This window comes from Cygnus olor, chromosome 5 (genome assembly GCF_009769625.2).
Source record: "Cygnus olor isolate bCygOlo1 chromosome 5, bCygOlo1.pri.v2, whole genome shotgun sequence".
Taxonomy (NCBI): domain Eukaryota; kingdom Metazoa; phylum Chordata; class Aves; order Anseriformes; family Anatidae; genus Cygnus; species Cygnus olor.
Genome location: NC_049173.1, coordinates 14,952,869 through 15,093,754, shown reverse-complemented (window position 1 = coordinate 15,093,754; position 140,886 = coordinate 14,952,869). Strand labels below are relative to the sequence as shown.

The 140,886-nt window shown below is 39.6% G+C and overlaps 3 protein-coding genes and 4 long non-coding RNA genes across 10 annotated transcripts; 4 read left to right on the top strand and 3 right to left on the bottom strand.

Annotated features, from left to right (window-relative positions):
• The first annotated feature begins 1,308 nt into the window (after positions 1 to 1,308).
• Positions 1,309 to 44,615, top strand: C5H14orf132 (chromosome 5 C14orf132 homolog). Of its 2 annotated transcripts, XR_005820303.1 has the most exons (3): positions 1,309 to 1,414; positions 36,265 to 36,546; positions 40,195 to 44,615. XR_005820303.1 is itself a non-coding variant. In XM_040558759.1 (2 exons), the coding sequence occupies exons 1-2, from the start codon at positions 1,388 to 1,390 to the stop codon at positions 36,487 to 36,489; spliced, it is 252 nt and encodes an 83-aa protein (XP_040414693.1). In that variant the 5' UTR covers positions 1,309 to 1,387; the 3' UTR covers positions 36,490 to 44,615. The 2 variants fall into 2 exon arrangements, 1 of the variants encoding a protein (XP_040414693.1); XM_040558759.1 differs by having other exon boundaries at positions 36,265 to 44,615.
• On the top strand, positions 7,986 to 9,650 carry LOC121070937. The gene is made up of 3 exons (XR_005820305.1): positions 7,986 to 8,105; positions 8,973 to 9,164; positions 9,263 to 9,650. It is a non-coding gene; the product is annotated as an uncharacterized LOC121070937 (long non-coding RNA).
• On the bottom strand, positions 43,169 to 49,366 carry LOC121070935. The gene is made up of 4 exons (XR_005820304.1): positions 49,151 to 49,366; positions 47,224 to 47,652; positions 46,656 to 46,825; positions 43,169 to 43,289 (listed from the first exon to the last, which is right to left on the bottom strand). It is a non-coding gene; the product is annotated as an uncharacterized LOC121070935 (long non-coding RNA).
• A 22,786-nt stretch (positions 49,367 to 72,152) lies between these two features.
• LOC121070933 lies at positions 72,153 to 100,831 on the bottom strand. Its single transcript, XR_005820302.1, has 3 exons — positions 100,672 to 100,831; positions 75,549 to 75,664; positions 72,153 to 72,877 (listed from the first exon to the last, which is right to left on the bottom strand). It is a non-coding gene; the product is annotated as an uncharacterized LOC121070933 (long non-coding RNA).
• A 1,698-nt stretch (positions 100,832 to 102,529) lies between these two features.
• LOC121070932 lies at positions 102,530 to 106,713 on the bottom strand. Its single transcript, XR_005820301.1, has 3 exons — positions 105,603 to 106,713; positions 102,805 to 102,929; positions 102,530 to 102,706 (listed from the first exon to the last, which is right to left on the bottom strand). It is a non-coding gene; the product is annotated as an uncharacterized LOC121070932 (long non-coding RNA).
• On the top strand, positions 102,724 to 128,706 carry BDKRB2 (bradykinin receptor B2). Of its 3 annotated transcripts, none has more exons than XM_040558756.1 (3): positions 102,726 to 102,831; positions 118,638 to 118,704; positions 125,752 to 128,706. In XM_040558756.1, the coding sequence occupies exon 3, from the start codon at positions 125,754 to 125,756 to the stop codon at positions 126,897 to 126,899; it is 1,146 nt and encodes a 381-aa protein (XP_040414690.1). In that variant the 5' UTR covers positions 102,726 to 102,831; positions 118,638 to 118,704; positions 125,752 to 125,753; the 3' UTR covers positions 126,900 to 128,706. The 3 variants fall into 3 exon arrangements, with proteins under 3 accessions (XP_040414692.1, XP_040414690.1, XP_040414691.1); XM_040558757.1 differs by lacking the exon at positions 102,726 to 102,831 and adding an exon at positions 111,376 to 111,559; XM_040558758.1 differs by lacking the exon at positions 118,638 to 118,704 and having other exon boundaries at positions 102,724 to 102,831.
• Positions 128,707 to 133,310: 4,604 nt separating this feature from the next.
• BDKRB1 (bradykinin receptor B1) lies at positions 133,311 to 138,610 on the top strand. Its single transcript, XM_040559870.1, has 2 exons — positions 133,311 to 133,640; positions 136,330 to 138,610. The coding sequence occupies exon 2, from the start codon at positions 136,341 to 136,343 to the stop codon at positions 137,424 to 137,426; it is 1,086 nt and encodes a 361-aa protein (XP_040415804.1). The 5' UTR covers positions 133,311 to 133,640; positions 136,330 to 136,340; the 3' UTR covers positions 137,427 to 138,610.
• The last annotated feature ends 2,276 nt before the right edge of the window (positions 138,611 to 140,886 follow it).

The window sequence follows — 140,886 nt, the reverse complement described above, 5'->3', positions numbered from 1 at the left end:
TTTGAATTTACTTTATGGTGTCTGGCACATGCATCAATACCCTTTCAAAACTTTGGAGACAGTCCACAAAGAGACAATTCCATTATTTACAGTACTGAATTTTTAAACCTTAAAATGGCACAGCCTCTTTTGGATTTTTACTTGTTTTAGTTAATGGGCCTCTTCACATAAAAGCATTTTTGGCAGGCACTCTTAATAGTCAGTCAAGTAAAGGACTGATTTAAAACAGCTGTGTTTTTTTCACCACCACCTGCTGCAACTACGCAACTCTATACTTACCAAGCAGCATACAGTTCACAGTGTGAATGTATGTACTATTTTTTTTTCCTTCTGGAGTTTAAAAGCCAAGTGCAAAGCTAATTCTTCAAGTAGTTCTTCTATTGGCGTACGCTCATATTCCCACTAGCCCTGGTTTAGGCCCCTGTATGAAGCTGAAGTAACAAACGCATGGTGAAATTGTTTAGTCTTGGAGAGGAAACAGGTACACTGCAGAGGGACTACAGAAATCTTACAGCAAGAGCATTCAGCACGTAAGGACTTAAATTTCTGTTATTCTGCTTTTCTAGTTGGTGTCAAAGGTTTTCCAATACCATCCAATATATGAATTCACTGAATTTTCACTCACAGTGATGAAAAACGTCTATGAGATACAAGAGAAAGCATATCGCAAGGGACAAAACATCTTTATTGTGAATTGTTGAATGGTAAATACGGGGAGCAAGGAGCAGAGAGGTTACAAACGAAGCTGTAGCAGCCAAGTCATGAAGAGAATCAGAGAATCGTTAAGGTAGGAAAAGACCTCCAGGATCACCCGGTCCGTGTTAAAAGCACATGTCAGAAATCCCTTTCAGCTGTGGCACTGAAGGAGCCGGCTGAGCAGTTCAGAGCCCAGGTGCCGGTTTCGCTGGGCGCAGCAGCCTGCCTGCCCTCGCCGGGCTGCATCGGGCGAAGGACCCGCACATGCAGCGGGCGCTGAGCTCCACCGGCTCCCCAGCGCCTTAATCGGGGACCCTCCGCTCCGCGCTCCTCTCCCCGTCCCACCCCGGCCTCCCCATCCCTATCGCCCTGCCCAGCCGGCAGCGGGAGCCGCGGGGCTCATCCCCGGCAGCTCCATCCCGTGGGAGGCGACGAGACGGGACCGTGGGGAGCCCCCCCGAGCCCCCCCGGCCCCCCACCCGCGGGGGCGTGCCGGCACAAGACAGGTGGGGGCCGGGCCGGGAGCCGCCGGAGCTGGAGCTGGTCCCGGTGCCGGTTCCGGTGCCGCCGCTGCTGGGGGGGGGGGGAGGCGGCGTCCGCCCCGCGCCCCCGCGCCCCGCCCGCCCCCGGCGGCAGCAGCAGCGGCCTCGGCACCCCCGGCAGCTCGGCCGGCAGCTCCAGCCCCAGCACCATGGACCTCTCCTTCATGGCCGCGCAGGTAGGAGCATCCCCTGCCCCGTCCGCCGCGGTAACGGAGGGGAATGTCCCCTAAAAAAACGGGGTGGGGGGAGTTGTAGGGTGCTGCACCTGTTGGTGCTGAGCAGCAGAGCCCAGGCAGGGGGTCCCCTGGTGGGGGACATCTTCTCCGGTCCCCCCCGTGTGCCCTTGCATCGCCCCGCGCCGGGAAGCGGCATCTGCCTTTGCTCCCGATGCTGCCTATAAATAGAAATCGGAGATGGGATTTTTCGGTTCTTTTCCTCCCTTCTGCGTTACGCCTGTGCACTCAGCCGTGTGTTTGTGAGTTGTTGTCTCTGCACGCTTAATCTAGCGTGGCATAGGTAGGAATACCCCTGGTTGCATGACCAAATCATTTCAGGTCGCACCTAAGTTCTGGGCTGAGGCTCAAGGGATGTTTGTAGATATTGGTGTTCAATGTATTGATGCTCAATATAGTGAGAAGAACCTAAAGTCTGTAAGTCACCCAAAGACAAGACAAAAATCATTGTATGAATCCAGATGAATTAGGTTTTAAACAGACAAACAGTAGTAGTACCATGCTTCAGGAAAAAGTCATACATAGGGAGAATCCATTTTGTGTTTTTTCTGTGATAATTTATTGTCTTTAGAATAGAACAGAATAGTTCAGTTGGAAGGGGCCTTCAAAGATCATCTGGTCCAGCTGCCTGACCACTCCAGGGCTAACAAAAGTTCAAGCATGTTACTGAGGGCACTGTCCCAATGACCCTTGAATGCAGACAGGCACAGGGCACCAACCACCTCTTTAGGAAGCCTGTCTTTACCCTCATGGTAAAGACGTTTTCCCTAATGCCCAATCTGACCCTCCCCTGGCGCAGCTTTGTGCCATTCCCTTGTGCTCTATCACCGGTTACCAAAGTGTGCATATAAACACAAATCTGTGCTTATAATTGTTTCCAAGGATTATATGGATCCAAGGTTGAACTTTAGCCAAAAAAAGTGTCACCCACTATTTAGAGGTGGAGTAGGGGCCAGACAGGCTTCTCAGCACTGCTGCTACATGAGCACATCAGCTGGAGATGGTTGAGGGAAACCAAGTGTGATCCTTGCTGTGTTGATCTGTTTCATTAATGCAAGGGCTGCTTACTCCTCTAAGTCTACTTCTGAGGGGGCATCAGGCTCCACTGAAGATAGCAGTGAGCTGTCTGAGAATCTCCTCTGTTTGGGGGTATTTCCAAGAAGAGCATTTTTATTTTTATTATTTTTACTTTTTAACAAAAGTCACAGTAGGGAGCAGGAAAGGAGTACCACAAGTGGTTTGAGGTCTTCCTAGTAACTGCAAGGAAATTCAAAGGAAATCTTGTGTGTGTCAGACCATTTTCCTGTTGTACTGCTGAGCATGGCCTGTGAGCTCCCTGTGTCTGTCTTCGGTTCCCTAAGGTTCCATGTCCCTCTTCCACAGAAGTGAAGGTAAAGCACAGTAGTGGCTTTTACCAGTGATCGGAGTGGTCTGTGCCAAAGCCAGGACTAATACTGCCCTTTCTAGCTTCTGCCTTATTCTTGTTGTCACATATTTTACCCTAATTCTGTATATTCCAAGAGCCTCAAGGCTGTGTGCTTTACTCCTGTCAGAGAAGTTCCCTGTGTAAATACATCTTATGCTTACTGAGGTTACTACTGCAGTAATTTACATTGAATTATGTGCATTTCTGCCTGTTCCTGTGGGGCTGGCTTATTTTCCTGTGTCTGACAAATGACAAAGAATAATCCTTTCAGTGTTATTTTGGTGAATTTGGGGAATCTGCTTTTGCAGACAGGGCCCCTGACGGGTGCCTGGGGCTGAGCTGGTCTGGGGACATCCTCTGAGGGCAGTTTGTGTTCTGGAGTTATATGAGAGGATTTCTGAGGGAAAGGCATCTAGTTCTTAGGTTACTGCATACCATTAATGCTATGCTTACCTCTGCTGTTCCCCTGTCACAGCACAGGCCTTTTGCACCTTTCTTTCTGACCTGAGTGGCACTCTCCTTTCCTGTCATTGCAGAGTGTAATTTCTTTAAGTTATGCATTGCTTTTCTTTTCCTTGGTGTACCTTTTAATCTTTTTTTGAATTGTTTGTGGCATCTCTGGTGATGTGGTCCATTGAGGTGACCTTTACTAAGGGATGTGGGAGAACAGAGAACAACTGACTCGTGCGCCCTGCTCCTAAAGATGCTCTGCTGTCACTCTCATTAACATCCCTGTGATGTTAAGCAGGGCTTGTATTTTGCCTCATGAATGCCAGGTACATTAATACTGTATGCCAAAATAGACAGTGTCTAAACTGAGATGTTTAATGGCATGAAAATGCTGATTAACTCTCAAGTGAATTTAGTTCCTACGGGATTCTATTGGCTAGGTTCCTGTAAGTCACTTCTGTCATTATGCTTATCACAACTTTGCACTGCTCATCATGGACCCAAGTCAGCTTTGCTAGATATTGAGAGACCCCACAAATGTTCTGTACCTTAGAGCCACACTGATATATGCACAGAGACAGAAGAACTGCATAAACTAGGTTAACTCTTTTTTGGTATGTTATTGTGTGTTATAGAGGCTAAAGTGCACTGGGTGTAAAGGTAAGGCCAGGTAATACAATAGCTATCAGTGTCTTTTAGTAAAGTTTTGGTGTGTTTGTTAAATGTTCTGTGGTAAGAGCTTGTAAATCTGGATAGCAGTGTCGGTATGCCTACCTCTTCAGACACCTGAAGCCTGCTTTCTAGAAACACTAGGCATATGAAGCTGTACAAATAAACTGGGGCTTTAATCTTCAGCACCTTCTCTCCTCTTTTTTTTAAGCTGTCTGTGATACTGTTTGTGCCTTGGAGGCCCTGAAACCATTCCTTGTGCCAGCAGGAAGATTAATGAAGTGCCCTCCGAATGATATATGAGACGCCATAGAAAAGATAACGTTTTGCTGATAAAAAGTGTTGTGGAACAGCAGATTGTCAGAGTAGTAATGCTAACAGATTTGTGTGGTGTGGATACAACATGAGGGTTTGGTTGCCCAGCTTAAGCGCCCGTGTCTGAACATCTCAGCTGTAATACACTTGTTAGGCATGTCATGAAGAACGGCTTTTGACTGTAACAATTAAATCCATTGTTAAGATAAGCATCTGTGTTCATCAGTACTCGGGTGTGGAGGCTTTTGGTGTCCTCTGTTCTGCAGGTGCTTTAATTGATTTCCATAAGGTCACTTGTGGTAATAAGGATGACTCGTGTATAAGGAAAACCTATTAGTATTTTTTTTTTCAATTTAAATCCAGATTTTAATTAAAGTAATCCTGTGTGCATCAAAATCCTGTGCCAAAGACATTCAGCTACTGCTGAGCTGTGCAGCTGTATGTGTGGCTCATTTCAGTGATTTCAGAGCGCTCTTGTAGTCTAGGTAACCTCAGAAATAGCCTCTTATCTTAGGTAGAGGCTTAAACTTCCAGCATAGGAGCCTGATTTGGGGGATTTCTGGGCACTGGGTCCAAGCTAAGAGCATTCAGTGTTTTTCAAGCCTTGCTGCATATTGCTTCTTCTATCAAAATATTCAACAGCAAAGCAGGGGTCTGGGGTTTGCTGTCAGATGCTCAGTGGTGACTTGTTCCCCTCCCTCCTTCCATATTTAAGAACTGGCTAAAGCTTTTCTGCTTGGAAAAATGTAGCAGTGAAAATTGCATCTGGGTTAATAACATTGTGAGCAGGGCTGAAACATGTATTCAACATGAAAAACAGAGACACACAAAGGAAGAAAACTGGGAAGCTACGAAGGAAAAAATGATGTCATTGTCTTCAGTATGATACAAATCAATACAAGCTGAACAGCACATGCAGTCAGTGACAATTATCTGTTTTTCAGGATTCATGTTTGCAATTTAGCTTTCCATTAAATGATTTCTGTAATTTTTTGTTTCATATTGAAAATGTGAAATGGGCTTTAGCTTATAATATTTTTACAGTTGGGTATATGTACATGCAGTAAAAATATTACTGTAAAAGAAAAGATAAATTATCTGGCAATTACATACAGAACAGAGAAAAGCTAGTAAGAGCCTTGGGAGCACGGTCACTTCTGTGGAACTGTTCTTAATCTTATTCACATAGAGTTCACCTATTTATCTATTGATTCTCTATGCTTTTTGTAAACAACCAAGGATTTGAAATGCGGTAAATTGAACTCTGTGTTTAATTTCAATGATTAAAAGCGAATTTTTAGTAATCTTTAATTTCTCTTGTGGTGCTGCGGATTTTTTACCGTAGGTATTTTGAGGAAGCATGGCTCTGGCATATTTCAGGGGTGGAAGAAACAAATAAGCTTGGTACAAAAAGCAAAGCTACTTAATATAGAGAATTTAAACTTCACGGGTTTTGTGTTCTGTATCACGCTTCCAGGATTTCAGGTCTGAACAATGATCATTCAAGTTACTTTGAGTTTTTCTTTGTCTTGGTAGTGGTTCAGGTCAGTTGTTTTCTCCAAAACAGGTGACTGGTTCTTGGTGTACCTTGAAGAAACCCTGTAGCCACCTATAACCTTGTCACGCCTCCATATACAAAATATATTGTTATGAGCTGTGTAACTTCTGGAAAGCACTGGAGTACACGCAGTAAAGCAAATTTATCTAGTTTGTGTTCAACTTACTAGTCACGTTTTCCAGAAGATGCGGGCTGTCCATGTCTATGCTGCAAAATTGTTGTGTATATGGGGGGTGTTTGGTCTGGACATCCCAAAGCTGAACAAAGCTGCTGCATTTCCAGACATCCCAGATGCAGGTTAATTTCCTTTAATTCCTTTCTAATTTGATTTCAGGATGCAAGAGGATGCACAACTAGGATCTGCTGTACTCTGCTATACAAGCATAGAGGAACCAGAGCACGGGATAATCCTATATATGTTTTCCCACTTTTCTCTTACTGTATTCTCCATCTCAGGGGTCAAGAGGCATTGAAAGCCTTTATTTGCTGGGTGCTCTTCCTACAGCAAAGTATTCTGAAGGCATTAAAACTAAAAGAGTTTCAATTTGTGGTTTTGGTAGGTTATTTCCACCACCTTAAAGCAGAATCCAGGCTACTTGCTCAATGTGAGCCTGTGTGCGTGCCTGTGTGCACGTATATGTGCCACTTTAAAAAGTGTGATTGTCCTGCCCTCCCCTTCCACCCTCCCCTTCCCACCCCCCCAAAAAAAAAAAAAAAAAACTAAGGCAAAACACAAGATGAATTGGTGAATCATGATGTAAAGACTTGTGAACCTGTCCTTGTCAAAAGCTCACTTGATTATAATCTTTGGCAAATGATACATAAACTCTTTGATCTGTAGCATCGAACATTAATAATGTTTGCTAGGAGGATGTAGGCTTTCTCTTACATGACCATTTCAGTGCCCACTTATGTACAGAATAATAGGGCACTAACTGTTACTCTCCCAGATCTGTTTTCTTCCAGAGGTTAAGGTAACTTTCTGTGACCCCCTTTAATGCTCCAGAATGTCTTGACCTATAGTAAATAGAAATCAAACATCTGGAAGCTGAAAGAGCAAGTCAGAGTTTAACTGAGGGTGTCTCAGATGCTTAAAATTAAAGTTCTGATGCCTTTCTGTGGTATGGCACAGGCTCAGGGACCACCTGCATAATCGAGATGTTGTAAAATTTTATTCTATGTGCAGAAATCAGTGGTATCTTCATCCAGTATGTTGCTAGTAGTTGAGGTGAGAATCATTTTCTGGAAGAGTCTTTCTGCTAGCTGCTTGGTGCAACCACATTAGATTTTTATGGGGAGGGGTGGGGAATGAGAAATCGCTGCACCTTTCTTATCACTGCAGTGACAGTGCACACTCCATTTTCAAGTTTTCTATAGCAGAAATTTCTGTGCCAACAAAGCTTTTGAAAATTCTGCAGAGGTTTGGACTTGCTGGTTTTGTCAAGTGTGGGTACCGTACTTTGGGACAGGCTGCTGTTTCAGGATTGTGCTTGTGATTGCTGTCAAAGATGTTAAAAACAGTAATTCCAATCCAACAAAACACTTAAGCACTTTCTGCACTTGGAGCATGTGTAAGTTGTTCCAGTAATGTCAGTAGGACTGTGCACTTGCTTAAAATGAAATATCTCAAAACCTGGCACAGAAGGGGTGAGAATGCTTTGCAATTCATATGAAGAGCTCCTTGAAGAGCAAGAAGAAACCCATTATTGGTCATACTTTTAATTCAGGGAAGGCTTAGGCTACATGTTTTGGCATGGCTGTACTTCCATCGATTAACAACAGGTCCAATTTCTCATAGGAGATAGGTGTGGCAGAAAGGGTTGTAGGGAGGGGAGGAAATGGCTCATGCTTGTATTTGTACAGTCTATGTGCATGCTTGCATAGGAAAGGTTAGGAGATATCGAAAATAAACTTGTGTTCTATGTGCTGATTAACCGTGAGACTAATTATATGAAGTGCTTTGTTGTTTTTTTTTTGTTTTGTGTTGTTTTTAATCTGTTTACACAATTTTCAGTGGATATAGACTAAAGAATTCACAAAGAGTGCAGATCTCAGGTATTTCCATCTGTGCTGAATGCGAAAAGGAGGTTTGTAAGATGACTGCAAATGAACATATTCACATACATTACAAAGATGAACCAGCATCAACAACATAGTTGATGGCGGCAGCAGCAGCTGGGGTCCTATTGTACACAGAAAATAGCTACAGATGGCAGGTAAGACCAATAAAGACTGAAACAGTACTACATTCATATCACACACCTTGCTTGTTTAGGTGCTTGGTATTTATTTAGCAGTAAGTATGCAACCTTGTGATATGCTGAGCAGCAATGCTCTTGGAAAACTTGATGAGAGCTCAGTTTACTGAGTAGTCCAATGGTATTAGGTCCATAGACTAGAAAATCTGGCTTGGATATTGATATATATATATATATATATATATATATTCTAAAGCTTGTTTTTCACTGATATATGCTGAATTTCCCAGTTTGTTGATGAGCTGTGAACATGAAGTGTTGGGAAGGTTCTGTTTTAATTGTTATTGGAAGTGATACGGATGCTGGCCATTAGGTTACACCATTTAACTGTTCCTAATCTTGTTCTTATACCAGGCAAAAGTAAGGGCCAAAAACCTCCAAATGAATCAAAGGGTTGCATGGGATTTAGTAGAGCAGCCTGATGCTTTGGTGACCGCTGGTACACCATCAGATTAGATCATTGCTCAAAGAAAGCATTAGTGTCTTCAAATGGAGTGCAGTGAAGTAGAAAGCAGAAAATGTGAACAGTAACCCAAGTAAATTCAGCAGTGACCAGCTCCATTAGCTTGCTACATTTGTCTGCTGGGACCTGCTTTCCTTGAAGGTATTTTCTGTAACGAGTTGCATTATCTCCCTAACCCAGTGAGCCCTGTCAGAGCTCTCTGTGGTTTTGGCAGGCTCCTTGGCTTGATGACTGTGTAGTAACCTAAAACGGGTTGGTGTTAACCCCTTCTGCTGTTCACAGCGGTGATGGTTTTTAAAGTCGTGTTTAGAAATAGTGATGGCTCTCAGGCGTTCTTTTGAGATTTTTTTTTTTTTCCCCAGAAGTTGCATACTCAAATGTGAAGAAAGGTCATAGAAAATTTGGTTGTGAACTGAAGATATTTGCTTCACCCATCAAGGGCTTTGACTACTTCTTGTGCCTTTAGATAAGTCAAAGATTTTTCCATTTCAGTGGGGCAGCAGCAGTGTCAACTCAGTGGGAGCCATGGCAAATATGATGCTGACACTGCCTGTGTAAGTTGTTGACAAAAAGGGTCAGAATGAGGTGTGTGACCTCCTTGCCATGTATTTTGGTGGTGCTGTCCAGGCTGTGCTCTTCTGTCCCCCGCTAGTGCTGGAGTGAGCAATACCTGACCGTACACTGAGCATTTAAATGGGAGAAAACTTCATGGCCAGATGTGATGCCAGGCACAGCAAACGCTTGTTGAATGAGCTCTTTGCGGCTTTGGAAGGATTAAGGAGAGGCAACGCTGGGTGTGAGATCTCTCCCTCCAAATACAAACATGCCGTGTAAAAGCGGATGCTTTTAGCAGCAGTCCCTGCCCACCCTTTCTCTCGCTGGCTCGCACGCCCGCGCAGCACTTTCAGGTCTGTCTCACAGCACCAGGTGCTTGAAGTGACACGTACTCTTAGGCTGAATCTTTAGCCTTTCTATTCTGAGCTCTCAATTCCACACTCACAGAAGCTGCCAGAACCCAAACTTGTCAAGCAGCAGCTAATTAGAAATCATTAATGTTACAGACACTTAAATGCTCAACACCTCTTTGCAGCAGGCTTTGGGAGACAGAGTTGGGTATGAGGCCAATTCTCCTTGTTTTGCAAAGAACGTGAAAGCATGTGTTGTGGGTATTTTGTTTTTTATTTTTTGTTGTTTTGTTTTAAAATAAAAATAAGCTTTTAACCTCAGCTAGTTCTATTAGTTGCCAATCTTCTTGTAAACCTTCCAAATGTCAGGAGGGGGGGAACAGTTTAGGGATAAGCTGTGCGTGGTTAAAACAAACTTCCAACTTCCACTATGATTTTTTTTTCCTGTCAGATCAACTGGATGAGCATTTGCAAAACATGGGGAATTGTGTTGAGCCTTGAGATGTGCTGGGAGTGATTAAGAGCTACAAGCTGCACAGAGTTGCTACATGGCAGCAGAAGGGACAGCCACATCCCTTTGGCTGATGTGTGAGGTGTTGAGATACACAGAGAGGAAAAATAACAACTGAACAGATAAGGAAACAAACATGTCAAAATATAAAATTTTAAAGGATTTCTGAATGTATAGCTGAACCCAAGGACTTGAAACAGCTGTTCACACTTAAATTCTCTCAGCCACAATTAAGTGTATGCTTAAAGTATGAGTGACCCTCTGAACTGCACCTCAGTTTAAATGAAGCATATAATTAAGTGCCTTGATGATGTGCAATAACTGTCAAAGCATTCTGAGGAATCATAATAGCTTTTCTTAAAGCTCAGCTCCACTTAAAGTAAAATAGATTGCTCCTTTCCTCTCCGTCTGTCTTCCCCTGCTTAAGTTTTTCTGGACTCAGGGATTTTCTCCTACCTTTTCTCTAGTATGCACGTATAAAAATTTCCTTCCAAATTTGGTCTTCTGTCCTTTTTGGGTATCCTCTTTCTATAACTCTCGTATCCTCCATCCTTCCATCATATCCCATCTATTCAAATCCTGCATAGATCTAAGCTTAGACTTGAAAACTTTGGGCAAAAATTAAATATTTCTCTTGTGTAGGGACTGTCATCATGCCTTAACACAGATTTATGTGGTTCTGAGAGGGAGTAAATGTGCACAAGGTTGTGTGTATCCAGTTTCATCATGTGTTGCTAGACCTCTTTGAAGAGATGGCCAAGAAATACATTGTTGTCTACAGAACTGCAGAAGTAGCTTAAATTTGGGCAAACATGTTTCTGAAATACATGTAGAGAAACAAGTTCTAAAGGTCAAAATCTGTTGTCTTGACAATAATGATGGTTCTGAGTGTGATCCTGGGCAAACCTCATACTCCTGTTTGCCTGTATTCCTTATTAACAGGTACTTGCAGATCTTTAGTTGAATCAGGCTAATAAATTACTATTGAAAAGGAGTATGTTTGTAATATTATTACTTGTTGAAGGTGAAAGTGGAACAGAAGCAAACTAAATTGCTACAGAATCACTGAAAGCGTAAGCAACATAGCAGAAACCTTTTTAGTTGTCTTACTAAAGATGGATGCGTGTTGGTATGTCTGCATAGTCTTTCTGTGGCTGTAGATTACTAAAATAGTAAGTAACTGGGGAGACGCATTTGCAAACACTCTCTTCATCTGTCCTATATGTTTTCCCCCAAAGATCTGGAGGAAAACATTTTTCAAATATGCGGTTATTAACATTAAGGCGTGGCAAATGGGTGCCGTTCTGTAACGGGACCTAGGCTGTGAAATGGTTCATTCGGTGTTGGTCTCCGAACCATCTGACTGAGCAAGCTGTGCAGTTAGGCAAGGCAGCAAGATCCTGAACTGAATCACTGTTAAGGTGGCAGATGTTTTATTCTCCCGTGTATTCTCTGGCATTTCTCACGGACATGAAATGGAAGCAGAAGAAATAGAATTGTTGTACTTGCTCTCCAATGTTCTCTAAGGTAGTTTTGCAACTCTTTTTTCCTGTAATCTTATGAAGTGTGAGAAGAAACCTGACTTCTATAACTGTGCTTTTTACTTTCACAGGTAACCTTTACTCAGGCAGCTGTAATTTTCAGCATGGGTAGTTTTCATGGTGCATCTCTTGCTTATCACTTTAGTGTACATAACACTGTTAAGGGCGCTTTAAAGATGAGCAGTCATTTGGATGACTAAATGAACAGCTCTGCTTCTAAAACATTTCTCTCATGACCTCTCATCTGCATAGTACACAGTAGGCAGAAAAGGAGGGCACGTGGAAAGCAGAAAACAACAAGCTGATGTAAGCTGCTGTCTAGGCTGCAGCAACAGGAACCCACTGCTGTTCAACAGAGCCTTCAGGTATCAGTGTATGCCACAGGGAATACTGAAGAAGTGAAGGGAAATGGAAGACAGCCGGCAAGGGTAGTTTTGGCCAAACTCTGATGTCTTTCTTGAGCATGCAGCATGGTACGATTTGAATTGATGCAAAGAATGCCGGCCAGCTTCTGAGAGGCTGTTTATTATTTCTGAAAGTGTTGGCTTAAGAAATGGCATCTAGGTTATTAAAAATCTTAAATTCAACTCTAGATGAGAATAAATGGATTTAGGAGGATCTCTTCTAAAATAAAAGCTTGTCTTGTCTAGCTACATTAGCTATTAGAAAACCAATTACACATTTCTACACTTTTTTTAGATTTGTCTAAGCAAGATTATAATTTCGTCAATACAAATAGATTTAATAACTCTTTATTATTTGCTCTTGTTAAAGGAGAAAATATTCCATACCTTATATACCACTATGGAGGATTCACCTGGACTTCACCACATCCATGATATATTTTCATCTTTTTTTCCCCTCAGACTTTGTAACATTTAGGGTATGAGTACATTTCCATACTTATTCTAGAGATCTCCAGAGCTGTTAAATGTAAGTGATGTTCAGTCATGTACGCTCCTTTTGGGTGAGGTATGACTGAGAACCCTCACCTGAACACTGACCATCTGTGGCGCCTGTGCTCTGGCAGCAGTCATGGGCAGCAGTCATGCCAGGAGATGAACTGTACGGAGAAGCCAGTCTTGATGAAAAATCACGTCCCCACAGGTGACCAATTTGGTTGAGGTAGCCTGCCTGTGTTGGCTTTCTCTCCAAGTCTCAAGAAGTATATATCCAGATATCTGAAGCTTTCTTGTCCCTCCATGCTCTCATGTGTTGTCCCAGTGGTGTCCCACACTATGCCGCCCTCCACTCCCTTTTCCACTCAAAGGCAGGATCTGTGCAGCAAAGACAGGGCAGGGTGAAAATGCTGACCAAAGCTGTCCCAAGTGGGACAAAAGAAAGGCATGAAGGATTTCTGGTGTGTTGGGTTGTGTGGATAACGTGGAGAGATGACTGTGAACTGCTCATGGCCAGGCTGAGCCACCTGGGCATGCACAGCAGGAGGTTGCAACCAAAATGTGTCCATCTACTACGGGTGGCTCCAGGCTAAGGCATTATTTCAGGGTGGCTGTCCAATTGCTGTCTGCAGCAGTTACATACCGCTTACTCACTTCAACTTCAAATGTGATCTTCATTCACATGATCTTCAGAGTTTTTTGTGAGCTTCAAAGCTTTTTATAGGGGACAGGGAGAGGGAGGCATCGTTCCCCAGTGATGCCACAGAGGAAGTAAGAATCTTAATGAGAACTGATGCCCATTTTGGAGCTTTCTCAAGGGGAAAGCTTAAACTGGTGGCAGGAGTAAAGCGGTAATTTAATTCCTTCTTTTGCCACAGGTATACAGTCAGGTGTCCCAGAAGGTAACACTCTGATCATCCCTGGATTTCTTCTAGATATAGATGAAGCTTACAGCCTCGCCTTTCAATACTGGACTTATGACTATCAAATTCTGTGATTTTATTATTAATTTAGTTATTTATTTTTAAGTATGGTGTCATTTCCTTCAAAATGAATTTAACAAGTGAATTTAGGCTTGGAAAAGCGGGCTTGTCAGACTGCACTGTTTCAGCGAAGGCCTGGCCAGCTGGCAGAATGGGGCACACTCTTCTCCAAAAATAAGCTGCATCTCCGAGTGCCGATTTTGACAGATATGTTTAAGAGCACTACAGCTCATGTATGGCTCTTTGCCTGAGGATCATACTATGCTCCTGTCAGTCCTGGTAGTCATCCCATTCCCTGCCTGTCACACAGGAATAGCAGAGCAGTGACAGAGGAGATGCTGCAGCCATCGCACCTATTTACAGCTCCTCGCTCACTGATGTGAGAATAAACAAACTCGGTATTCATGCAGTTGCATGATTAGCAATTTATTTTGAAAGTCGGTCATTTGAAAAATACCAAGGGACAAATAAAATAGCTCTGTCAGCAATTTCTGTGCAGTTTGCAACATAGTGCTTGACTTCAGGGTCTCCCTTTCTGTTAATTTAAGATAGTTCAGGTAAAGGTCACATCCTTACCCGGTGGAAGTACATATTTCTCCTCTGAGTGGATTTGTATGAAGATTGGATCTGGCTCTCTGAATGCAGATACACAGTAATTCTTGCCTACTGCTGCCTTTTTATTCCCTGGTTTTATTACCAGCTCTGGAGAGAAGACTAACTACCTTGCATGTAGGCAATTGGTATTTACTGTAAAAAGGCTTAGTGAAATTGTAGTTGGGTGGATGTTTAAAGAAATAACAATTAGAGATTGCTTTTGTGTTTTGTTTGAAAACACAAAAACAATTTGAAAACATAAATGTTTTCTCTTTGATAGCCAAGAAAGAAATGCTCAAGCTCATATCTTTCAACATTGAATCCCCAGATATGTGGGCATGAAACTGACTGCAATAGCTTATTTAGTTTCTAAATATTTATTAAAGTCAAACAGTGGCTGACCATAAACCATTTCTAATCAAAGCTGTACATCAGAAAAGATGACAGGATTAAAACTTGTGCTCTGGTTTTGGGGCTGAAGTGAGATAACCCCGGATAAACAGAATGCTGACCAGCTCCTAATAACCCACACAGAGACAATATTTGGGGATGTGGATGTTGCTGTATGTCTTTCTTTCTGTTTCTGCTTTCCTCCTCCTCCTAGCTGCGGAAGGGACCACACACAAGAAACATTTCATGGCATGAACACACAGTCTGATCGTTGGTCTTTGTCCCTTAGTAGCTCCGGCTCTCAGAGATGTATTCCAGTACAGTGGCTGCTGTGAAGGGCTTTTGTGAGCAGGCTGACCTGCAGTCAGTGTTCATTACTGGGATTTACTGGTCCCTTAGGATCTCAGCTATAAGTGTTCTGAAGTATGTGGGAAACTGTGTGATTATAATCTCAGCCCCCAGTGGGTGTTAATACATGGACAGTGTTTTGGGGGGACGTGACTTTAGATCTGCAGTGAAATTTTCTATGATTCTTTGTTTCCCCTTGTTTTGCCAGGCTTCATCCCTGCTGCTGCTGTCACCAGTCCTGATGCAGCCTTGCACCCAACACCTGGGTGACAGCAGCACGTGGCAGTGCTTGAATGTCTTGGTCACCATTTGATCCTCCTTTGCCCAACCTTTGCTGTGGCTCTGTGTGATGCTGCTGCTCCTTTCCTGCCTGCCTCATCAGCTAGTGTCAAAGAAGTGTGGTGGTTGCCTTTCAGAATCACTAAGGGATGGATGTATTTATTTGATAACTTTAAAGCGTCATCCTATGTAGGATCCTGCACATGGATTCAGTACTTCCTAATGCAGTTCCACTGGTTCATAGTAGCAGAGCTCTGCATTCCCCTAGAGTCACCAGATTGTAGCTTCCAAAATGTAGCAGCCTCTATGATTGGCCTTTTTTTTTTTCTCGCACACTTTTTCCTCCTATGTTTTTCTAAATAATCATAAAGCAGACATGTTTTCACAAATCTAGGGTTGCTGGAACCAGCACTTCAGGCAGCACAGCTTCCATTCATCTTTCAAATATGCTACCATTCCTGCTGCAAGAGCATTCTTGATCTGGGTTACGTTTCTTTTTCTGGGTCCAAATTCAACTGTGGGCTATGCTGCCCAAACCCAGCACTGGATTTTTGTGGCAGGAACTGTCAGCAAAATCCTGACTCCTCCTGAGTTGGATTTTTTTTATTTTTTTTTTAAATCTATTTCACAGAAGTCACTAAATAGCCTCCAAATCTGTTCTTTGGAAAATGTGATAAAGTTGCAAAGAGACAGGTTGATTGGAACGATTGCTGTTACAGGCTGGAGGCAAAACAGAGGTAAGGCCATATGTGCATTCACATCACGTAAACCAGATGCTTACCAGTGTGGGTCTGTGCACGCACTCCTTCCTGCCTGGGAAAGCCCAGAAGCAACAAGATGTCTCCTGACCTTATTGCTGTTTAAGGACAGGATTAGCCCTGGCCTTATTGTCAACGTGCAGGAGCAGACGGCTCCATGTTCGCATGTCACAGGCAGAGCAGCAGCCCTTGAGTGCTAAGGAGCATGTGGGGAAGGAGGAGTGGGTGGAGGGTGCAACTGCTCTCCATCTGCTGCTGCCCACCAGCATGGCTGCTCTCGTCTTTCAGAGCAAAAGGAGTGCCTTTATTCGTAAAACAGAAGGGGAGCCCAGGAGAAGGAGTGTTTCCCATACACCTGCTCCCTCATGTTGCTCCAGGGACTTCTCAGGTCCACATCTCTGCGCATGCAAATTGAGCACTCTGTTCTTAGGTCAGACATAAAGCATCAGTGGGAATAACACAAGCTTTGTCTGGGTTAAGCACATACGGCCAAGGGAAAGCTATGCATATATTAAAATTGTCATGTGTCTGAGACCCATAGAAGAATTGGAAAAATATGCAGGAATCATGAGCAGGTGCAAGCCTGTTTGCTCTCTTCCAGCAGGTGCGCATTGTTGACAGTTGCTCTTGGGTTTTGAGTTCGGCCCTTCTTGCTTCCCACAAACTGTTCAGCAACTGCAGAGTCCTCAAGCGAAAGACAAACGGGCCTTATACACATCTGTGGAGGGAAAAATGCAAGCTGAGGAAAACAGCAAGTGACTGATCAACACACTCTTCATTGTCTGGATGCAGAGCAAACTGGGAGTGTTATAAAGATTTGGAAAACTGATATAATTAACCAATGAAACAAACAGTTATTTTAGTCTTAATTTCTGGCCTCGTCTGTGTCAATTAGTTTCCTCTTTTCAAAGGAGGAGCATTTATAGCATAAGTAAACTTTTCTGCTGACCGTCTTGTCCATCGCTTTGTATTTTCTTTCAAAATGTCATCTCCTAATCCCAGCTGGTTTATAATGACCTCTTCCATTATCCACAGAAGTGCTGTATCCCACATATCCCGTTAATCTTGCATGTACTTGCTCACACAGAGAAAAATCACTTCATTGTTTTTTCCTGAGCACCTTCTGAAAATGAAAACTGTCCTTTTTTAAAGTCAGCAAAATACCAGGCAAAGGCTGAACTGCTGATACCCAGAGCTTTCTAGTTGAAGCTCCTGGCCATCTTTGTCCATCTCCCACTCATTTTGACGAAGAATTTTCAATTAATTTTCATAGTTCCTATGAGATACTTATTAGTCTCTAGAGTCAGAGTAATAAAATAAAATGCTTTAAAAACATGGATATTGGAATATTCAGTCAATTGGATGCATTTTGGGAAGGAATTTCATCTTTTCACAGATGTGGAGAAAGCTAGTGTAATTATTCTCATACTTGCAGCCATACATGTCTAAAAGCTGTCAGTCTGCCAGTGATCTTCCCCAAATGTGCTGCAAAATCACTGGGTCTTTATCATCCTGGTACTGCGTGTCAGGTAGCTGGACAATTTTCCTCTAAGCAATGAGGTAGGTGACACAAGAGCCTAATACTGTTCTGGGTGTATCTTGTTTTGGACAGCCCTCTTCAATGCCCTTCAAATTAGGGGTAAGGCCAAACAAATAAAGAACAGTCAATGAAAAATGAAGATTGATTACATAACTATATGAGGTAACCAGAGAACAACTCTGAAAGTGCCTAAGAGTGCTAGAGCTAGTAAATCCTGCTGGTCCTTCAGTTTTAGTGCTCTCACCTCAGCAACAATCAGAAGGAGCTCTTAAGCCAGCAAAGCTGGTAGAAAGAGTAATTTCTTTGTGGATATCCTTCTTTGTGCAAACTTTCTTTCGCTCAAACAGTTCAAGTTCAAATGTTTCTTCATTCAGTTGTCTGGGTCTTCTCACAAGTACCCAAGTCAGCACTGTGAGTGGCAAATAAACAGAGTGAATCCACTCTAACTATCTGCACAATCACCCTTCTTTCCTTCCTTTTCTTTTAGCATGGCCCTTTCGCTTTTTCACCTCAGTTAAAAAAATAAATAAATAAACTCATGCTGCTGCCTATGCATCTGTTTTCATATCTGGATTTCAAAAACATGAGTTTAGATGCAGTTTTTATGCATCAGTTCATCACTCTACTCACGTAGGCCATTTCAGGTTGTTAGTCTTTGTTTATACTTTTCACCCTGTCACTTAAATTGCAGTTGTCTTTATACATGTTCATCAAGGTGGGACAAATATTGTACTCTTTCCAGGACTTCTCAAGTCACAGTTGTAGCTTTTCTGCCTCTTCTCACTCTGCTCCATCTTTTAAAACAAGTTGTCCAAGTGAACAGCAAGCTCACATTAACCAGTTGCAGTTTGTAGTCGGCTAAGTGAAAGCTGGGTTTATCTAGCTTATGTTTTCAACAAAGGTGTCAAACCTGAGGACAGGAACTGAATGTTTGTGCTGACTCCTCCATATGTGAGATATAAATGAGGGTATCTTAGAAGAGATGGCTGTGGCTTTGAACTAATGTCAACATCTCTGTCTTAGATGTCAGATATTTTGGGAATGTTTTAGGTCCAGTCTTGCTCTGGTCCTGATTCGTTTATTTTTTTTTACTATCTCTGTGACAAAAAAAAAGATGGAGGTTTAATTCTTCTGAAATCATTATGCAAATTAACAGCCCATTTTTTATTCAAATTATGTTTACCCTTGCTGGTAGCTTCTTTTCCTTCATGCACTTTTCACTTGATAGACCAAGACGGCCAACAGATGTAAAGGGTATCAGTTGGAAGACACTTTCTAAAACATGGCTTTCGTGTTTATTCATTCAGAGCTCCTACTTTGACCTCACAAGTATTCTTTCCTTATATTATTACAGTGCTCTATGTTAAAATGTTTTATTTTTCACTGAGATCTGTTGTTAATAGCAACTGAAGCATTCATCTTAGTAACACGTCTCTTAATCAACAAAAGATCATGCTAACCTTCTGAGTACAACAATATCTCCATAATTCATTCCACCAATGTCAAACTTTTCATGCACAAAATATCTCATTTGCATTTCTAAAAAAAAGTGTGTCATCATCTAAATTACATTAATTAGTAGAGTCCTAAAAGGAAAATAATATGCATGAGATAATATTTTAAGTCTGTCAACATGTACTGGAGTCATCTTGCTCAGTCTATAGATGCTCACGTGCTGTTGGCAGATGCTGCAACCTTATCTTGCTTTTTCTACTGTCAAAACAGGAGAGCAACAGGGATCAGCTGTGGACTTTTCAGCCTGGGGATGCCAGGCAGGCTTTGACCAAAATCATGCATGGGTTAAGCAGCTGAGACAGAGGAAAGGCAGGAGAACAGGTATCAGGTAGAAAAATTAGTGATAAGAGTAGAGCTTGATGAAGTAAGCGAGGGAAAATAGAACTGTAATGGAAGCAGGGAAGGAGAGATGAGTGAGAAACAAAAAAGGATTCAAGATATGATTAAAATGCAAATAATCTTTGCTCTGGTTCCTCGGTTTGATTTCTTCACCACACCCAATCTAAATAACTTGGGCAATATTATCTATGTCCATGGGTCATGCTTAATTGTAAGGCTGTTTATTCTGACAAAAGTCTTTTGGGGAATGGAAGTTTTCTTTTTTCTCTAGCTTAATGCCAAGAAATGATGATGCTACAAAGAACTGACATGAGGTAATTACCTTTTGTAATCAGGACCTTTCCCCTGCAGTAGCCCAGACATGATGTTTTCTGAAGAGAGTGGGCATGCCCTTGTATTTAGCCCCTTGGTGAAAAGTGTTCAACATCAGCCTTTTGCTGATATAAAGTAAAAAGAAAAAGAAAAAAAAAAAAAAAAGAAAAAAGAAAAATCTGACGGAAGTAGTGGAACAGCTTGCTGGATTTTGAGTTTGCTCAGTGTTGTGAACCCACCAGTTAATTAGGACTGCTGAGACATAAGCTATAGACAAAAATGATTTAAAATGAACATTAGAATATCATCAGTCCATTACAGATCAAGGCAGTTTTGGAGTTAGAGTTGAGCTGAACACTGGTAATCCATGATTCGGAGGATTTTCTGAAATTCATCAGCTGGTCTTGTGTTAGACATGGAGCAAATGCAGGGAACCCTGAAGCACGAAAATTAAAGTAAACAAGAAGAGGCAAGAAGAAACCTAACATATGAATCAAAGCCAAAGATTAAGGTCTGCAAAGAAAATTAGTTGTGCTTTTACTTTTTCTCCTGCTTCATTGTGTAAATAATCAGATTTGTAACACATCTTTTCCTGTGCTGAAACAAATTCTGACTGGATGGTTTTGCTGCTGTTCTCTATGTAGAGCAAATTCTTGCTCACAAAATATCTTGTTTGGAGTATTTATAGGTCATGATCAACTGGCAGCCAAAGCTTGGTGCCAAGTAATAGGTAAGGATTTTCTTGGCACAAGATGTACTGTACTTTTCATTGAAAGATGCCAATTCAGTCTGAAGGCAGACATGACCCAATGATATTTTCTAAGCAATGAGTCATACACTTTCATGCTTTCTAGAAACTTTTTATTTTGCTTCATGAGGTCAGAAAGACTGGAATGAATTTTTAATGATCATTCTATTTATTTTTTTTCCTTACGGTACAACTATAGATAGCTTGAAACAGAAGGGATGAATAATAATCGGATTTACGGCAAATGTGGTTATCTATGGACAGCAGTACTGTTGGTGTTTTCCAATCTGGGCATTTTTCCTTTGTGGAAACACAAGTGGTGCTTGCACAGCAGGAAATGGGTCCTAATGGAAGGAGAGAAGCTAACCCTTCTCCTATGACTTTGGCAGGCTAGTGAACAACCCCATCTCCTTTATGTGCTAGCCCCATCTATCTTTGGGGCTAGCACATAAAATCCAGGCTCTGATTTGACCTTGGGGATGGTGGCACTGGTTTTGTAACAGTGTTGAGAGTAATTTGTTGCCTGGTGGGAAGAAAAATGCCACCATGATCAGAGCTGCAACGTAAAACCTGACATCCATACTTTTGTTATTTGATGAGCATGTTTAACATCAGTGGTCACCTTTATGTGCATGTGGGTGTTGAGGCATTACTCCCTCTTTTCATGCTGAGGCTTTGTCAGTCCCCAGAAGTGAAGGAGAGAGAGATTTTTTTTAATGTTTCCTTTTCTTTCCCTATTTGAGGGTTAAGAACAAAAAGCCACTCTTGGTATAATTGGTTGAAACAAGGTTCATGAAAGTAGTGCTGCATAATTCAGTCTCCTATTGTTTCCAGACTCCAGCTCCATTTTGATGTGTTCTCATCTGAGCTGTTAAGATCCCAATTTGGATCTTACAAACATGGCCTTGGACTAGGGAATGAGTATTCATTTCCCATCTCATTCTTTCTAGATCTTGCAGAAAAAAGTTGAAGTTGCCAAGGTCCATTATAAAACCTTATGGGGTTTGTAGCTGAAGTAATTAGACTTCACTTTCTTTGGAGGGGTTTTACTCTGGGCCAATGCAAAGTACACACACAACAGATTGTCTTCCCCTGCATTTATTTGTAATGTACCTCTTCCTCATGCCCCCTTGCATATCTTTGCCTCTGCTCATACCACTACCTCCTGTTATCTTTACATGTGATGATCTGGTAAAACTAGGCAAGGAAGCGTAGGAGGAGGACCACAGTATGACAGCCCAAGCCACAGTCAGGAAGGCCATTGCTTCTACATACAGAAGCTATAACAGGCACCAGCATAATCTGATGATTATTCCTCTCCCTGTTAGAATTACTGAAACTGCATGGCACAGTCTGGTTCTCTTATCTTCACTGCAGTATCTAAATATCCCTGTTGGACTAAGCAGGGTGTTGGACTTTGTGAATATTCTTTAGCTGTGTCTTGTCAGTTTTGCCCGCAAGTGTATAAACCCTGCAGCCCTCTGAAATTGGTGACATGATTGTGTATGACAGTCATTAGTGGGTGAAACAGAAATCTGTCTGCGAGCATCTGCTTTGAGAGAGCCAAATATAATTAAAGTTTAACCATGCTGCATTTGCTCTTTTATTTACTTTACTGGGACCCAGTCCTTCTTAGAGATTGCAGCCACATTTCAGGCAATCCTTCTGAGGAGATTTGACTTGCAGCTTTTCTGTTTTTCATGTAAGTGTGTTTTGTATCACAGGATTCTTTAGAAATTCACTTCAGGGTACCAAAACTCTACCTTCTTGAATATCTTCTAAATTTTTCCAAGGGGAATCCTTTTTGGTTTCAGGTAGTTCTGAAGGGGAAAAATCTATGTTGCTGTCCCTCGCTCTTGTGTTTCCTAACATAATTGAGGTGAAAAAATTAGAAGGATTTTTTTTTTTTTTTGCTTTGGGGAATTCCCCCAAACTGATGTTATTGGAAAGGAAAAAAACAAAAAGGAAAAAAAAAAGTTAGTATAAACGTAATGCAAAGAGGAACCCACTGGCTTGATTTTTGCACGCATATGGCAGGCATGGATGTGCCTTGCATGGATAAAGACTATCCAGCAACAGATGGTTGCTTACACTGTGTTAGATCTTTGTATAAAGAACCAGTGGTAATTGCAATTACTGGTTATAGTAGTTATAGTAGCAAATGAATTATACAGTAATCAAAGTGTCCAGACAAGACTGGAACCTCAGTGTGGTAGGCTTTGTGTAAACTAAGCAAAAATGCAATGGAGCTCAATGACTTTTCAAAACAAACAAAACCCCAACAAATGCTTCGCAAAATCTTTTGTGAAGAAGTGAGAACCAAAAAGAGATAAAAGAAGTACAGTGAAATGTAAGTTTCCTAAGGTACTGACTCAAGCAACAGCAAGGACACAAATAAGATTTTCTTGATGAGCACAAGCCTGCTTGCCCATGGCAACCAGTATGTCTCAGACTATTCTTTTCCTATTGGGTGGTTGTTTGTGGCCACTAGTAGTTCTGCTTTAAAGCTGGTAGAGACTTTCTACTGGTTTCTACAAGCCCTCTAGGTTGTATTTTATTGGAATTGGCCTGAAACCATATCATATTCATCTTTTAAATTCTGTTTGTTTTGCTGACTTAACTTGAATTCATAATAGTAATCTAGAAATAAAACAATTTAGAAAGACTTGCAAGTTTCCCAAACAAGCCAATCACTCAATTTTTTTGGTTGGTTGGTTGGTTTTGTTGTTGTTTGTGTGTTTTTTACTTACTTACCTCTCTAGGCCACTGGTCCCTGAACTGAGCTGAATCTTTTTTCTAAGTAGCTGGTGGCAAATTTTTAAGCTGGGCAGTCCTCTTCACTGTTTTATCAGTGATATTTCCATGATGTTGTTTTAGAAAGAGGATGGATTAAATGTGATTTTATTCTGCAATTAATTCTATGTACTTGCCAATAAATAAGTAATGTCTTTCCTTAACTTAGAGGATCTTCAAGTAATGGTAAACCACAGATGAAAGAAATTATATTCTCCTTTAAGGATGTACTGCAGAGATCAATTTTGTACAGTCTCTACAGTCGGGAAGCGTATTATGTGATATTACTTCATGGTTTCCAATTTATCTTCAAGGGAGAACTGGATCAGGAAATGAATGTGCCAAGGAAAGCACTCTGAGCATCATCCATGCTTTTAAGGAGTATGAAAAGGTCTCACAGAAAAATTGCTTAAAATGTTCTCTTGTGTACAGGGCTACCAACAAATATGTGGAAAACATTATTTTATTTAGGAATGTTTTAAACTTTCTAATTGACCTCATTTTAATTTGGGCGAATACACTAATCTATTTATTATGGTCATATATTTTTTATCTGGGTCATATATTTGTTAACTGTTTTTATCCCTTTGAATATGCTTTCAGTGTACAATCATTCGTATTACAGAAGGACTCATGATTTTCAAGGCACTTTCAAAATGAGCAAATGCAGAATTGGTTAAAAGAAATGACAATTTCATTTGAAAAATCCTTCCCTTTTCCTCTGCCATTCCTTGTATTATTAATTTCTTGTTTCAGTTACCTCTGAGATGGGTCTTTGTAGACAATTTTAGATGTATGTGTGACTACTACTTTTTGTTTCAGCTTTAAAGTCTTAAATGTAGTAATAGAAGTAGGAAATAAGTTTCTATCAGCATCTGACAATATAAGTTTCTCATATAAGCTTGCAAATGGTCAGGAATTTGAATGGGTTTCCCAGAGAGGTAGTGGAGTCACTTACCCTGGGGGTGTTTAAGGAAAGGTTGGATGTGGTAGTTATAGACATGGTTTACTGGGTAATATTGGTGGTTGCGGGATGGTTGGACCAGATGATCTTGGAGGTCTTTTCCAACCTTAATAATTCTATGAATGGTCTGTGTGTGCACTCCCTCAAGATTAATGTACTTAGATTCCCCTTTTTTTCAAATGAAGAGCAATGACTGTCTTCCAAAGGGAGATCCTGATACCTAGTTTAAATTTCTAAATTTGCCTTCTTTTGGATGCGTGGTAAATTTAACAGTGTTTTTAAGGAGACTGCTTCTGTGGGCATGAACCAGATGGAGTGAACCTCTGTCTCTTTTCTGCTTGTTTCTTGGGTCATCTGTTGGAAACCTTTTCCTTGTGACTTTTCTTCCTGAGTTCTCAGTATGTCATCGTGTTATGGATTTGTCCATGCAAGCCACTTGGTGGTATGGGATGCATAATTGTCCTGGAGATATTTTTGAAGTAGAGCCCTTCAGTACATCATTTCAGAATAACAGTGACTAAAGATGAGAGGGATGCTTGCATTTTTACAAGTACAAGATATTTACACTGTTGTTACTGAGAGACTCCCATGCTGCCTATTAATATCCCTGTGTTGTATTTTTGACGAGTGATGCTCAAACTGAAAAAGGCTTGAGCCACAGTGCTGAAGACTTTGGCACTGATGGTCTGAGTCCCTGTGTGGGTAGGTGGATATCATTGCCTCCTTTTGCCTGGATGGTCTTTTAGCTTTTTGCATTCCAGTAGTTAAAGTTTATTGGACTCTTGGACTACTTTTGGCTAGATTGGTTATTTTAAAATTGCATGTGTAGGTGCAAGCTACCACTGCAAAAAAAAATTGTGTGTGGTCATATATGTGCTTGCATGTGCAAGTATCAGTGTAAGGGTATGTGCCTGTACTTGTCTCTCTCTAGGCTGAACTCTGTCTCCTAAAACACCAAGGTATCCCTAAGCTATTTTGTTGTTTTTGTTATCTGAAGTTCAAAGGACTCTGAACTTCAGGTTTGAAGAAAAAAATTTATTTTTATTTTTCCTGACAGGCTTTAGAAAAAACCCTGCTTGAACTTGGAGTGAGTCCATTTTCTGATTACTTTTTGACACCTTTCACGTGAAAGACTTTTCAACTGTTGCACTGCTTTGGTGGAGGTTATTTATTACCTGTACCAGGGTTGTGTCAGATTCAGGGACAGTTATCAAGCTCAGAGACGATAACATTTCTCTCCTGTTACGCGTGACTTAAGGTGCTTGCACTTCGAAAACATTGCTCCAAAGATGTCAGGGGAGTGCAAACTTGTATCTCCTATAAGGCTTGGGAGGCCACCAAACCACTCCACCTCCCTGAACTTTTCCACTTCTCCTGGCAGGTAGTGATTCCATAGTTCAGACTCCACTGAAAAAGAAAAAAAATAAAATAAAAAAATAAAAATAAAAGAGGGGAAAAAATGCAAGTCCAATAAATTCCAAAGTCCAATAAAATGTAAACTTTCTTTTCTCTGTTCCCTGCTCACCATTCCATAACACAGAAATAACTGAGCAAGTTTACAGAAGTCATTTTTGGGTAGGAAAAATTAATTCCCAGGGAAAGCTGTTACATATTCATGTCTCTTAATTATCCCATGCAGCCCCACCAACTGCAACAGTTCAAAGCACAAATATTGAATTGCAAATAGAAGTATGATAAATTATACATTGATTCGTGCCCATCTTGTGCATATGTATACAAACAGTCACTAAGGAGTGCCACTTTTGCATACACATATACAGACTTACACTTATCTAGAGAAAAGGAATCAATGTATAATTTATTATATTTTTCTGTAGTATACTTTGAACTGTTTGAACAGTTTTAAACATAACACAGATGGCTTGGCTGTTCTGTTTTGTTTGGCATGATAAAGATGATCATGATAAGGATGTCATCAACTGCTATCATCATCCCTTGATAGTCTTAGTACATGAGTAAAACCTAGGTTGTGAGAATCCACGTTTGTGAAAACATATGGAATATTTGGCTCTGAGGAAGGCTGTTCTCACACTTTGATGAAGGCTTCTGCCCCTCAAAAGAGACAGTAAATGTCCCATATGGGTGCTCCTCTTCTACTTGAAAGCAAAGTGATTGAATCTTATTTTAAGTCTTTTGTAAAGTGTGTTTAAACAAAGCCTGTTGACTTTGCACCAAAGTGGATGAAAAACACATTAGAACTTTTCCTTGGGCTCTGCTGTGGGAACAGTAAATCCCAGAAGATGGTTGAAATGGTTGCCTGGTGGCACTTGCCTGGTTCTTAAGCACTCAGGACTTGCAAGTGATTAAGCTTTTAGCTTCTTCGTGATATGCAACTGTACTGGGTTTATGTGGCAAGGTTTTGGTAGCAGGGGGCTCCAAGGGTGGCCTCTGTGAGAAGAGTCCAGAAACTGCCCCATGCTAGATAAGGGCCAGTTTCAGCCAGCTGCAAAAGGGACCTGCCACCGCCCAGAGCAAGCCAATAAGCGACGTTGTTTGCACCTTTGAGAGAGAAGATTTAAGAAAGGGGAAAAAAAACTGCTGTGCAACAGCAGCTAGGAGAGCAAGGAGTGAGAACCAGCCCTGCAGACCCCAAGGTCAGAGCAGAAGGAGGGCAGGAGGTGTTCCAGGTACGGTGCAGAAGTTCCCCTGCAGCCTGTGGAGAGGCCCCTGGTGGAGCAGGTTGTCCCCCTGCAGCCCATGGGTCCCACACGGAGCAGATCTCCACGCTGCAGCCCGTGGAGGAGCCCCCGGTGGAGCAGGTGGATGTGGCCTGGAGGAGGCTGCGGCCCATGGAGAGCCCCCGCAGGAGCAGGCCCCGGGCCGGAGCTGCAGCCTGTGGAGAGGAGCCCACGCAGGAGCAGTGGTCTGGGGGGAGCTGCTGCCTGTGGGGGACCCGTGCTGGAGCAGTTTGCTTCTGGGGAATGGACCCCGTGGTACAGAGCCATGTGGGAGCAGTTCTTGAAGAGCTGCTTCCTGTGGGCAGCCCCCGCAGGATCAGTTCAGGAAGGACGGCATCCCGTGGGAGGGACCCCACGTGGAGCAGGGGCAGAGAGTGACCATGAAGGAGCAGCGGAGACAAAGCGTTAGGGACTGACTGCAGCCCCCAATTCCCCTACGCTGCTTGTGGGGAGGAGGTGAAAGAGGATGGATGAGAAGAAGGTGGTTTTAGTCTCTTTTTGTTTGTTACTCACTGCTCTAGCTTGCTGGTAATAAATTTTATTAATCTCCCTATGCTGAGTCTCTTTTGCCCATGACGATAATTGTTGAGTAATCTCCCCTGTCCTTATCTCAACCCTTGAACCTTTTTCATCATATTTTCTTCCCCTTTCCCTTTAAGGAGAGCGAGTGAGAGAGCCCTTGTGGTGGAGATCAGCTGCCCAGCTGAATAAAACCACCATAGGAACAAATAGTTACCTTTGGAAGACAGATTTCTTATCACTGTGAGTTCCTCCTCAAATACCAGAAGTTAGGAAATTGTCAACATCTTTTACATTCCAACTTTAATTCTCTTGTGTATCGTATAGTTAGTTCACTCATGACACAAAAACGCAAGATAACAGGATTAGTTTTCAAGCACATTAGCATGCTTTCATTTTCAGGTATAAGCCACTCCTGAAGCATTACAGAATAAGTTGCAGGGGATGTGCATTTTATAGGTTGTTCAAGCCATATGTTGAGTTGAGCCTGGTATGCCTGACGGGATCAAGAAGTATGGCAGCCTGCCAGATGTTGGTATTCTATCAAGTGAAGTGTATATAGAAATAATCTTTGGCAGTCCTCCTTTCTTCCTAGAAGCTGGTTTGTATGCTTTACTTGACCTTCGGGCCTTCTGCTGCTTATAAGATCTCCAGACATGAAAAGGACTATTTCTGTCAGTTTTTTCTCTCTCTTTTTTTTCTTTTTCTTTTTTGTCCATCTCAACTGGGAGACATCATTTTTTTTTGACTCTCAGGCTTTTTGTGTATCTTAAACTAGGTACTAAGTAGGCAAGCAAAAGTATTTATGAAAATAGCCTTGAGACATGAGAAATATACCTCAGCATACCTCAGCCCTCCCCCCTGTTTTGTTCTTGAAAAAGTGATGCGACATGAAAATGAAAGGGAAAAAAAGAAATTGGAAAAAAAAATATTGGATGAAAATCTCTCCCCTGTTTTGTGAAGGACTCTGATAGCTTATATAAACCTAAGGATAGTAATCGTTATAAGTTGAGACTATTAAACTGTTTTAATTTCCCTTTTAAGGCTTTCTCTTGGATGCCTGGAAGTATTTTGCATGGGTGAATTATCTCTGGAAGACATCACAGAATTATTTTTTTCCCAGTGGGTATGCATTATGATGAGGGCACTGGCCTCTTATGTTATCATATTTGAGGATAGATTCCAGGTGGCTGTCTCCAAGGTGCTGAAAATGAGGCATTTATATCCTATCATTAGGTACAGTAGAGCTGCAGTGGTAGTGATTACTTCCCTCAACAGGTAAATGTATCCCAGCCTGTCTTTGTAGAGCAACCATCACTGTGTAAAACACATCAGATGTATAATTTGAAAGCTTTTGAGTCTGCATGGAGCAGTAAATAATTTCTCTGATGAAATAGAGCTAAGCTATATTATGCCTGTTGGTGTGGTATAGCTAAACCTCAGCCAATTAATTTTTCATGGGCTGTGTAGCAAGGATTGGATCTAGCATGCAAGAATTTTATTCCTACTGGATTTTGGTTTGAACATGGGCAGCATATGCAACACAGATGAATCAGTATGCAATTATTTTTTCTCTAGAGGAATAAGAGGATGTCCAAAATATCATATCCTTCTAGGTCTCACCCCCCAAACATCTGCCCCTTAAAATTCATTTAATTTTTTGTGAGAAACATCCTGATTATTGAATTACACAGTCATTTACAAACTCGCTGCTTTTGTCCATGCCTCAAGTGTAATGATTTTTCATCTGAAACTAGTTTTTAGTTCTGAAATTATGTTGGTGCTGTGAGTGACTGCTAGTTCCCATCCTCCCCCATCACTATGCCTATGCTCTTTTCCAGGGATTAGCCTAAGCATCTTGTTAGGATAAGGGAGAGGGAGAAGAAGGAAAATTAAAATATAAAATAAAATATGGTGGTCAGCCCCTTTCTCTGCTACTAAGATATCTTGCCCAGAATAAGAAATTGGTCACAGATGAGCATGACTGCAAAGATCACAGTGGAGGAAAGGTTTGTGCAACCCTTTTTCATATTGAGAAGTGGGATTAGACGTCATTTAGTTTTTATTATATTCCCACTCTTTAGCTCTGTGGTTTTCTGCTTACACCTCATCACTTGGCTTTTCTATTTGTGATGGGAATGTCTTTTCCTCTTGCAGATATAGAGCATCATTACAACCAGCTTGTGTTACTCTTCTTTTCCTCCTTACCCTCCAGCATACGGACAGCCACTTCATCTCTTGTTTTAAAAACAACTGAAACTTCCACTGATACTGTGTAGCTGTGTGCTTGCTTCCAGCCAGCAATATCTCCCTGTGTCTTTATAGTAAAGCTATCCCATAAGACACTCTGCCATGGGCAGTGTTCCTTTCTTTTCACCAAACAGTAATTGGCAGCCTGGATCAGAGCAGGAGACCATACAAGTTCAGTTAAATCCAGTAGCTTGGCTTTGAAGTGACCACTGCCAGAAATATCAGAAGAAGGTGCAAGGAAACCTCCAATAGGTGGGATATTCAGCACCTCTTTCTCATCCTGTATGGTTAGAGAAGAATTAAACTCTGAAGCGTGGTGTTTGAAGTCCTTCCAAAACTGTGTTTAGTATTAAACTGACACAACTCTTGCTCTTATCTCTAAAGGAATTCCTGTTCTCTCAGAGGTCCCTAATGTGATTACGTAAGGTGCAAAAAGGTCATCCGTTCTGCCAGTCTTGAAAATTGTGAACAAATTTGAATAGATCCTACTCAAGATAACATTAATGTGAACAAATTTGAATAGCTTCTACTCATGATAACACTTTAAAGCCTCCTACTGAGTTTTTCTGTATTGATAAATACTTGCCCCTCTGGTTCCCTCTGTTCACATTTTTTCTTCTACGTGCGTGTGTGCCTGGATGCATGAAAGTTATAATTGTATGCAAATAGGACCCAGGCATCTTCTGTTTCTCTAGCATAGTGTCCCCAGTAGAATGTATTGTATTACTGTATTACAATATTATCCTCTATTATATTACAGTAATGTGGAAGGTCAGCAAGTACTGCTGCGTGAATGGCTGTTCCTGACACATCCAGGTAGTTTAAAGCACGTCATACTTGACTTCTCTACATGTTTTTGTGGTATTCATCGCCACCTCCAATTTAGAGTATACAGATTCAAATCTAAGTCACATATAATTTAAATCCTGAAGCTTCTTCATAAGGTTGTTTGGATTTCTGTTCAACCCTGAGCAAAGCTTGCTCTTTTCTTTGATGCAACATTGTTGGCATTGTCTGGAAGAAGAGGAGGAACTCTTGGAAACAAACATAGAGTGAAAAACTCCTCCTCTTTTTCCATTTGAAACTTATCATTTGTCAGCGGTAATAGGCTTTTTTGTTTGTTTGTTTCCAGTCTTCCAAACCTGGAAGATGAGATCCAACAGTCGGTTGACACTGATAATAGTTTAAAAATCGTAGTGTTCTTTGAAATAATAAAAGCTATTTCAAGGAGGCATTAGGCAGGTGTAACTTGTGGGAATGGAATTGCAACTTGTTTATCACTAACATATCTTGGATGCTACTTATGCAGAAATATGAGAGTGAAAAAAAATCAGGGTAAAAATACTTCCATGCTTGTTATTTGCGTTGTTTCTTGCAGCTGGTTCAGCAGAATATGTTTGCACAGATAGGTGCTCCAGTCTGCACAAGGCATGTTCACTTATAAGGTACTTGAGGTGTGGCTGTGCTTAGGGACAAAGATTTAGCTGAGCTTGGTTCAATTACCTTAGCTAAGGCAAAGCTGTTTCTACAGCCAAGAGCAAACTCAGAATTGAAATGCCTGCTGCAGCTCTGGTCATGTTGGGATGTACCTTTCTGAATCTCTAGACAACTGTTGGTCAACTCAAGACTCTCTGTTGGTCAACAGTGAGGCTGAAGCTTGCACCTCTGGCATCTGAGATACTGCTGATAAGGAACAACTTTGAACAGTGTTCTCATCTAAGAGCATGAAGACATATCTAGCCTAGCAGAAGTCAGGAAAGCAGTGGAGGGAAACACACAGGTCCTAGGAATATGGTGAATTGGAAGAAAATCAGAGATTGACTGGAATAGAATAGTAGGTTTAAAAATAAAAGGCGAAATCCTGATGCTTCCAAATTAGAGTGAAAATTTTCCATTGCTACTGGTAGGGTGAACATTTTGACAACCATATTTTGAAAATAAGCAGCAGTTTTTCCTAGGCTTGTCAACCTCACACTGTGATTTTAGGGTGAAGCAGAGATCTGAATTAATTAAAGTGCAAAATTGAAGTTATCAGCATAAAGCATTTACATGGATCCTCCCCCTTCAGAATTAGACCTATTTAATTGTGTTAAATAAGATCGCCTTAGGTGCCCTTTAATTCTAGCTGTGTGGGGTTTAATGCATTTTAACTAATCTCCTTGCAGAGAACATCATATAACTGTCTTGATTGTCCCTGTGTACCCAGTCCTTGTGTTGCAAGTAGTAGAGTCATGTTCTGGCAAATGATGGGTGGAAGAAATTGGTTTTCCAGATGTTACGAGTAAATAAATAATAGCAAGGACTTCTTTATTTGCTTAATAGTACATGTCTTAGATGAGGAGAATACATATATGCATGAATTTGTGAAAGGCAAGAGACTTAGTGCGGGGAGAATATTGTTCATATGGGGTACCCTTCTAGTGCAAAACATTTGTTTAAAAAGAGCTTAAGAATTAAAATATGATTCTTTGGTGAACCTGTGTATTGCTGCCATCTTCAGCAAAAACTGCATTAGTCAGATTGACTTGTGATTGCAGCTAAGAGGTTTTCAGACACAAATATACACTCCAGTGATCACACATTGCCAGGCCAGAAGGTTGTACTCATTTCATTTTATGTGTTCAGAATATGCCATCATGTAAAAATATGCTATCTAAAATTTAACCTGAAAGAAACTCTGAAAATTTAGATATTCCAAAGTAATAACAGGGAGTTTACAAACTAACGTCTGAGCACGTTTCACACACTCTCCCATTCTCAGAGAGGATTGTAGCCAGGGTCAAGGTCCAGCATGTCTGTTAAAGCTGCTGCTGAGGTTTCCTAATTTCTAGAAAATAACTACTGGAAGATTTAACTTGCTTTCAAATCTCTATGCTGAGTCTGGTTTCCCCCTTACATCGCAGGAACAGAATGTTGCACTTTTCTAGCTAACTCCAAAATTCTGTCCCCTGATTCTCAAAGAAAGAGAGCAGTATTATTGCTAAATGATGTATTTTAAGTGTTACTACTTAAGAAAGATATCCCTTTTGAAGTATTGGTGACTGGGACTTGACTTTTTTTTTTTTTTTCCTTCACATGAATCCTTTTGGCTATAAAATAGGATTTTTCTGCTAACTGGCAAATGTGTCACTTAACTATTCAAGAGCCTTGTTCCACTCTTCCTGACCCTAGAGCATCCTCTTGGATGCCAGCAGGAGACATTCAGCGCAGTGGGTGTTCTCATTACCACTTGGCATTTTGCTGTTTGGTTTTTCTGCCTGTTGTTATTTAATGATTCGAATCCTTTCCCCACCACTCCCAAAAGTCATTTAGCAAGAGAAGTAGTATGAACACTACTTAGCATTATTGACATAGTTGCTCAGGAAAGAGTTTAATTTCAGAGCCAAGCTACAGCATTCTCCCTCACCATCTGCTTCTGCCTTGTCCCACACTGCCATGTTTCCCAGTTACCCCTTTTCTCTGGTCTCCTTGCTCAGTGATTTTAGGGAGGGTGGCACAGGTGCTGCACAGCTTTGCCCAAACTTTAAAAACCCTCTGAGAATAAGAGGCTGCATGTCACTTTGTAATGTCAGTGACGGGGCGAAAATCATAGCTGATGTAAATCAGCATATATTGCTTCATGGAGGCATGGACAGACAAGTAGAACAAGCACAGAAAACATTGCAGGCTTTCTATCCTTAGCCTTATCAGGCATTTCACAACTCCCATTAGTGGTGGGAGGGGATGTCTTTAATGTCTTTAATGCAATACCTCAAATAATACTGCAGAGGGAAGATACGGTACCTTTGGGGAGAACAAAGACATCAAGGCTAAGGATGAGATTCATCTCGTAAGGTTAATATACCATAAGGATAAATTGTCATTTGATGTTTTTCCCTGTGCTTCCCTCTCCAGTGGAGAGCTGGGTATATCTCTCACGGCTGATTTATGTGATGCTAATCACTGGGCAACCCTTACTGTTAAGTGGCAGTAAGAGGCCAGATTGAGAAGGATGTGCAGCTTTAGGTGAGCTCGGGTGGAAGCTGACAAGTTCATAGCAGCAAAATTATTTGAGAGTTATTAAATCCAGAGCGTTATCGTCTGGCTTATGAACTGCCTCAGCTCAGAACAGCAGGAGGCTGTGAGATATTAAGGGGTAGTGTCAGATATTCTTTTCCTGTTGTGCTCTTACTCTTTCCTGAACATTTATGGCCAGTGTTGGAGCTTACAAGGGAGATGGGCTTTCTGTCAGGCACTTTATAGCCATTCCAGGGTTCTTACATGAGGTCATTTTAGCAATGAAAAAGAGAGAGTGTGCATTTAGAAAGAAACAATTTCTGCAAACAGAAAATCAGCAATAAGGTTTATTTCCAGATCTGTGGTAAGTGCTACTGACCTACAAACAGAAAAATGGGAAGTCAGTTCTACAAAAAGAGTCTGTGCCAGGTGCTGAAAGTCAGTGCTTTATGTCAGGTCACCACAAGCCTTTTGAAGATTCAGATGAGCTGTTTCACCATGTGTTCCTCTCAGATGGTGAAAACAGCTTGTTTAAGCCTTACACGGTACGAGGAGACTCAGATTTGACATCACTTGCAGCATGGTGTGTAGCTGCGCTGCTACACGTGTGCTCCCTGCCCCTCTGACAGCACCATGTGGACTAGCAGTGTGGAAGCTTGTCAGCTCCAATAACTCATGGAGGGTAGAGTATGTGTGGCCCAAAAATCAGATTATCACTCATCAGAACAGTTCTCATGATCCTTCCAACATCGTGGGCACGTGCACGTACACATATACCTGTATGTCTTTCATGAACAGTCACCAGGATGGTTGCCCCAGTTGACGTTGCAGAATTGATCAGCCTAAAGACTGATGCCCTTAAAATGGTTTGCTAAAGAGGCAAGCATCTCAGATTGAGCATTTTGTTGCCACTGTGGTAAATTATGCCCATTGTTTTCTATGTAGATCTTTAGCTTGTGTCTCCATAGCTGTTAAATGGCAGCACTTCTGCATGTATATGCTCGTCATAAGTGTTTGGTGTCAGAATTGCCTTTTATGGCAAGGTCTACATAAAAAGGAATCCTGATTAAACTAAGTATTTTCCCTATCAAGTCCCAAGACATAAAAGAGGCTGGAGGAATTGAATTCAAAACATCAGGCTGGGCTCATTGCGAAATTGAAGCTTTTGTTCTCTTTAAAACACAGTGTTGAAACTGGAAGCAAAAATCTTTGGTGCAGGGGGAATATTTCACACTTGACTTTTGCAATTTCCTGTCTGGCTTCTTGCAAACTGTTTTTGCGTAGTCATTTGTGCTCTCAAAGATAATTTTATTTGATGTGGATTGGGCAGTATGACGTGACCGTTGTAGTCTTTAATCATTCTGTTTCATTTTGAATGTGACGTGATATTTTCTAGTACAAACAAAGCTGTTCAGCACTCAGCTTTGAAAAAGAGACTGTCTTGTATTGCTGTAAAATGATTTGAGTATCAAACAAAAAAAAGCTACTTTATTGTTGAGCTTAGGAAATTCTTTGCTCTAATTTGTAGATTACAGCCACCACAGTGGGAGAGGAGAGGTGGCTTATCCCTGAATCCTCTCCTGCTTAGCAGCCTCCATAGCATACCTGCAGACAGCCAGGAGGGGTGTAGTTTGGTATCAAAGGCAGCATCAAAATGTAATGCAAGAGCTGAAGGACACAGTGTTGAAAAACACTGATTTTCTAACCTGGTGGGTATTGGGCATGGTAATTTAGCATGGTATAGCAGCCTTCTGTGATGTGGCTGAAGGAAGGCTAGGTTGGTTCCTCCATTATTCGTAGGCTGTGGTGACTTCAACAGTACTGTGCTGCTGCTAGCTGTAATAGTACTGCTACTAGTACTGCACTAGCAAGTATTTTTATCTTGTTGTTACTGAGCAAGAAAGCCCTCTGGTTTCAGCTGTAGAGGAGAGAGAGACCTATTGGGAATGGTGAAGAAAAATGATGCCAAAAAACATCTGCAAGTGAAGAACTGTGAACTTTTCCTGGTATCGTTGACAAATCCACTAAGAACACCAAAGAAAATTTATTCTTCCCCAGTAGACACCTGGGATGGGAGAAGTGTTGGAAATCTGTCACTTCATTGCTATGCAGCCTTTCATAATCTAATTTGAAGTTTTTCATTGCATAGATTTATAAATCCTTTAGTTCTATAGAATTATTAGAATGTATACAATTATAAATCACACACTGCAGGTATGTTTTGCAGTGAAGTTAGAGCACTAAGTACACTTCATCCATCTAACTGCACCAACTTCTGCAATTCATATGTTTTTGTGTTTATAAATCAAGTGTTACTTCTGAGCCAAACACAAACAGGGAATAAATTCCTTGTATCGCATCCTCACTGTGCTTGCTCAAGGCCTTTGAGCAATATGAGTCCATTGCTCATAGTCACAAAACAATCGTGGTGCTGTAAAATTATGCTTTGGTATGTGAGTGCATTGTGGATAGTTATACCTGTTATTTTTAATTTCATATAACTGTGTAGGTTGACTTGGAGTCTGCATGTTAGCTCTTACGTATATTACATGCACTATACATAGTTTTCCTGCAATAATATTGATTTTAACAGAAACAGAAAAAAAAAATCATGTAAAGTGTATGCGATATGCCTGACAGCTTAGCACCATGTACATGAAATCTCAGTAGTTTTGCAGGTTGGCTGGTGCTTACTCTTTTGTAATAACTTTGAGAGCAAACAAATACAAGTATTGGCTTTCAATCTAATTTTGCCATATCCTTCTTCACAGCTTCCTGTTATGGGAGGAGCCTTTATGGACTCACCAAATGAGGACTTTAGTACAGAGTACTCCTTGTTTAACTCCTCAGCCAATGTCCATGCAGCTTCTTCCATGCAGAATCCACCCGAAGAGACATCCCGGTCTTCAAACGATGCCATATTGTTATGGATTGCAATCATAGCAACAATTGGAAATATTGTGGTTGTGGGAGTGGTGTATGCCTTCACCTTCTAGGATGTCTGTCACTCTGAACACTGGAAGAGAGGATAACTGCAACAGTATTTGTCATGTGTATGTATGTATGTGTGTATATATACATGTATATCTATATAAATACGTATAGGTAGGGACTTTGTTGATTAAGTGCTACCACAATCGTAGAAATGAAATGCAAGTGAAGTGAAAATGCATCTTGAATCTTGATGGCAGAAGTTTGGATGCAATTGCAAATTGTATGGAGGTGAAAGCTTTAATCAAGAACTGAGCAAATACAAGTTTCGTATGGAAATGAAAGAGAGACCAGCGTGGGTATAGTGGATCCAAAAGAAACTGAGATTTATACAGAAAGTGCTTATTTTCTACTGCTTAGATTTTTCTAGCAGCTTTTCTGGGTTTTGTCAGCTTTTTCTGTGCATTTTTTACTGTGGTATAATGTTGTATGATATTGTTCTGTGTTATAGTTGCTAGACATCTTAGTTTTCTGGATGGAGTAAATGGTAGGCGTTGGCTCAGTTCTGATGCAGTACAAGGTCATCACAGGTGTGTCTTGAGCACTTGTATGCACTAGGCTGTGTTCAAAATGTGTCTAACGCTCTGACAGGCAGACGCATGCTATTAACACTTGCCTTCCACTATCAGTTACTAGATGTGACAATCTAGGAATTGATGCTCAGCATGCCTGCTGTTTGCAGGAGGAGGCACAGCTATTGCAAGGTGTGACTGGTCTGGAGCCCCTCTGCTTCTCAAAGAAAGAAGGGTGAAACCCATTTCTGTGTAGGGATACTGGACTGCAATGACAACAGTAGTTTTCCTTCCAGGAAACAAAGGACAGATATCATGCTTTCCAGCTTATTTCCTTGTAATACAGGTTTTCCACAGAAGTTATACTTTCATAAGCATATAGTCATAGCAAAGGTACATTGTGAAGCCAAACAGTAAGTGATGTTTCTGAGAAAAATAGATTTGGAAGAAAGATGAGACTTCTGTGCTCACGAGGGAGTGAATGCAAGTGTTGATATGTGCTGGGGTGGAAATAGCACAAAAAGGTAATATGTGGCAGATATACAAATACTCATGTTTCAGTCTTAGTAAGTCTCTGGGTTCTGGTGAGGCTCCTGGAAGTGGCTCTTATGTAGCCTACGTTAAGTAAGGACTCCAATTATCATTTGGATTTGTTCTGTTGGGGAACAGTATTTCCACTGCATTCTTCCTATCAGCAGTTCCTTTTAAGAGCTGTATCTTTTCAAAACATGCTGTAGCCCTCTGTGTTACAGAGATTAAAAAATCTGAGGGGGGAAAAAATCATCTCTGTTGGAAATCTTTGTCTTCCCTCTAGAACAAAACAAAATACATAAAATATCTGAACTTTGAGATAGTAGTAGACCAATTCTTCCTCTAAGTCTGCATGTGCTGTATCAGTTTTCTGCCTCATACAACTAGTATGCTAATTCCAGAAAGCCTCGTCTGAAGACACAGAGACTATTTTTGACACTTCCCTGCCACTGAGCTTGAGGCTGGGCTAAGAGCTGGCAAATGTAGAGAGGTTTGGATTTTCCTTCTTTTCTCTTTAGACCCATTTTCCTGCAGGGCTGGTGAGCATTTACATGAATCAAAGCAGCATGCCCCAAACCAGCATCTAGAATCGCTCAATAGTCACTGTGTATATTTTTTCATGTCTTCAAGAACTTACTTTTAAAGCTGGAAAGATGCAAACAAACAGATAGCAGGAGGGAGAAAAGGGACTAAGTTATTCTGGGGATGAGAAAAACAACAACTACTCACCTGAGGAATGGAGCTTCTGTGTGTTTAGGTATTTCACTGTTTGGAGGTAGGGTTTTGTGAAGATGTTTGAGAATAGAAGAAATCTGTTCTGGGGAAAAAAAAAAGTAAAAAAAAAAAGTTTGAGAAGCACACTTTTGGAAACTCAAATGCACAGAAAGCAAATTCTGTCTAATAAAATAGCTATAGTCTTAAGACTGATACGCAGAAGTAATGCTATTCACAGTCCTAAAATAGCTGTTTGCCCCTTCATAGGCAGACAGAAATAATAATAATAATAATAATCAACAACAAAGGAGCTGAATAGATTTTGTACTTCTCCTGTTCTTCTATGCCTCTTTACCCTCTCTGAGCAGAAAGTAAACTGTTAAGTGAGGATGGAAGGCTGCAGAAAGGTCTCAAAAATGGAATCATGCAGGACACGATCTGGTATGCAAACATCTAGGAACCATGCGAATATTACTTAAAATACATTTTTCTGATATTCTATTGCCTTTGTAATTGTATCGGTGGACTTTTCTTATGTTTTTTTCTTCAATGTTTCAGTAGGCTCTCTAATTAGTTATGCCACATCCTGCAAGCACTATTTGTGCATGAACAGCAAAATTTTTTTCACCATGATTAAAAACCAGTTTGACACTATGGTACTTGCCCAATGGGATTATTCTGCTGCTAAATAACTTTGCCAGTAGAGTGCTTTGTTTAAATTTCCTAGAATATTAATCTAAGTGCAATTAGCAATGTTTACATTTCTTTCTCAAAGCACTAGACTAAATCCTTCACCCTTGAAGAAGCACGTTACAGAGGGAACAGCAAAGAACCACCATTCTGCTAATGAACCTGAGTGATGCTTTCGTGTTGCTTTTCCCAAAGAAAGCGTCCTACTTTCATGTGAAACTGATAGTAATTGCAGGAGTGTTGGAAGACAATGAGTTCTGCCTCCCTCATCCAGATCATCATCATTAGAGGATGAGTTGTCAAAAGCAGCCAGACAGAACCTTGATTAAAGTAATTGGCTTGACGGGGGTGACATGGAAAACAGGGTGCAGGCAGCAAGTGCAAGCATTTCCCATCTTGTAGGTAAAGAAACAAACTGTCCAGTTAGTGCTGCTGAAATGTATTGTCAGGTGATAAAAGATTCCTACATTAAAGTGAGCAGAGCTGGCTCAAATTATGATCTCCTTTGATCAGGATAAACACTGTATCTTTCTGGATATTGCATTCTGACTTGGTCTACTACAGCCTCTTACATCTCCTGGGAGGCTAAGGAAGGCTAAAATTCAAGCACTGAAAAAAAGGAGACTCATCCATCATTAAGTTCAGGGAGACCACAGGGGAGGGGAGAAGAAATGATAGATGTTTCGTAGGTGTGGTCCTGTGAAATGTGTTATTACTGCTTCATTATGTGAGTGTATGTTATATCCTGAACTGTCAACATAGCTTGACTTAGAGGACTGTAGCTACTCCTTTCCTTGGAGCAAAGCAGCTGGAGAAGTGCTGTCGCTCACTGAGGAGTGATGAGTAAGTCCAAATGCATTCCCCTGAGCTGTTCTGCAAAAGCTGAAGAGGCTTCTGTGCTCTGCTGAGCATTTCATGCATCAGCATTAGAGCAGGATTCCACGTGTAGATCTATGCTTTAAGTACGTGCATCTAGCACAGATAACAGTTACAAGATCCCGAACAGAGTTTGTTAAAAGAAAAAAGATAAAAGAAAAACACTTCCTACCTGCAGTGTTAGACCCCTAGCTATGTTGTAAACATCATCCTGCAAACACAAGCCATACTGCTTTTCCTCTGCAGTTATTAGTGATCCATGGGATGCAGAGGAACAGACTGGATGCCCTCACAAGTCTTTTCTTGCCATGACCCCTAGGGATCTACGACAACATGTCAGATAATCAAACTGTCACTTAAGAGTTTTGTTTTTTTTGCTCTAAGCAGCCAGCAGCTTGACACAGCAGCTGTGCAGCCACCACAGCAAGGAGACTCAGCTTGGAGCTGGCCTCGATGATCCTTGTGGGTCCCTTCCAACTCAGAATGCTCTATGACTGTGATTCTGTGAGACTGAAGGCTGAACAGTTCTGGAGGTAGGTGCAAAGGCACATTAGATGGGAGATGTGAGTGAGGCCACTCCTAGAGCCACTCCTGCTATATATTTACCTCCAAGGCAAGACCTGTTCTTGTCCACAGTATTAATATCCCCCTAAAATAAAGTGAGGGAGCAGCATGTATTGCCACATCAATGCATTTGCAAAACAGAACAGATTTTGAAACTGATGCAACAGTAGCAGAGGGACTCAACAGCTACACGTAACATATTTAGCCATTTAAATGGGAAAGTGAGCTAATAGTTACCTCAGAAGTAATGAAATCCACTCTCCAAAATCCTTCTTTGCAATGGGACTTGAGGGTCGTCAGCACCCCACCAAACTGCTGAGCAGCCTGTAATAACAAGACCCCAGTCAAGAGTGAATAGAAGCAGCCAGCCATTGTAGTCTGAACCCGTACATTCATTTGGAGCTAAAGGGAAAATTTGCCTTTCTGTCTGGGACCCAAATTAAAACAGCAGTCTAGTCTATAGGGAGTTATGCATTTTGTCTATTATTAGAAGCTTTGTTATTCTCAAACTATTCCAGTTCTTAATATCCTTTTCACATTTCTCTGCAGGCTGCTGAGAGTTATTAATTTCATATAGCTCTGTCCATTTATACAGGGTAATTTTGCTGGGCTTCCTGTGGCTAATCACAGAGTAGAATCTGGAAAATTATTCATTTTGAGGCTGATTTCCATTATTAAGAGAAATAGGCTGAAAATCAAAATCACAGATCAAAATGCTTCTATGCTTTTAAAGCACTTAGAGCTCTGGATAACTGGATTTCATCTGGCTAATGCTCAGAAAGAAAAAGGGCAGTCAGGTCTCTGATGGTAATGTCAGACATCAGGGTTCTGACAAGCAGAGTTTAGCGCTTCATTAACTCCTCTTCTACCCCTCTGGCTTTCTGGATGCACAGTCTGAGTGAGCTAACCATCAGGTACAATGTGTCCCTCCTGTCTTACAGCTTGCTTATCCTCAGGGGACCAAGTGCATTTATGTCCTTAGCAGAAGAAGAGCTGAAGATCAATATTCTATTAGGTATCTTGTTACTCAGTATATTGGTCAGTCATCGTAAGATCGAGATAGGAATGGTTTAAAAAGTGGTTAGCCCTTTGTTCCTGATCTGGGAACACGCTTAAAAAAAAAAAAAATCAAAATATTCAGAGGTCTTAAAATTTCCTATTGTTCTTTATCTGATTTTTGTCTTTCCTCATACAGCCCCTCTTTGCCTTTTACCTTGTCTTTCCGACTTGAGACAGTGAAAATGAAGTCACCACTATCCTTGTCTATGGGGATGTAGGGAAATCCTAGCAGGTTGGAAAAAAAAAAACGTGCCATTTTACTTTTTGGCTGTTCAGGCACAAAGTAGTAGGAAAGATTCCAGTTCTCTGCCCAGAAATCTCCAGGGAAATATGTGCCTTTGCAGAACAAAATGCATGGCAATTTTGTCCCATTCTGGCCTGTACCAGAGTATGTACACTGAGACAACATGGACAGACCTACAGTTGCAGTAACCTGTTTTAGGAATTAATGCAAGGCAGACAGGTAATGGAAACAAAATGGTAATACAAACCTGTCGTGTCTAATCATCTCAACGGAATGCTTCAAAGGCAGGTTTACCTGAGTGTCATCAGCAAGCCTGATCTGTTGGTACCAAGGTAAATGCCCGTTTATATAGGCACAACCAGTGTTTCCATCTTTTTCAGAAGTCTTTGGATCATTATGCTACCCACTCTTATCTTTGCAGTGCAGGCTTCTAGTGAAGATATTTTTCAGTTGTAGAAAATACTGAGGAAGCTTCCCATGTGGATAGAATACATAAGATTAATGCTCAAAAGTGCTGATTAGTCTCCCTGCTAAAACAAAAAAACACCCAGGTTTCTCACGAGGTATTTTAAAGAGTCAAGTATCATCTGTACAGTAGCATCACCTTATTTTTTTCTGCAGCTTTATGCCAGTAAATCTCAGAATGTTTTATTATTATTAACCACAATTAACAAAAGTCGAGAACAGAGACAAATAATTTTCAGGAACGTCTTAAATGTCACTACCTGATCCTTCAGACTGTCATTCCTCTTACCTTCCCAAAATACCCTGATGTGAAGTCTCATCCATCCCTTTATAATCTCTTGGCACCATGTGTCTCCATGCCTTTATTTTATTTCTTCCCTTGTCTTCTCCATCTTTCTTCTCCATCATCTTTTCATTCCCTGGCATGAGAGCACATAAGCAATTGGAAACCAACAAAAGCAATTGGAAGCCAACAATGTTCTTCAGCCCTCCTTAACCACCTCCATTGACCTTCAAAGGAACACAAGACAAAGATCAGTAAAATAAGGTCCTTTTCTGTAGGTAGATCTTAATCATTATATGCCTTAGCAAACTGCAATATATTTCCCCCAAGCAGAAGTGAGCTGTAGCCATTAATCTTTGTAACTCTATCATCAGTATCCATACAACCGTAAGGTACCTTTTAGAAATTCCTATTTTTTAAATTATTACTGCATCAGTAATTGAGCTTTCCCCACCCCAAATCACTTTCATTTCTTAGCAAATCATAATCAGCATTAAAGTACTTAGGGTAAGGGAAGGGGGCTGAAAATGGGCACTGAAAAGCACCACAAAAGGTAGAAAAACCCCGTGTGATTTACTGTAGCATCACAGCCATGAACCACTATTCTAGTCAGTAAAGAAAAAGCACAATGTGCTGAGCCATGGGTATTTCAAATCAAGTCACACTTAAAGTTCTCAGATGCATGGTAAAGCTGCTACAGTCAGATTGAGCATTTCCAAATCTTTTTGGAGCAAAATGAGGTGTACCTTAAGAACTGCAAAGTGTTGAGCAACCTCCTCATCGGTCCATGCTTGTTCTGGTATTGTTTGGCAAGCCTTCTGAACAGCAGTCATTAAGGTTACGTTGCATTTCTTGTGGAGTTCAGTCCTACTAATGAGTGAAAAAGATTAAACTATTTACAAGATTTAAGCCTAAAACTCTTTTCAGTTACTGCCTTCTCAAGAATGGTTGAAGTTCCGGAGCCTGCAAGTTGCTTTGTCCAGAGGGACCTTTGCCTCCACCTGGAGACAACTGGATTAATAACACTTGTATATAACATCTGCTTTAGTGGAATATCTTGTAGGACTAGCTCCAGGTTGCTGGTTTTTTATTTTAAACGCATCTAAAGATGTCCACACTACCCTAATAAAAAAAAAAAAAAAGAGCAGAACACTATTTTTTTAAAAGAGAAGGTAAAGAAAACAAGACTGAGTATTTTGATAGATATGCTAGAATGGTATTTAATGTAGCAAACAGTTGCACTATTTTTTCTATTGTATGAGCACCTAACTGAAGAAATATATCTTCTTTCTCCAATAAAGACCTTTTCAGTTATGAAGTTGTAAATTTGGGAAGGAATAAAGTGCAAAGCCTCAATGAAGTTTTAAACTAATGTAAATAAATCCAGTAGCTAGCTTTGTGAGGTAGCTTGTAACATTTACTTTTCTGTTACCTCATCTCAAATATTGCCTAATTGTTTGTGTTTTGTGTTTTTTCCCATGATAAACTAAATAGTGACACTTTGAAAGCATCTGTACTTCTCGCAAAATTGCAGTCATTTGGAAATGTCATCCTTCAGCTCATGTAAAACAAGTTTACAGGAGCCCTTTAGAATGCACTGTTATTTTTTCATAATAATTCTGGACAGTTTAATTCTCTTGTTCTTTGTCTCTGCTACCCTGTTTTGTACACTAACAGGTTTGCAGGGCTTCTTTGTATTGTTTTTGTAGTATATGGGTTGGTTTACAGAAAAAAAAATTGCTCTTGTAATAATTGTTCTTGAAACGTGAAACTATCTGTAAAGAGAAAAACTTCTTAAAAAATACCCGTTTTCTCTAATTAGTAAGTTTAGTTAACAGAAATGTATTCTTTTCTGCTCCTGTTATATTCTTACACAGTTATTGACTGCTTTCACTATGTATGTACTTGGTACTGGTTTGTTCTTTTACTATAATGAAAATGACACGTTTTGTTAACATCAGATGGAAATTGTGTTTTGGGATAAAGTTCTTCAAATTGATGGCAATGTGCGATTTTTCATTTTATTCTCTTTAGTTGACAGCATTTAAAAATCTGTAAATGCATCAGTTTAATTACTGTTACCTCCAGTGATATACTGACACTAATAACTTGTTGCAATTTACAAATCTGCATGATTTGTCAGCTTTTGGTAACTATCTCTATTACATATTTGGCACAAAGAAAAGACAAGGGGAGAAAAAAAAGGAGGCTTAACTTCCTCAAACTTCAGCTCAGAAGCCTCATACCATGAACCCTTGTGAAAGTCATTACTGTCCCAGCTCACTCCATTTAGCATGACCATACTGTCACAATGTGCAGCATGGACATTTTTCTGATTGTGGCCCCAAACTCCTGCAAACTCCTGTCCTAGGGCAGCCATTCAGAAGACTTTTGGGGATTTTAGTTGGGGGGAAGAGGGCTCAGACCTCACCGCAGGTTGTTCAGCAAGTTCCATAAAGACAAACAGTGGCAAGAGGAAGAGAGGAAAACATTTGGTTGTGCTAATGCAACACTACATGTAGATTAACACCTGCCCGCGTTACGATTACCAAACAGGAACCAGTGAGCCGAGTACACTCAAATTGACTGAGGAAATGACAAAACAACATGCTAAGTGACCTCTCATGTACAGTTTTGAATAACAATTTGACTTACCTTTGAATGAATCAAACTCGGAACATCACAAAGCTGCCTATGCCATTCCTACTAGTGAGTCTGACAAAATTTCATAGAAATCAGACTTTTTTTTTTTTCCTATTCCCAGTCTTCATCAATCTAGCCACATAACATATTCCAGACTTTACCCATCAGAATGCAAGGAAGCGCAGTTACTACACTACAGTGACGTCTAATTATAAGTCACTTTTCTATTGCTATTTCTATTTTCTATTTCTATCAGAATCATACAAATATCTGTTCATTTTAGACTTCTATAATTAGAAATGAGAATAATTTAGAAATGGAAAAGAATGTCCTGTTGAGCAGTCAAGGAGGAAAACAGTCATGTAATAAAATAAAGCTTCAGCTATGTGTGTTCAAATCAATAAAACCTGCTCAGAATTTTGGAACTATACGTCTACATAAACAAACTGGATGCTAATGTACACTAATGTAAATTCTTTTGAAAAAAGACTAAGAAGGAGCATCAGTCTTTTAGCCCAAAGAGATCCTGCCCACTATACAGTTTCATCTGCCACATTTTGCTTTGTCAAAAGCTATGTTATGGTTTTATCAAGGCTAGAGAATAATTCATTTTGGAATAAATTCGTGACTTCACTGCAGCATATATACTGCTTTTACTGGGGCTGATGGAGTACCTCTGTAAACAGCCTGCTTTCCATTTCATTGCCTGCTGTGATAAAAGAAACATTGCAATCAAATGGGAGCTTGAGTTTTGCTTTGTATTTCTTGTAACAGCTTCATCTTGAGCTAAGCAAATAATCCACAAAGTTCGTATCATAGTTTACAAAGCTGCACTTTGTAATTTCAGAATATCGGATAATCTGGATCTCATTTTTCCTTTACGTATTCAGATAATCCATGCATGTTAAAGGAAAGAAGGATGCTTGTTTTATGAAAAAGTTTGTCCTGTAATTTCTATTTTGACTTACAAAGATTTTATGCTTATAAATGCTAGTTGGCTACAAATGCAAGGCCTACTGGTCTTAAGTGGCTCCTTAAAGCACAGGTAAAGTGACCTATTCCCTGGGCCTCCAATGCAGTGAGCAACTTTAAACAGAGCTGTTCTGTTTTCTTGGCAGATCAGCTCTTCTACCAAGCACCTCAGATTTTACTTTTTTTAATCTTTCTACTCTATCATTTCCTACTCTGTGCTAATACCCAAACTCTTCTGATCTCTGGCAATATTTATTACTTGAAAAGAAAATCGTTACGGTTAAATGTTCCTCAAAGTCCTCTGTGATAATAGCTAATGCAAAGAAGGTACTTACAAAGTACTTATTTCTCTGACTTTCTGGGAAATCAAAGTACCCATTAATTCCTTTGAAAGCCTCACACTTTTGTTTGTGTTTCTTTTTTAATGGCCTATATAACCACACAAGTTTCCTTTAGCCCTTCTAGTTTCTATCGTCTTTGCAAACTTCCCTTGTACTTTCTGCTCAATATTTACTGGCTTGGTTTTGTTTCAGATGGGTCCCATCTTCTGAAATACATCTTGACTGGGGGTCTCTTAGAGTCATACTCAGACTTTGACCATGTAAGAATTTTCCTTACCTTCCTGCTTCCTTTGTAGAGGAAGGTGTGAGAGCTCATTCTTAAGGTTGTTGTCCCAGTTGCCTCTCTTCTGATTGTATGGTACTTGAGATGAAAGCTGATTTTTTCCATCTTCCAATTACAATCTAGACTTCCTATCTTTCAGGTAGATTTGGAAAAAGAAATCCATTCTAAATGTGTACAAAAAAAAAAAAAAAACAACTCACAATATTTTGTCCAATTTCAAAATAAAATAACTATGACAAGTCAGAGCATTTTTGTATGGTATAATGTAGAAGTGTAGTTGTAAACAACATTATACTTTCATATTCTAAAACTTGCATTATAATCTTGCCATTGAAGTAACTTTTAAATATAACAATAAGTAAACAGCACACTGCACCAAAATTACACTGAATTTTTTCATAATCTAGTGTCTCTTCTGTGAAGAATTTTTTTTTTTTTTCCATGTTCAAGCTCAGGGGTTATGAATGCCTCCCCCAGCAAAGCTGATTTATGTTAGATGTGAGCCACCCTTACTTTATCACTCAACAACCACCCCTTCTTCATTCAATGCTTGTGTCCTTACCATGTGTTAATTCACGCTGAGCAGGCAAGAGCTGTCTCAGAAACCAGCTGTGCAGAGAATAGATGATTTAGGAGTCTGAAAAGCTCTTCTTCAAACCAACCAATTACTTGAGCACTGTAGGAAGTCATCACAAGCACTGCAGAAAACCACAGAAGGGCTGCTCTGTTGAGAAACTTGTGCCCTTCTGGTAGGATTGGGCACAGCACTGGGCTGGGACCAAGGATGGCAAATGGGCTGAGTCCTTTCAACGTGGGGCACACACAGCTGACCTGGAAATTACTGCAGAATAACCACGGCTTGTAGGCTACCCTCGCTTATCTGTGCAGATGAGCCCTATGACTCAGTCCAGGGACACAGGAAGCTCATCCTTCAAATCTGTGTGGTACATGACCTCCATTGTAACACGTCTAATTCAACAGGAAAGAATCACTGGAAGAAAATAATGTTAAATCAAGTGTTGAAGCATTGCTTTTCAAAAAAGGCAGAGTAAATTTGGCATAGAAGTGAGCATAACGTCCCTCTTAATCTACTTGAGTATTTCCTCTCTGGCATAATACAAGCCAGGGAAAATGCCACCACACTATATTAGCCACATCAGATTTCCGGAACATAAAACCATTCAACAACTGGAAATAAATAAAACCCTAAACTTTCATTTTTCCTGCACTGCAGGTCTCAATTGCCTATTGTATGCACATACCACATACAGAAGTGTACTGCAATACCAAGATTAAAAAAACAAACAAGCAAACAAAACCAAAAAACAGGTTCAGAGAGGCAAATTTTGCCTAGAAGCTTTATTTCCACTGACCCCCTGAAGGATAGATTGTGCTTTTTGTGGCCTGCTGGAAAGGCTACAAGTCTCTAGGAGCAATTCTGTGACTGGCACTTCAGTGACAAGAGTGACTATAGAATAACTTATGCTTGGGATATGGTCAGTGGAGTTCACTTTTCATTCCTCATGCACCTCCCTTGTAATGTTGCAAGTTTTTCATGACCAAGGGCTGCAAGACAGGACTTTATTTTCATATCCAGCATAGTATCTTGTCAGTGCAGTCATTTTCTTCTGCCACATTATGTAGCATACTTACAATCATGTTAATTTATTTCTAATGCATTCAGCTCTCACCAGTGATAAGAATGTACTGAAAAGCTGCCAAAATTGATATCTCAAGTCTCCACTTTTCTGTGAAGAGTGTACAAATAGTCTTCAAAACTCTTCTCCCTCTCTAGAATTTTTAATTTTTTTTTTTTTATTCAGTTCAAGCACAGGAATCCATAACCTTCAGCATAACATACAGCAATGAAAGGCTCCTTGTCCAACTCCTATGTGAAATCCCTTCTGGCCAAGCCTTGTTTCCATTGCCTGACATAGACATACAAAGAATGCTTCTGGGCTGAGAAACACTTTGCACCCAGGAGACTCCAGGCCCTCACCTGTCCAGACTGGGGAACTCATTAAAGCACATCACAGTTACTTTTTAGCTTGGATGTCAGCGAACTGTTGGGCTAGGGAGAAAACAGTACGTTCCCTAGTCTTGCTTGACTACATGGTCAGGACTTCATCCTTTCCATCTTGACACAGAACAGGGGAAGCACTGTTGTGCTTTAACCTGGCAGGCTGCTAAACACCACAAAGTCATTCACTTACTTCCCTCCCACACACACACCAGTGGGATGGGGGAGAGAATTGAAAAGAGAAGTGCAAGAACTCATGGGCTGAGATAAGGACAGTTTAACAAGGAAGAAGAAGGAGGAAAAAAAAAAAAAAGAGGAAAGAAAAGAATAGAAAAAACCCAAAACAAACAAGCAAAAAAAAAAAAAAAAAAAGGCAAGTGATGTATGATGCAATTGCTCAGCACCAGCTGACCAAGACCCAGCCAGTCCCAAAGCGATGGAGAAACAGAAGCCTCCCCAGCCAACTCACCCCAATTTTATTGTTCAGCATGACACCATGTGACATAGGATCTCTCTTCAGCCAGCTTGGGCCAGCTGTCCTGCTGCATCCCCTCCCAACAACTTGTGTACCACCAGCTTCCTCTCATCGGCAGTGCAGCATAAGCAGTAGAAAAGTCTTTGGCTCTCTGTAACCACTGGTCAGCAACAACTAAAACATCATTGCATTTTCAGCATTATTTTCATCCTAAATCAAAAACATGGTACCATATCAGCTACTATGAAGAAAATTAATTTTTGGCTATCCCAACCAAAACCGGGACAAGCACTCAAGGCTGGCTATGCAACCCAAGAACTAATTATTACTGTATCACCTTGAAGTTTTCAGATGAGAATTTTAATAACATAACTCATACCCTGAGATTCAGCTAACGACAGGACCCACGTGGTTAACAGTTCGGGTTAAACAACAGAAATGTAGTCATTTCTGCATCAGATCTTGACACTGGATGAGAAGGTAAGTCAGCTGGAGAGTTCTGCATATCATACCCAGTCTTATTGGTTCCTACTGTGCCATCCGAGGTTCTTCTTCTGCTGATTGACTTGAAAAAGAGTTATTGCTTGGCTATAGATATTTGAAGCGAATCATTGTTTTCATACAAAAAGAAGTGTCTCCCTCTCTGAATCTCACTTCAACTCAGGGCAGATGTCTAAAAGTTAGTATCCAGTCCACATCTCTTATTGCTATAGGTAAAATTGACTAGAAGTCTTAAATGCCTTTGAACTTTTTTCGGATGCATATTCTTCAGCTGGAAATCTGGGTAGTATTTACTAGGAAACTTGAAATAATTGCAGTGGCTATGTTAATAAACCATGACTGAAAAGCTGCACATTGGTGCTTTTCATCTTGTCCTTCTTAAAGTAGGAGATCACTGATTAGAGGAACAATGAAAGACTCAGCTTCTCTTCTCCCAGCCAACTGTCCTAACTGCTAGGCCGTTTACATTCACTGTCTCTCACCCAGTTAATATTTAATTAGGGCTGAATGCTAAAAAGGGACTATGGCAAATAGCATTCCACAGCTTGGTGTGTGCAGCTGTCACCTCAGAAGTGTGAGTACACAGCCACACATGGAGAAGAGGAGCCTGAACTGCTCTCCTCTAGATTTAGGTAAGTGCTCCAATGAACACTGAATACTGAGGGGGAGGAGGAGAAGGAAAGAGAAGGAGTATGAAATTAGTCTCTAAATATCAATTATTTCTGTCCAGTGATGCTCTGAACCTCACAGATGAACCTTGTGGTTCATACAGCATGGGATGCCTGCCTGGGACCAGCACACAAGCTATCCTTCGGGCAATGCCCCAAAACAAATTTAAGTCATCCCAGATTCTTGGTTAGACAGCTTCCATAGCAGAGATATGAGAACTTAAAAAGATGGAAACACTGATGACAGAATTCAGAAACCAAACATTTTATGGAACCATCCAAGTCATTTTGAAGCATAAGTCTTATCTGTTGAATGATTTACGTACTTAAACTTCATTAAAAATCTGTAAAACAGCTACAGGATTGGTTTGCTTTCTGTCACTGTCAAGATCTAGCCTCGTGTTTGTTCTTTCACATATTGTTTATAACTGGTTTTTTGTGTTACCTTCTCAAGCTGGAAGCCTTTCTAATAATCAGATTCAAGACAGCGTGTTTTTGAAATAACAGATTTTAGTGTCCGTTACACAAACTGTAGGGTTTGGTTGATTCAGTTGGTTTAGTGCGATCTATTAGGCTGTCAGAGGATGACATCATAGTTTCTTTGGCTGGACTTCCAGGGAAATAAAGGAAATTTCTGAAAGAAAGCTCTTCCAAATAGCAGAATTTTGTTGTATTGAGAACTAAGTAATCCTTCTGTAATAGTCATTTACAAAATACCAGTACGTGTAAACCTTGCACAGCCAGTGCATTAGTTTAGCTCCTTTAAGAGCTAAAGAACATTTCACTTGGATTTGAGGCATTCATAGGTATTAAGTGTTCGTCCCTATGAAATCAGTAGCAAAAGCCTTATCTGCTTGCATGGAAAAACAGCCTCTAAGCCTCTACTGCTTAAGCTTCCAGCTGTGATGGATATTCCTGTTCTTTTTTCCCCTGACCTATGAAGTTACCTCAACACATTACAATATCTAAGAATTTTTATTCTATGCTGATTTGTTTCCCTGCCTCTTCTCTCCTATCTTCTTTAAATTATGTCAATGTACACACTACTACAAATACCTTGCATTCTTAGATAATTTGACACTGGAAAAGTACATTGGTTTCCTTGAACAGCTGCAAAGTTGAGACACAAGGAAGGCTATAGATGGTTTTTGTTATCAATAATACTTCAAAGCTCACATGATAGCTTACAGTGATATTTCTCCTTTCTTGTTTTGGAGATGAGTAGCTCTGACATAACCATAACTATACTATTTTCCTTCCTTTTCTGTCAATAACAAATACTGTTTAATGCAATTCTATAGCCCTGAGTTAGAAGTAGAGTTCACTACTGGAATGCTACTTTATCTACTATGAACTAATCATCTCATATCACCATTATCATCATATCAGTGAATGATGAATCTGTTTATTAATAGGTTATAAAAACAAAATTACTCATATTCCATCTGTCCATCAATATATGAGAAATTCAAAGTAGCCACACAAACACACACCATTCCCTTACTTCATTCTTTTTCCTAAGTCATAAAGGATACGGTTCTGTTAGTTGCTTAGAGATGAATCACAAACCTAAAACATATATTAAAATAAAAATGTAGCTCATTTCTTCTCCTAGATATGACTTGCCACATAGTGTAGCTTTGAAAAAATACTCTTTCTAAATATACGAAACTCAGTTACAGAAAAGATTCATAAAATGTAGGTGGTGAGAAACATTGTTTGGAAATTTGTGGACTATTTATACACAAGTTCAAGTTAAATAATAGAAGTATCCATTGGCTTTAGAATCCTTTTAAGAATTCCTGTCAAGGCTTTTTGAAGGTCTATAACATAACACAACCTTGAAAGTTTCCTTTCTTTCCTGCGGCTTAAAAAAAATAAAAATAAAAAAGTAGGAAAGTTATTTCCAAGACCTTCTATGTATTTTCAGATAAACTGCTGAGAATCCTTGGAAACAAAGGCATTAAAATTTCATTTCTGTTACTTAAATAACATCATCATTTATCAATTTCACTAAATTGAGCAATATTTTCAGTAAACGTCCAAAAGATAATCTTACTCATCTGTTTCACACACATTTTAAATGATTCTGCCTAATACAATATTGGCTCCAATAGTGTCCTTCTTGAATTAGACCACTAACAGTAAGCTCAGTCGGACTCTTTATTTCACATATAGCAAAGAAAATGACCAGCAGGATGATGACTAAGTGCAAGCCTGGGAGAAAAACAATGCAACAATTTCTAGTCACCCAAGTTATCATGCTTTAGCAAAGCCAAAAGCCAGGGGAGTTTGAAAATTCTAACCCCCTAGTATTGGTGTGATCCTTGTCAATATTTCCATTTGCAGAATGATGACTCAACTTTCCCTTTTTGAACCGGTACATTAAGAGAGTGAATCTCTTCCTCTGGTCCTTCTAGTGCTTTTCCTCCTTTGCTGTGTGAACCTGCATCCCTGAAGAAAACAAAGGGAAAATTCCCTGCATAAGGGTATGAGAACTACTGCTTGGCTGATACATAAATGCCTATTGTCCTTCTCTGGTTCTGGATTTTTAAAAGCAGTACATCCCAGGAGCAGGAACCTTAAAAAATATTTGCTGGTTTTATGTTTCCTGTCACCACCCTTGGTCATTGCTTTTCAATGAGTGATATTGTGTCTCAGCAAGGTATATATCAACAATAGAATGTTTCCACTTTCTGGTGTTTCACTTTAAAAATAATAATAATAAAAAAATACCTAAGTTGACATTCAATCTTTATTTTTTTCCTTTCCTTTTTATTTTGTCCCTAAATTATACACAGTGCTTTTTCTGTGTTGCTTCAAAGTGCAAATGCTTAACTCATCTCCATGTAAGAAATAAAAGGGAGACAAAACTAAAAGGGAGACAAATAAAATTGGTGTTTTTTTTTTTTTTTAACGTATTTAGACTCCAATTTACATTATAGGATGCCTGCCAGTCATACCTAAATTGTCACAATTTTCCCCTTATACATGCAAACTTCTTGTTCTGTTATCTGATAGGATATCTGAATAGGTTCAGCAAAGGGCAACAGGAGAGAGTAAAGAAAGTTTGTGTTTTCAAAAAAAATCTGATAAAACTAAGGGTCTCTAGTTGAACATCTGGAAAAAAAATAAAAAGACAATTTATATTTGATAGCGATCTACAAAAGCTATGACTGGCACAGAGAGATTTAGTAGGGATGAGCTGGTCACCATCTCTTCCAACACAAAAATTAAGGACCAAAAAATGAAACTAGCATAAAACATGTTTCAAACAAATTAAAATACATGATTCTTCACATAGGAGGTGATCTGCCTGAGGAATATTGCAAAATCATACTATACAATCCTACTGTTTGGAGCACTCCTTAAGGAAATGAAAGACCAGGTTGAATCTCTACAGTTTCTATAGGTGTCAGACACAGACACAACTTAGCCTAGGACCAAATCTCCCAGATCTAGAAAACTAGAGTGGTGTATTGGTAAAATAATACTAATTTGAAAGTTAATGGAGTCATAACTGCTACTCTTCCAAAAAAACAAACAAAAAAAAGAGTATCTAGAAATGCCCAACAACTGAAGTTTTTACACATTCCAGTATCAGTAGAAGATTGTGATTAATTGAGCCACAAGATCTGCCTTCTCCCAAGTATTTAATTCAGGAAAACAGCAGTTAACTAATAACATTCCAAAAAAATACAAAAAGAAGACATATACTTTGCAATCTATTTGTAAGTTGTTTTTTTTTTTTTTTTTTAAAAAAAAAAAAAAACTATTTTATAAAATTTACATAAAAGGTCTCCTAAAACAAGTGACTATCATTTCCCTAACATGACCGTAAGAATTTCAAGCAATGAGAGGAAAATTACTAATAATTAAATACATAAATAATCAGACTTCACAGAAGACTCTGATTTCTGCCCTCACTTTCTACATATTTTTTAAGGGTGACACAAGCGGAATGGAAGGCAAGTTTCTTCAGATAGACGTTGACTGTAAGGAACTTGACTAAGCGGAAACATCTGAGTAAATTATTGTGAAACAGGCAAAAAAAACTGTTAGGACAAAGCCACATGCTGCAGCTCAGAATTAACTAAAAATAAATTGAGTCCACAACATAACAAATTATCAGAAAGACAGATGGCCAACAAGAGGAAAAACATAATTGTTTCCTCTGGGGCTGTATTTCTGAAAGTAAGCACTCAATCTAGTAGTGGCTTTGTAATGGAAAAAGGAATTCAATAGCATGGAGGAAACCCAGGAAAAATCATACAATGGTATACTGCAGTATTTAAAGCTTTAGCCATATTAGGGAAAGGACCAGTGACGAAAATTGTTCTTTAAGTAGGTGCTGAAAACAGACAGAGGAAGTTTGGTCTGCCAGAGGCAAGAATCTGGGTGCTTGGAGAACTTGGTTCTCGTCCTGGCCCCCCCCATCCCACTGGCTCTCCTGTTTACTTGAGCTCTCTGAACAAGACATTGTCTCCCCTTGTTTATACGGTACTTCCAAAAGGATACCTCTGTCTGGGAAGGATCATGATGTTCATCACCTTCTGAACCAGAAGAAAGTTGACAAAATGTTTTTCAAATATTATTACAAGAAGTCAACATAATGTTATAAAAAAATTGCTCTGAGAGACTGTTATATGGCAATAGTATAGATTGTTGTTATCAAAGAACACGGTACACCTGTCAGCTTAATTTTTTAAATACACCAAAAACATTTATTGAATTCTATAATTTCATTAAAATCCTGCCATTAGTTTTTTTCCCAAAATTTCCCAGAAAGCCACTGCTCAAGTTCCCTATGTTTGTAGAGTTGACCTTTGATCAAGTTGATTGAGGGTTTGCCCAAATTAAGGAAATATTTTGTTGGCATAGATGAGAATTGTCCTGGGAAAGACTCCAGCCCAAGCAATTTTGAGCATGGATAATTATATGATTGGAACTGCCCCAAGGATTAGTTAGGTCCCACACTAGTCTGGAGAAGTCTGTAGGTCATCCCAAGCAGAAAGAATTTCATCTATGAAAGCTGAGATTCAAACACATTTTCTTAGAAACATTGTTTAAAAGCAGACAAATCCCAAAAAATTCTGATGCCAGGAGGAGCTAGGCTAAAAAGCATGCTACAGAATTCAAACTCATGCTGGTATTTCTCCATCATTTCCAATGCAAGCTCTGATGCTAATAAAATCTGTTTAGCTTTTCTGAACAATTAAGTATTTCCTTAATAAACTGCTTGCCAGAACAAGGAATTTAGCCAGAGTATCAGTTAATTAAATTGGCTGGGTACGGTCTCATATCTGGGGACAAATTCTGCTGGCTGTAAATAACTCACAAGCAGCCACATGCCACAGCATGACCCAATCTTATCATCTATGCCAAAGCTGGGCAAGGAAGAAGCAAGGGAGCTGGATACCTCAACTATATATCAAAAATATCTCCTCCTCGAGCAGAGAATTTCTCAGTTGAGAAAATGCAGCTAGTCTCCACTGTCCTTTATCCTTCCTAGATAGCCTATGGGTCTGACTGAGCAACTCTTTGCTCAATCAGATATTGACAGGACAAGGGGGAACGGTTTTAAACTAAAAGAGGGGAGATTTAGATTAGAGGTTAGAAGGAAATTTTTCACTCAGAGGGTGCTCAGGCACTGGAACAGGTTGCCCAGACAGGTTGTGGATGCCTCATCCCTGGAGGTGTTCAAGACCAGGTTAGATGAGGCCCTGAGCAACCTGATCTAGTGGGTGGCATCCCTGCCTATGGCAGGGGGATTGGAACTAGATGATATTTGAGGTCCCTTCCAACCTGAGACATTCTATGATTCTTTAATCCCCCTGTTGCAATACCTCTTTTTCCAGAGGAAGTGCCCTGGGGTGGTATAAAAACTTGGGGAGACAGGAGGTGGTGTCAGTCATTTCCTCTGCTTGCTGTCTGGCACTGCTCATAACCAAGCACTGATACTTCCTGTCAGCAAGGAGAGCTCCGGACTTCATCATACTGGGAGAAACCTTGAGTGTTTGCTTCAGTGATAAATAACATTCAGGATACTTGAAAATACGAGCTGATGAGATATTTAAACTCATTAAAATACAAAACCACACTGAGGGAAAACTGTTTTGTGCACTTCCTTGTACTTGCCATAAATACCCCAAGGCTCCTCAGGGCCTGGACAAGCAAGGGGAAGCACATACCTTTCTCACAAGTGTACGTCCCCTGGTCCACCATGCGACAAAACACCCTTCCTGCCGAGCTGTTTGCCTCAGCAGTTGGAATTTATCCCATGCTTTTAATTTGGCCATAAACAAAGGCATTGAAATCACCTCTCTCATCTCTGGGTGTTGTTTATACTTCGTCGGCTATAGAGAAGGCTGGCTAGCCCATCCGGATTTCTTTCCCTGCTGCTTTGAAGGCTAATTAATATACTCTGCTCTGTTTATTGGTACCAGTACACACCTCAGAAACAGGGAGTTGTGGTGTTCATGTTCATTAGTTCGAATTCATAACAGGGGGAGAGACAACCCCAAACAAACTGACATGCACTCTAGTACCTTTTCTAAAGAGTTATAAAACAGCAGTGACTACCAAGAGGATCCAGCACCACCTCTCTGTGAATTCAGCAAGACCAACACAACAGGAAAATGTATCCATGGCATTAGCAGTGTGTAGGACACTGAAGAGAGCTCAGCTCATGCTTAAGCACTTCAGACCAGGTGTTGAAAGCCCTAAGCAGTTCCAATAGAAATATTTTTGTCTCAACATTTGAGAGGCCTTTGCATCCAGTAAGCTGAGCCATTGCAGAAGACTGACCGCTTGGCAGAGGCACAAAAAATCCTTTTCTATTAAGAAGCTTGTGTGAATCCCTCCACATACACAAATGCACATGCCAGGAATTACTGCAAATACTCAGACTGTGATACTTCTGAGCTTTATTTTGAGCTTTGTAAAGAGAAACAGAATTCAGCATGCAAATCACTATATTAGTATTAAAAACTGGTTCCACATGCCAGTGGCTGCTCCAAAGCACATCTGCCTCTATTTAGTTTTGCAGACAATTTTGCAATAATTGTCATTTTCTAAGCATGAGAGAGCAGGAGAACGCTTTCTCTTTAGGGAATTTAGGACATTACTCTCAAATTTCCTAGGAGAAATTCCCAAGCAAAGAGCTTTCTATCCACTAATGGACAGAGAGAATCTCCAGATCTCTGGGTAATTTTATATGTCAGAAACTAATCCTAGCACAGTTTAGGCATACTCAAAGACTTTTACAAGAGTAACACTGGCTAATTCATACCAACAATCTCTCTAAAAGTGGCTACCATGATACCTCCAGAGCATCCAGGCAAAGCTGTACTGCACATTGCAGGGGTGATGTCAGATACAAGACACAACTAAGACCAGCAACACACCTTGAGAAATGATCTGTAATATCTATCAACCTAGTACAACAGAGTAGCATTTATTAAATCTTATTATTGTTGTCACAGAAACATGCAAGATCACGCACTGCATGAAAGGGTGTGTTTTCCTACTCAGCATCCATTGGAGAGACCAGATGGAAACTACATCACTTCTGGTGCTAGGCTTTACAAAACCATCAACAGCCAGTGGGAGCATGCCCACCCACATTGTACCAGAGTCATATCTGCTTACCCAAATTCTCGCTCTTCATTCCAGAGCACAAAGACTGAGGGGAAGCTTCAAGTGGTTCAACATGGTCCATTGGGATGCAATCATTTTAGCAGTGGACTCTGAGGTTAACAATGTGACTTCATAAAAAGTCCCTTATTTCTATTGGACCCAGATATGGATAACACATGACTTGCTGTTCTAATTTTAAATGGAAAATTTAAACGTGGGTGCTTACGTATACACTCCTCTAGCTGCATCTTGCCTGTTGCTCACTTTTACAAGAGCTTTTTATAAATTACAACATGCTTGAGGCTTTTGATTACTCAGGAATGCTTTCCGTTACAGCTGTCCTCAAGCTCTGTCCATCTGAACAGCCTCAGTAACCCTATATGGGCTGTTGCTCTTATCCATCCCATTCCTTGCTTCCTAGTCTGACTACATCCATGCTGCAGAAATAACCTTTAGTTTTCCAAAAGGCACCGGATAGTGTGGTCAAAACAAACAATCTGGCCAGGGACCTCAAACCGAGCCCCTGAACTGAGATTTCCAGGGTGTTTTCCAGCCCAGTCAGACATCACTTAATGTCAAAATGCCCAGCACAAAATATGCACTTTCTTTGACAACAAAGTATAACAGATAAAGTTTAAGACAAATTGTTTTAGATTTGCCCACATAGAAAATAAAATATTTATCAAAATAAAAATGTTCCTTCTGTAAGTTTTGATTGCAGGAATTGTAAATGAAAAGAAAGAAAGAACCCTAAAACCCTCTAGAGAGTTCTTAGAAACAAATTCAAGTCAAAAACATTTACAATGTATGATTATTTTTCCTCCCGGTACATACTAGATTCATTCATGGGGTTGGATTTATTTGAAGCTATTTAGTAAGATTATACAGATATATAGTCCAATCTAGGAAATCCCTAGAATGCTGAAGCTGGGAAGAATTATCTACATATTTACTGTTTTTATTTTCTTCTCTACTTTAACATCACCAACCACTGCTGCGCAAAGAGTAGAGGTCTGGATGGACTTTTGATCGGAAGCCACATACCACTTATGCTCACGAGTGCAACCCCTTCTCTGGCTGCTCCTGGGCACCCAGAAGCCACCCCAGTTCTGTGGGCACATGGCACCAGCCCTGGCTTCTCAGGAGACATCAGCAACAATCAGGTACAGATGCTGCTTTTGGGTATCAGAAAGAGTAATGTCACAGTGGCATGGGAAAACCTGACTGTAGGTGGGTGCAGTTTAACAGCTCAATCAAGCGGTCTTATTAAACCATCTTAATGAAAACTGGCTTATTTTCATCTCTCAAGATACAGCCCTGTTTATTTTTTTCTAGCAAAGCACTGTTACTAAACTCCATCCATAAATTCTTCTTACTTGGAGTATTCTCAGCTTTCCTTAATTTATGTTGAGATGACCATAAATTGTCACTGGAACATTCTGGTAGCCAGAGACTGCCAGCTTGGAGGTGCCCTGCCTCAAATTTACATTTACATCTATATAAACATTATGGCACATAGATTCCCTGTGTCTGACGTGAATGGGCAGACTATACAGAGAAGACCCTGCAGGTTTTGGAGGATTTTTTTCCAAATCACTCAGACTGACTGAACTGCATGACCTTTCTTCACAGACAGAGCAACTTGCACTGGAGAATATCAAAACATTTTATAAAACTCAAGTCTATAGGAGATGGCCAAGAACCAACAGTGCAAGGGAGTGATGAGCAACTTTCCATCACAGAATATCAAAACTGCCCTTATGACCACCCATATCTGAAGTAGAACAAGATTATACTGACACTATTTAACTCTAAGCACACGCCAACAACCCTCAGGAAAAATATTCTGTTTGGATGGAAAAGCAAAGGGTGGGAACATAGATCAGCAAAATAAAGTAGAAGAATACAGGAGAAGGGAGAAGACAAACCTTGGAAAGGGGAATGGAAAGAAACAGTGCACAGTCTTTTATAGACTAGATACATAGAATAGATATATAGATATATAGACATATAGATACAGCTATATAGATATATATGTATAATAGATGTATAGATATAATAGATAGGTAGGTAGATAGATAATAGAGATATAGATAGATAGATATAATAGATATATAGAATAGAATAGACAGCTATTCTATCCTGTTTCCTGGAAGGGACAGCCCTTACCTTCAGGTACTAAACTGAAGTGTAGAGTCATCCCAGGTTTATTAATTTTTATGGGTGGGAAATAGAAAAAAATAGTGCATAACATCCCTCTGGTAGCTGCAACACTGAGGTGATGTTATGAACTTACACATCGTACTGAGAGGCCTGAAGTTAGTTAGGGAAACATGGGCCTTCATGTTTTCAATCAAGATATCTGCATCATCAAAGAGAGATAGGAAATATTCATATGATGGAGGGACTCAGTGCATTTAACATAGAATAAATGTACACCTCATCTTACTGGGCAAGCAAACACAGAGATAGATAGGAAAGCATAACAATAACGCTTTTTAAAAGCGCCAAAGCCAAATCAGAAATCCTAATTTTTGGGGGGAAGACTTGGCAGAAGGAAAGACATACTTATTTTTGATCATTCATATTAAGACAGCAAAAGTGCTAGAGAAAGGTGATTTTTGTGTTCTTTTTTTGTTTGTTTTATAATCAAAGGCACAAGTGGAGATGCAGCTACAATGGTAAATGTGCTCCTGCTACCAGAATTTAATTTACTCAGACAAAAAAAAAATCAAAAAAAAAAAAACCACTAACATGGTATTTTGCTCCCGTGACGCGAGTTCACTGTAAGAGCAATTGCTAGCACAGATCTATTAACCAGTCTTTATTATCAGGCACCCAGCTGCAGATGTAACACAGATTTCCGTTGAGATGCAAAACATTTAGTTTGCTCTTAATCAGATTTTCCTTTAAAGAAAGAAATGAGTAAGTAACAAACAAAAAAAAAAAAGTTCATGAACTCAAACCAATGGCGCAAATGCAAAACCAAAATCACTTGAGCTTTGCTGAACTTCCAGATCTGAAGTTTATTGTATGATTTGTAGCACTGCTGAGTGCAGCCCTGACACTGACAGACCAGAACCAGATGGGTCTCAAGCATTAGCACTGGTGATTGCAAATACATTCAAACTACAGCTACACACAAAGCAGTCTTTGCAGGAGCAGAAATAGATCTCTAGTGACTGTAACAAACAGGGCTTTGCTTCAGTTTTTCACTTCTAAGATTATTTATCATCTATTCAAAAGGCTACTTCTGCTTTCTGAGAATTGGATATATATTGATCGAATCCCAGACCACAGAGAATTATTGCCTTAGCTAGTTCATCGAGTGCAACTCGATGTTGCAAGCTTTATAAACAGGCTCTGAAGAGAGCCTGAGGCCTGCACACTGAAATCCTTCCTTTTGCACCTACATGTGTCCAGCCCAAATATACCAGATTTAGATAAAACCACCAGATAGGAAAAAAACTCCCTTGAAAAAAGCTGTTACAGGCTCAGGTATCAGCGTAGCACATTTATCTGATACTGAAGTGTCTGAAAAATACTATTTTAAGATGAAGGATAGTTTGAAAATAAAAGGGCTACAACTAGCTAGACTATGCAGAAGGAATTTTCTTTCCCTCAGGCCTAGCTCTAGCATATCTGCAACTTTTATAAACTTTGAAGCTCTTTTCCATGTTTTTTACTGAAATAGGAAAATATTAATGACTTCATAGCTATCACTTGCATGTAGCATGATAAATTATTTCAATAGGGTTGTGTCAGTCTTTAGCTTGGGTACATGCAAATTGATTTTATTTGAACACTTAAGTCCGGAAGGCAAACTATGCCCTGGAAACCAATTCTTCTGAGTGCTTATGAGGGTAGATATGCAGTGAACATGTTTTTCAACTGAGCTTTTAAAAAAAGTGTCAGTACCAGCTTTTCTTAGGACAAGCAGTATAAGGGACATAACATCCTGAGCATTGCTTTGGAAGCAAATTGCTACACAATCCAAGTGACTGTATGTGACGGTGATTCAGCCTGTAATAAAGCAGAGAAGTGTTTGAGCTCCTACACCAGCCAGATTCACAGCAAGACACTTTTCTGTCCCTGCAGGCTCTGCAAGTTCTCTTTTTTGAAAATATTCTCTGGGAACTTCATGAGAAAAATGGGCACTGATCTACACCAAAGATGACGACTCAGGTGCAGCATGCTATTGCTTGGCCTCCAGTGAGACAGCCCAAGCAAAAACAACAACAGAAGGATAAGCTACTTCTAAGAGAAAAGCAACAGAAAGGAGTAACAGTCACAGATATGACTTAATGCCAAGGATACACCCATATCCTTTATAAAGTTTTTCACTGATAATCTACAACAAAAACAGGTGAATGTGAATTCATCTGCAGCTGTAAACCTGTCCCAGTGTTCATCAGATGGAGCTGAGCACGTGCTGTGGAAGGACAAATCCTTCAAGGGAGATGGGAACCTGTATCTGCCTGTTGCACGGTGGGTACTCCTGTCACACCGTAACTCCTACCAGTTACACCAGGATTGCTGAGCACTATCAGCTCTGTGTGACGTAACACTTTGGCCATCATAGAGATTTTTGAAGTGTTAAATTATCTAATGTTTTGCCATATGGAAGAGGCATAAGGAATATACAGAACACAGATGAACGGTGAATGCCGTACATGCAATTTGCTACCAAGTACAGACAACGTACATTGTCAGGGTCAGTACTTAGAAAATTGAAAGACTTAAGCTAAACTTGCACATTTCTTCTAGAACATGACATCCTCCAGAAAATCCACCCTTTCCCTGTAGCTGTGCTATATTTACTACAACATAGTACCCCAAAGCACTATAGAGGTGCTCACGAGTCTAAAGGAATCTCTTCAGACTGTGAGGGTGTATTTGAACAAGATGGTATGGCCAGTTCTCCGTGGCTGGTGCCAAGATCTGGCCTACATTAACACAAGTTAAGCCAAGTATCCACAAATCCAATCCTCAGAAAATGGAAATTCTGCTAGCACAGTGCTGAATGCTGCTTCGTTGGCAAACATAACGAAGCAACATTCTGTACAATAAGCAAATTTAGAAGCTAATAACTCTTCAGGCTCTGTACATGTAGGTAATGGGTAAGGAATGTTTCCATTCTAACTGTTGCTGATATGAGCAACCTTGCCCTGCAGAAGAACTCCCCAGTGCAAAGCACAAAATAATCTTTAGCACTAAATCTGATAATAAATCATTTCATAAACATTCTTGTCCACATAGGAGACTATTGCCTGAAAAATCTCAGTCAAAGACTACATGCTTTCCAGTTGATATTGAACTTGTGGAAATAATTAATCTGTGGATATCTATTCTATGGAATGTATTTTAATAACGTCGGAAGAAAACAGTGTCAGTTAGTTTCATAGTTTGTGTAAACCACAAGGGCTGCACCAGTCTGGATGAGACTGTTGTTATACACACTTTGTCATGTTTTCATCACCTGTTTATGCCACTCAAAACTTGACACTAACTGTAAAACAAAACAAACAAACAGAAACACATTTTCTGCTCAATAACACTTTTGAATTGAGAAAAAGAAAAAAAGAAAAAAAAAAGTCACCAGAAGCTCTGGGACAGTTTCTGAACAGAATTGCACACTTTGTTTTTGGTGTTGCCAAACAACAACAAGAAAACTACCCAAAGTAAGGTTGAAGAAAGAATCCAAAAACTATTGGTGGTAGGGGTGGGGGGATGGGGAACACATCATAAGGACTGCCAAAAATAAAAAATAAATATCAAAATCCAGTTACCCTGAGGCAATATAATTTTAGGTAATAATAATAATAAAATAAAAATTTTAAAAAAATAAAAAAAGCTTTAAAGTTCAAGAATCCAAAACAACTTTTAATGTAAGTAGTAACTTAAAACAGGTTATTTTTAGCATTTTGGAAAATTTCCCCTTTCTTATTTTTCTTCTTTTATTCAAAGCAAGTGATTCATTGGAGATTGGATACTGGTTTGGTTTTATTGTTAGTAACTTTGGCTTGCCAATAAAAATTGCATGCATAGCCAGAGTAAAATACTCAAAGCCTTGTCCCAGAAAACACAGGAAGCCCTCAGATAACAGCAAGTGACCATTTTCATATTAAATAATAAAATACTCTTCCACAGACCAGTAAAGATATGAGCTGCTATAATTCAAAGCCATTATTCTCAAACTGGGAGGTGTTCCCAAATGTTATAAGGATCCTTAAGAAAGTTTTTGAGTACAACTTGATTGAAAGTGAGTAGAGGAGGAAGAGGAGAGAAAAAGCAAGAAATGCAAAATATTTAACTACTTTTTTTTTTTTTTGCCCCCCAAAAAAATGTGAGAGAGGAAGGGGGACAAAAAAAAAAAACTTTTTTTTTTTTCTGGGATAGCCTGGTTGAAGTGCAGTGTTACAACATTATTTTTATTATTTTACTTCTAAGTCTCACATTAGTAGCAAAACATACTACCATGGTCAACACCTTAAAAAAAAAAACTAAAGGAATTCTGACAGATCAAAACTACTGTGGTGCAAAAGAAACAACCATGGAGTAAGTTTACTGATGCTATATATACTAAGAAAGCTGTTCATGTTTGCTAGCTTTAAGCAAATTAATTAAAAAGTGTGAAAATCTTCATTTAAAGGCTCCATGCTTTTTCCTTGTAAATGGAAACGAACCAAGGAAGCTGGCAACCTGTTGCTCAGGCTCTTTCTTGAGAGGTTCTTCACCTCACTGATCTTCCTAGAACTTTCTGCTTTATCTGCAAAATTGCTCTGACAGGACTTCCTAGGAGCATTCCTATATTTCAAAACCACATCCCAGATAAAGCCTGGGGTGCAGCAATGAACACCAAAAACGCAAACAAAGCACGCAGCTCTTTCCCATTAGAAAAGGATTCAAGACTGAAATTGAAATCATAGCTCTGGCTTGTCCTTTAGTAAGCAATGTTGTTGCAGTACCACCTGTGGCATCTGATTTGGGGGATTTCTCCATATAGTGATGCTGAAACATCTGAGGTCTGCCAACCAGTGAAGCAGAAGATGGTTCATCCAGCTACAAGCTTCCAATACAAGGAAGCAGGCACACTCTCAGCCATGGTTTGCTGCCCCTAGTAGCAGCAGAATTCCTGATGAAGAGCAGAGTTTCTCAAGCAGATAATTACTAGAGTTATATTTAAGCAAGCGTCTGTCCTTGTTGAATGCAGGAGTCCCAGAGGTTCTGGTGTTTATCTAAAGAAGCTTGTCTAGGATGTTCTCAAGGCCTGACAGACCTCCTAAAATGGCACTCAGTGAACATGCCCACAGAGGCTTTCACTCTTTCAATATTCATAATTTAAAAACACACAGACTTTGGCTTAGAAAAAATATTTGAAAGGAGAGATTGGTAAATAGGGAGAAAGGATGGCTTTTGTATCATCTCAGTAAAAAACAACAGAAAAAAAACACATTAAAATCAGCTGAGCATTTGGTTCAGCTATCAACTTCAGCTATAGTTTTAATGTATATCTACAGATGGAAGACTTTTCATGACTTCAGTTCTTCAGTTGTAATCTATTCCTTTAAGCTTTCTTTTTGCAATAAAATTTACAACATGAAGACTTTTACTTAATATGAAAACAAAATGAGTAAAGCACTTGAAGTCATAAAGCAAATGCAAACTGAACTTTTTTTTTTTAATGATCCAGTTATCTTCAGCTTCTTCACAAGTCACACGGAAGTCTTTGTCTCTCCAATTCTCCATCTTACTTAGATCAGAAAAGCAAGCAAACACTACACTGAACAGAACAAGAAACACTGCTGCATTAAAACAGCTGGAAGCTGATTTTTCAGGGTTGGCAATGAACACAAAATGCAGTTCTCAACTCTTGTCAGCATCCTGAAAGTAGAATCCTGAAACCCAGGTAAAATTTTTGAAAAGTTTGTTTTAAAGGGTTTTAAAACACCTATTATCCCCAAGTTTGTTATAAACCAGAACGTGTACATGCAACTAAAACTGAGAATATTCTCTGTTCTCTGAGTTCCGTGAAAACATAGAAACAGATCCAATAGGACAGAAACTCTTCTGGAATTTTAATTTTTCAGGAATAAAAGTTTTCTATTTAATTTTTTTTTCCCCCTCCTAAAATCAGAATTAAACATTATCCTGAGATTATTGGAGCAGGGAGATGTACAAAATGAGTGAAGGCTACCACAGGATCTCAGTGACCTCTGGATCCCCACCCCTCTACAGTTGTTACCCCACTCCATGTCTCAGGGCAGGTGGAGCATAAGCCATGACAGCTCTTCCTCCCCATGTCACCTTACCCAGCTCTGCTTCACAAGTGTTTGTACCTCACATGTGTTATGAGACTTAAATTATTTGAGAGATGAAGAACAAGCAAAACCCTATTTCTTTTTCCTTCTCTCTCCCCCACACCAACATATACAAACTCTCTTGGCTCTCTCCCTGCACACACCTTTCAGGGCTTTTAACCATAAATATTTTATATTCATAGGGAATTATAAGTAAAAGCTTTTCATGAGGTTGCTAACCATCACTTAAATTCCTTTATAGTTTCATTTTGAAAAACAAATTTGATAAACGTACTGCAGACTACCATTAATTATTTAGAGGTGTGCATTTCCTCAACAAATATCTTGAACAAACTCACAACCAAACAGGTCTGCATATTAAAAGTTACGTTTCCCTGCATAAGTTGCATTTTCTTTATAGTATTATTTAAAGAGCAGTGGTGGCTATAGACTTTCCATTACTCACTGAAGTAACAGAGTTAAAAGCAAACAAACAAAACTTTAATGGAAAATACCCCCAATTTTTTTACAGCTAGCTCCCATAATATAATACTGGCAGAGAAAGGCAAGGAATCAGGGAGGCCCTGTGAGGAGAATCATGCATCATTTTGTTTGAAAATTTAGATTTTAAACACTAATTTTCCTTTGTCTGTGCCCTTGCTGGAAGGCATTCCCTACCTATCCCCCCACTACAGACCCCTTTGAGCTATTTCAATTGTCAAAATAGGAGAGGTGCCTACAGAGGGAATGGTGCATCCTGAGTGGGGTATGGTTGAAGAGAAAAAGGCGAGAAGGGTGGGAGCTGGGAGGGACGGAGTTACAGCAGCAGAAGCATCACAGAATACAGAGGGAGGAAATGAGCACAGAACAAGAGGACACAGGATGTGAACAGTTTAGAACAGAGGTGGAGCCCAGGTGAGAAGATCAAGGCTGACAGGAAAAAGAAAGGAAGTATCCCGTTCATCTTATAAATTATTACACATGGGTTTTTCCCTTTTGGTTTTCACTATGAACACCAAGTAATGCAAGAGCAGACAAAATAGTCTAGTTAGCAGTTCTGATTTTCACTGAGTCTCCCTGCTATTTTCTTCTTCTTCCCTTTCCTCCCTCTGTGGTTCTGTGGTTAAAAGCTGACAAACAATCCTGCCAATGCCAACTTCATCTTTGCATCAGCCTTCTGCTTCATTGGTTTCTTATCCCTCTAAAAGTATCACCTCACCAGCTCTTGAAGAAGTTCCCAAGGTGTCACCTTTCCTTTGCTCAGATGACATTCAGTCAAAACCCCTTGAGTTATTACAGTTCATGCTTATTTGGCAAGAGATTAGAATAAAGATCCTACTGCATTTATAGATAGTTTCTTTGCTGCAGTGACTGATGGCCATTTTGGCCGTTTAACACTTGCAATGTTTTATGGGCTTCAGGCATTGTGAAATACACAGAAAACAGTCAGGATTTGTTTCTCCTTTAGAAAAGAGCATATGCAATGTTATTTTCTGTTTGGTTTTTGGATATTGCTGAGAAGGGAGAAAAAAAAATGATAAAGCAAGTTTCTGGCAGATGGATAGAATAAAATTTCTAAGCTTGGGACTCTTTATTGCTCAATACAACAGTCTGAGCCATGTGGTTATTGAGGTCAATGGACTATTACAAAAACACTGCTTCATGTAACAGTACTACAAACATGAATGCTTTGCTAGGTGAAAAGGACACCAGGGCTTTCAAAGGCCACAAAGAATTGCATCTCCCTTTGCCTGTATTAGCGCCCTGTGCTTCCACACATCAGCTTGTCCAGAGTAGAAACAGAAAAGTGAAACCTATCTTGAGCAATGTCACTACAAGGCCTGAGTGTGACCCAAATTAGTATCAAGGTCCTCTCACCCTCAGCACTCTCTGCTGACTCATATCCTTAGCCTGAAGGACAGCATCCTCCCATACCCGTTCCTCACTGGCAGCTGAGGCCACCACAAGTGTGGTGCTCTTCTATCCCAGAGAGAGGAACACCATGCTAGGGCCAGGTGTCACACTGCAGAGTATAAAACTAGTATAAATAATATCACCGATACGGCCCCTAATACACATTACTGGTCATAGTGGTTGAAAAAGCAGTCCTGTAGGGACAGCAGTGTAGTGTCCAACATTAGTTATAACGTTAGGTTATAAAGCAACCTGTTACTTTCTTTTGACACAGCTTTTCTGTCATGCACTCTCGCAACAGTGAACTAATAATATTTCTCATTTTTATTTTTTTCACCTTGATCCCATTTGTGTTAGGTGTTCAGAGCTCAAAAGACTTCCATAACATCATCACAGACATTAATAACAGCTTTGCTATGCACGTACAGTAAGTATGGGTTAAATTTGTCTTTTACCCTTCTTAGCTAAAATCCGGGAGCAAGGAATGTTAGGATTTCCTTGGCGGAGGCAGCTCTGCAGAGGCTAAACCTCCTTTCTGCTCTTGCTCTTCAGTGTCCAGAGTGGCAGGGGGTCTAAATTCAAAGCTGTTTCTACCTTGCCTTCTTCTCAGAGGGACACTCACTAGGGAAGTAACACACAATTACCCATTTCCAACAAAATCCACTGTGTGTTTCTCAAAATTAGCCAAGCATAAAGACTAAATTAGTGCAGCAAACTTTTAAACTGTCAAGCCAGAAGCCATGTGCAAAACAGATTCCACAAATTGGTCTTTTACACAGGCGATTCAGGCTGGAACATCTATGAGGCTGTGCTGGAGGTGCAGACATATGCATGGAAACTTAAGAGTTTAATCAAGGTCATCATTCCCCTATTAAAACAACAGAAAAAAGCCCCGGCAACAAATTTCTAAATGGTGTCCAGCAGGGTTTTTGAGATGTGCTTCATAAATTATTGATTTCAATCTCTTGAGGAAAAGCAGAGGACAGCTTCATAGCAAAATTCAGAACTTTACTTTCATTTCCTGAATTTATTTCTGCATTAAGAGAGAGAGAATTTTTTTAAAATGTACTGTTTTTAAAGTTTGTTTGCAAATGCAGAACAGATACCAGATAACAAGCAGCTTTGTTCTAGAGCACTCTAAACGCACTTTCAAAGATCACTTCCTATGGTCATCTGTATTAAATAATAACTTCTGTTTAAGCTTTAATTTTCATCAACTTGAAACAGCTTATTACTGGCACATGTCACCACAGTCCTTCCTTACTAAACATAATCTTTTTCCCTCTCATTATCTGATGATGAGTTTCAACTGTCTTTAGTGACGATGAATCATTTTCCAAGCAAGATGAAATGATGCAGACAAACCTCTTACAACAAACCACTAACTCAGTAGAATCATAGTTAATCCTCCATGTGACTTCCCACACAGCCCCTTCTCTTTTGCTAGAACTGGTCAACCAGCTATTATGCAAGTGTATCACTTCAGGGGGATTTTCCAAGGAAATTCTGCCAAAATTTGAGTGAATAAATATTTTAATAAAAATAACAGCAACTATTCTGTCTCACATACACACATACTCTCTCTTCTATTTCCCATTCCCATTTCAAGTCTTGCCCACCTTTCTACAAGTAGTTAACTTATGGCAAAATGCGGCAATGATATATTTTCCAACCCCATTCCAGTATTTTCAAAATTGGAGAAGCACTGCATAGTTAGGAGATTAGGGTGAACATTAGGCATACATTTGATTTCACTAGTCTGTAACCTTACAGCATATATGGGCTCCAGTGACCTCTGGGAAGCCAGAGAGTGGCAATGTACAGCAGCAAGTAAGCAGTCAGGTATGAGATTTGTATGGCAGTATAATTGCCAAAGACCTCTTAATGCAAAGCCACAAATTGAAACAAAGAAAAACAAAGGACTGGAAAAAGTGGGAAAGCAGACAAGAGGATCATCAGTCTTTGCCAGCAGTCTTACAACAGTAAGCTGTTAATGCATGATCAGTTCCATACAATAGAAACATGCAAAAGCAGGGAAACAAGTGTGATACATTCTGTACAGTACACTGAAGCCTAATTGATTGCAATGTGTTCTACTCCTTTACCTCCTGGCTCTACAGTTTGCTTAAATACACAGTTTTTCAACATAATAATAAACTACACTTTGAAGACTGATCAATTCATCCCTTAATAACGGTTCTCCAATACAGTGGAAAACCTTCGCCCAAAGTTATTAACCGTATGGCACACCCATAATTCAGTAGGCTCTGTGCTTCGAAGCCTGTTCCCTGCACAAGGCATATTGTCTGGTTTGTCTTATCATCCAGCACAGAAAGCCTGCCCAGTCTGCAGGACAAGACATATTGCGGAAATAGAGTTCACCAGTTGTTTTAATTTTTTCTCTGGTGCTACAGATGTTAGTGATGCTTGTCCTAGGACTGCAGTCACACTATATTTACTGCCAGGTAAGCTCACTCTACTATGAGGTCAGTCCCATCTCCTTTTTGTCCTTGTATTTGCTGTGGAAAAACTCAAGACCAACACTCAGTAGAAAGGAGACATTTCAAAGCAAGCAGCAGGTTTCTCCATCCCTCCCAGGGACACACAAAGCCCTAGTCTGTGCTGACAAACACAAAAGTGATCTCCAGTGATCGCAGTTTGAGACCTTATTCCTGTTGCTCAGGTGACAGACACAGCACACCCAGCTGAGAAAGAAACTGGTCTGCAGCATGCCTCCTTATTCACCACTGCTCAGATCAAGCCCAGCTCCAGGCACAAAGCAGGCTGTTGCCTAAGGCAGCATAGCGGCGATGCCTCTGACATTTGTTTGCCTCCAGCTGAACTGCAAAAAGGCTGAACGTTGCTTTTAGGAGCATAAAGAGAAGGATACTTCTAGGAGACTTAGCTCCTCCTGTTAAAGTACCAGCTGCCACCCTCTCCAGACCATGGTCTTTGGCATAGTGAAGTTCAGTTCTGCATGCACTGCTGAGCCAGTTCTGGGGTCGTTCCATCTCAGAGATGGATACCAACTTGAGCAGAGTTATATCTGCAAGCATATGATGGCAGGACCTGATCAGGAACACCTGTTACAAAAACCAGTGTTTGCTGTGGAGCAGAAGGTGTTACTAGAACTGTAACAAAATCCCAAAGCTGGGGCATGTATTTCTACTCTACAAAAACAACCCAGTAAGTAGAGAGATAAATCAGCACCAGTAACTGAAAGCATCTGCCTTAGAAGAATGCTAATAACAACACCCAGGGAGGAAAAAGAAGAAGAAAGGAAATTCATCTAGATCTCTTAACTTGGCTCAGTCACCACCTTCTTTCTAGTTCCTCCATAGCTCAGAGAAGCAATGCTCCCCACTCAGTCTAGGAGCACCATCCAGCCTGGCTGTTAGCATCCAGGGACACCAAGTTCACAGAGGAACAGGACTCAGGAGGTTTGCAGAAGCTGCTTTCTTCAAATCTAGCCCTGCGTCATAATTTCTTCATGCATGAGGTAGGGACAATACTTAACCACTGCACAGATAAGTGAGGAGGATAAATTAAATTGTGCTCACAGAGCTTCCTGGAATAGAAAGTAAGAGACTGCATACAAATTAAAATATTATACAGTATTTGTTGTTGTTTCTCCACTGTATCAATCCTTTTTATGCATTTTTCAAAAACACTTAAAGCATTCCAAGAGAATAAAAGAAAGGGGTGTTTGTTGTTTTTTTTTTTTGAGTTTGTTTGTTTATTTTTAAACTGGACTCTATATCTTCCAGAGATAGCTACAGGGTTTTCAGAATGAATAAAGTCAAGGTGAGGTGGAGGGAAGGCCCACGCTGAACTACTTGGAGATAGCTTTGGGGTGAAACATAAGCTGACGTTGCCTGAAGAGCAGCTTTACTCATTAATTTTGAGACTGTGTAATAAAATTGAGACATGAAGGGATTTCCAGTATTTAGAAATACTCCAATTCTTTTGCCAAAATAAGGATAAAAATGACAGAACCAAGAATCCAGCATATGTAATAAGCCTTAACTTTGCCAGGATCTGTTATTTGAAAAGAAAATCATAACAAGATTAGCAAGGCATATGTCAGGCTTTCCTTAAGAAAATTAGTGAAGGTCTTTGTTTACATCATAAGTGGACACAGGAATTCAGATATGAACTGGACCCTTCCCAGAAAGTGAGGGAACACACTGTTCTATTCCTTGCTTCCTCTCATCAGATATGAGACTTATATCATTAGATATGGCTTTCTATGAATCAGAAGTCAGAACACAAACCCCAGGCCTCTTATAATGCATAGTCTGCTGAAGCAAGTTAATGGAATGTCTTACCATATCTGTAATACTGAGTAATATTTTACCCACAATAACTCTAGCAGGCTGCCACCCTTCTTTGATACTATAAAATGTGAATAGTAGTGGATTCCTCTTGGCAAAGGCCATGTGATAACTGACTTTGGAAGCAAGCACATTAATAGTCCTTGCTCTCTTAGATTCATTAAATGAGCTAAAGTCCAGTTCTGCTCTTTGGTTTCACATAGATCTGAACCCCTTCTTCTTCTTGATCTGTGCTTTGAAGGCATCAGCCTTTGTCTATCATCCTGCAGTGGGCTGGCACTGGAGACAAAAACTCCCACGGTCTTGTGGACGTCACTTCTTTTTCTGAAGAATTTGGATTTCTAATTTTGGATTATCTGATGCAGGCTACTGCAAACATTAAAAAAATGGGGCGGGGGGGACGTTAAGAAAAAATAGAAACCAAGGTGTCAGAGAAAGCTTATTTCTTCATAGCAACTTAACCAATACATAGCCTCTAGGAAAAAAAAAAATGTATCTCTTCGTCATATTTTAATATCTGCATACAGTAAAGTGGACAGAGATCCAATGATCATGTCAGGCAACCACAGACTTGCACAGCAGAGAAAAGGAGATGCATGCACTGGTTTGGAAATGACTGTGGTGCTGACTTATGTGCACAAATAACCCTCTGGACTCTGACGTAACAGCTTGTGTAAAACTCAGGAGCAAAGTGTGTGACTCTCTAGATGCTTTCTGGGAGATGAGGCTTATTTTTACTACTGATATTAATTTTCCAAGTTGCATTAAGTGGCACTCAGAAAAAGATCACAGACACTTTCAACTTGCTGAAGTATAGTCATCTGCTATTTCCTTATGCATCTTCTTCTAACAGTATTAAAATGGTTGAGAAATTAGTACATTAATTTATCACTTGTTCTGAAATCTCATCTGTTTTTCAGGACATTTATTTATCTTGCTTACTAAGGAGCAAGTGTTTTTATGTCCCATGGTTGCCCAAACGTAAGCAAGAAGTTTCTAGGAATTTACAGAACTGAGGTAGAGCTGGCTGTTAATCCACTCTAAAATAAGATGAAGTAGCAACTAAGGGGCCACTAAAAATTAGCATAGTCTAGAATTTTTTACCCCAAATGGAACACACCCTCATACATCCTAAAACAGTGCATGAACAAAGGAATCATTACCCAGCTTTCTGGCCTGTGCTGGCTGCAGAGTTTGGGGGGGAACCTTTTACTTTAAGTTTTCTCAAAAAGCAGATAAATTGGCTGAGAGTAACAACCCAGGTGCCCACCCAGGAGACAGGCTAAACCTAACTGGGTGCTTGTCCCAAAACACGGTGATTTGATAAAAATGTTTTCTTCTCACTACACCATGGTCTTCAAGAGGGAGGACAACCCCTTAAGAAAATGTTTTCTGTAGGTAAGTTTACAGCACAAAACTATTTGCCAAAGAGATTTGTTTGCAAGATCCAGGTTTTTATGAAGTTATGTCACTAGTTTCTTTATTTGCTGTTCTGTGTATGAAGTACAAGGGGATGTGGGGTGAAAGAAAAAGACTTAAAACCCTAAAAAAACCACCACCCTAACTGCATGCTAGAAATGGCCAGTTGTCCCCATAACAGAAGGTCAGAGCTGATGTGCCTTCTACGAGCCCAATAACTTCTGCATTATACTTTAGGAATCCATTCACCTTTACTCCTGTAATACTTCTCAAATCCAATGCTCTCTTCTAATATATTAGTACTTCCATTAGAGTGTTTTTCATAAAAAAGGATAAGTAATTAACTGTTAAAAAAAAACAAGGAGATCCATTAATGTTCATGTTTTCTGTTCTTAGAGCATTTTCAAACCAGTTTGCCTTTTTGCTGTATTTCCCCTTTGGCCAAAGCCCATATGCAGAAAAACACTGGGACAATGCATTCTCTTTCATTCCAGCAAAGTGAAAAGCTTGTGTGTTTCCTTTATTTATGTAGCAAATGGATTTTCATTTTGCTTTCAGCAAACAAGTTGCTTCAGTAATAGAAATACACATTTGTTTAGATTTTGAATACACTTGAAAAGGGTTTGTTATATACATTTTTTTTTTTTTTACAGGAAAAGTAATGGAAATAAAATACATTTGCCCTATCAATCTGTAGCAGGTTTCATGTTCAGAGCTTATGGCAGCCAGTCTGAGATCCATTCCAAATGACCCCAATGAGCACTGAATCTTCATTTTTTTCAAAAAATTGTGCTCAAGGTATGATCTTCATACCTGATAAAAGTGATTCCTGCAAGTGTACAACAGGTGCAAAATGACAGACTGAGTTGGGAGTCAGCTTCCCAAGCCTCAAAACCCCATCTGTGGATACTTATACATGGAGAGAATGAATCAAGCCCTCCCACCTACTCTCTAGTGCAGGACCTGTCCGTGTGAGCCACCAGCCTCCAGAAGGACAAGTGACCAGCATACTAGATTTCCCAACCTGAGCTAAGGAACAAGTCTGTTCAGTCTCAAATGGCTGAGCTTTTAAGAGCTTGGGAGTCGCAGGGGAACTCTGATGCAAGTACTGCTCTTCCTGTATCTTTCTCTGATCAAAATATTCCTTAACCTACATCCCTTTCTTGCAAGCCCCCTGCCTTCTGTGGATGCAAGTTTTACAAGTATTACTTCCCCTTAAATATAACATAATGAAAGGTGTTGGCTACTATCTACCAAAAGTGGTAGCAGTTTTCATGTCATGACCATTACCCTCCATAGAAGAAAGATGTTAAGTAGTGCTGGCAAAGGATACAAGATCCACTCCTTTCCTCCATGTGCCAGTTGGCCCTGTCACATTGTGGAACGACCACAAGAGCAGTTTCACAGTATGGATATTGAGTATAGCTTCCCTTGCTTATTTTAAGCCTCTTGTGTTTGTGACCTTTGGGTAAAACAACGTGTTTCTTAGTAAATCCTAATTAAATCTGTAGCTCAGAAACAGTGAAAATTTGGATGAATTTCAAGCATGTAGAGGCATGATGAGATATTTATTCAATGAGCATCAAATGCATCTGTGCATGGGACTTTCCTTGTTTACCTGTATTTCAGTTCATTCTGCAAATAGCTGCATATTCAACAGCTGTCTTCATCCTCCGTGCCATGGCACTGAGCATAGACACAACTCCATAAAAGTTAGCAAAGTCATAACACCTCCTGTTTGAAAACAATGGAGGAAGATAATTACACCCCACCACCACCTCAATGCAATTGAGAAAAATCAGCAAGAACCTCAGCTATCCTAACACACTGACACCCACTCCAGAACCACTTCTTCTAGTGACCCACAACGGCTGTACCACTACAGTTCAAGGCCTGGAAGGCCTTGAAATTGTTGTTACAAGTCCATCAGGATGTTAGATACCAGGATCAGAAAGCCTACCTGAATTTCCAACCACTGCTCTCGGTTTGAAGCAGACACTAAATTCTGACATTTCACCAGTGTGATGAAACTCTTCTTTTGTATCCCACTATACCAGTGAAGCAAATACAGCAAAACTACTCACCATGGAAATGAACTACAGATCTCTACATCACCATACAATTCCAAAGGCAGACATTAATTTATTTTACTGCTGTAATTCTACTTTTTAACATTCTTGATCTATTATTTAAAACAACCTTCCACACTACCCTTAGTCAGACATCAGAACATTATCCCCTTAAAATTTTTTCTTTAGTCTATAGGGATCTATTCACCTGCTTTCCTCCCCGCAGTTGTTCTCAACTTAATGGTTGTGCCTTTATTCTGTTTACACGTTCAACTTTCATCTTCCGCTTTCCCTTGATAAAACAAAAAAAAGTCTAAGCCATGAAGCAAAATTTTTGTAACTAACTTCCAATACTAAGTGTTATGTTCAAACAAGTGCCAAGGAGAACTGAACAGTTAGCTGGTCTAATTAAACTCATTTTGGTCCAATTAACTGCAGTTATGTTTCACAGTTGCTCTGCGCTCTTTGTTAAGCTCCTTTTTCAGGCCTATATCTCTGCTCAGTGAGACAAGAATTTCACCCCACTGATTTCCATTAGGAACAGCTCTCTTTTACCCTCTAGGCTTAATAGTATTCATTGACCTTTCAAATGTGACCAGATCAACTAGAATCCTCTTTCTTGCTTATCCCTGTGCAATACTAACCTCACATCTTGTCAGATTTGCCAACTGCAGCATTTTCAGCTGAACCACTTGTAATGTAGTAGGACATTTGAAGCTTCCCTTATTTAACAACTAATTATCACAGAAGGAAGAAAGTGGGCAAAAAGAAGCAGAAATTTACCCTCACATTTCAGCTGGTTCTCCCTGGGCACAGAAACTGCACAATGACTTCCCTCTCCAGAAGGAATTGAGAACAAGAACCAGCCTAGTACAATGAACATTTGCAGCCATTTTAATTATAATAATCTTGTATCATTTGCATTAGTAACTGCTAAGGGTCCAGCTCTGTTAAAGACTGTGATTTAGGCAGCTGATATTAATCATTAGGTATAGTATCTTAATGCAACAACGGTATTATGTATTAATGCGTATTTAATAACCATAGCAACGAGATCTTAAATTGGTAGACAACTTGATCTTCATTTTTAATCTTGATAAAATTCATAAACTCATACACAGTCACTGTCCTCAGCTGACACAAAACCAGATCTCCACGTTTACCATCACTAGAGACTCTGTCAACTTAAATGGAAATAACTCAATCCCCTTTCCCACTGGAAACCCATCTGAGAATAATTCCTCTTGCAGCCCGTAACAGGACTCTGGATCAGCTGAGGATGGTCAACATGAGTCCCATGGGCTAGATCTGGCACAAGAGGCAGCTAGCATTCAGGAACGTGAAACAGAAGGCTTCCTGCTTTAGTCAAAAACAACAGGAAATTAGCCATATGAAGTCTCACGACTGTATTGTGGAGTTCTCTTGATTAGCAAATCCTGCTAATCATCCCATAACATGGAGAATTCAGCCAGCTCTTTAAGTTATACAAATAGGAGCAGCAATTGTTGCGACAAGATCTTAAATTGATAGAGAATTTGATCTTCAATTTTAATCTTGATAAAATTCATAAACTCATACACAAAGTCACTGTCCTCAGCTGACACAAAACCAGATTTCCACTTTTGCCATAACTAGAGACTCTGTCAACTTAAATGGAAATAATTCAATCTCCTTTCCCACTGGAAAACCACCTGAAAATAATTCCTCTTGCAGCCCGTAACAGGACTCTAGATCAGCTGAGGATGGTCAGCATGAATCCCATGGGCTAGATCTGGCACAAGAGGCAGCTGGCACAAGAGGAGTCCAAAGAACTTGCTATCAAGTCTCAAACATTTAACAGATACACCATCATAACAACTGGGGTGGGGGGGCGCTTCCGATTAGTTTCTTGCTGTGGGTGGGCACGTCAAGTTAATGAACATTGTGTTCACTGTTTACAGACATAACATTCTCTAAGACTTCAAGATTTATGGAGGCATCCCAAAGATGCATGGCAGAAAGAAGATTCAACACAAACTCTTCCTTGCATTCCTATTTGTGGTGTTCTTCATTTCTTAATTTCTCACTTAACTTTTCCTTTGTCAAATTAGAAAGATGTTAACATTGACTCCCTAAATAGGCTCCTTTCACCTCCTACAGGGAATAACAGATGTATAAGAATCAGAAGGAAACAAGATTATAGATAGCAAGATAAAGCAGCTCATATGGATTTGTAGATGTATTACCTTAGCCAGCTCAGATTTATTTTCTTCCCATCAGGTTTTCAAAGGAAAAACAATGCATCTAAATTGGTATCCTGGTGTCACCATAAAGAGCTCAGAGCCAAGAAAAACATTTGAGGTATAAAGGACATTTACACTGTTGTCTAGTTTTGACAAACACAGATATCAGCCTTTTTTTTTTTCTTGATCTGAGCAGAGGATTGGAAGCCAAATTATTACACTTTGGTTTTCCCAGTGACTTCTCTTGTGATCTCACGCTAATTTGGAGCTAATTTTTTACAGCTAATCTATGAACACCAGAATAGCCACACTACACCCACTGATGCTGAGGGTGCAGCTGGAGTTTCACCATTTGTCCCCTCCTGCCAGAGGTCAGAGAAAGCACTTATGCCTGTGTGAAAGAATTAAATTCAGCTCATCCATTTCTTCTAACTCTACCTGGCGAAAGATTTCTTGTTGCAGCACCAGAATATTTTCTAAAGCCAAGATCCCAATTTTCCAATACACAAATCAGAGATTTTGGGGAAAAAAAAAAAAAAGAAAAAATAGTTATATGTTCAGAATTGAAATGGAAGCAAAATGTGCCAACTTCAAACTCTAATTTCAGAAGGTAACTGAGGCATTCAACTTCTATGTCTCCATGTCTCCTGGCTCCTGTCCAGCCTAGGCTAGCTTAGACTTTTAAAGCAAAATCTCATAGTCCCTGAAGAGAATTGGGTCTCTCCTTTTGGACTCTACAAATGGAGAATTTCACCCGCTCTTTTGCTGAGGTACAGTGGGCTAGTCCCGTGGGCATGTTCCTTGCTTGAAACAAAGCCCAAACATTTCTGCAAAACCTGAAGCTATGGCATTAATGGTAGAAAGGAGGAAGAGGAGATTGCCCTCCCTACTTTTGCTGGCAAACTGCACCTATGAGATTTGCATTGAAACTTCGGATACTCTGATTCCAGCTCACAGTGTCTAGCCTGAAGCCTGTACAGTCAATGAAATGAGAAATACCGGGCTACAATGTTAAATAACTTTAGGCTGATGAAAGTTGTTTTGACCTCTCAGAAAGAAGTTTGCTCACTCACTAGGTTTATTTCTTTCAGATGTACCTAAGCAATATTAAGATGGCATTAGAGATCTGGGCTATATGCTGTCTCTCAGCCACGTCATCACTTCAATTGCACTACTTATGAAGCAGCACACAGATTCAAGAAATCCCAGCTTGGCTTTTACTCAATTTTAACTTCTTGTTGTTGGTTTAACACCCCCCACACACACACTTTTTTTTTTTTTTTTTTTTTTTTAAATTTGCTCAACTATAAACATCTTAGGCTCCAGGCAGCTTCAAGAACTGTCAGCAAACTAATGAAGAAAAGAAGCCTAAATAAGGAAACATGTGTGCTTCACCAATACAACCACAAAAAAAAAATCCAGCTGGGGGAGAAGGGGAAAAATCAACCTTACTATAAATTGAGCAGGGTTCCACTTTCCCCCTCCCTAAGGGCTTTAAGTGAGTCACCTTCTGACCAACTTACCATGAAGTAGGTTGACATTTTATATCACATTGAGTTATCTTTTTCCCTTTAAATCTTTTTATTTGTTGGTTTACATGAATGTGAGGCTAACTTTGTAGTTCCTTTGCATGTTTAGCTCCTCATTCTGCATTGATTTCATGATCTTCAAAACAACTCTGGTTCTTACTCACTTTACCAAGAATTATTTGGAAAAGCTGCTACACTAAAGCCGTAAAAATTGACGAATCAATTTATTCAGCTTAGAACTTATCAGCATGATCTGTTTAGGGAAGCATGTTTTAATGGTTGCTAGCGAGGAGAAAGACGACATCCAAAATGGAGGCAGAGTATTACTCAAGACCATCATAAAGCAGTCACGGTGATGATGATGATGACCTGTCCTGCTCCCTGCAGTGGAGAGGCCCACTTTCACTACAGGGTGGAAGGCCATGTGTCTGCGATGAGATAACCTCACACAAAAATGGTAGTTCCAAATCCAAGTGCCACACACCTGGGTTCAAATATAGATTATATCTATATAATCTATATTTATTATATCTAAGAGGTGAAGGAGTTAGAAGCTTGTTTTCCCTAATGAAATTTAATGTTTGAACACATTTGTCTCTCATGTCCAGGAGCTGAGGCTTTCAGGAAGACACTACTAATCATGAAACTAAGGAAAAAGTCAGCAACACTATGATTATAAGAGTTCTTTTTTTCTCCCTCTGTACTAACTTAATTCTGTATACTGTTCTACATCCTTCTGCTTTTGACATTCGAAGGAGAACAGAAAGCTAGATCACCTCACATTAAAATGTTTCATTAGTTGCCATTCTTTATGTTAGAATCTTCACTAAATCTTTTATGAAAGTGGAAGAAGAAAGATATGCCTGAGGTTCTTTGGGCTGGAGACACCAAGCATACCAGGTGCTATAGCACCTATCTGGTCCTCAGGAGCTAGAAATTGCCACAGATATGTTACAAGGTTAACTGTGAGGTGACTGAAATTCATTTGGCCTCTATCCCCCAAATTTGCTAGTAGGCAGACAGCACTACCAGCCGCTGAGCAGAACAGAGCACATCTTGTTTCCAAAGCGATGACTAAATCTTATCAAGACAATCTTGATCACTGGGATTATCAATAGGGACCCAAGACTGAATAAAACAGAACTTAGCTTATAGGCCCTAGAAAAAGGTCTCCTTTATAAATCAACAATAAGGAGTTGATAAATTTTTATCTTAAGTTAGGCAGTTTCCTCAAGTCACATTTGAGGAATAGAATTAATACCTAGTGTCACTAAAAAAATGTTGTTTTAGTCCCTTTATGATTTGTGGGAATTTAAGGCAGGTTTATTTTCCTTTCCATTGGCTAAATCAAACTCACAGAGGGCAACCACATCTGCTGCAAGAAGAGATAATAAAATACAGGTATACATTTACACAAAGCAAATATTTTTCCGTGGTCCACTATTACTTTTTAATACAGTTCCCTCTCAGCTGTTTTCTCCTCCCTTTCCTCAAAAGTTAAACCGGACAAAAGGAGGGACCTCAGCGCTTGGCTCATATTTGCCAGACACACAATTTCACCTGCCCTAGAGAGTATAGAAAAGATTACGTACCTGGGTGAGTGGGTGTGTTTGAGTGGGAGAAGAACTCAAACAAATACTGCAAGGAGAGCCCTACCGGGAAAGGAGAGGGGGGGAAAAAAAAGGAAAAAAGTATTTGTACTAGTTTAATAGGCGGTTGTACTGAGAATTCCAATCTTTTCTGTTGAACCACACGAGAGGGAATTAACAATTACCTGCCATTCAAAGTACGAAGACTGTAAACAGAGAAAACTGATGCAACTAAAACTGTTACAACAGAACACTTGTGAATTTAAATGCAGTTCTCACCTCTCCCCTTCTTCGTTTATAAAGCAGTTTCCTCAAGACCTTGCCTCAGGAAAAGACATCTTCCAGTTAGAGGCCAAAGCCATAAAAGCAAGTTCACAGCCCCAGACATCACCTCGAGCTGGTACTGTCATTGATTTAACTGGTTGAGCACATTCACAGCCGTCCCAAAAAGACGATCATACCTAACTACTGCTACTTTGATTCGATGAAACAGAAGGTAGCTATTTCTGCATCACTTTAGCTTTAAAACTTCACATTTTTTATTCAAGTTAGATCATTTCTACTGTAACCTATATGGCTAATAGGTAGGTAACTGACATGCCAAATACCCACATTCAAATCTAAGCCATGGTACAGACTTATTTCACAGTCTTGGGCAAATTTCCTAATGGGAGATTTGTTTTCTTTACTTGTAAAAATGAGAACAGTAAGATTTTCCACCAACCTTTGATACTTTCTCTAATGTGGATCGTACATCTTTCTGGCTAGGTATAACAAAAAATGTACATATTTATTATAAAGCCCTTTAAAGTTTATTGTTCCTAAATGCTACCAGTGTGAAATAGAGATATTATTACAGGACTAATTTATGAGGAATGAACATTAGTGTAACTGAAATAACGTCTTTTTTTTTATATATTTTTTTTAATTGGAACCACTGTTCTGTGTGTTATATATCGGAGACATACTAGTGCCTGCCTGTGGGCTAGTACATATTATTACACATTTTCAATATGCCTCTGAAGACAGAAATTTAGAACGTCAATATTTTTAATGTTATCCAGGTGCATGATCAAGTGTGTGTGTATATATATATATATACACACACATCCATCTGTGACCTAATGTGGAGCATGCAAAAATCGCTTCAGTCACGAAGAAGCTAATTACGTCTCCTTATAAAATCTACCTTGTGTTTAATCCTGCAATACACAAGCAATAAATTCTTAGATAAATGTTTTGATACAACTGAATGTCTCAGAGTTTTAGCTTAAGAAAAAACAGCTGTGAGACAGAATTTATGTCTTTTGCTTGCTACAGTTTGTAATTACTCCCATGGAGGTCAGATAGAAAATGCCAAATGATGAAAACCAAGTCCCCCACATTTGAAGAGAGATGTCAAGGCAGAATGCAAGCAGCCTTTCTGCTGTTATGCTGATGGGTAACAATTAACATGAGCACTACTGCAGATTTAATTTAGGGTTAGATATCAATGAGAACACATCACTGAATTGTGTTCCAACTTGTGTTACACACATGCTATTGTTGGACATATCTTATTCTACAGGGAAATGATCACCCTTTGGCTTCTCTTAATCCTTCAAATTTTCTTCAGCACAACATCTCCTTACCACCTCAGTTTTTGTATACATGAGAATCTGCCAGGTACACCAAGCTCCTTAGCTGAAGCAGTATATGCTGCAAATTTCAAATGAGGTCTAGGAGTTAAAAACCACAGAAGAAAGAGAAAAAAATATTCTTAAAAAAAAAAAAAAAAGAGAAAGGAGAAAAAATATTCTTCAAAACAAAAGGAGATATAATAATTTAATAGATTTCTGATAACCATGCTTTATTCTTTGTTACAGCAAGCTGTCTTTTGCGATGCAAGAGCATCAGTGAAAGGCCTGTTTCCTAGTGTCTTTGTTCAGACAGATGGGCATAAAAATTTAGCAGAACCCTCTCAACAGACATCATTGATTTATTAATATCCAGTTTCTCAACCAGTGGGAAGAAAGAGTGGTACTTCTGCAAAGAACATACAACAGAAACTGGGCTAAAATTGTCAAAATGTCCATCCATCACATGGAAGCTGCTTACTTCATTCAACACATGCAGGATGGTCCTATTTGTATTAATGTTATGATAACTGGTACATCTAGCATTTGAGATCCCACCAACAGCAGAATTCGGTAAGAAGTCATCACACATTTTCTTTTTAGTGGGTTCATTTCTGTGTGACAGATTACTGCTGTCTGCCTCTATCTTCTTTAAAATTGGAAGAGTTAGATGAACATCTGACCACAGTGAATTCAGCACATTACTAACCCAAGAACTATCAGAATTTTTCTCTTTCCAGCTACTGATGTAAAGGATTTATAAAGAGAGAGAACTACAGAAAATTGCGCTATATTATATGAAATGCATCCTTAAATAACACCTGCAGAAATACTGTGTGAGACTAACACATTAACATTCCTTGCAGAATTTCAAGCAGAGTCACTATGTATGAATAGTACCATCTGACCTATCCCACATCCCTACAGTTTATCCTCAGTCACATGGATTTGTCTTTCTGCAAGGAAGATTGAAACAAACAAACAAAAAAAGCTTTAATAGAAAAACTCCTCTTAATGACATATTTAATTCCTTGTTAATTGATTATACTTACTTATTTTCTGCAAGTTAATTTTCATACCCCTAAGCAGATCTTTGTCCTCATTTCTTGGACACAGATCACAGTAGCTCAGCCACGAGCATCTTCCAGCTTTGATATTATAATTCATTCAGCTCTAAGACCCTCCCCTCACACATACTTTTCTGTTACAACTGTCTAAAATTTGGTTTTAATAAATTACTCTTTTCCATTTAGTTGCACAGTGATTATTAATCAAAGCCAGAGATGTAACAGGAAAATAAAGTGGCCACAGAGCTGTATGTGGATGATCCAATGAGCACTACCTAACTGCACTATTGGAGTAATGGGCAGTACAAGGAATCACCAGAAAAGTCATACTAAATGCCACATTTTCCCCCAAATCTGAGATTAACAATTATCTATACTTTTTCCAGTAGTTAAGGATGAATCTTAAATAAAAGTTAAGTTTCAGTGGACCTAAGTGTTAATCTAGGGCACCATGTAAATTTATTTACTTTCCTCTAAATGAGGACCAAAAGCCCTCAAAGTTAGGGTTCTGAAATAAAGGATGAAAAGACATTCTGAAATTCTCATCTGACCTGATCTAAATTTAAAATGGTAGGAATAACAAAGATTATCTTAACATTTTGTTATCTTAAATTCAAAGGATCCATGGTCACCTAAACTTAAACAGAACATTCTGTCATTTTACCACTGAGTTATATTGTAAATATTAAATTAAATTTGAAGTTAAAAATGAGAATCACAGTGAAATAGTCTACTCATTTTTTTCCACAGTAATCTTGATTCAGTCAAAGAAATTCAGAGCTGTTGCAAGAGCTAGCTTTTCAAAAGCCACTTCAAATGTGGCTGCCCTGAAGCTTCTCTGATAGTAGTGCTTTGTCAGGTCAGACCCATGGTTAGCTTTTCACTCAAATGTTTTGTAATACTGACTCACATCCTCAAACTTTTCCTTAAGTAGGATATGTGCACAAATGCTTTGTATACTTTGGGCTCTGGTCAACAGGGAAGTCAACAATTTGGGAAAACTAAGGTTACCACATCAGCTTTCTGACCCTTCTGCACAGACATACAAGCTGCTGAGTCATCTCTGGAACCACTCAACCTTTTCAGACCCTCATGTTTCCAGACAAAAACAACAACATCTTGGTTTTGCTCAACCTCCAGAGCTGTGAGCTGCAGCAGTTACAGCTGTGATCAACAAGCAGCCTGGATATCCCTTCAGGATGGGCAGGACAGACCTGATTCACAACACTATCTTCCCTAACTCAAACTAATCCACCTATTTTCAGAGACCAAGAATTAGTAATAATAGATTTTTCTTTTACTTAACCTCATCTCTTGGTAGAGAAGAGGTATTTTTGGATTCATTTTTTATTTTGTCCTCTTTCCTCATTATTTAGTTTTGATACAGAAACCAAAAAGTACCTAGTTCTCTATATACAGGGCTAAAATATATTCCCAGCAGGAGCAAACCTCAAGAATGGGGGAGAAACACAACAACACAACCAGACACACAGTGAATAAGTGATAGCTTTCTAATATAAATTTGCCTTCACTTTGAAGCTTGCAAACACTCTGAGGAAAGTTTGAACGACTGCCTCTGCCAAGGGCAACAGGAATCTCTAACTGCAATTCACTGTCTGCATGATAGAAAAGTGGTTGTGGCTTTTCACTTTTGCAAAAGCTGGTTAGAAAATCTTTCCCTCGCATTCAGGACTTGGACATGAACTTTTGGTGACCAGTTAGTGCTTTATAGAGAATGGATACCAGTTGCTGTTGCCTTAACCCTCATGTTCCCATTACACCAGAACAGCAGTAGCAGATTAAAGTTTGAAGGAGCTGAAAACCTGTACACACATACACAAGCCACTCTAATGTTCACTTGGAATTTCAAGAGAAGGTTGTGTCATTGGTATAGACATTAGTAATATAAATGAAACAGAAGAAATCCCTTTCAGTCCTTCTCACTCATAAAAACATCAAGTCATCTTCACCCACCTCTGACATTCTTCTCAAGATCATTACAAGGAAGCCAACAGATGTCACTACTCTCGGAGAAAGCCACAAGCCAAATACTACACAGCTAGTAGTCCTGACCTAGCAAAGCCACAACTTAATGAAGACATGCAGGCAAGCCAGCAGTGCAAGTGCAGCAGGGACTGGAAGCTGCATCATCTCTGTTGGGTTATCAAATACAGACTGAGATCAGGTCTCTTTAGCTTTGCTCTAGACTTGCCAGCAGACCAAAGGAAGTCTTGAAATTGAGAGCAGAAGTCTTAATTTCCCTTTGAATTCTTTAAAAGCTGGAGTCTGATCTGATTCTTAAAGGTATTTGGGATCACATTCCAGATTTTGTACAAGTCCAAATTAAAGAGCACAGGAATAGAATCAGAATAATGGTTACAACAACACAGTGCTAGGACAAAAAGAATCATAGTGTGCGCATATTTTTAAGTTGTTTCCCAGTGTTTCCCAACCCCATATCTAATCCACACAGAAAACTGCTGAGATTCTTCTGCCTACATATACACACACAAATCTGCATACATGAACACATGCTTTTTAATAAATATATTAACCCTTCTATACCACAAATTAAATATTCCAATGACAATTCATAACACAATAGCAACACAGATATTTAGGCTATCAAAGTTTTAGATTAGTACTTGCTGTCTTAAAAAAAAAAAAAAGACTTCTTGCAGTTTGACAGTAAATACTTTTATGACGTGAATAAATACAGTCAGGGTTTGCTCCAATGCAACATTTACAGGTTATCATTGTCTTGTCATTTGGTACTGTTGGCTCAGCCATCAGAAGTGTTAAAGCAAACTCAGGAACTTCCTGTTAGCTGTTTGAAACAGGACAGACAGTAGCAGTACATTCTGCACTGGTTGCCAGTAAGGCAGCTGATCCATTTCAAGCTCTTCTAGCCACTTGTACAGCTTTTACAGTCCTGATCAACATGTAATCATCTGTCTCTTACATCCCTCCAAGACATATGCAATTAGCTAAATACTCCCTGCTGACTGGAGTGGAGGGCAAGGTCTCCATGGTTCAACACTCCAGGATAAAGTTTCTCTTCCTAAGGCTGAGTCCCTCAGAAATTGCCTTCAGGGCTATAGTCAAAGCTTTTCTATTCAGGCTTCTTCAACAAAAAAATGTTTCATTTTTTTCTACCCAGTAGCTGCAATTAGAAATGCAAAGCAAAGTTCAGTTTTGCAGACTTCACTGGAAGCATAGTGGTACTACAAACTCAGAGTCCAGCCCAACCTCCTTCCCCATTCCTGTTTCCCTGCAGAGGGGGGTTCTACTTTCAGTTTAGCTTGAGATTGCTATGTATCTCTGCCTTCAGCACTAGACTGTTATCACTATAAATCATTCAGAGTTTAATGGGTATACTAGTTTAATATCTTGAAACCAACAAAAGCCAATAAAATTGTTTTTCATTTTATCCAGGAAGGTATTTGGGAGGCTTCAGACGTCCCACGGATACTCTGCATTTTTGTCGGAGTGGTTCAGTGACCCATATCCAGGTAGTACAACTACTCTTGCTTATAAGAAGAATTTACTGCCTATTGCTCAAATTCACCACAGTGTTATCAAAAGAGAAGTCTACAAATTGTTGCAAAGACCTAGAAGAACAGAGATGATTTAGTGCAAGTTAACTGGAAGAGAGTAAGCTAAGATCAATCTCTTCCTAAGAAAGACAACACAATCAAACATACAAACCCCACACACAGAGCACCACCGAAGTGAACCACTCAGGGAGACTGATGTGCCACTAGCAGAAATGTTTAAAGTTGATCTAGTAAATATGATTCATTGGCAGAGCAGCAGCTCAAGAAGCCTGTTCAATGGTCACTTTTGCTGAATATTTCTTCTCACTGAGTTCAAATGAAGTTCAGCTAAGCTGCTCTCCGTTTCTCCAGACTTGCTTCCTTTCAAAAATCTATTCAAAGCACACAATCAAACGATTTCACATATATGTGCATCTACCACTGCACTGTTGTGTGCTGAACTGCCATGTCCATGCTAAAGCAGCTTTTTCTCCCCCAAGATTCAATGAAGATCTGTGCACCAGTGAGAAAAGCACACTTTTCACTCTCCTGGAAGTGTGCAGGCAGAGCACTGTGTGCTGAGTGGAGACTTATGAGTCTGCATGGCCAAGTCTGTGTCCAGTTACAAATTTCTTACAGCATCTTTCTTTCATGCATCAGATTACTGGGAGGTGGGAAGCAATCTCCTGAAGCACAGATATACTGACCTGCATTTTATTTGTCATTAAACAGATTCTATTTTTCGGGCACTATTTGTCTCCCACTAATTAGCATACAAAAGGGAGAGATAAGTGGACTGTGCCAGAACTGAAGTTAATAATAACATAAACACTTCGTTTGAAATGCAGACACCTTTTGAACACCTCAGTCATAGCAGATGTCTATCAGAAATGTGTGTTTTTCACACCTGTTGTTGACTAGCCTACAGCCAATGCATACTTGTAAACTAGTTTTCTGTCCCTTATTAATCAATCCCCTGAGATAACCAGGCAGGCTACCAACTGTTACTGCATATTCAGTAGACTTTTCTTTGTCTTTGCCAAAACTGCTATTTTTTCCAGGAAGGCCAAGCCTGCAGGTTCCATCAGTTCCATCACAATTCTTAACACGTTTGGGGGATATCTCTAAATAAGAATTTCAGAAATTTTTACTAGTATGAAATCCTTTTTTTTTTTTAAATACAATTCCAGCATCATTCAGAACATAAGTTAAAAAAAAAATAGTGAGCGATCCATGCACTTCAGAATGAGCTGAGTTGTGGATAACCCCTGCTGCACATCCTCAGCTCAGTTTTGCTGAGAAATCATCAACGATGCAGACCTTCCATGCCTGGCTGTAAGATGCACAGTCTCAAAGCAGATTTTTACAAAGTTTGTCATGGCTGCCAAAGTGACCTAGGTATCCTAGAGTTCAAGTGAATGCAGAAACCATCATAATGGTGTTTAGACAGACATCATCTAGGAAGGAAACTGTGCAGTCTATTTTCAAAGTAGTATGTGTTGCTGTTCATCCTCACCTGTTGTGCATGGCAGAAACTGTCAGCAACATACCATGAAATCCCATATTAAAAGATAAACATATTACAATAATCAATTTGTGGGGAAAACAGGTCACAGATACCATAGGTGTAACAATAATCTGAGAGTCCTGCAATCCCCAATGAGAAAACTAATTTTCCTCTAACAGCACAAGATCAGGCCTGCAGCATTTCTCTTCTAGTAGCAAGACCACCTCCCCAAGATGGCTTTTACTTACTTTGGTAGTTTATTCTTCCACAGCAATTCTCATATCCTCACAGAATATGGATGATAGCTGGGAATTTTTATTTTTTTTATTATTTTTTTTAATCCTGATTTCTTCAATAAGTGAATAGAATACATCTGAGAAAGCGATATCAGTGTTTCAGGAAAGAGTGGTAATACTTTAAGATGTCACTTCTAAGGGCCTCCTTGGTCTCTGTTTCAGTAGGGGTAATGTGTTGAGGTCCCTTTCACAGGTTTAAAGAAAATAAGAAATACAGCTTCTAGATGCCCCTCATACATTTTGTATCTAAATGCATGTGTTTCCCTCAACAGCTGGTACAACAAGCTATATTTTATTTTTGCCTTACAGAGAAGTCATCATGCAAGATTACAAGATTTGTATAGTTAGAGGAGATGCTCATATTTGAATAGTACTGAAGGATACTTGAAAAAAATATATTGCATCCCTAGTTATTGTCAGACCACATATTTCAGTCATAGCTCAAACTCTGCTAGAACAGACAGCAGTTAAAGTGGGAAATGCAGCATTTCAAAATGAATTTATTTTCTACTCGAAAGACGATGCTGAGGAATTCATTTACAGTGCCTTTTGGTCTCTGTGTTGTAATACAAGTACTGTATATATATTGTTTTTCTGTAAGCAAAGATTGAAATGCAGCTAGTGAGTTTCCAAGTGTCCTTCCTGGCATCTCCAACAATAAAACATATGCTTTATTATTACTACTCTTAATTCCAGCATTTTTAAGTTAATGGAGGTGTCATCCCCGAGCACTCTAGAAACAGCTCAAAATGTTTAGAGGATAATTCTGATTTTAGGTCAAGTTGCTTACATCCTTTGCAGTCCTACTGAACTCATAACAAACCAAATGTCCTTGAAGACGGGACGGGACTTCCATAGACCACATACACCATCCTCTTTCCTCACAACCAATAAGATATACACACTCCTAAAGTGATGAAGGCTTCCTACAAGTGCTTCACTTTCTTTCGGAGTAGAAAGATTTTTCTGATGTTCAGCCTAGATCTCCTTCACTGCAATTTACATCCATGATTTATTGATAGCCTAAAATAGGAAGAACCTCCCATGCCTCTTTAAAGCATCCTTTACTTACTTGAGGGCTCAGGCGTCTCCTAAAACTGAAGGACTCCAGTTTCTTCATTTTTCCTGTCTAGGGCATTTCTTCATCTCAAATTCAAAGATCTGACAACTCTCATTGCTTTCCTCTTGCTGGTTATTCAGCTGATCCATATTCTTCTTGAAATGGAGCACCCAAAACTAGACTCTACTCCACTTCAAGCTTTACCACTGCATGAATAATGAAATAATTTTTCTGCACAGGTCTTGCAAGATATTTTCCTTAGCATAGCCCAGGATACTCACATATTTTCCACACGATGTTGCTGTCCCATGTTTCTTTAATATAACACTATTCTTCTTGTCTTCCTTCCCCCACCCACCCCACCACGAACCTACTGGCTAAATGGGAATTTTATTCAGCCAAATCACATTTTCCTTGTTTTTATGGGCAAACAGGGTGCAAAATATAGTCTGAAACTTTGTAGTCAAAAACATAGGGCTATTCTGCTGAGTTTTCCTGTAAGATGCACTACCTTGTTATAGAGGTAAATAAAATTAATCTAAGACTTTTTGTTCTTGATAAATCTTCATTGCCTATTCTCAACGATAGATTATTTAAAAGGTGGTTTTATTAAGCAAACCACATACCAGTTCATAGACAAAGGAGATGTCGCTGCCTTCCAGAGAGTCTTTATTTTCTGAGTGCTTCCTCCTTGTCCCTAATAAAGAATGCCACCTTTCAACCAGGAATAAATCTAACCACCCTACCACTCCAAAAAAAAAAAAAAAATCAAGTTGAAAAAAACTGCCAACTAGTAAAGTCTAAGTACGGTATTTTACTTTGGAGTGCACTCAGCTGATGCTACTCTTGCAGAATTTACTGTAAATGGAGGATGATGGGTTTACCCTGATTTACACTTATGGGGTTAAAAAAAAGCCATAAACAATACTTCCCTGAGCCAGTAAAAAGGGTTTTTTCTCCTCCTTAATTAAAAAGCACAACACACATTTCACCAACGAGGAGGAAAAAAAAAAAAAAAAAAAACACACAACACTTTCTCAGTACCCCACAGTTATCAACAGACCTGGTATTCCCACCGATTTCAGTATATCTTCTTTTACTAGGTTACCAGTAAAGTTATCATATAAATTTTCAAGAAATATTGTTTCTATTTTTATTTAATAGAATTATGTGAATGCTGGAAAGGATACAAAATAAACAGATGGAAGGAGGAGATATTCAAGAAATGCTGGAAAGCATGAAAATCACCAGGGATAGGTTGAAAATCTAAGTTCTCAGATTAACCAGAGAAGCCATCATGCAGAGCTCTAGGAGTCAAACTTCAGAAAGAAACTTAGAGAAGAACTGCAATTCTGGTAACCACAGAGGTAACACCAGAGAAATAAATAGAGAAACTGCAACATTTAAAGTTGTGAAAAGTTGAGGTAGATGCCACTATTGTAAAATATCTTTACACATGTGATGGATCAGCTAAAGTTTCTTTAGACATATAAATGAAGTAAGATATTCCTGGTCACGCTCAATATTTGAGGTTTCTGGATGATGCACTCAATTTACTTAAAAATAAAATAAAGCACAACCTAAATGGAATAAACACTGTCACATATAAAAGTACCCTTCCTCTTATTTGTGTATAAGCGTAAACAGGGGAGGCGTACACATATTAGCATGTCCCAGGACAAAACAAAGATCACAGCCAGCACACATTTATTTTAAGGGTACTTCTCACACCACAATTAAAAGGCCTCAACGTTTGAGCTCTATAAAAATCTCTATAAAGAAAGGAGATCTTTTTTTTTTTTTTAAACACAAATACACATCTTCCAAATATGGGTTTGTATTCCTTCTTCAATTCCATTTCTACTTAAAAATCTAATTTGGCAAAAAGTATGTATCATTTCCATTTATACACCACTTCTGAATACTGCATTTCTTGCAAATACCACAATTCTCATCACAACCCTCCAAAAATTGCTTCTTGACTGTAAAGGATGCAAAGCTGGGAAAGAGGGAAAAATGTTGTGAGATACAGAAAATGATGTTGTAACTATTTTTTTTCCCACTGAACTTTAGAAGAATGACTTATGCCAACACCCTTGAAGAAGCACGTACTGCTCTATTCCTTAGAAGAAAAAGGATAGCTTTTATCCTCAAGAGGATCGTCAGCTCATCCGCACAGAAACTGCTTGGTAAAAAATAATGGAACAGCTAATTTTTACTAATGATGTTCTTTAGCACAGGTTAAAGGAAAACCAGTCTTTCTAAACTAAGAGGTAGAGACAGGTGTTAGTTTAATTTCTGGAAGAAATTCAAAAGCGGAGTTCTTGAAGGTAATTAACCTGTTCTTACACAACAGCATTATTAACGGACTCAAATGATACCAAAAAAATACATAAATATATATACATTGGTATGTCACACCTACTGTTGCTTAAAGCTCGCTGGCAGATCTCCAGTATTATTGGCAATGAGAACTGTCCACTGGGCATTTATACTCCTCCTGAGGTTTCTTACATAACCTTCAGGTCACTGACCGAGAAAAGAAAAAAAAACTCAATAATAGATTTGAGAAGAGGGAACAAAAGAGTCGTGTTGAAGATGTTTGTCATCTTTTTTGTTACAAGCTGGCCCAAAAGAAATTATGAGCTTACATTGGTCCCAGGTGAAACATACAAATGGGAAGACAGTCCAGCCTACATCATGGCTCCTCTCTTGAAGAGTCATAATGATAGAAAAAAAAAAAAAAAGACTTGGAAGGAACTGTAGAAGTGAAACTTAACAGGTGAATTCAGCCACACTCCCCCTTCGTGACATGAAGCTGTTTAATGTAATTCTTGAAAGTATAATTATTAGATGTCTAAGAAGAAAGGAAATGATATAGCTCCTTTTGGTAGTAGTAAGAAAGTGGTCCAGTTCTATTCCAGAGGTGGATTTTTGTCCTGTTCTGACACCAGCTGAGGAAAACAATAATACACTGGAGAAGGGTTAGCAAATAGCATGAGTTATTAAAATATTGGGTAACCTACTACAGACTTCCATATTTATAGTTTTTCAAATGAAAGGTCCAGAAATAACTTTATCACAGAATACAGCTACCTACATGGAGAATAAAACTTCACTGAAGATTTCTCCAATGTGGCAAAGGTGTAAGAACTTCAATGCTTGGAAGACACAAAGAGTTTGAAAAAACAATAAGAAGGATAACCTGTCAAGCACCAGAAAACTTTCCAAAGATTCTGGTAGATACTCTCATCTTTAGAACTGCCAGAATTTCACAGAACAGCACCCAATACTCTGCTAAAGGCAGGGTGACTTCAATGTTAGATCTAATTGCTGAGGGCTCTGTCTAGCTGAGTTTTAAATATCAGCCTGGGAAGGCAGAGGTAGCTGGAAATTGGAACTTTACTCCAGTTAGCCTCAAAAATGCAAGGCGAAGAATAATTGCATCCTTTAACCTGCTGGCTACACCCTTACTATCAAGTATTCTGCAAAATTTCATACTTGAATGGACATGGTGCTGAATCACGTTCAATCTGCTACTCATTAGGATCATCCAAATCTTTTCTTGCCCACCCCATCTACAGCCTGTACAGAGGTATGGAGTTATTTCACCCCCATATGCAGGACTCTGCACTTGTCTTTGTTGAAAGTAATGTTTCCTGTCAGCCAGCTCAGAATCACTGAATCATCTAGGTTGGAATAGACCTCCAAGATCACCTAGTCCAACCTCTGACCTAACACTAACTCCTCCAGCCTATTGAGGTCCCTCTGAATGGCAGCCCTAGACTTTAGCTATGAGCTACCACCCCAGTTTCATGTCACCCTCAGGCCTGGGATGCATTCTTTCCCATCATTCAGGTTGCTGATGAAGACATTAAACAGTGATGGAACACCACTCATAACAATTTGCCAGTTTGATTTTTGAACTACTGCTGCTACTTTTTGAGCCCAGTGATCCATCCAGTTTCTCATGCAGTCTGTAGCCCACTAATCTTGTTTGTATCTCCCCAGTTAAGTTACAAGAATTAAGAAATTGTATCAAAGGCTCTGCTAAGGTCAAGGTAAACAAGATCCACTGCTTTTCCTTCTCCACCCAGCCAGCTACCATTTCATGAGAATTGGTAATCTAGATGATCAGGCATTATTTGCCCTTGATGTACCAGTGTTGACTATTCCAAACCACCTTCTTGTGTTTCACATGCTTGGAAATGCCTTCTGTAAGGACTTGCTCTATAATATCTGCAGGGCAAAAGTGAAGCTAAAGAGCTTGCAATTTCTCAGTTTCTGGCTTTCGTCTTTAGTTCTTCTGCTATAGTAAACACAGCTTGACTCCCCAGTAAGCGTTTATCTCAAAGCATTTTAAGAAGGTTGTTGAAACAATAAGCTATATGAATCTATTCTTTTGACCTCACATAAGATCTAGGTGACGACAAATATTAGTCTTCATTTACCTGTTTCTAGTCATGTTGGGTATATGTCAAAAAAATATAAACAATACATGATATATTGTTTGACTTTGGGAAAGTTTGATCTTGGCTGCTATGAAATCAAAAAAAAAAAGACTAAACGATCTTGTTTTTTTAGTCACATGTGAAGAATATGGTTTCAAAGTCCTAACTCTGTTGGTTCAGTCTTACTCTTAAATCAGCCTAGCAATGGAAAGATAGATTTGTAAAAGAAATATTAAGGAATGACTGCAGTACAAATGCAAAGACTTTTAGGAAACAAGCAGAAGAAACAACAGAGCAAGGGTTAAAAGAGTGTTGTGCAACAAAAGACAGGGCAAAATTAATAGTCATAAAACTGGTAAACACTGAAGAATGTGCTGTTCATGCCAAGGTCATGGCAGAGATGACTCATTAGCTGAAGGCTGGTTCTCTGATAGCAGAGTGATGACAACAAGTTAATAGCCCAATGCTAGTGCCATTTCTCTTCCTGTTATTCAAACCAGGATACAGATTGTAGTCAGAAGATACCCAAAATAAGAAAATAAAAGAAAATGGGCAGAGACCTCACCTTGATTTCTAATGGGTAAAACTGCAGACTATGATGGCTGTAAAGAAACATGTTCAAACCCAGATTATCATCATCAGGAAGGAACCTGGATGATGATGAGTAGCTCAGTAGCTGGTGTTTCACGTTTTCCATGTCGTATACAAATAATCCTAATCACACCAGTTCCAGGTTGGACGAAGCCCTGGGCAACCTGATCCAGCTGGTGGCATGCCCATGGCAGGAGAATTGGAACTAGATGATCTTTAAGGTCCCTTCCAACCCAAGCCATTCTGTGATTCTATGGTTCTTCTTGTGCACACATATCTAGGTTTTCATGAATATGAAAGGTAGAGTCAACTTACCCAGAAATAAGAATAACTTTCTCCTCCTCCATAGTTTCACACAGACTTGTTACAACCAAATTGGCTTATGTCCATTTCTGTACCCTCACCCATAATGCAATAAATGCTTAGAATGAGGGAAGCCAATCATTATTGCAGGAACTATTACTTCACACTGAGAAACTGCTGGCATTCAGAAAAAGCAGATAAGGATTCACAAATATTACCAATTGTAGTAGGAATTAGTTACTGCCAGTCATTTGTCACTATAATAAGGTTAAAAAAATTACAGATTTTTCATATTCAATCTACCTGGAGCTATTATTCTTGTATTCGGTTACTATGATAATCAAATCTCTGCTATCCTTATCTTTAAAAAAAGATAGTTTGGTTTTTGCTAAATAATGGTGACCACATCTGTTTAATTGTCGATGTGCACTTGAAGCCCAGAAAGCCAACTATATCCTGGGCTGCATCAAAAGCAACGTGGCCAGCAGGGCAAGTGAGGTGATTCTCCCCCTCTACTCTGCTCTCATGAGACCCCACCTGGAGTGCTGCGTTCAACTCTGGGGACCCTCAGCACAAGAAGGGCATGGATATATTAGAAGGAGTCCAGAGGAGGGCCACAAAGATGATCAAAGGGCTGGAGCACCTCTACTACAAAGACAGGCTGAGGGAGGCAGGGTTGTTCAGCTTGGAGAAGAGAAGGCTCCAGGGAGACCTTACTGCAGCTTGCCAGTACCTAAAGGGCGGCCTACAGGAAAGCTGGGGAAAGACTCTTTGTCAGGAAGTGTAGCGATAGGACAAGGGAGAATGGATTTAAATTCAAAAAAGGTAGATTTAGATTAGACATGAAGAAATTCTTTACCCTGAGGGTAGTGAGGCACTGGTATAGGCTGCCCAGAGGAGCTGTGAATGCCCCATCCCTGGAGGTGTTCAAGGCCAGGCTGGATAGGGCTTTGGGCAGCCTGGTCTGGTGGGAGGTGTCCCTGCCCACGGCAGGGGGTCGGAACCAGATGGTCTTTAAGGCCCCTTCCCACTAAAACCATTCTTTGATTCTATTAATTTACATTGAATTATTTTAGATGCTTTCTGGGTAAAGTTGTTAGTAATACATTCACATATTCCCCACAGGCAGCACCCAGGTCAGCCTGTGGTGCTGAAGAGTCACAGCCCTTGAAACACTTGTCAACACCTGGCTGCCAGAAACAAATTTGTCTTTCATTTTTCTGGCTTTAGACAACGTCCAGTACTTCCATTCTCCAGACTTGATTTTAGGACAAATCAGTAAAATACTTACAGGAAAGCACTCTTGAATCTGTTTTAAAATCCTTTACTAAACAAGCTGTATTGAAAATGCCATAGAAGCCACAATTCGTGGTTTGTATACTTGGTAGGTGCATGGATAAACCCAATACCTACCTCTAGGGGAAATGAACACATACACTGCACATCACCTTTTGTGAAAAAAGAACGGGGGAGAAAGCCAACAGCACATTTGGTTCTATAATTTTCCCAATACTTAAAAGAAGAGCCTCTCCTTTTATGCAGGTAGTTCATATGGTCATGAGTTACCCTTTTTCTAATTAGAGGTACAATACTTTTTGAAGTAAAACTAAAATAAAAATCTAAGACAAAAGTACATACATAACGATGAAAGTAAACAGCAACCAATATAAAGGCACATACAGAAAGTTTTACAAAAACAAGTTGCCAGGTTATTTTTTGTGTGTACTACAGATGTATCAACAGCCTTTCAAGTACAAATAAGCTTGTGTTATAATATTTGTACCTAAACCTTCTTTTCCCTTAAGCTCAGCCCATACAGATCTGAAAGGCTATAAAGACTGTCCTGGGAATCTGCATTATCTTACTAGGGCTGTAGTTCACCAAATCTGAAAGTCAATGGAACTTTCATGTAAAAGATGCAAGACCCAGACATAAACAGAATATATTAATCCCTGAGGTATATGGCTGCTTTTGATTGAAAATCCATTAGCTCTAATAATATGAACAGAACAATCACCACAGTATCTCAACTGGAATCACAGCATTCTTTGTTTTGGCAGATTTTCACGGGCAACATTTTTTTTTTTTCTTTGTGCAGGACTTACTCCATGCTGCCATTTAAGCTTATGGGAAATAAACTCTCCCACCCACTCATCAACACCTACAGTGAAGTCACACTACGGAGAATCATAGTGGACGTGACTCTGTTCTCATCCTTCCCCTCCTTCATCAAATTCAGTGATAATTGCTCCTGTGCCACGTTGCTTCAATCTTACCACTTCTTCCAGCAAAAAGCAGGTCACACAGCTACCCTCCCTATGTTCATATTTGGGGCACTAATTATGCTTATCAAAACAATTCTCATCAGCTACCTTAAACAGCTATCATTGTTCTACATGTACATGCACCAAACAGACCATGGTTCCTGTGTTTGCATTACATCTCTGTTAGCAGAACTTAATTGACCAATACAAAGGAACTCAGTATACATACATACATACATATACATATATATATATATATATATATATATATATATATATATATATGACTAGACTCACAATATTTGGCCTGAGGAGCTCAGGAAAAGAGCAGCATGCACTGGTAATTTTCAACAAATCCCAAAATGACTGAGGATGCGCATGGAGATCAAAAGCCTACTGATTCTCTACATGAACGTGAAATTGTGTTGAAATTCAACAGTTAATTTGGGGATGTTCAATCTAAGATAAAGAATATTAGAAAAAGGCTATTTTCTTAGCGTGTACAACATATAGCTTAGAATATACCTTTACAGGATTGGATACAGATAGCAGAGTACCTCCTTTGATAAGCTGTCGGTGTTTGATAGAAGTGTGGGAGAGGATACAGAGGAACTCATAAGTCTTAAAGTTTCTGATAAGAATAAAAAAAGAATTTATTGAGGAGAAACAGCAAGTTTCCTTCCTGAATGGAGGAGCTTAATTTGAGGCACATCTGTAACACTGTTTACAGGAAAGCTTCAGTAACTGCAAGGATAGGCGCACTACCCGGTACTTCAAGGCTGTGGATTTTTTTTTTCCTTTAATCTTTTTCCTCATGCTAAGTGATTACCATCAATCCCGCCTAACATCTGCAAAGGAAAGGGGGAAGAACACTTGACACAAGAGTAGAAAAGTATAACCTAAACCATAACATCCTGCTGCACTGTATCTCCAGCTAATCCCAAGCACTAGCATGCAGTGGCACTCTCCTGAGAAACTTGGTCAGGTAGAGCTGCTTGGGAAGCAGTAGAGATATGCAGTCTTAATGCTATTTGTTTCCAAGTGTGATAAAAAGCTATAAAATTACTATTCAGTACAAGAGAGATGCCAGGCATTACTGTAGGGATGGATCTACATAACGAGCACTTACTTGGGAAGTCACAAGGGAAGACATTAGATGCCAGCTCCCTGTGAAGGCAATAATCTTCTCCATGTAGATGCAGCCAAATTATGATCAATGCCAAGGAAGAAGCAGGACCTAGAGTTTCAGTTACAATGATGCTCCCTCCAGTACTTATGGTACACACAGGTTAAAAACAAACAGACTTCTACATCTTACAGATAAACACTCTCATCCCCATAGTACTACCTGCTAGAGCATGCACAGACTTGTCAGGGATACAGAAAAGTAGGGTCCCTTGCTTTCTCTGTTCATTCTAATGCCATTCACTTGGTATCATCCAATGCAGACTGAAACCCTGATTATTCAGCTGAGAGTAATTTTACTGCTAGGAGAGCACCACTACCTTCAGGTCTCTGCATTTTCCTGTATATGCTCACAAAGGGGTAGGTTGAGATTCATGCCACTGCTTCTAAAGATGAATGCTGCCCCTCCCACCGAACTGAGGAGGTCTGGTTCTGACTGCCTACCTGTACAATACCACACAGAGAATCCAGTTTTCAAACAAAACATTTTTTTCCCTCTGGTAAGTAAGTCACAAATGTTTCCATCATCATCTTTGATTCTCTGTTGATAATCTGTGTCTGTAATCCACCTCTGTCTCACGATAAGACTTCTGAAACTAAGCCATTTTTTACAATCCTCAGCAGTTCACACAGCTTCTAAATATTGATTGTAAACCCTCTTTATGATAAAAAAAATAGTACAATAACTCTTTGATTGTGAGAAGGAAAGATCATTTCTACATGAATTAGAGAAATAAGTTTTTAAACACGTTTTCTTCTGAAAAGCCAAAAATATGCAGAGATGATAACCTGTTCTTATTATTCCAGAAAGAGAAATGACCAAAAGGGGGCGCGGTGTATACCAGAATACATGCCAAGCGGCTGAGATTCAGTGTGATACAAAAACCTCACTGCTGACAGAGAACTATCCAGATACAATTTATCTCTGAGTATCAGACTCAGCTAAGGGCAAGGAAAGGGAAACCGAAGAAGATCCTATGTCGAGAAGGTATCCAAGTCTCTTCAGTCACTGATTTTAATCATTAAATCTTGTGCAAGACAGTGAGTTTTTACAGGAAGCAAATACACACACTCAGCTGCAAGAAGAGCTTCTTTGCACACACACAGTTTTAATAACCCCTGAGGCAGATGTTGTTCATCTGAGCAGAGGTTCTTTCACACGCATGGTCAAGAACACAAGTCCTCTGCTCATCAGGCAACTCTTGCTCAAACTCCAGCACTCAAAACTGTAACTCCCCATCAAAAAGCAGAGGACTACTCTCCTCTTCCAAACCCAGGGACACAAAGACAGCCATGGTATCAGCAGTAAGGTGGGAAAGTGCAAAACACACTTGGAAAAGGGCAGCAAATAATCAGCTAAAATCACTAGACAAGATGTCCTCCCCCAGAAAATACTAGCAATAATCCTGAACAACTACCAAGGCAAGCAGTACTCCCCATATATTTATTTACTTACCATTTGTTTTCTTGAATTAATAGACTCTAATATTCAGCTATATTTTCCTTCAACTTCCTAGCAAAATCTTGGCCAACATTTCCTAGCTAAGAAAAAATGCTCACATATAACCAAGTTCAAGCTGATTAAAGTTTTCACAATTACTAGTTATGACTCTCAGCTGTGGCATCTTGCAGCCATTCAGACAGTTGTTCTTTAGAAAAACAGAAAGGGGAGGGGAGGGAAAAGTTCTGTCATCTTTCTGTATTCAAGATATTCTAGTTTTATGCTTACATACTGAAGTTTCTACATGCTATCTCCTGATACTTAAATATGAGGAGAACATTGACTGCAGTATTATAAATGTCCAAGTAATTTAACTGCAGACGAAGCTGGGGGCATGTGCATTACCTCCCCACACCCCTGAACCAGTCACCATTCCGCCTTTGCAGAGGTTGGTCTCTCAAAAACTCTTGAGATGATCAGAGGCATGTTTCCCCTTTCAGAAACAAGTGTCCATAGCAGGCTAGCTCCTGAAGACTACAGAACACCACTCACCTGCTCCTCAAGAGGCTGTCCACATTCCTCGGATTTAATGAAGTAGATCTCACTACAGCTGGGTTTTATTACACTGCTACAAATGAGCTAGCAGAACCCCTCCTATGAATACATGTTAAGTTAATGTTTAAACTCTACCCATATCCAACAAAAAAAAAAAAAAAAAAAAAAAAAAAAGGAAAGAAAAGAAAGAAATTCCAGTTACAGTTCTAAAGTGTTTATTTGGATACAGAAGGACAAAAATATAAACTTTTTTTTTTTTAAAAAAAAAAAAAAAGAAGAAGAAGAATTGAAAAAAATTCAGGATGAAGACCTTGGAGATTTGAGTGCTGAGATTACATGATCAAACTAGAACTGTTGCAGGGAAAGCAGGAATGGACCAGGGGAATGCATTGTTGGCCAAAAAGTTTTACTGAGCTTGCGGCATTAATGAAAGATAATTTGTTATTTTCTAGCAGCTATTGTAACAGTTTCAGAGAAAGAAAAGGAACATGAATGGAAAGCAAAGCAGTTATTCCTGTTGGGAAAAATGCAAGTGAGTGTTGTCCGAGAATTATAAATGGAGAATGAGAGGGGAGCAGGGGCCCAATACTTGTTCTAGTAGATACCTTTGATCACGAAAGACCGCATGTAATATGAATAGCTCCAAGAGTTTTCTTGAATTTATTACTTTCAGAATTAGCAATTTGTGTGAAACAGAGTACACTGATCTCTTCTCTGTTCATTTATTCTCAGAATGAAGATGTATCCTCTGTGTGGGATGCTGCAACCACGGCTGCTATTTCAGGTTTCAGTTTAATTGCATAAATAGACGAAAAACAGTTATGCCTGTTATGAACAAGGTAAAATTAGATCTGTTATGATCTCAGATTCAGAATAAAAGTCATTGTCATAGGAAAAATGCTCTTCTCTGCTCTTTGGGTATAATTCTGCTTCTTACAGACATTTCATCCAAAACTTGAAGAAATTTTGGTCCTATATAAATTTTTAAGTGGTATTTGGAATTTGTCTTAGTTCTTAGCACAATGAGTAGCCAGAGATTTCTGCTGAGGAAGAGGAACACACAGTCTTCCAGAAATATAAACGCTAAAATCCTTCTCTTGAATGGGAAGAATGTAGGACTGTAAATGAGATATTTGTTCTTTTCTGTTTTAAAGATTCAAGTCTTGCAAGAAGTTAATTTGTGTAACTGTTGATCATGTCTAACACTGGTAAAAGTAATGCACATGACATCACCCACAATAAAGGTCAGGTTTGTGTATGTCTGCATACATATTTATGCACACACATTTCTGGAAGCTCTTGTTCAAACACATGTAGCTGTTTTATACACACTGTGTCAAATCTTTATTTTAACTTGATTTGTATAGTTTACCACCCATAGTCAAATAAGAGTGGTCTCATGTTGGTTAGAGTAGACAAGCTTTGCTTCTGAAATAAAATATAGCAAGGCAGAAAATCCAGGAATATGATGTCATCAAAAGGGGATGAGTCTATTCTGTTCAGGGAGGGGCAGAAAACCAGAAGTTAGACTCATTCATACAACAGAAGGAGCGTGACTGTTCTTTGAGAAGTGTTGCACTCCCTCGCTTGTACCTGTTCAGTGCTGAATTCACAGTCAAGGTATGTGTTTCCACTTCTTTTTCATATGAAAAGTTGTCATTTAAATTCAGTACAGAGTGCTGCTTTTTGAAACCACTTCTTGAATTCTTAATATGTTTCTGTTTCAATTACAAGAGTACTAATGTTATTAGCATTCCAGGAACAAGGAGAAGTAAAATTATTATTGCTGATGTGGTTTGGTAACTTGGCAGGTTTCACAGAGGTGTAGCATTTCCAAAGAAAAGAAAAGAAAAAAAGTTTTATTTCAGAGTACCCAACATGCCAAAGACAGGGCTTTTCCCCTGCCACAGGGACAATCTGGTGTGGGTTACCCAAGGGACATGATTTATTCTGTGCAGAAGGCATCTGATTTGCACCATTGTTTCACCTTATAAAAGATCAGAAAGTGTGAACAGTCAACTTTATTTTCAGCTGAAAAATTACCTACTAAGTAGTAAGGAAAAAGCAGAGGCAATTCTTTCCTGTACTCCCTGTACTTTTTTTTTTGCTTTTCTGTTTATTGTTTTGATTGTCAACTTTGTGACTCAAGAAATGTGGATGTGTGTATACCTTACACTTCTGACCTGTCTCATCTATACTGACTAAATGGAAAAAAAAAATTTTTGAAGTTATTTCTTGTGTAACATAGGAAGAAAAGTTTCAGTTGACATTTGAACATTATTTGTTTCCTTATAACATTTGTATTCAAATGAAAAAATACAGTAAGAGCATGATTTATAAGATGTTAAATATAAATACAAGCTTAGAACTGGAGTTGTAATTATGATCTTGTAACAGAAAGACTAAAGGTTGAAATATATGCTATTAGTTATTATTATTTATATTTATATTTATATTATATATTAAAATAAATATTATTATTTAGCTGCTAATTTTCTATTACTCGGTATGTTAAGCAGCAATTTGAGCACAATAACGGTAATAACAAAATAGCCATGCAACCAAGAGAGTTCAGTTTGTCATTAGAAGCCTTGAATTTGATACATTATGTGTAATCTTACAGATGCTATCTCCTAAGATTAGAGGATATTCTTGTCTTGAACAGTGCACATATTTTCTTAGAGAATCTTGAACAGAGCTAGAAAAAAAATATATTTTTACCGCAGAATCTGTAAGAATGAAGCATCAGGATATTGTGTAATATCAGTCATATAAGTTCTATCTTGTCTGTTCTTTTCTGGAAACACGCAGTCTTTAAGAAAAGAATGAAGAGAAGCATTTTCACACTTCAGAATCAGTCACAGACTTCTAAATACACCTGTCTTGTTTTCAGCGCAAACAGTACAAACGCAGAGAGAAGAGATAAATGTCCCTAAGTTAATAAAGACTTTGGAATAACCAGAGCAGAGTCATCTCCAGAACAGTTCTGTCAGTTTTCCACTGAGCCTTGTACATGCTGGAACAGGATTAAGTGTGTTACTCAGAGTTACCTGAACATTTCGTACTGCCAAGCCATAGAAAAAAACCTGCCTTTCCTCCTGAGTTAGAGCTTCCTGAAATAAGGATCTCATCACCGCACCGGAACACAGCTTAAAATAAATAAATAAATAAATCTGAGCTATATTCTCAGAGTAAATATTACAACATTCAAAGTCCTTTCCCAGACAGAAAATGAGGAATTTGGGAGAATTTTAGTACATCGATTATGAAGAGTCTAAAATTCACTGCCTAAGAACAGTCAGCTTTAGATAGTCTGCTTTTCGTGGAAAGAAGGGAGCAAAAAGCTCTTAGAAACCCAAATCCCCCCGTTTTCAAAGTCACAGTAGGAAAAAAGTCTTACAGCAAGTCCAGGGAAACATGTTAGCAAACAGAGCTTTGCTTTCAAAACAAACACATTCCTTCCTAGTAGCCAAGTCAGCAACAAACGTACACCTGAAGTCATTAGCAATGCTAATCAATATGAAGTTTAAAAGAGAGAGAGAATAAATATTTTCTGTCAAAATGTCGTTTAGTTAAAACCTTCATTTTTTTCTTTAAAAGTTACACATAGGCCAGGCTTGTTCTCTTGTCATTCATGGTTTTTAAAACTCCCCCTCTACTCTCCACGCTTTTGGGTTTCCCCAGCCTTATCTAAATGTTGGTCTTTCTTCCTCATGTACTTCAGATTTTACATACGCAAAGATCAAAAGCTGCGTCTCTGCCTGGCCAGTGCAGGACTGCCAACAAACACAGTGCCTTGAAGCAGAGGCAGAAGCTTTCCTTTGCAGCTGGCATGGCTCTGGGTGAAGGTGCAGTTGCTGAAGACCAAACCCAGCCTGAAGTCTCCAGCTGCCAACCCATATGCTCATCTGCCGGCAGGGGAGAGCTCAGCCAGCTTCTCCCTTCGGCTGGATGCCCCTCTCCAAATTTCTGACCCTACTGTTCTCCGTTCAGCCACACCTGATTTTATCTCTTGACACACAAAAGAAGCAAAGTGATAACTGCTTCAGCCATTCCTTGCTAGCCCCCAGCACCACTGAGGCTGCATTTCCCAGGGGGGCTCAGGCTTCAGCAGCAGTATGGATGAGCAGAGTTGCCACTCTTCTTCTGCTTCCTGCTTCTGCCCCTTATGCTGCTGCACGGTGTTTCTGATCAGAGAAAGTTTAAATGTAATGTCAAGGGATTTTTGCTTAAAGTGGACCTATTTCCTGAGCTAATGTTGCCATATGAGTAGTTTTGAAATTAGCAAAAGGGCTGTGTCCTATGGCACAAAAGTAAGAACACTGGTGGGGCAGACTGGAGGGAGGTGAGGCAGCAAGGCTTTACACTCTTATTGCCAAACGAGTCCTCACCTTGTGAGACCAGACAGCAGACAAGGGCGAGCTCCTCTCCTAGCACAGCTGCAGGAGGGTCCATCCTTTGTGCGTGTATCCCTGTCAATAACATTAACCTGACAGAAGAGTAAATACGACACAGGCTCAGGGTACAGTTTCACAGCAAACCCTGTTCAAAGACTGCAGCCCCCTTACCCAGCTCCCCATGAGGTCAGGCTCTGATAAGGAAAACAGCGAGATGTCCCAGCCAGCTCTGGAGAGAGGAGAGGGCAGCCCTATAGCATGACAGCCTGGAGATGAGTGGGCACAACTGCAGTGGGGAAACAGGATGAGCAATGCAACAAGAACACTAAACGCAGACCGCAGGCTGCTGTCTTCCCGTAGACAAAGTTGCACCGGCTGCCAACCACAGTTGATAGCATGATGACATATCATTCACTTAGAAGTAATACTAGCACGATGGGGCTGAGGAACCCTGGTCATGGTCCAGCACCCCACTGCAAGCCCCAGATATTGATGAACAGACACCAATGAGACACAGACCAGAAAAAAAAACACAAGGAGTGAAGTTGCCTGCTGAAAGCATGCTATCTTCAGTCTGATGATAAGCAAGCCCGGAGCACTCTGACATTATGGAAAAGAAACTCTATAACTTCAGCAAAATGTTTCAGAACTATGCAAATTTGCCAGAGTGGTAGATTTGACTTACTTTTGCTGCTGTGCTATATTTACCTCCCTTGTATGTTAACTCCTCAACTCAGTTCAGCAAGGTTGGGCTTGGTTTTTTTGATCCCTGAAAAAAAAAATAAAAAAAAAATCTTATCATTCAGATTTGCAGACCTGCCGGTGCTAAGCCCTGCACACTCAGGTATGTCAGTGCAGTGACAGCATTGGAACAAAGCCAGACCTCAAGCTCTGGCTAATTTCAGAGGATGGAGGTGCCAAAATGCAGAAATCCATTTCTCCCTCTCACATTATCTGAGATAAACTCAGTAATAAGGACAGCAAGCTATGGTTTGAGGTTGAGGTGATTTTTATATTAATGGCATTTACATGCGCATGTCCGGAGGCAGAACTGGCCGTAGCTGGTTTTCCTCCTGCAGTGTTCCTGCAAGTTTCTGGGAGTTGCACCCCTGTGAGCCTGGAGGGGCTTTTTCCCTTTGTCATGGCTGTGTGATCTACCAGCTCACTGACTGGCTGAAGCTCTGCTGCTCTGAAGAGCCATGGGGCATAAAAATGGGCAGCACATTCCCTCCAGAAGGGCGGTGTGAGCCATCTGCCCACACACATGCAGAACACCCTGCAGCAACACCTTCCTGATGCGATGGTAAACGGCTTGCAGACAACAGGCAGGCCAGAAAGCTGGGAGCAGTTCATCAGAGCTCCTGAGCCTTTCTACAAAAAGCAGCTGTGAAGCTGACATAATTCAAAGGTGCACCTGATCCTTAAACAAGTGGGAGGACAGAAATATCGAAAATATTGACACTAGGTTTTAGCTCAGGTCTGCATGCACCTCTGATCTTCTCCAGCAGTCTTTCCCTAAAACAGGCTATATTCTTCACTCTATTATCATAGAATCATCATCATATATCCATGGAATGGATTGGGTTGGAAGGGACTTTAAAGGCCATTTACTTTGAACCCCTCTGCCATGGGCAGAGACACCTCTCACCGTACCAGGTTGCCCAAAGCCCCGTCCAGCCTGGCCTGGAACACCTCCAGGGATGGGGCATCCACAGCTTCTCTGGCAACCTGTGCCAGTGCCTCACCACCCTCTGAGTGAAGAATTTCCTCGTAACCCCTAATCTAAATCTCTCCTCTTTTAGTTTAAAACCATTCCCCCTTGTCCTATCACTACCTGCCCATGTAAAAAGTCGCGCTCTATCTTTTTTATAAGCCCCCTTTAAGTACTGAAAGGCTGCAATGAGGTCTCCCCAGAGCCTTCCCTCTCCAAGCTTTATATCCTCAGCTCTCCCAGTCTTTCTTCATACGAGGTGTCCTTCTATTACAACCAAGGTTGCTAAGTTGGTTTATTTCTTCTCTTTGCTTGGGCAAGGATCATTTTTCTAGGATCCTCAAGGATCATCATTCTAGTTAATGCCAAAATTTCCAAGTGGTAAGGATCTGGGACTATCCCTCATGGGCAGATAAACAAATAAGAGCAATTATCTTTTCACAAACCTTCATTCTTTGTAGCGATTTACAAGTAACAGAATCAAGTAATGAAGAAAGAAGTTTAAGAAAACAAGGGCACTGGTTTAAAACTTGAGAGCTTTCTAGATGGCTCTACTCTTTTCTTTTATCCTTGGTGTTTTGCAAGTTTATTTTCAAAGTTGTACTATTTCACCCTGATCAAAACAGTTCTAATGAATCAGAGAAGAAGGCAATTCATGAACGGCTGGGATATTGTTCACAGGAGACTTTGATTTATGACATCCCTGTTAAAAATATATATATATATATATGTATATATATATTGCATAATATATGCGTTGTGTACTCTTAACTTCTACTTACATCATTCCACTGAGAAACCTTTTTTCATTAAAAATATCACCTTATAGCCAAGAAATTCCAGCTAGCTGGCTCAGCAAAAGGAGCATTTCCCAGAACTAGAAGGAAGGGGAAGTAATGAAGCGGAGTCATTTTTTCAGGGGTGTTTCCTGCAAAATTTTGGAAATATCAGTCTTTTTTTTGGAAATGCAAGACAGCAATTTGTTTTCTTTCACAACAGAGTTGGTCTGCAAATTGGCATTTGAACCATGATTACAGTACAGAGTAAGACATTTGGAATTTCATTCTGCTACACTTTGTGTCGTGGATCACTACAGACAGCTTTACTGTTGTATTTTGCACTGCACTTTTGAGCCTGTTTAAAAAAAAGGGTGGGGGCGGGGAGAGAGTGAATACATTAATAAGTTTTAGCTTGGGATAAATGAAATATCTGGTCAAACAGCTTTAAAAAATTTGAAGAAAGATTTGACTCTAAATACCAGAATCAAACAATTTCAGATTTTGGACTATTTTGAAGTGAAGTAAGAGCAGGATCCAAACTGTGTAAAAGATCTAGGCTTTATGACAGTTTGAATGAAATTCCCATACGAAATTCTCATTACCTTGGTATATATCTGACTCAGACAGGAATCCTTAGTCATTATATGTCTTTAAACCATTTTCCCTTTTGGGAGATTAAACCTCAATTTTCTTCCCTCCTTTCCTTCCCTCCAGCCTTCCTTTCTCACAACTAGCAGCATTTCTCCTATGTTTACTTCAGCACTGTTATGTTCTCTTCCAGAACTGGCATCCTCTCACTTTCTCTCCACTTGTTCCTGACCTGACATTCTGCCATGAGCTTTTTCTGCATACTGCAGAAAACTATTGCATGCACTACCACACAGTACATTATGTATGTAGTGGTTGCAAAAGTACAGGTACACAAGTCCAGAGGAGACATGATTCACTTAAATAAGAATATTTTTCAAAATTAACAAATCTGGTCAGAAGAGAGCATTTCTGTTTCACATGAAAACTGGAAAAAAAGAAAAAAAAAAAAAAGAAAAAAATGAAATTCCCATCTAGAATTCAACAAGAAATCTGTCTGGGAAGGGGCATCACAGATTAGGGATTTTGAATGAGGCATCTTCCTCTAAAACAAGTGACAGGGAGATATGCTGTAGTGAGTTGTTCTCTTTCATTCTCACTGTTTGCTGGGGCTGTTCCACCTTGTAAAGATAATAAACTATTTAGATGGCCACACAGAGCAAGAGTGAATCTGGGTCTCATGCTAAGCCATTAGCTTCTTGTCAGCATGTCTCCTCCATTGCTCAGAATCAGAAATTACATCTTTAAAATCTTTCCTGTTAAATTTTCCAAATCATTTGTGAAAAAAAAAAAAAAAAAAAAAAAAAACTTTCTTTTAGAATAAGTTTCACCAGAAACTTTCTGTTTTGATAGTCCTTTCAACAAAAGAAGACAATTCCCCTCTTCTGATATTTAGCAAAAAAAAATAAAATCCTACCCCACTGCAGGAATAGAGGGGATGACCCATGATAAGGTGTGATCAATGAACTGTTAACACTGAGCAAACATGAAAATGTCTCTGATCTTGTGTCAGGCTGCAAAGCCACCCAGTGACAACCTAACACCATGTGACTGCTCCAGCCTAGACGTATTTCTGCGTTTGTTAGCTTGGGGTACAAGAACTCTCTGAAGGAGCTGTGGCATATAATAAGAGAATCTCTCTGACAAAATCCTTACCATATTTTTGCGTTGACACTGATATTCTGGAAAGAGCAGATAGACAAATTTTCCTGGTAACCACCTGTGCTCAAAACCCATGGATACAGAGTGAAAAACAGATTGTCTGCACCGGGTTCCAGCAAGTCTCCAACATCTCTCGTTGCTAGCAAAGTGGAGACAACAAATTAACACATGGTTTAATTTTGGAACACTGGCAAAGCATGAAAAGGCAAAAGCAAAATGATAATCCAAACACTGGATATCATAAGCTGGCGCTGTAAATCACACCACTTCTCAGCTGGAGAAGTATCTTGAGCCTTCCAGACCACTCAGAGTTGAAAGCTGCAGGAATGTTTGTACAAATTAGTTAATCACCATATCCTTATCAATATTTATTTGAATGCTTAATTCTGCCAATAGAAACATGGTGCATTTCCACATAAAAATTGTTGTCATTGGTGTTCTGGGTTTTCAGCTGAAAAACTGACTGCTTTTTTTTTTTTTTTTGGGGGGGGGGGCGGGGGTGCATATCCAATTTTATCAGCTCTGTATGTCAAAGTAATTATAATGCAGTCTGAGGTACACTATAGTTCCCTCTCTCTCACCATTTTAAATATGTATGTACATCTACTTTTGAGATTTCCTCTGTGATAGACTGTGGTAATTTTTAACCCTGGTATCTGAAAAGTGACCTCTTAAAAGTGCAAATGCTTCATGTATTGGCTAAGTCAGGAGCAGAAACATAAAAATGATATGAAATGACTGTCCCAGCTGCCCAAGTGACAGCACAGCAGGACATGGTTGACCTAGGAAGGGCAAGGCAAAATGGCTTTCCGAAGTTCATCACTGAACTGAAGAAGCTCCAGACTTTCTTCTCCTTGAGAAGGGAATTCATCAGTGCTTGCACTGCTATACTCTGTTTTTAGGAGTTCTTCAGAGAGTATAAAAAGGAATGGGAAGGGAAGGGAAGGGAAGGGAAGGGAAGGGAAGGGAAGGGAAGGGAAGGGAAGGGAAGGGAAGGGAAGGGAAGGGAAGGGAAGGGAAGGGAAGGGAAGGGAAGGGAAGGGAATGGAAGGGAAGGGAAGGGAAGGGAAGGGAAGGGAAGGGAAGGGAAGGGAAGGGAAGGGAAGGGAAGGGAAGGGAAGGGAAGGGAAGGGAAGGGAAGGGAAGGGAAGGGAAGGGAAGGGGAACAAGCACCAATTATTTTAGTAAAGATCACCTGCTATTTAGACAATGAATATCATGTCATACTTGTATTGCCTTCCATGACACAAATCAGTAATGCTGGAGATTGTCTACTGGGATGGTCTATTAGAGAAGTCAGGCTTTTCAAGAGATTGAAATTTTAGTTAATAATTTGATAATGTAGGTTTGGGGATAGGTCTATAGATGTAGTCAGATGTTCTGAATTAAACTGAGACTGTCTTAAGAAGCACATGTGTAGAAGCGCTAAATTAAACAACCTGGATAAATATAATCTCCACTATATTCTACCTGCTTAAAATGAATGCTGTAAATTTAATTAACCATTATATATTTAATCGTACTTTCTAGCCTATTCTGTTGTCAGAGCCTGATGTGAGCCTTTACTGAATGAAGCTGTCTACATATTATTTTCATGGAGAGAACCCACTGAGAGAACCCAAGACATTCTGTTATAAAGAGGACAGGTTCTGACTGTGATGCCTCAGATGGCTGCCTGCGCTAAGGAATCCGCTCCTTGCACAGAGCCATGAGTATGTGACTGAATGATAGAAAACGTAATACTAACTGCAATATTTACAGCTCCTGGTGGGGATAATTATCTGTAGTTGCAGACAAAGTATTAGTTTAAAACATCCTTTAGGTTGCTGCACAATGCAGCACAGCCTGAATCAACTCTAGAGCAAAATCAGTTGCCTATATGGTAAGAACTAATGAAAGCAGCAGCTGTCCAAGAAATTGCTATTGCATTGTAGGCACTGCAACCAGTCAGCCACACATACTTAGCTATGGGAGACAGCGTTTTCTCAAAAGCCACGGTTGTGAGAGCCAGTGGTGCAAACGTGCAGGAAACACTGCATTATTGCAAACGCCACTGACAACTCTGTAAACATGTTAGCAATTGGCAGCACTAGAGATGGCAAATCTGCCTTTTATTCTAAATGGCTGTTACAATGTTCTCAAGGTGCTAGAAGGAAAGTGCTTTCAGGGCACAGATCCAGTTCATCTGAAAGTCAAATCTCACCATTAAATAGTGCAAAAAGGGAGCAACACTGGTAAATACTATTTGGCCATTAGGCCCTCACATTTTGCCTAGTCATGAGAACTTAGTGCTGCTAACCAGGGAAAAGAGCTGTATTTCAATTGATAGGAGAAAGGAGTGGCTAAGCAGAGCTGAGGAGGCCTGGTAGGAACGATGCAAGAAACCAGAGCTGAAGAGGACATCCATGTACTCCTCAGTGAGGGAGACTTAAGTGGAGTTTTGTACACTGCCGAGCAAATCCTGTGTCTCCACTAAAGCAAAGCAAATAAAGGAGAATCAGTTACTCCATTTTCTTGGGGAACACAAATGCTTCAGAACTTACATTTTTTTCCTTTTATTATTCCAACTCTGTTGCTTTGTTGGTATAGTCCAGTGCTTTCTGCAGGATATTCCCACTGATTTCTGTAGTGAAGATATCAAGCAATTTATGTCACTGGTATGCTTCATCTGCGCTCTCCTATTTTTCAGCCACATAACTATTTAATTAGTTGAATCCCAAGACCAGTTCTAAGGATCTATCCTAGGAACAGTTCTCCCAGCCCTCTCAAGAACTGTCATTAGCCAGCTGAAAATTCATGTCTTCTCCAGCGTAGCTGTTTTCAGCATGGCACTTGCAATAGTTTTGATCCATCTGGGTTTCAGAAAAGCTTGCTTTCTGAAACAGGAAATGCTTACTTTAACAAAGAAATATAATCTTGCTGTACAAACTACAAACTCTTGATAAAGTCAGAAGCGTTTTTCTTTATCACTGGATGCAGGTTACCTCAGCTATTCACCGGGCTCAAGGTATTGTCTGCCACTTGCTTGATAGCTGCATTGTACAGCGTGATACCATCAGACCTGCCATTTCACATGACATCAGACTCCTGCAATGGATATCAAACAGGTCTCACAACATTAGCACACCAACATCTTTGTATTTTGCAGTGGTGATGGGGTACAGCAAGCCCTTCTCATACAACAGAGAACTCCCAAAGCTCCTGCAGTGCTTAGGGAAGGAGGTTCAACCTCCTTTGAACCTATCACAACATGGCAGAACTTTATTTCACTTCATAAAAAAGAGAAAATTTATAGTCTCTCTTTCTCTCTCTCTCTTTTTTTTTTCTTTTTTTTTTCCCAACTTTCACTCACAGTTCTCATACGGCGAATGCCAAAAAGAACAGAACAAGATACCCTGCCAACTTTGCAGACTGAGTTTGTGGTCAGTCTTCTCCTGTTTGAATATTTTCTGTCACAGTTTTCACAACACTGTGAGCAAACACACAGAGTGCACACAGAAGTGTAAATTCAGTTGTGATTTGAGAGCATCGTGTAAGAGTAATGTGCCTTGCTGTAAAAGAATCAGAGAACATCTTGGTTCACAGAGACACAAAGCTACTCCTGACACCAGTCCTGGAGTAGAGTTGCATTACATCCAGTAGTGCAGGGGTCCATGAGGATTAAGCTCCTGGAGAATTAAAGAAGATTAAAGAGACTTGAGAACTCCCAGAATGTAATTCACTAGTCACAAGGAGAGAGGGAAAGAATTGCAAAATTGACATTATAAACATTTCAGTTGACATTTTCCAGAGACGGAAGAATCACATTCACAACCCTGTTTCAACAATTATTTAGGTACTTATATTAATTTGAAATAGCTTCATCAAGAGGAATAGTCTCAATCAACATTATTCAATGACCTTGTGGTATCTTAGTATACAGGCATGTAGATCACCTGAGTTCAAGACCTTGTTCCAAGTTAGGCAGAGCAGAGACTTGGATATAGGTCTCCCATCTGCCCAATGACTATGAAGATGGCAACAACTTGGCTTATGCTTGATTAGCACTTAGATTTTAGAGCATCATACACTTTGCTCCTTCCTAGGCATATACCATGTTGAGAAAGCTGAGGATGGAGAAAAGAATAACTTAGTAAGTCAGAACAGCTTAAACCTCCTCAGAGATGTTTGAATTTCTCTGCAGCAGACACTGAAATGTGTTCTGGGAGAGCAAGAAAGGAAGTGATCATTTCTGTTTTCAGAGTAATTTGATAGTTTTTGAATCCATCTTCCTTCTCTGCTCACTAAGTGCTATGGTAAATGTTGCTGAACAAGTACAGAAAGTTTTCTACTGTGTTTGCCAATCAATCACATACAAAAGAGAAGGAAAAAGCTGTTCACCGTTAACACAAAGGAAATCTCCAGGAAACAGGAAAACAAAATGGTAAACCATTTATTCAAGTCTTAATTTAAACTACTAGGGAATTGGTTGTTATGCACACATCAACATCAAATACTCAGTTCTTGATGCCCCCACAGTTACAGACCTCACTTAGTTTTATTGCCAAAGACAATATTAGCATTTCAAATATTAGCAGAAGTTTTAAGGAGTAGTGGTAGTGGTGGTGCTGAGGGATTTACCGTCATATTTTATTCCTTTGTCCAACCTGCACCTTGCCATGACGATTAGGCATTTTTGACTATTTATTTGCTTATACCCTTCCTTGTGATTTAGGCCACTTTTTAATTTAACAAAGCTCTGATGCAGCCTTTCCCTGCCAGAGGAACATTCTCAGTCACTTTATCATCAATAGCAGTTCTTTTCAGGGATGCTTTCTGAAATCCCATATCCATGGAAGATTTCCATACAAGAGGAATTGTATAGCTCCAAAGAACTGCTCTGTAAGCTAATACATATAGCAAGACCATGACTAAATCTTTACAGCACCTTGTTAGTCACACCTAGCCCTTGTGCTCATCACTGACTGGGTGTAGGTCATGTAGCCTCATGACAGCTCATGTGAGAACTTTTCACAGAAAAAAAAGATTTCTCAGTGACTGAGTCCACTCACATTTGTAAATTGCTCTCAGTGATGTTATTGCTAGTGAACAATACATTAATACATGACATTTATAAATGTTAAAAAAGGAGCAATATATCAGAGCTCTGTGGCATTACCTTTCTAACTAAACATGTTTTCTCTCCTCCATGCTTCAGGGAAAGAGGACAAAATATTTCTACAACAGAAATCACAATTTTAAGAGTTATTTCTTGCTGAATATTTCTAGCTTATGTTGTTCTTAATATAGTTATGAAAAGTTAAAATACAGATGGAATTTAAGTCAACTCTGAGGAATACAGCATTCTCAGGAATGAGGAAGGTGTTATGAACATGCAGATTTTAAAGAGGTCAGAAAGTCAGCAAAAATAAATGTACTAAGGCAGGTTTGTTTTTTTCTTCTGTTATTTTACCCATAGATAATACCTTTTTTCAGAGGAAAGACATAATATCAGAAACAAAAACCTTTGACTCTAGCTCATCCTCTTCAGCTGTTGCCAAGGTACCACAACTTTACATAGCATTCCTAATGTCCCAGAAGATAAGAAGCAGGAATATTCCTCAAAACAACATTAAGCCAAGGTCTAATATGCTAAACACTACATCAGACTACATTTATTTCAAACACAGAAATTTTAACTATATTTTAAAATTTTAAGTATTTTTCCATACTTGAAAAGCATAAACATATTTCATTTTTTTTTAATTATTATTATATTCTGAAACAAATCAGCAGCTTCTCTTTTTCAGCTCTTAAAATCTGGACTGTTTTAACAGACTCATTCCCAGGAGACTCTTTTCTTTATCTTCTTTTGCTGTGATTCTGCGTTTCATTTTACAGCCACAATGCTCTATTTTATAGCCCTTATAACACCCTATTAAGCCCAAAGATTTGCTAGTTTCGCAGCAGAGTTATGTCCTCCACCCTCCAGTCTTTGTGCTAACATCAAAAGGCAAAGGGACCCCAAAAGTGTCTGGGGCTCTTTCAGGAACTCCAATGTGTTTCACGTGGCTCCAGAAAAACACAACTTTCAGAGACCTTGTATCATATACCATCCTCAGGCAGACATCCCAGACACAATGCACTTTCCAAAATGCCCATATTAAAGCACCCAAATGGCCTCACAAACACCTGGCTGCTGCTGTCTGTCAAAATCACAGATTTTTTTTTTCTCTTATGCGTCTCCCCTTCTTCACTAACTTAATGTTAGTGAAGCTCAAGTCTCTGAGATCTCCTTATCTCCCTCCACCTCTCCCCGTAGCCATCTAAAGAGATAACTGAAGCAACCCAAAGATTAGAAAGGTAAATGTGACAGTACATATTTTGGTGCTACACAGATAGTACACACTTGAAACATGGCTCCAACAGCCCATGCATCACACAACTACCCAGAGCAGAAGATGTAACTGGGCACGTGTCAACCACCAGCATCGCCCCTCAGCCCCTCAGTGTGCAAGCTTTGCTCCCTAGGCACTCAGGCTCCCCTCTGCCCCCACTGAAACCCCCAGTTAATACAAGTCAGCTTTTCCTCTGTTCTCCAATTTGGACAAGCCACTGCTGTGTCCTGATATTAGCAAAAAAATTAGCAAAAGCCAGTTCACACCGTGCTTTCACCAAAACGTCCATAGCTTCCTAAGGACATTCACTTACTCACTGCCAAAATTCTACTTTTGTTTGTGGGCCTGAATCCAACTGGAAGTTTCAACTATTAGCACAAGAAGCAAAAATTAAGGATCTTAGGTTGGAAGGATCTAGGAAGGTCTCTAGTCCAACCTCTTGCACAAATCTAGCCCAGTGATGGGATCAGACCATGCTACTAAGGGCTTTATCCTGTTGGGTCTTTAAAACTTCTGAAGGTGACAAGCTTGAAATTGAATGATTTAATGGCTGGATAAACTTGATGATCCTGCTGTTCTGATCCTAGACCAGACTCTAATGTTAAAAATCACTATTTCTCATTTCAGATTAAATAACACTATTGTAACAAAAATGTTCTTTCAGAATGGCAACAACATCGGACTTGTGTGACATTTGTATCATTTTGGAGTGCATTTTTAGTAGAATATCTAAAACAGATAGTATCGAATCAAAGGATGAATACCACCACTAAATCTGGACTAAACACACAGTGTTCATAATGATATTGGCCCTTTTCCATATACAATTACACTGTGTTCAGTAATTCCCACTGATCCGGTTCATATTTTCCTCCTCCTACCAGCTCTCACAGAAGTGTAGCCATTCTGTTCTGCTCTTCATCTCAGCTATAGTTATTTTACCCGTAGATAACATACTCTGTCAGAATTATCACAGTTATTGATGTATATATAAAAGTTGAAATAGAAGCTTTGAAAATAAGCTTTACAGAGAAGGAACAGAATTTATAAGGAGCATGTCCTGCCTGTGTTTTTGTTGACAACAAATTCCAAGAATAAGGTCCATCACAGAAGATTACGATGATCTTCTGACATGCCTTTGACTTCTTGCTGAGCAAAGCTTCTGCTTAGGCTATCCCATCACATGTTCTTCAGGCCTGCTAGACTTGTAGGTGTGCAGCTAAAGGAATATGCATTGAGATTGTTATGCCATACATGACACTAAATAAAGAAACAGTAAAACTCCCTTTTCCCTGCAAATAGACATTGTCCTGGAAGGAAAACCTCCAAATGTGAAAAATGAAACCTACCTCTCCTTAGCTGGCAAATATTTGTGACCTGTCAGATGGTCTCAATTGAGGCAGTTCAGAGAAGTTGCGTCACCTCTTATTTTCTTTAGTCCATCAATTTTAACCCTGTATGTTGGCTCTTGAGAAAACAGAAGCAATACTTCCACAGTCATCAGGAAACAGGTTTTCTTGTAAGCACCATGCTGCAGAGAACCATCCTTACCTATGACATCTTTTAAATTCTTGTTATTTCTCATTTCAGTAACAGCAGCTGTGTCGGACAGATACCTTTACATCTTCTTATGTCTCTGGCAGCTCCTCTGTTGTTTTTACTATAGCATTTATACCAGTGTGAAGAAGTAAGGTTGCAAAACTAACAGGCAACAGCAAGGGATACTTGGCTGCCCAAGCTGGGCTGAGATATGTTCAGGAGGACAACACCTCACAAAAATACATAGCATCAAAACAGGCTTGGCTCTGCACAGGGATTTACAGGAGAGACCACGGCAGGCCTTGGGTGTTTTGTTATTTCTTTCTGTAGCTGCTCTGCCTTCTAAAAAAGCACCATCTCTAAAGCCTCATATGTCAGAAGTGAGCCAGTGCCCCTCTCAGTATGCAGCCACTCGCTCAAAGCTGTGTTTGTCCTCCCAGCTTTTCCACTCCTCTGTGCCACCATCATCTGGCTTTATATGAAGCTGTATATATCTGGAAAACCATTTGGCCACTGGCAGCACTTAAATAAGATATCATAAGACATTGTTAAGAATGTTACTGACTTCAGTCTGGAATTCAGCTGGGAGGCATATCTAGCCTTTACAAGACCCTTGTTCTGAATCTGTATCACTGAAATGGAGTTCTGTTCTGGATACCCAGCTCCCAGGCACTACCACCAAATAGGTCTTACGCAATTGTTTCCAGCAGATCTGAGAGCAAGGGACAGTCTTTTGGGGGAATAGGAGAGGCATAAACTGACAGTATGCAATCTCACAAGAATTTTAGTTTACATTCTGAGATCATAAAATCTTACCTGAAGTGGCCTACAAGAGTCCTGAGGCTGAGTAATCATCAGTATTATTTTATTTCAGGGAACTGAAACAATCCGGATGCGGAATAATCCTCTGCAATAGCATTTGTCCACAAGCTTATGTCCAGGTAATGCTGGTTTACTTTAAATACCTTTCCTCTGAGTTCATTGCATGTATCCTATTAATTTAATACAGGAAGAAAAACGGATATCAGCTGTACCCTGTAAAAACACCAAAATGGTTGTAACTGTTATGGTTTCAAAGTAATGATTCCAGAGGCTGTAGTAAGATGCTGACAACAAAATCCTATCCTGGAACGTTTGCATTTTAAACAGTCAGAAGGAATAAATCAATGAGCGGTCTCAACTTGTTGCCGCTGATGAAGTTTTCATGTAGACATACCTCTTTCTTTATGTGATTCAAAGCTAAGAAGCAGTAATCTGTGTATAAGATTACTTAATGATGTTTCTTTAAGCAAACAAAGCTACAATAGTAATAATAGTATACATATTTCAGCTTTTTTCATTTAAAAATTTGTTCTCTGTTATCATGACCACTTATGCTGATGCTAATAAATAAGACCTAGAATAACTAAGACCTCAAATCTAAGTGCCAAGATACATCTTGCTGCTGAACAAAGCAGAACAAGCCAGGCAGCAAGGTTTCTGGTGACAAGAGAACTTATTCTACTGTCTTGGCAAAGGGAATGTTCATGATTCGCCTTGAATAAAAGTGAATTACACCTCCCTTCATCCTGATAAAATTTTACTAGTGGATGAGAAGAAGCCTTACGCTGCTCAGAGAAGTAGACGTCTTAAGAGGCATGGGCACAGTGTGACACAGCAGGAGGCGATGTAGTAGTTCCCTGCATTCATTCCCAAGTGACGTGTCAGCAGTTAGCTGACCCTGCTGAGAGAAACTGTGAATAAATGTACATAAATAGCTCAGGAACCTAGCCATTCCCAAGCAGATATGTGTGTTTCTCTGCACAGCGCCACTACGCATCATCAGAATAAGCAGATGTGCAGGGGTCCCTGCACTGCCTGCTCTCTGTGTCTGTGAGGCAGGCACAATTTTATATTCCTCTGAGCACCTTCAGCAGCAGCAGTGCTCCTGTGCTCTGGGGAGAGGTTTGGCAACAGATTGCACCAGGACCTGAACCACAAGGCCGCAGCCTGCAAGAAAAGTTCTTAGAAGCCACAGGCAGGATTGTCTGTGTTTCCTGTACGTGATGGGATTTTGTTTGAATTGATGCTTTTTTTGTTCTAATTCAGCTTGCCTAGTCGAGAATGCGTGAGTTTGTCCTCAGCACACAAACACGTGGTGACTGTGACAAAACAGGCAGAACATCGTTGCATATAGAAACCAGTACAAAAAGACCTAAAACACAGGCTCCCAGCAGCATCCCAGTCCTTACGTATATACTGGAGAAAAAACAGGAAAGGTTGTCTGGACTTCCAGCGTTCAGAGAAATCCTGAGGGAATGACCAAATTTTCAAATTATTCCCAGACAATTTTTTTTTTCCTAAAAATAGAGAAATCCAAATATGGAAACCCCCAGATGCTTTGAACTGACTTCATTGGGATATGGGAACATTTAGCAAAGACTCAGAGCAGGATGGTGATCCCAAAAAGTAAAGGAAACCGGAAATTGTTCTTGTCTCTATGAAATGCTGATTAACTATATAGACTCAGGACAACATCAGCAGCTGGCAAGTGCTCACACTGAAGACATTTCACTGAACTATAACCACATGGATGCTCAGCCCCTTGTTTTGATTTGAGCTGTGTCTACTCTTGCTTGAGGGCAAAAGAAGTGTTGTTTGTTGTAGGAAAGCATAAATTAGGGATGGAAGCATAGATGTCTGCAGTGACTCATTTCAGCCCTATAATCCTAGCTGATGTAATCAGTGGGCAATTTGACCATACCAAGATGTGGCTATAATTTACAAATAGGAGAGATCATAAACTATCACAGTCTGAAATATTGCGTCATGCTTGTAATTCAAGTACCTTTGTAGTCAGAAGTATTTCCATGGGCAAAACAGTCTCTCGGGGAATTTTTATGCCATTTTTTTGCCAGTTAACTCAAACATCTCATCCCTAACCTGGATACCAAGAAAAAATTATTCTATAAACTATTAAACAAACATTGAGTGCTCTGGTTCAGCTTAAGCCAAATAGCCCTCTTCTCCCCTTCTTAGTCTCAAATACCCTTGTTTACACCACAGGTTACACTTAACCCAACCTGATCCTGCGGCAACAGGTAGCCATGAAGGTTGGGGTCGTTTGACAACAGTTTCTGCCTGCTGGTCTGTCCCTTGTTCTTTCAGATTATATCTCACTGTATCTTAGCATTGAAACAAATGTTTAACATAGTAAAAGAAAGGATTAATACCACTCTCAGAGGTGTTAATCAGACCATGAATCCAGTAGCTGCAAGACTTCATCCAGACCCAAACCAGGTTGTGAAAAAAAGTTAACTTGATGCATTTCCCCATTTGGGGAGTAAAATTGCTTAGCTTTCCTCGAGCTTATTCATATCCAGTAACACCATCAACTGAGCTCTGACTTTTTTTCCTGTGCTTGCATTTTTAGCTCACAGCTCATGATCCTTAGAGGGCTTTTTGTTTTGCTTTATCATATTCTGCTTCTCCTCCTTCAGTAAGGACCATCCATAGAGCCCAGCACGTACAGCAGTAGCATGAAGACTTTCCATCCTCACCTGACCCTTATTCCAAGTCTTCTGTACTCTGTGCATTATCCTTGTCTTGCTGCTCTTCTCACACCTGTCTTCTGATATGCTCCCCCCAGGATGGTACATACAAGTCCATCCTTGATCAGTAGGACATCCCACCAGGTTCCAGGCAAAGCCAAGGGGCATTAATGACTGTGCCCAGTCCTCAGAGCTTTCAGGCCATGGCACTTCAGACCATCACCTTTTGGGGTCCCTCTCCCCTCTCCAGCAGCACAGCAACTACAGTTTATTACCACCTTTTTCCTAGCTCGTCCATGAGGGTACATTATTTGCAGCATTGGCATGATCGGGCCATTGTCCAACATATGACTGTGTCAGCCAACCTCAAAGCCCTCCTCTGGTACTCAGGTCAGTGTTTGAAGGTGACACAGGGCTGGGTGCCACCTGCACAGGGCAGGACATGGCTGTCTGCAACACAGAGCACCCTGCAGCCTCCTGCTACCAAAACATTTCCATTTATGCCCAATACTATTAGCGAAAAAAATATTCTGGAACGACATGAAGCAATGACTGACAATGTTTTTACGTGACTGTCAGGCAAGAAGTATCTAGCTGTAGGAGGTGAACTTCAGCAGAGACAAGTTCAACCCACTACAGCAGTCCTTCATAATCTCAGTAATAAGTGGGTTGCTTCAGCTGGGCAGCTTTTATATCAAAATCATCAGATAAAATCTTTTTGAGGATCCCAGATGAGACATTAAAACTGCCTTGCATTGCACAGAAAGTGTTTGTAGAGGCTGTGTGAAGGGATTATATTTATTTTAACTGAATTGCAATAATAAGATAATGGCAAATAGACATAAATCTCTTTTCTAAATTGTGGCTGTGTAAATCATAATTTATTCAGCAAGCACATGGTTTAAATGACTTTCCTGTGCTATAGAGAATAGCCCCAGGCAATCATTTAAATAAGGTATGTAATGATCATTTGTACATTTTATACTGTTCACACCCATATTTCTACCAATGTTTTACAGAAGTGCTTGAGGTAAGAACCAAGGAGGCAAGTCATCCAGGAGCCCCACAGCACGGGACTTAGTCCCTGCACACTGTTCTTAGACCATGGTAATGTGATAGAAGTAATTTATTTTAAAGAATTCTAGGGCTTTCCTTTCTAAAGCTCAATCATGTAAAAGAGATGAATTAAAGGAAAAATATCAATCAATAGGCATTTTTGAGCAGTTATTTGCTGTAGAAATAATTCCTGGTTATTGTTTTTCTATTAGTCATAACTATGACGGAGAGCATAGAAATTGCCAACTACATCATAGTCATTTTGACTTTGAATCACTAATTAATGCTTTATTAAATATATGTGGATATCCAACCTGAAAACATTTTATAATGCACTTAATTCTTGCCACCAGTTCATAGCTCGCTACCAGCAGAAGCAACAGCTTCTGCCAGTAGTATTGCCCAAGATCTTCTGTTCTCAGATGACCTTCTGTTGGTCATCCATTAGAATTTCCTATGTGTTTTTACAGCATGAAGTGCCAGGAGAAGGAGCTACAAAGATAGCAAAGGGTCTGGAGGGCAAGACACATGAGAAGCAGCTGAGGTGCCTTGGTTTGTTCAGCCCAGAGCAGAGCAGGCTGAGGAGAGGCCTAATGGCAGCCTGCAGCTCCCTCACGAGGGGAGAGGAGGGGCAGGTGCTGAGCTCTGCTCTCTGGGGACAGCAACAGGACCCGAGGGAACGGCATGGAGCTGGGACAGGGGAGGGTCAGGCTGGGTGTTAGGGAAAGATTAATCCTGCCCAGAGAAACTAGGGGGTTGAAACTAGATGATCTTTAAGGTCCTTTACAACCCAGGACATTCTATGAAATGTTCTGCACCCAGAGGGTGGTCAGGCACTGGGACTGGCTCCCCATGGAAGCAGTCACAGCACCAAGCCTGCTGGAGTTCAACAAGTGTTTGGACAACACTCTCAGATACACGGTTTGGGTTTTGGGTGGTTCTGTGTGGAGCCAAGAATTGGACTCGATGATCCTTGTAGGTCCCTCCCAGCTTGGGATATTCTATGATTCTGTGATTCTATGAGACACAGAAAGAGAGACTTGAAGCTACTCTTTGCAGTAGCTATGTTAATCCTGTGTGTTAATCACAGCTGTGTTGGCTGAGTTACTGTGTTAATCTTCTCAGAAAAGACTGGAAACTGATATTTAAGATGATTGATTTGAACAATTTGATAAATGTGATTTGAGGAAGAACAAATTAAAGAACACATGGAGGCTCTCAAAATGGCAGGGTTTTATATAACCCACCATTTTGGTGTTCTGGAATTAGGAGAGGAAATCTTTGTTCTTGTGTCTGTGAGGTCAAGGAGAACAGGGACATTTCAGAAGCCCAGAGAGAGTAAAAAAAAAATTCCTGCCATTAAAAGGCACAGAGTGCAGGACCCAGGGACTTACAGACCTGTCATGCTCATTTAAAATTCCTGGAAATAGGTTAAAAAATAATAATAATAAATAATCAGTATACCAACATATAGAGGACAATAAAGAAAATTAAAGTGATAAGGAACTGCCAATATAAGCATGTCAAGAACAAGGTTGCGTCAAACCAATCCAATACAGACTAATGGATAAATCAGAAGTACTAGATGAGGCATATCTAGGTTTCAGTGAATCTTTTGGTATTATCCTACATTGTACTGAAATATGAACAAATAAAATCACAGAAACATGCAATGTATATGCAGATGCCTGGAAGGGCTCAGACAAAAATTTACAACCTGCAGCAGTTTGCACATGGAAGATGAATAATAAACAGAGATCAGAATATTTCCAATGTTGTATAATATGCAATGCATACGGTGTTTGCTTTCAATATAGAACAAATAAATCCATATCCTCAAGACCTAAAAGCTCCAGATAACCAGTGTAACCAATAGCATATGTCACTGGACAGGTGTCTACAATGTGTAATGATGGATAATAAACTGGTTCCACCAGCCACCAACCCATTCTCCAGATGCTGGTTGAAAACATTCAGAAATCTAAAGGATACAGGTGTCTCAAGGCTGAGGTGGTTCTAATAAGGACAAGATGGATGAAGAGTCAGGATACATGCTAGAGGATAGAGATATGTTCCTGCGGTTAGATATGGGCTTGAAAAGTTTTGGGTTCGGAAAGATAAACTTGGAGAATGAGAATATTTATGTTACTGTCCAGTTTATGCAAATATTGTCCTTTGCTTAAGTTATGAAAGACTGGAAATGTGCATTGCTGTCATTTTGGTTTGTGCTCATTAATCTATTTTTGAACTGCCCCGTATTTCAAAGTTCTCAGTCCCACTTACCTGTTCTATCCAGTTGACCTGTACTGCCTGACAACTGTGCTATAAATTTTATGGTAGAGAGTCTTTGTTGTTGCCTCTACTGTAGGTAGTGAAATGCCATCTTGATCTTTGCTTTTGGTTCCCAAGCACTACGGTACTTAATTCAAAACAAATACACAGAATATGGCCATCATTTTTCAGGAATTCTGAATCTAACAGCCAAATGTCTATGTGCATATCCAGCACTGACATTTATCAAACAAATGCAGTAAATAGAAAACAAATGAGAACCTCATCCTTCCAGGAATTACAAATGTGTCCCCTTTTCACTGTCTTTTCACCAGATGAATCAGACAAATATTTTAGTTAAAAATACATCTGAAAAGCTTCCAACCAAACCATAATATAAACTGTGGTATTTTAAAGACCTGGAATAAGAAAAACAGTTTTACTGTCACCTAGTCCAGGGAACTATACATACATACTGGGAAACCAGTCTTGTACTTGGGCATTAATTATCTCAGAAACACAGCAATACCGGTAACACAGTTAACATTTTAATGTCACTAAATGAAACCTGGACACTTAACTACTGTTTAATCCTAGTGACATTTAAGCACATATCTGACATTTAGGCCACTAAATAGCTCCCTGTAAGACCCTAGGCTGTTCTGAATATTTACAGCATAGCACCTGGTTGTCAGATTGTGCTGTTGCACCCAAATTAGCTCATTGTAGCCAGATGGCCACCATCTTTGCGAACCTGCCAACCCACCTACCATGGTAGGAAGGAAGGAAAGGAAGGAAGGAAAAGATAAAGAAAAAAAAATGTAGCTCTAATGAATAAAGGCCAGCCAATGTTCTCTTCCAGCTTCAGTTAAACTGCTTGTTACAATGACAACTGTTGCTTCATCCCTTCTGTTTCACCCCCTTGATTGATCCAAATGCACAGTCCATGGCAGTTTGCTTTTTAAAACCCTCTACAAGCATGCAGGGTGCATACAGAAAAACAAGCCAGAGAATTGTGAGCCTGTTCAATACCACGTTTTTAGGACAGTGGTAAAAGCAGAGCCAGTTTTTCTCATTGTGTCTTTTGCAGCAATGATCTCATTTCACCTTTTTTTTTTCTTCTCTGCACAGAAATGGTTACCATCACAACTGAAAATGTTACACATCTTTACAAGCTTATGGCCACCAAGGAGCTCACAATCATTCCAGCAGATTTCCACAATGATTCCGAAGTTCATCAGCTGAATGGATACAAATGTATAAATTCAGATGCATGGCTATGGCTACAGACTTTTCAGCCTGGATTCCTTTGGTTTATATTTATTCTGGGAGCAATAGAAAATGCCTTTGTCCTTATCGTACTGTGTTTCCACAAGGGTCGCTGCACAGTGGCTGAAATTTACCTAGCAAACATGGCACTTGCTGACCTACTGCTAGTCTGTTCTTTGCCTTTCTGGGCCATTAATATTTCTAATAATTTTCAGTGGCCTTTTGGCCTGTTCCTCTGTAAAGCCGTCAACACAGTCAGCAACATGAACTTTTATTCTAGCATTTATTTTCTGACGCTAGTGAGCATTGACCGCTATCTGGCCTTGGTGAAAACCATGTCTCTGGGACGGATGCGGCGAACTGTCTGTGCCAAGTGGAATAGCTTTGTAGTCTGGATGTGCGCATTGTTCATATGCTCACCTGCGATGGTCTTCCGAAAACTACAGTATTACAAAGAATACAACATCACAGCCTGCTCTCTTGCTTATCCATCCCCCTACTGGCACCCTGCAAACAACTGCCTGCTGAATATTGTGGGCTTTGTGATCCCGCTCTGTGTAATTACCTATTGCACTACCCAGATCGTCAAGGCCCTACGAAGTAGTGAGTTACAAAAAATGAAGTTAATCCAGACAGAAAGGAGAGCCACCATGCTGGTCCTCGCTGTGCTCTTGCTGTTTGTCATTTGCTGGCTCCCATTCCAGATCAGTACATTCATCGATACAATCTGCTCCTTGGCAAAGACTTTGAAATGTCTTGAAGAAATCAATGACATTGTGACCCAGATAGCTACCTACTGCGCCTTTAGCAACAGCTGCTTGAACCCAGTCCTATACGTTATAGTCGGGAAGCACTTCCAGAAGAAGGCTGTGGAATTCTACAAGAACTTGCTCCCACAGAGGTGCAGAAAGTCACAGTCTGTGAAGGCAGAAAACTCCCTGGACACTTTAAGAACTTCCATTTCAAGCGAATATCCAAGGAAAAAGTCTGTTTTCCCATTACCACGGTAGCACAATTTGTTCATAGTCGGGGCAGGGATCAAACATATCAGTCTCCACTAATATCCATCTGCTATGGGTCCACAGAATAAACACGTGGTAGCATTCATCATTTGTGGAAAACCAATGGTTTGATCTTAATGCAAACTTCATACAGAGAACTGTTTCTAATGTTATGGACATTTTTCACATTTGAATCATTCTTTGTAGCATATTTATGGTTTTCACGGCTGAATTTTATTTCTTGCATGTTTCATTTGAAATGTTTATATTTCCATGGAATATAAGTGTCTGAATGCACATACAGTTGTCTTATTAGAGTCCCAGTATAGAAGCTATTGTCAGGGTTGTGCAACTACTTATGGTACCCGTACAGTTTTGTTAGACTATGTTTTTATAGGAGGGAATCATATTTATGTAAGTTTAAATGAATCCTGTAGGACTATTATTCAAATGGATTTTTAGGTGTGACCCTCTTCTGGACTTTTCCTTTCTCTGCTCCAAAGCAATATGGGTTGCTTGATTTACAAGCTGTGCCTTTTTGCAACTGCTCTGCCTCTGCTAGGTGCAGATTTACATCTGCCTGTATGCATGGAACATAGCTCAGAAAAGGTAATGCAGATAAGGGAGGAAAATTTCAACCAGCTTAATGAAGGCAGTAGAGTTTTCTTTGTAGCAGGAGACTCTTCACTCTTTCTGCCACAAGGTAAAAATGTTCACTATGGAGAGCTCTTTTGGGGTGGGTAAATGCTATCTTCATTTATACCTATATGTCAGCTCAGAGACTAGTTTTTTAATGTTCACAAAAACATAATTAGTATTCATAATGTTATTTAATGGAAATATAAATGCTCAGTACAACTGGTATAATCTCACAAGAAGAAACAGAATACAGAGGAGAGCATCACCTAACTACCTTAGAAATCTAACTGAAGCTAATAGGAGTTTTGAATATTCAGAGAAATCAAAAATGGTATTTTCAGACCCTAATACTACCTAAATTTTATTTATAGAGTTAATATGAGTGATTTTAATACAAAATATCAATTCCTAAATTAGACTGGATTTAAAAATCAAACGACTTCACACAGAGGAAACTCAGTGTACTGAATTGTCAGGATGCACTTTTACTTATGGGAACCTTGATCTAAAACCAACTTGGAGATGATCTAAAAGCTTCTGAAACTCAGAGCCTTTATGTTCTTTCCAGTTGGAGCACTTAAAACTGGAGCCTTAAAACTCCCCCCAAAAATAGAGTTTGGTTATATCACTAAACTCAGACTGTTAATGCATGGCCTTTAATCATCAGAGCTTGAATGGAGCAATAAAGTTCCATTCAAGCTGGAAAGTCTGTATTAAATCTTCAAATAATTAAACCAAAGAAATACTCTAGAAGCTTGTGGATGTGCTATTAAAACTATGGTATGTAGATGACTGTAGATGATTTATTGAAAATTTCTATATGTTTTATTTAATCATCCAGTATAATCCTATATCATAAGTATTTTTAGAGTTTGTTCTATATATTGTCCTAGACGTCTATGATGAAACACTCCAAGCCTTTCTGTTATTTCCAGTGTTATCAACATTGTCACGTTCATGAGCGTATCGTTCACACAATCTTTAAATTAAAGGAACTCCATTCAGAGGTTATTGGGGCAATGGAAGAGAATTTTGAGTATTTGGTACTGAGAAGTAAAATATGAAAGTGTTATGACTTGTCAAGAATACAATATTAATTTAAAACATGTAAATACATACATGTGTTGTTTTGCTGTGCAGAAAGCATGTACAACAGAAAATAAATGACTTTAAGATATTAAATTTGCTGGCATTTTGTTTTCCAGCCTGAGTTCTTTTACTCAGGAAAGACTTCTGAGAAGCGCAACTGTTGCAGATACTTTCCTTCACTTCCTGTTGTACCAACAGAAAGTGAGTTGAAACAACAGAATTTTAGCTACTTTCAAAGTTCGGGGTTGGCTTTCTTTTCAGGGCCCATCTCTGCATGGTGCTGAACACCCTCAATACCTTTGGAAGCTAAAACCTGAATTAAGGCAGCTAAGGATATTGAAATCATTTCACTAGCTTTTTTTTGCACCCTGGTAGCCTAAGCTTCCATGAAACAGCAGATACTCCTTTTCTTTGTGAGGACCTGGGGTACACAAAAATCTATAGTGCCCTCCATAGCTGTCTGCAAGATGGACCTCCTGCCTAAAACCTTTGCTCTGCTATCAAAACAAACAGATAGTAGCAGCAAAGCAAATTCCTTACATTAGGCTCTGCAGATTGTAGAACGTATAATGTTGATTTCCAGGTTGCCACTTTCTAGAGTGATCCCACACTGTGTACACCGTGTAGCATTGGCATCTATAATTTATGCAGGTAGGAAAAAAGAAAAAAACACCCTAGAAATGAACGTCCAGTGTAATGCCCAAGCTACATCTTACCTACTGGCAGTTTATGGTCACACTTGCACGCTTTGCTCTGTCCCATTCTCAGAGAAACCAGGGAAAACGTGAGACACATTCCTGGGAAAACAAGGACAGACTTTATCCTCAGGATCTCAGAGCTGGGGATATCAAATTGTTACTACTTCACTTTTTTACTCTTCTATATCCTGTCCACCTCCCACAGCCTGTCTTCCCTCTTACCTGAGGCTGCCTACTCTTTCATTTAGACTTCAGTCATGCAAAAAGATAACTCCACATTCAGTCTGATGGAGGTGGCTGGGGTCCATTGCCAGAGGAACAGCACCTACCTCAACACTCAATTGACATTTCCGGGATGGAATGGTATGGAATTATTCAGTTGGAAGGGACCTTCAAAGATCATCTGGTCTAGCTGCCTGACCACTTCAGGGCTAACCAAAAGTTCAAGCACATTACTGAGGGCACTGTCCAAATGCCTCTTGAGCACTGGCAAGCACAGTGCACCAACCACCTCTCTAGGAAGCCTGTCCCAGTGTCTGACCATGCTCATGGTCAACGCATTTTCCCTAATGCCCAGTCTGACCCTCTCCTAGTTCAGCTCCATGCCGTTGCCTGCCGCCCTGCCATCAGATGCTGGGAGCAGAGAGCGGCACCTCCCTCTGCGCTTCCCTCCTCAGGGAGCAGCGAGGCCGCCTCTGAGCCTCCTCTTCTGCAGACTGGACAGCCCAAGTATCCTCAGCCTCTCTTCACAAGATGTGTCTGACCCTGTTTTCTGCCCTCCTCTGGACACTCTCAAGGACCATAACATGCTTTTCATATTACAGAGCCCAGAACCACACACAATATTCAAGATAAGGCCACACCAATGCTAAGTATAGCAGGAGCAGCTGGCTACACTGGGTTTAACACCCACCAAAATGCAGGTTGCCCCCTCAGCTGCCAGGGCACACTGCTGGCTGATGCCAGGCTTGCTGCCCACCAGCAGCCCCAGGCCCCTTTTGCCGAGCTGCTCCCCAGCCACTCATCCCCAGCCTGGGTCTGGGTCCAGCACTGCTCCATCCCAGCTCTGTGCAAGAATAATTATCATCTTTTTACTGTTTTTTTCAAGTGGATTATTGGCTTCACCTGAAAAGCATAATTAACAGTCTTAAAAGGAGTTGGCACAAGCAGCTGATGCTTGTTGTGGGTAGGAAAAGATTGCTATTAAGGAGGGACTTTGTTGAGAAGTCAGGAACTCAGTTCAGCTCTTCCAAATTCTTTAGCTGTTTCTGTTAGCCATCGGATCATCCTTTCCTTCTGTTCCTCGGTCAGTACATTGTAGGTTCCCAGATTGTACTTTCACCTTCCATATTTGCTGTTTCAGCCTCTGTAAGCTGTAGGTAGTAGGGCTTGATTATAGCTGTTATGTGATGTTGGCAGGATCAGTTTATTAGTAATTGTAAATCACCATGCCATTAGTTTAAGTGGTTACAAACCACTGTCTGTAGTATACATAAACAAATCTAGTCAAGCTAAACCACGGTCACAAGGTCACATCACAAAACTTCTCTCCTGTTCCAGAATAAATGATCATTCATAGAAGATAACTATATTGATATACAAGGCACTTCAATAAAGAAAATCAAAGTGCTAAATTAAATTGTCCCCAAAAGATAATCTGTTCAGATAATTAAAGGCTCCAACTGTGCTATGAGGAAGAAGATTTTAATGGCTGAACTGTTGAACCAAGAGCCAGAACTCCGGAGACCTTTTTTACTCCTTCCACTTCTCTACTCTGTAATGTGTGTAATAACTGAGCAACCAGTCTTACCCCTGCCTTCATCAATATATTTGTTTAATCTTTCTGATCAGATAGATCCAATCAGAGATTTCTAATTCCCTATATGGCCCTAGAGAATGTGTACTTTTTGTAGGGAAGTCAACACAGATGGGATGGCTGAAGATCATGTTAGCTTAAAACATAAACTAATGCGCCCTGAGTATCACAAGTTGAAGCCAACAATAGATGAATATGTTTTAATTATGTATAAAAATACATTTTTTATTTAATTTTTAATTCTGTATACAGAAACAGATCCTTCATATTTCTTTCATTTGCAGTCCACAATATCTGTGTAAAGTGTAAAATGTTACAAAACCATTATATGCTTTTTACACGTTGAAATGAAGACCCAAGTCGCAAAGAAATAAAAAATTAAATCCACTCTTTTTGTAAAGATACCACTGTCATGGACTTTTTCTAAGATGTTTAAGAACTGAGCCTATTCATTTCACAATTTCCACCAAATGTATAGAATCTTAATTTTATATCTTTCTTCACTGCTGACAAAAATTTATAGAGATGGCAATAAAAAAAAAAAAAAAAAAAAAAAAAAACAGAAAATATGAAGCTGGATTTACAAAGAGGAGTTGGGCTTTGATCCCATTTTGAAATGATGAGTTTAGTAAGACTATGTTTTTTATCATTTAGATTTTAGATGCAGCTGCCATTTGCTATTCAGAGTCTATGAGAAAATGTGAATGTTGGCTGCTTTTATAGAGTTAAGTCCAAGCAAGGCTCAATTCCAGACCTCTTTTTATTGCTCAAATGTTCTTCTTTATGAAAAAAAAAATAATCTAAACAAAAATCCACTAGTGTAAGCAAAGAGGAAATTATGGAAAGTCTATGACGAAGATCTCCTCTTCTATTGCACTTACCTTAGTGAGTCAGAGTGGGTTGCGATGTTTAAAGACTGATCTCCTGTTGGTTATTAGGACTCCTTAGGTCATGTAATCAAAAAAAAAAAAAAAAAAAAAAAAGTGTTTCAGGTCTTCACCAAAACAAAAGTTTTAATCAAGATGCCAAAAAAATATTTTGACAGAAGTATATAGCTTCATTTGAGATATATTTTTACACTGCTTCATTTATTTAGTAAAATAAATTTATGTTGAAATAAGATGCTATTTAAATAAAAAATATTTATATCCTTTAAATCTTCAAATTAAATGTGGTTGGTTTTTTTTTGGTTTTGCTTTGTTTTGTTTTGTTTTGTTTTGTTTTGTTTTAGATAATAACCATAACACCTGCATTGTTATGGTTTTCAATCAGAACAATTTTTCAAGGTTCTGTCAATTTTACCCTAAAATCATATATTTTTAATGAATAAAAAGAGAGTTGGCATCAAAGTATTTTTTATGATGAAGTTCATAAGGGAAGTCCATAAGATATCATAGTGCAGCCTTGCATGGTCTTTGACTTTAACTCACTTATCAAACAAGAAAGGACACAAAAGAGTAAGAATTCAGAGAGATGGTGCATTTGTGGGGTCACTAGCCAATGGGAAGAATGCTTTCATATAAGTAAATAATATTCCAGTCCCCTCATAATTTCTCACTGTTCTTTAAAAAGAAGTTGAAAATACCTATTGTTTACACATATGTACTTAAGAGAGATTTTGTATTTAAAAATCTGATATACTGATATATATCTGTTTTTTCTTATTGTTTTTTTTTTTTAATATTGCTCTAATAAAAGGACAATTAAAATGAAAAGCATAAAAATAAGTTTATAAACAATTAGGCTACAAACACTGAGGTGATCACGCAAAATGCGGATTCTATATGGGTGCGTGCCTGATAAAATACAGCCATCATCATGCACTCCTGAGAAGTAACATTCACAGAAATTCGTGTACTAATCAGCGATAGTGGGGTGCAAAGGACATCAGTTTTCAAAAACAGAGGAAAGATTTAGTGGCTCCAAGTTTCAGCCCTTCCCAAATACCTCCTCTGCTCTAACCCCAGCTCCTTGGCACAGCCCATCAGGTATGCAGTGCCACCTTCCCTCCCCAGGGCTGGCCAAGGAAGGAGCTCCCACCACACTGAAAACTTAGTACAAAGTTTGGCTTTGTTTGTGTTGGCACTGAGAGGGTGGTTTGGAGCTGTTGATAAAATTGCTATTGTTGCAGACATAGTTAATCACACAAAGGAACTTTTAACTGCCACCAACCTACAGGTCGGTGAGACCTTCATTTATGGTTACATGAAAACAAAATCCAAGGCATATGGCTTATACAATTTCACAACAAGAATGAAATATCTCACATGCCTTGAAAATTACTCCAACTGACATTTGGGAAAAAAAAAAAAAAATCCTAAGGCTTTCTGCCAAATTATAACATCATACACAACATGTTTAGCCAACAAAACACTCAGGCAGCACGACAGCATTCAGTCGTGCCTCAGGACATATCTTTGAATTCTCTCAGTAACCACTGTATTGCTATTTACCAACTTTTCCTGAATTTGAAGCTTCACCTACACTTCCAGGAAAGACAAGGACAAGGTATTTCTATCTGTTTTTAATGTTCTGACTTTATTAAAAGTATTTCAAATGCTTTTTTGTTTTAAAAAATATATTCTTTTGTGCTCTCAGTTCTGCTGTGTGCAGTCTAGCAAGTTTCCCTTTCTCTTTCATTGTGCAGCTGACTTTGAAGGTCCTTCTAATCTGTAAAAATATGTTGCTTCACTTTACAGAAGCTCTGTATAGCTGAATATACTTATCTGATTGCAGAATTTTCTCTTTCAAAGTAATCTTTACTTTAAAAACTTTTCCCAAAACTTAAATGTTTCTAGAAGACATGATCCTAACTAGGAATTATTTATTAATCGTAATAGTAGTAATACAGTCAAGGAACATGGAAACTAATCTGAAATGAGTTCAAAGTAGAAAAAAATGTCATTGTTTGCATAAAGCTGGAATACTGGAATGCATTAAGGCTATAAACTGAAAACCATTCTTGTGGCTAATTGTCAATCAGCTTTAAATACTTCAAAACACAAAAGAAAATTGCCTTTGAAGAAGAAATGAATTAAGTAATTGCAAATGAGTTGCATTTTCTTTCAACAAGAAATCTGGAGCTATAAGTTCATGTGGGTTGTGGCTTGTGGTAGCTCTAGGGCTTTAGCTAGTAGACTTTGAAGAAATTTATCCCAGTAACACAAGCTCTACAGAAACTTCATGTACAATTGCTACCTGAACAAGTCAGATTTAGCGATGGCTAAAATCTCAGTTGCAATGACAAGTAAATATTCCCAAAGTTTTTAATATAGTCCACCATGGATGAATTTGGGGCTCTAGCACACAGATGCCATATGAAGTGCACAAACAGACTGACATTAACTGATAGGAAGAAAATATCAGGAAATGGGCAAGCAAGGAAAATAAGCATGTCTTTTTCCTCTGCATTTAGTAACAGTAATAATTCTGTTTACAAAAGGAAATGTTTAACTAGTGTCTTTCTACATTGTTTTTGACATGTATTTTTGACATACAATGATACAGATTTTCTTCTATTACCGTCCCACCTTAACCAGTCTCCTCCTATGACAAAGGTTAGACTTCTGCCCCCTTGATGCTGATCAGTCATTCATTTACTCTATGCACTCTTTGCAGTTTTAGATCCTCCCAAGTTATCTTAGTTTGCACAAGATGTTCAGTGAACTAGGTAACACTGTGACTGCTGTGAGGGAAGGTGTGTAAAGCCATGGAGCTGTGCTAGCTTGAATTGCAGCCCAGCCCCCTGACAAGCCTACCAGCTTGAGCATGGTTATGAACTCAAATAAAACTTGACTGTGCACTTAATTCTACAATGATGAAAAATGGTCTGTGTGTTAGGTACTGATTCATATGAAGTGGAATATTAGTATTCCTTTAATTCCTTTCTGCACCACAGAGATATGTACTGCATACTGCCCAGACAGTCATCACTGAGGCTGTACATACACGTAAAAGAGACAAACCATGACCTTAAATGCTCTTTTCAGAAGCTCTATCCTTAGCTATCTCTTTGGTGTAAAAACTGAAAGAGCAGACAAACAGTTGTAAGAGGAAGTTAACATTCAGGACAACTGATTGCAAAATACTGTTTTTTTAAAAAAAGATTCTTTTTTTATGACTGACACGCTTCCCTTGCATATGAAATACAGAAATGTAAGATGTCACCACAGACTCAGTAATCTCTTGCCTACTGAAACAATTCTAAGAGTCAATGCCTGTAATAGACAAGATCCAGGTAATATGGTTGTGCATGACAGCACTGGGAGAATAAAGTCTCCGCAGGAGGCAGCGCTGGTAATTTGGTGGAGTTTCATAGGGGTATAATGTTTTATCCATGCTCTCATTCCTGCACAATCTCTCACTGAGTTACCATTACCACAGAGAAGCAGATGTACTTCCAATGCTATAAAATACTAAATGCTTTGGAGTCTGGGGTTGTCTCTTTCTCCAGCTGAATTCAGGTGGAATTTTTTGAACTGGTGCTGCCTTTGTTTAGACAGGAGAAGCACAATGAATTTGGAGCTGCAGAGGCATTCCCTCCAGGCAAGATTTTGAGCACATGGTTTAGGAGAAGTCAGTGTTTTATTATTACAACTGCTGACATTTGAGGGCAATAAACTGTCTAATCTAGCAGTAATTTTAATCCCAAAGTTTGGGATGGAGGAACTGACATAGAAGAAGAGAATGCAAATTTAACCAAACAAGTTACGCACACAGACAGTGATTAGCAGTCCCAGACATGGCAAAACTGGCACCATCCTGCCAAAGTTCTACATAGCACAGAAGAGAGTACGAGAAAGGGCAGGACAAGTTGCAAGCCTTGCATCGTGTCACCAGCATGACTGCCCCTATTCTCAGGGAGCTGGAATTCTGCTATTTCTGTTGCTCTCACCAGTCTGGAGGAGACATACAGAGTTACTTACACTAAACTGGTACATGCCTTCCTCTCTGCAACTTTAAACAGTGGCAACAAAGAGGAAATTTCACAGGATGTAGAGGAATTTCCATCGTTACCAGTTTGTGAATATTTTTCACCATTGCCCACAAGAATCGTGGATTGATCTAGTCTATAAAATCAATGAGCACTAATAAAGAATTTCCAGCAGTTAAATGTCTGTTGCAACTTTTAGAATGTTATGGCTCTTTTTTGCAGTCCTTTTCTCTCACTTCAAAGATGTTCTACTGTTCATTTCAGAATTTTGAAAAATGACTGAAAGTCCTCTACTGAACGTTCCCTTCTCAAACCAAAGTGAAAACAAGAGCAACTTAACTAGCTGCCCAGACTTGAATGACTGGTGGGAAATTGTTTACTACTTAGTACCCAAGTATATCAGCACCATCTGTATTATCGGAATGCTTGGAAATTTGCTCGTTCTTGTCATTTACTCACTGTACAAGGGCCCCCTGAAGACAGCTGAAATCTACCTTATGAACCTAGCTGTTGCTGACTTTATCTTCCTCACGTGCCTCCCTTTCTGGGCAGAGAATGTCAGGAACAAGTTTAACTGGCCATTTGGCAATTTCCTTTGTCGTATCACCAGTGCATCGGTTCACCTAAACTTGTATACCAGCATTTACTTGCTAGTGGCAGTCAGCATGGATCGCTATTTGACTTTTGTTCATACCTTGACACACGGAAGGATACGGAACAAAACCATGGCCAAAGGGATATGCTTGCTCACCTGGTTCTTTGGAATCCTTGTCAGCATCCCAATTTTTACATTTCGGACTGTGAAACACTTTCCCCAGTGGAATATCTCAGCATGTATTTTAGACTTCCCTGACCCGTTGTGGGCAACAGCCGAGCGCCTGGTATTCAGCATAGTGGGGTTTGCATTGCCATCTATAGCAATCATCTTCTTCAATTTCTCTACTATTCGCTCCCTACAAGAACACACAAGGGAACGAATTGCACTCAGGACACAGTGTTGCAAGAATGACAAAGACACGAAGGCCACCAGGCTGATCTTCTTAGTGGTGCTGATGTTTCTTTTGTGCTGGACTCCATACCATCTCTTTACATTCCTTGATATATTATTCCAGATGGAAGTGGTCAAAGGCTGTTTCTGGGAAGAACTGCTCAACTTTGGTGGGCAGTTTAGTTCTACTCTGGCTATCACCAACAGTTGCGTCAACCCTATAATTTATGTCTTTGCTGGGAAACATTTCAGACAAAAGGCCTCAGAAGTTTTTTCACAGTTTTTCCCCTGTGGTTTTTTTTTGAGCTGGGTATCACTCAAAGAGAAGTCTTCAGATTTCAACATGTTTCCAGCCAAACCTAGTATAAAATAATGATTTTCAGTTCCATCTTCATTTTTATAATTCAACTTATTTCAAATGGCATTAAAAGTGAACATGAATTGCACTGATCTAGTATTCACGGACTAAGTTAATTATTTATTAAAGTAAATCACTTCACTGATTATTTGCCCCGAGTTTGCTTTTCCTTTTCTGTGTTACCCATCCAAATGCATAACATGTGATACCAGAATTTTATACCAAATGATCTAACCTGTTTCATTAATTACCAGTGACTGGAAAGAAAAGCTCTTTGACAGTGTATCAGAAGTCTGATTTCTTTACAGAACACTATACATTGAAAAATTTACTACGTTGTATCTATGGTGACAACTGTTATACCACCAATAACACTATGCAAAATATTATATTTGTATGTATTACACAGCAAATATGAGCTTAATCTCCAGCTGACAACTGCAATGATAGAACAGCTCCCATTATTTTTAACAGTATTTTAAATGGTTTGTATTTTCAACGTAGCATATAGAAAATTTGAAGAACCGTTTGTTCATTTCAAATGTATATGGTGCATAAATATTGTATAAGACACTGTACCACAAAGGAAGTGTACATGAGTTGTAATAAAAAGCAAAACAACATGGTATCATTCTCAAACTCTGACAATTTTTTGGATCCAGTAAAATGTTACATAACCACTCATGAAGTAGGCAAGGATTCTTTTTATTTTCTGTATATGAAAATATCATTGATGGCCATTGATACTCTATTATTTTGGAATAGTTTTCATCTGAGGCAAATCCTTAGATACACACTTATATTTTTATGAATCAAAAATAGTAAAATGCATAACACCCCATTCCACCATAATGTTCATCTTTTTTACGTTATTTTGTCTTTTGTTTCTTTCCCTATTCCTTTGGGCAAGATCAATATATAGGTCTGTGATTAAAAATCCTTGCTTCTACCATGGTATTAACTCTATTAATAGTAGTAATAATAATAATAATAATGATATAACAATAAGCCAGACGGGAGATAAAGAAGAAGGATTTTTTTCTGTCACAGCCACCGTTGTTGAATAGACAATGCAGCTGAGATATCTGTTCCCATAACTGTAAAGCAAATATATGTGCAGACACTGGAAGAGGAAGAAAGGAGATGTATTTATAGGGAAGTCTGTCCAGCCAGAAGGATACTGAGTGTAGAAAGAGGCATACAAGCATACTGTTGTATAATGTTTTACTTACTTATTATAAACCCTGTTCAGTCTTGTACTCACTGTAATGGTGTTTCCATTTTGAATATGGAATTAATTTCTTATTTTATTATAGAAATCTACCCATTCAACATGACAATAAGATTAGTGCTCATTTTTAACGATTTCTCGTGAGTTAAAAGTCTGCTTCCTGCAATGATGGGTTAAGTGTAAAGGGTGGATTAAAGAGATCAGGAAGGAAAAATCATTCACAACGTTATTAGCTTCACTCTTTCTGTGACCATTTTTTTTTTCAAATAAATGTTAGAGTTAGACATTAGCAATCACAACAGTATGTGAAGTCCGGTGAGTCGTCTGAGATAAAGAATCTAATTCCAGTCTATTTTAAAATACTGCACACACCATTTATTTCATACAACCCCATCTGAAGCCTTAATTCAAATAAACTCCCAAACAGAGATATAGCCTGAAGGAAATAAATAAATAAATAAATAAATAAATAAATGGGAAAAAAAAAATAAGGAAAAAAAAAGTGCATAAACAGAAGTGCCATTTCCCCAACATGCACGGGAAACCTTAAAAGGGAAAAGTATCTTGTATGCACTAACTCTTGTCCATGTTAAGCATTGTACACAAATAAAGGGAGAAACACTTTTTGAGCACTGTGTTGTTTTTATAACATGAACTTATAGACTGAAAAATCTGACTGAAATCCAAAATTAATGAAAAGCAGCCCATATATTTCAATACAAATGTGACGAGGACCTTTGTGAAAGTGCTGCTTCTATTCTCCTATGAAGAAAGACTGAGAGAGCTGGGGATGTTTAGCCCGGAGAAGAGAAAGCTGCAGGGAAACCTCGTTGCGTCCTTTCAGTACTTAAAAGGAGCTTATAAAAAGATGGACAGTGACTTTTTACATGGGCAGATAGTGGTAGGACAAGGGGGAATGGTTTTAAGCTAAAAGAGGAGAGAGTTAGATTAGAGGTTAGGAGGAAATTCTTCACTCAGAGGGTGGTGAGGCCCTGGCACAGGCTGCCCAGAGAAGCTGTGGATGCCCCATCCCTGGAGGTGTTCCAGGCCAGGCTGGATGGGGCTTTGGGCAACCTGATTTGGTGGAAGGTGTCCCTGCCCATGGCAGGGGGTTGGAACTGGATGGTCTTTAAGGTCCCTTCCAACCCAAGCCATTCTATGATTCTAAGAAAATATTTTTCATTCATAAAGTAAAAAATTGATCAGCTTCTCTCATTACTGATTGTGTGAGCTGTATTAATATAGAAAAATATGGACAGCAAAAGTAATTTACTGCACAGAAAATGCAAAATTCTATATTTAAACAGAAATTATCCACTGCCCAGAAACAGGCTGCCAAGTGGGAGACTAATAGCAGTTCAGCTGAAAAGGATCCGTGGATTAAAATTTGAACATGCCCCAGGATTGCCATGCTGTTTCTGCCTTGGATGTGTACATTACAACAGCTAATGGACTTAAATTGCAGCGAGGGAGGCTGAGCATTAATTAAAGCCTTCTCCCGGTAAAGCTAGCAATGGGTTGCCTTGGAGATAATCCAGCACCTCAGCCATGGAAACCTCTGAGACCACCTTAGACAGGCATCACGGGGGATGATGTCAGCATAGTCAGTTCTGTCCCAGCACAGGGGGGATTTTTAATGATGTGCATCCCTCTATAGACTCTTTCACTTGTGGTCAACAAATAAAGGTTCCTTGTTTGCATTTTCAGGGCTCTCCACCTAACAGCTTTCATCCAATTCTGAAATACCAGCCTTTACAGCCAGTTAGCCAGTATTGCCAGACTCCATTGCCCATGGGTTGTTCTTTCCAAATAAGCACTTCTTTTATCTTCTTTCATGTTTGTCCTCACACTCCCAATAACTATTGCCAAGCATTTATCATTAAAACAATTCTGTGTTGCAATATCCATCTTCTGTAGGCATGATCCCAGCACCCTGAGAGCTTGCAAAAGTTATAATTTAACTTAGTCCCCTCATCCATCTACATTGACTTTTTGATATTTTATTTGACATTGATATTTTATGTTTTAATCTTAATTTCTCTAGGGCACAAACTTTTATTATCTGTGCAGACATTGCTTAGCACCCTACTTAGTCCTAGTTTACGTGATGGCCGTCCCACCACTAGAATAATAAAATGGCATTCAGAATTCATTGAAACCCATATCAAGGAATAACAGAGCCTGGACTTGGATTTGCAGTATCAAAATATTTTGATGAGCTATTTTTTTTTCAACTTCACAAAC

Excerpts from the sequence above, each read along its gene's own strand:
- C5H14orf132 (XM_040558759.1), top strand. The coding sequence starts at position 1,388 with ATGGACCTCTCCTTCATGGCCGCGCAG. Across the intron at positions 1,415-36,264 it reads TCTCCTTCATGGCCGCGCAG|CTTCCTGTTATGGGAGGAGC; the intron begins GTAGGAGCATCC and ends CCTTCTTCACAG.
- BDKRB2 (XM_040558758.1), top strand. The coding sequence starts at position 125,754 with ATGGTTACCATCACAACTGAAAATGTTACACATCTTTACAAGCTTATG.
- BDKRB1 (XM_040559870.1), top strand. The coding sequence starts at position 136,341 with ATGACTGAAAGTCCTCTACTGAACGTTCCCTTCTCAAACCAAAGTGAA.